The sequence below is a fragment of the Canis lupus genome, chromosome 20, assembly GCF_003254725.2.
Source record: "Canis lupus dingo isolate Sandy chromosome 20, ASM325472v2, whole genome shotgun sequence".
Lineage (NCBI taxonomy): Eukaryota > Metazoa > Chordata > Mammalia > Carnivora > Canidae > Canis > Canis lupus.
Window position 1 is genome coordinate 45,092,923 of NC_064262.1, and position 114,398 is coordinate 45,207,320.

General features: G+C 55.5%; 4 protein-coding genes, 3 long non-coding RNA genes and 1 pseudogene across 28 annotated transcripts; 5 read left to right on the top strand and 3 right to left on the bottom strand.

Annotated features, from left to right (window-relative positions):
- Positions 1–1,731: 1,731 nt before the first annotated feature.
- Positions 1,732–14,169, bottom strand: PIK3R2 (phosphoinositide-3-kinase regulatory subunit 2). The gene is made up of 16 exons (XM_025458051.3): positions 14,016–14,169; positions 11,506–12,249; positions 8,497–8,589; positions 8,104–8,154; positions 7,890–8,021; positions 7,585–7,795; positions 7,085–7,170; positions 6,832–6,940; positions 6,644–6,742; positions 6,354–6,534; positions 6,136–6,261; positions 4,939–5,081; positions 4,532–4,708; positions 3,615–3,686; positions 3,292–3,462; positions 1,732–2,904 (listed from the first exon to the last, which is right to left on the bottom strand). The coding sequence occupies exons 2-16, from the start codon at positions 11,825–11,827 to the stop codon at positions 2,697–2,699; spliced, it is 2,181 nt and encodes a 726-aa protein (XP_025313836.1). The 5' UTR covers positions 11,828–12,249; positions 14,016–14,169; the 3' UTR covers positions 1,732–2,696.
- A 789-nt stretch (positions 14,170–14,958) lies between these two features.
- Positions 14,959–54,276, bottom strand: MAST3 (microtubule associated serine/threonine kinase 3). Of its 20 annotated transcripts, XM_049097465.1 has the most exons (30): positions 54,173–54,226; positions 47,594–47,625; positions 44,895–44,984; positions 36,850–36,938; positions 36,698–36,770; positions 36,495–36,515; positions 35,823–35,937; positions 35,254–35,414; positions 34,996–35,071; positions 34,497–34,706; positions 34,312–34,413; positions 33,891–34,023; positions 32,051–32,112; positions 31,559–31,644; positions 30,299–30,507; positions 29,507–29,645; positions 25,946–26,078; positions 25,576–25,741; positions 24,882–24,983; positions 24,065–24,187; positions 23,119–23,228; positions 21,708–21,844; positions 20,943–21,184; positions 20,260–20,466; positions 19,791–20,017; positions 19,217–19,339; positions 18,501–18,637; positions 18,213–18,394; positions 16,912–17,327; positions 14,959–16,724 (listed from the first exon to the last, which is right to left on the bottom strand). In XM_049097465.1, the coding sequence occupies exons 1-30, from the start codon at positions 54,209–54,211 to the stop codon at positions 16,722–16,724; spliced, it is 3,945 nt and encodes a 1,314-aa protein (XP_048953422.1). In that variant the 5' UTR covers positions 54,212–54,226; the 3' UTR covers positions 14,959–16,721. The 20 variants fall into 20 exon arrangements, with proteins under 20 accessions (XP_048953422.1, XP_025313821.1, XP_048953412.1 ...); XM_025458036.3 differs by having other exon boundaries at positions 14,959–17,327; positions 35,859–35,937; positions 36,698–36,767; XM_049097455.1 differs by having other exon boundaries at positions 14,959–17,327; positions 36,698–36,767.
- LOC118351585 (uncharacterized) lies at positions 16,946–22,433 on the top strand. Its single transcript, XR_004807236.2, has 3 exons — positions 16,946–17,086; positions 17,534–17,670; positions 18,401–22,433. It is a non-coding gene; the product is annotated as an uncharacterized LOC118351585 (long non-coding RNA).
- Positions 48,876–50,743, top strand: LOC125753073 (uncharacterized). The gene is made up of 2 exons (XR_007404042.1): positions 48,876–49,031; positions 49,569–50,743. It is a non-coding gene; the product is annotated as an uncharacterized LOC125753073 (long non-coding RNA).
- Positions 54,277–61,268: 6,992 nt separating the features above from the next.
- IL12RB1 (interleukin 12 receptor subunit beta 1) lies at positions 61,269–83,904 on the top strand. 2 transcript variants are annotated; one of them, XM_035702573.2, is made up of 17 exons: positions 61,269–61,485; positions 62,392–62,454; positions 63,490–63,604; positions 64,099–64,268; positions 65,666–65,808; positions 68,551–68,584; positions 69,002–69,127; positions 69,759–69,841; positions 70,923–71,160; positions 73,361–73,528; positions 74,195–74,332; positions 74,690–74,851; positions 76,816–76,950; positions 77,820–77,925; positions 78,244–78,325; positions 79,137–79,226; positions 83,314–83,904. In XM_035702573.2, exons 1-17 carry the CDS (start codon positions 61,407–61,409, stop codon positions 83,482–83,484), a joined length of 2,103 nt encoding a protein of 700 aa, XP_035558466.1. In that variant the 5' UTR covers positions 61,269–61,406; the 3' UTR covers positions 83,485–83,904. The 2 variants fall into 2 exon arrangements, with proteins under 2 accessions (XP_035558466.1, XP_025313814.1); XM_025458029.3 differs by lacking the exon at positions 83,314–83,904 and having other exon boundaries at positions 79,137–80,202.
- Positions 83,905–95,148: 11,244 nt separating this feature from the next.
- LOC112666954 (uncharacterized) lies at positions 95,149–96,463 on the top strand. Its single transcript, XR_003140991.2, has 2 exons — positions 95,149–95,590; positions 96,229–96,463. It is a non-coding gene; the product is annotated as an uncharacterized LOC112666954 (long non-coding RNA).
- Positions 96,464–96,498: 35 nt separating this feature from the next.
- Positions 96,499–96,809, top strand: LOC112666913 (small nuclear ribonucleoprotein G-like; annotated as a pseudogene).
- A 9,730-nt stretch (positions 96,810–106,539) lies between these two features.
- ARRDC2 (arrestin domain containing 2) lies at positions 106,540–113,067 on the bottom strand. Of its 2 annotated transcripts, none has more exons than XM_025458028.3 (8): positions 112,794–113,067; positions 109,810–109,876; positions 109,439–109,586; positions 108,811–108,913; positions 108,466–108,722; positions 108,225–108,387; positions 107,818–107,975; positions 106,540–107,611 (listed from the first exon to the last, which is right to left on the bottom strand). In XM_025458028.3, exons 1-8 carry the CDS (start codon positions 113,050–113,052, stop codon positions 107,558–107,560), a joined length of 1,209 nt encoding a protein of 402 aa, XP_025313813.1. In that variant the 5' UTR covers positions 113,053–113,067; the 3' UTR covers positions 106,540–107,557. The 2 variants fall into 2 exon arrangements, with proteins under 2 accessions (XP_025313813.1, XP_025313811.1); XM_025458026.3 differs by lacking the exon at positions 112,794–113,067 and adding an exon at positions 109,977–112,567.
- Positions 113,068–114,398: the final 1,331 nt, after the last annotated feature.

A 114,398-nucleotide genomic window follows, 5' to 3' on the forward strand; every position in this document is an offset into this window, starting at 1 on the left:
GGGGTCGTGAGATGGAGTCCCACATCAGGCTCCCTCAGGGGGCCCACCTCTCCTCTGCCTATGTCTCTGCCTCTCTCTCTGTGTCTCTCACAAATAAATACATAACATCTTAGGAAAAAAAAAAAGTGAAGTTTGGAGAATAAAGCCACAGGGAGGGCTCAGAGGCAGAGGGAGAGGTTCCCCAGGCTGTGATGGGGGAGGCACCGCTGGAAAGGTGTTGACGCAGGACATTAGCACCGACAGAGAATAGCCCATAGCCCGCCTCACCTCGTGGAGACTGAGGTCATGAGGGGATAACTGAGATGCTTAGACTTTGCAGGGCCTCAAATACCAGGCATGACACAGGACCTGATCCCATGGGAGGAAACACCCACACCTGGCCCAGATTATAGCCAAAGGCCCCAGTTCCCCAGCTCCCTTGTCTTCTTCCGGTTTGGGGAAGTCCCGGCCTGGTGTCCACAGCAGCAGGCTCCGAGGCCGGGGTTTCCCTGAAGTGCCCACGGCTGGATGATCCTGCCATCTTGTCCCTTTGAACCCTTTGCACAGCACAACTTTGCGGAACTGGTGTGTACTTGCTCTATGCTGGGCAGGACAGAAGAAGTAATAAAGTGCTACAGTTTTTCTAGTGGTTACTAAGCACCAGCCCTATTGGATGGATTCACAAAGGTAACCTCACTCATTTGTTTGTCTGGCCCTCAAGAAACTTCCCCTTGGGGCTTGAGGGAGGCAACTATTGACCCTACCGGGTAACAGGAATCTTGAGGATCAGAGGTGGGGGGTGGCTTTCCCAAGGAGACATAGCATAGACACCTACTGGAGGCCCTGTGGGCTGTCATCTTCTGTCTGCGGGCCCAACTGGCTGGCGTCATGGATCTAGAAAGTGACCTTTATCTTTTGCCCCCCATGCAGTGGGTGAAGACTGCAGGGAAGGTGGCATCTGGGCTCGGGTTACTCATGGGGCACCTCCTGACTTGGATACATGGCAGGGACAGTGCTTGGGAAGGCCCCAGGGCTCTGAGGCCAAGGGAGGCAGCTCCTATCCCTCCGAGAGCCTAGTGGAACTTTGTTCATTTACCCCCCAGCTTCCAGGGGTGCTGTATGGGGAGAAGAGGGCAGAAATGCCTAGTCTTGGGGTGGGGGTGTAGAGGAAGGGAGGGCTGAGACGGGGACCCTGGCAGAGGGGGAGCATGATGAATGGTTCAGGTCAAAGATATCATGAGCCCCCAAGTCAATGTCCCCTGGGACCTGGTGGTATGCGTGTCAGGGGCAGGTGTAGAAAGGGGTCAGAGGAGAGTCAGCAGGGAGGGGCCGCACTGAGGGCATTAAGGACATGGGGTCCCTCTCTGGGTGACACCGGAGGGGTCATGCTATTGACCCCACCTGGCAGTGATGAAGCTGCACATCAGAGGGGAGGTGATTGCCCGAGGGCCTGGGACTCCAGCTTGGGGGGCGGGAGGGGGCCGACCTAGGCACTGGTGAGAGGCTGGGATGGAGTCTGAGCTCAGCGGTTAAGCCTCTCTGCTCCGAGAGCCTGGACAAGTCTCTCCCCTTCTCCAGTTACCAGCAGCTAAACTGGGCGGGGGAGAGGGGGTGGGGAAGGGAGGGTTGTCGCCCTTCATTGGCTACTGGAATTACAATCCTCTGGGCAGGATCAGTGTGATCTGTGAATGCCAGGGTCCCCAGCACACAGTGGCCATGGAGAAGCCACAACAGCAACAGAACAACAGCATCCACATGTTCCATGTTTTATATCCATATCAATATCAACGTACCATACAAAACCTGCCTGCCAGCCTAGCTGGGCAGGCGGGGGGAGGGGGGCAGTCCACGGGTCGTGTAGAAAACCAGGGCTCTCGTCCCAAAAGAGGAGAGAAAAAAGGGCTTTACAGTCAAGAAAAAATAAAATCAGAACCCAACATGATCGAGGAGAAGCCTTGAGTCTACATTGAGTAGAAGTGCTGTGGGCAGTGGTGCGTCTCAGCCGCCCCAGCAACGCGGGCAGCCTCTATTTCTGGGAGGCCTGGTGCTGGGTGGGGCCAGCTCGTAAGTTTATTTTTAATTATTTTTTTTCGGGGGGGGGGGTACTTCTTGGCAGTGGCCCCCATGTGGGGATAACCAAGTGTTGGTTTCACTTCAGGGTTTGGAGGGGAAGTTGGGGGTCTGTGGGGCGGGTCCCGCCCGGCCCAGAATGTCCCGGCCAAGGTGGTTCCTGGAAGTGGCCAAGTAAAGTTCCTTCCTGCCGTGACCCCAGGTCTATGGCTTAAAAATTGGGGCACCCAGGCTGGGGCCGCACAGCCCAGGGGCCTCTGTAAACATGGCAGGTACAGCCAGGTGGGTCTTCGGGGACCCTGGGGGGGGCCTTGGGTGGGCAGGGCACAGGGTCAGAGGTGGGCAGTGCCCACGGGAGAGGGGCGTATGGGGCCGGAGAGGCAGGACCCCCAACCCAGAGACACAGAGGGACAGAGAAGAGGTACAGATGATGGGGAGGGAAAGACACAGAGTGACAGGCAGAGATGGAGAGATGGAAAGAGAGGCTCAGATAGAGAGAAATGGAGAGAAAGAGAGAGACAGGAAGAGACTTGAAAAGGAAAGAGACGGACAGAAAATCCCAAAGATGGACACCTTGGATGGGGCTGTCACCCCAGCCACCAGGCCCCACGGTGGCTCCGCTCCGGGCGGATCCTGGTGCTCGGTGGTCAGCGGGTGGCGGGCGGAGGCCCGGGGCCGGGGGCCCGCACGGGGTGGGCGAGCGTGACCGTGAGCGCGTCGTTGTGTTGCACCAGGGAGGCGTGCTGGTAGTGCAGCACCAGCTCCTTCAGAGACCCGTACAGGTTGTAGGGCTCTGCGAAGCCGAAGCCAGTGGCCGTGCGGTAGATGACGCAGTGCTTGGTGTCGCCGTCCACCCTGCCGGTGCAGGCAAACAGGCACTTAGCGGGGCTCCTGCGGGGCTCTCCCAGCTCCGGCTCTGGCCAGCAGGTGACTTCCGCCCAGGACTCGCATTTCCCCATTTCCTGGATCCCAACTCGGTCCAGGGTCCAGATGCCGCCACCTCCTGCCTGAACGCCACCTCCCGCCTGAACACTGCTCTAGCTTCCTCCCATGCCCCCAACGATCCCTTCTTCCTGTGGCAGCCATGGCAGGCCGGGTGGGGTGGGGTGGGGTGGGGGCTCCTCCCTGGCCACCTTCCCAGGGTCCAGGCCACGGCAGGTGCTCTGTGAGAGCCCTCAGATGGAATGTGTGGTTCCCCCCCCACCCCTCCGCTCACTCTCGGCTCCCCAGCCAGGCACTCACACCACAGAGCAGGCATAGCAGCCCCGCTGGCTGCTCTCACGGATGAGGAAGGTACCATCCCGCTTGCCACTCAGCATTTCCTCAGCCTGTGTCCGGTTGATCTTGCCCACATACCATGTGCGTTCCTCATGGTGGGGGAGGTCGTCCTCGTCCTCCATCAGCGCATACTGGCTGTGAGGGAAGCAGGGTGGCGAGACCTGGTCATTCACTCTGAAGCCTCTGAAGCTCCCCTGCCTGCCTGGACAGCAGTCCCTCCCTGGTGAACTCCTACCCATCCTGCAAAACCCACTGAAAATGGCCCCTTCAGGTAGGTGTTCACTTACTCCTCAGTCTCATTTTTGATCCCCAACCACTCGTTGATTTTCTTCTGCCGGGCACCTTTCTGGGTAAGCCACCTGGAGGGAGAGGAAACGTACGTTTGTTCCACTCTGGTGGCAGAGGAACAGAGGCTGTAGCACAGGCTGGCTAGCCCACTGTGAGCCAGTGCAGTCTGGCTGGAGGCAAGGGGGACCTACCAGGGCCAGGGATGGGTGTAATGCCTCCGGTTGCCACAAGAGGTCAGTCTTGGCTTGGTCAAGGAAAGCTTGAACCTGGGGCTCTTCAGGGAACCCCCTACTTATTACTGTTTCCGTTGACTCTTACTGAACCCCAGAACACGCCATTCTAGCAAGGCCTTATCACTACCAGAGGCTTAGGCCTGAGGGCTGCACGGCCGTGTGCCTTCACACAGGGCAAGCTGTCTGTTCTGTACCTCAGTTTCCCTCACTGTTAAGGAATTTACAAAGAACTTTGAGAGGACAGAGTGAGCTCATGTGTCCATGGTACTCGCACAGTGCCTGGCACACAGCAGGTGCATGTCAGCATCCAAGGCAGAGGTGGGAGGGAGATTCCTGACGAAGCCTGCATGGCTCAGTGGGCAGAGGCAGGATTTCAGCCCAGGCTGGGGTGCTAGGTCATAGCATTGGGGAGTGGATCCTGTTGGAGGCTCCCAGTGACCCAGCCCTGTGGGAGCAGAGCTCCCATTTCACAGAAGCTGCGATTCTGTGCATTGAGGCTGAGGCCAACCCATAGGGGAGCCCTGCTGAGGGGGCCCGGAGGGGCCTGACTGAGAGGGTGGGGTCTCAGGGGCAAGGTAGGACCACTCGGTGGAGAAAATAAGAGTGAGACACAGACAGAGACCACCTCACTAGATGTCCCTGAACCAAGGGACCCGCAGGTGAGCACAGAGCCAGGTACTCACACTAGGTATTGGTCTCGGATCTTGCGCAGCTGCATGAGGTCGGGCTTGAGGCTGTTCATGCGCTTGTCAATCTCCCGGTTGTCCGAAGCCTGTGCCCGCAGCTCCTGCTCCAGCTTTGTGCGGCTCTCATGGATCTCAGCGATGCGAGACTTGAGCCGCTCTGAGTTCAGTAGGATCCTGTGGGAGGAGCGGCTCTAAGGCCTCACATGGCCTCCAAGCCTCTAAGCCTTTGCACACACTGTTTCCCGGATTTCTTTCTAGTGAACTCCTATTCATCCTTCAAAGTCCATTTCAAATGATCCCCACCCCTCCTGGGAGCTCAGGATGCCCCCTCTGCTTTCTTTCTTTCTCCACTTGCCCTGTGCCAGATCAGGGTGGGGTAGGGCAGGGCAGAGGAACCGACTCACCTCTGCATTTCTTTCTCATTGCCCTCACGTCGGAAGCGCTCCAAATACTCCTTGCTACACTTCTCTTGCGTCTGGCCCTGTTCTTCAAAGATCTTGATGGTCTCATTGAAGGCCTCAATTGCTGTGCGCTTCATCTGCAGTTCCTGGAGGAGGGGGTGAATCTTAGTTCCTGCTGGGACTCCTTACAAGTCCCTCGTGAGGGGGGAAGGTAGATCCCAACTCTGATATGGACTTCGCTCAAGCTGTTCCCTCCATCAAGGTGCATCATTTCTCTAGCTCCAGCTGTACCGAATGGACTCCCACTCCCCAAACCCATTCTTCCTTTAGATCCTCTTTCGGATACCTTACCAACACCTGGATCTGTTAGCACTGCTGAGAATTAAAGACAAATCTAGTTGCGACATACAGTTCATGGGGCTCCCTCTCAGGGTGGATGCTTCGCGGAGTACTTTCTATACATCATCTTGTGGAACCTGCCAGTAGCCTCCTACAAAGTCAGAACTATTAACGGGGAAATAGACTCAAGGGCCCTAGATCACTTCCAAGATCCCGATGCTCATAACCAATCCCAGACAGGTGTCCTGTCTGCTCAGAGCCTCAGTTGATCCATTAGTAGTAAAAAGGGAGCAAGAAAGAAATTCCTTGGGGATAATGGGGGAGACTGAGCTATTTCCTGCCTGAGATGGGATGTTCAGTCTGAATATGCTGCGCATCTCGAATTCTGAAAGTAACTTATTAACATGATCCTTGAATTATAAAACCGCCCTCCCCCTTCCCTGTTTTAAAAGAGGCTGTCTTTCCCATGACCTCCTGACTCTGTCTCCATCACTTCTTGTCAGGTTATTAGCTAGCACTTTGAATAAGATCCAGGTTGAAGGGCAGGGAGAAAGACCCACAGCCCCAGTTTACGGTTCCAGATGGGGAAAGTGAGGCCCAGAGAGACACAGAGGCTCAAGCAGACATCTCCTAGGTCCTGACTTGGCTGCTCCTGCAGTTGGGAGGGGGGTGGGTCGCTGGTGCTTTCTCATTTGTTCTTTTTTTTTTTTTGAAAACACATACATTGATTTCTGGTTTTTGGGCAGCCCCGGGTGCTAAGTGGCTGCTCTGTGACCTGGAAGCAGGCATCTGTCCCCATGGCCTTGCTACTGTCCCTCAGTGCCTGGGAGGAGCTCCTACCAGGAGCACAAGCTCTGGTACCTGGGAGGTGCGGGTGTACTCCTCATAGAGCTGGTCATACTCGCGGCTTTTGTCCTGGTACTGCTGGTGATAGACTTTGAGCTGGGCACCCACCGCCTCCACGCTGTCCTCCTTGACGATCTGGTCCTGGGGACACCCGGTGTGATCAGAGAAACTGCCTGGGACATTTAGGCCCGAGACTGGTGCCACCCTCCCTGGCTGCCACCCTGGCCACAGACCTGCTGGTACTTGGACACTGGGTAGAGGAGGCGTGTGTCCAGTTTGGCGTTGTACTGGGCCAGCGACTCATGGCGGTAGTGGGTGATGAGGTCCACGACGGAGCAGAAGGTGAGTGGCTCTGAGAAGCCATAGTGCCCGTCGCGGTGGAAGACCTTAATCAGCTTGTTATTCCCGCCTTTCCTAGGGGCGGGTGAGAGGGGTGTCAGCAGCTGGTAGGACCCCCCAGCCATCCCGGCTGACACTCCCCACCTTTCACACCCAGTCATCCCTGAAGGGACAGGCTCCCCACCTGAGGGTCAGTGTGTACTCTCCCTGGATCTTGCTAGATGCATCTCGGACCAGAAAGGTGCCATCAGGTGTGTCCCGGAGTTTCTCATTCACTTCCTCCCTGTGGGGACATCCAGGATTGGGGCACCTGCCCAGATACCCTGCCCTTCAGGCCCTGCCCAGCATGTGGCTCCCATCCCAGAACCCTACCTAGAGATGTCACCCCAGTACCACTCAGCGTCCTGCAGGGAGGGCGGGCTCCCCCCGTTGGCGAGGCCTGCAGGGGCTGGCTTTGCCTTGGGAGGTTTAGGTGGCAGCGCTGGGGGACAGGAAAACAAATGTACATTGAGCACGACTGTATACTGTGGCTGGCTCCTACTGCGACAGAACCTGTGATACTGGCAGGGCCACAAGTCAGCATTCACGGCTCCCAACCATATGAGAGAATATGGGGAAGGATCACCTGGGGGTGTGACCTCCTGCTCCTCCAGGTGTTCCTGGAGCAACTTCTCCACCAGCAGCACAGGGAAGTCAGGGCTGGGCTCAGTCCTAGGGGGAAGAGGAGGGCAGTGGGTAGGACCGTGCTTGGCCGCCTGGGGCAGAGGTACGGGAAGGCACGTGTAGGGCAGGGTCGATGACAGGCAGGTGTGGGAGGCTGACTCCTGCTTCTGTATATGCAGCAGGCTCTCAATAAATGTTCACACAACAACGCACCAAGATAGGGGGCAGAAGTGGAGGCCTGCGCACCACCCACGCGCTTTCCCCCTGGTCTAGGTCCCATCACTCGGCCTCAGGCCTGCTGGGGTTTTCCTGGGGCCCAGATCCCGCCCTTGCGATCGTTTCCGTCCTGTCCCACCACGATCGCCACGGCTCCCGCCTCTCGGCCCCAGGGCCAGGGCTCCCGCCCCGCCCTCCACTCAAAGCCCCGCCTCCGCCGAGGCCCCGCCCCCTCTGGCCGCTCACCCGTCGGGCGCGCCCCCTGGCGGCGGCGAGGGAGGCGGCGCGCGCAGCAGCAGCGGCCCGAAGGTGGCGCCCAGGGCTCGCACGGCGGGGCCCGGAGCGGGGGCGCGGCGGGCCACCCGGCCCAGGTGCTGGAGCAGGAAGCGCAGCGTGAGCGCGCGGTGCAGTGGCAGCGTCGGGGGCTCCAGCGCCGGCCCCACGGGCCCCGCGGCCTCTGCGGACAGACGGCCAGGGCAGGGTGAGCCGGGGCCGGCGCCCGTCCGTCCGCCCGGGGCCCCCTCCCGCCCCGGGCCTCGCGCCAGGCTCACCCCGCAGGGCCCGGCGCGCCTCGGCCGCGGCCTCGGGCGTCACGAGGGGCGCGGGCAGCGCCAGCAGGAAGCTCTTGACGCCGTCCGTCAGGGCCGCGGCGTCCCACTGCTCCACGTCGCTCAGGGACCAGTCTGCGGGTGCAGGGGGCCGCGTCGGCAGAGACGTCCGGGGCCAGCTCTCCCCCCACCCCTGCCCATGGAAGCTTCCCCTCACCTGTGCGCGGGGCGGGCAGCTCAGGCCTGTAGAGGGACTCGCTGTCTAGCCCTGGGGGGAGAGGGAAAGGGGTGGGTCAGCTCCACCCCGAGGGGCAAGACCGGCTCTCACATGCTTCCTGGACCCCTCGTGGGGGCCGGGAGGGCTACTCAACCTCCTAGACATAATTGGGATGACGGTGCCAGAGGGCACGGCACATGCAATAGCGATCGGTGACCACATTCCCATCCACACCCTAGGAATCACTACTGCCCCAACTCAACAGGGAGGCCCAGAGCATCCAAATTCAGCTTCTTTCCATGCACAGGTCTGGCAGCCCCATGAGGGGATGAGTTACCCATCACCGGGGGTAAGCAAGCAGCATACAGGGGTTGTAGGCGGGCTGAAGCTCACCTGTCCGTTCAATGGCCTCCACCAGCTTCACCAGGAGTGGAGGAGCAACATCAGGTGGGGAGAACTGCTCTGGCAGGTCGGGGAGTGTGAGGCCTGGCAGAAGGGGACGGACAGCCTGTTTAGTGGGGTTCCTGGAAGGATCCTGGCCCCTTTCTTTGGCCGTTTGGACCTCGGCTTGGGCAGTTCCAGGTTGGGTCTGGTCTGGCATCTGTACCATAATCTTAGGGAAGCCAAAACCTGGGTGGAGGGGCTGAGTTGGTGGTAAACAATTTTCTGGGTTAAAATACCAGTTTATGGGGATCCCTGGGTGGCTCAGTGGTTTAGTGCCTGCCTTCAGCCCAGGGCGTGATTCTGGAGTCCCAGGATCGAGTCCCACGTCAGGCTCCCTGCATGGAGCCTACTGCTTCCTCTGCCTGTCTCTGCCTCTCTCTCTGTCTCTCATGAATAAATACATAAATTAAAAAATAAAATATCAGTTTACACAGTTTCAGACCAGGTATAGTGGGTTGGTCAGTGTCCCCCAAAATGGTATGTCCACATCTTAATCCCTGATACCTGTGGCTATGCCCTTATTATGCAGATAGAATTAAAGTAAGAATTTTGAGACGAGATCTTCTTAGACTTAGGGCTCTCAATCCAATGACTGGTGTTTTTATAAGAGAAGGCTGTGTGAAGACAGGGGCAGAGATTGAGATGACAGGGCTGCAAACCGAGGAACACCCGGAGGTATGAGAAGCTGGCAGAAGCAAAGAACCGTCCACTCCTAGAACCTCCAGAGAGGGTACGGCCCCGCTGACACCTTGAATTTGGACTTTGGGCCTGCAGAACAGCAGGGAACTGTGGCTTGAAGCCACCGAGCTTGTGGGAGTTCCTTACAGCAGGGTTGGGACGTGCTGCCACTGCTTACTGTGCAACTTTGGGCACAGGACCCACCCTCTCTGTGCCTCGGTCTTCCTCAGGTAGGAAACTGGCTCCTGGTGGCCTCTCTCCCTCCTTTCTTGGAACAACAAAGTGGTTGAAAAGGATAAAAGGACGATATCCCTCTGCAGGTCAGAACGCCTCATTCCAAGAACCTTCTTCCATTCTCTAAGTCATCTTGTTTTAAAAAAGTATTTCCCCTGTTTTAAAAATGCTGAAACCCCTCCCAGTGGGCGCCAGGGGCCTTCCTGGCCCTGCGTGTCTCGCTCCACCAGGCCCTTTGTCCTCAGGCTGCTCTGCCTGCATGGCCACCGTTTGATGCAGCTCCGGCCCTCGGCAGGGACGCCCTGGCATACAGCAGGGGCAAGCCCGGGCCTGCGGGGCCTCCCTGAGTGATGGGCCAGGTGGTGCCTCAAGCTGGAGAAAGGCCCAGCTAAGTAAAAAATGCTGAAGGAAAAATGAGAGAGAGAGAGAGAGAGAGAGCAAGGGGAGAGGAGGTAGGTGATGGGGGTGGAGGGTACAGTTCTGAACTTTGCCTGTGACTAGTTTGCAAAACGGGGAGGGACGTCTCATCAGAACTCGTGTCATTCCCATTTTATGGATCAGGAATTGAGGCTGAGAGAGGCAGCAACCTCCCTCTGGGGGTGCAGGCGACACTGACATTCTGGGCTCGGCTCTCCCTGTGGGGCCGAATGGGGGAAATGCAGGTGGCCACAGCATGTTGCTGGGTGGTCCCAGGACCCTGGAGGGGCAGGGCCTGAACGGGTAAAGGACCAAGACTTCTAGTGGCCAGATGAGGAAACTGAGGCCCACGGAGGGCTGGCCCCAGCCACTGTCACGCAGCCCTGGAGGATTTGGAGGGCGGGGCCGGGCAGCCACCCGGAGTGGGTATGTGTGTGGAGGCTGGCCTGAGGCCAGGCAGAGGAGGGAGGAGGCTGTTACCAGGGGGAGAGGCAGATTTTGGCTGGGAGCCCGGATGGGGCCGCCTCCTGCTCCTCCAGGCTGAGGCGGGACGTAGGCCCAGGGCCTGGAGGCACCAGATGCTGCAAACCCTCACCTCGGTGCCTCCCATCCGGCCCCATGCTGTGGGGCTTGGATGTGACCCTCTTGGGGGCCTCGGTGTCCCTCTGGTGCCAAACCAGGCAGGCCAAAGGTCGAGGCCATAGCGCTTCGCAGGCCTTGGCCTTCCCTGGTGGATGGACCCTAAGTGAGTGGTTTGACCCCTTAGCACCTCGGTCTCCCCATCTGTACACAGGCCCTCCCTGGCTTGCTGTGAAGGTTGGAGCAGACTCTGAGGCACTCAGCACTTATCAGACTCATCCCCACAGCCTGGGCCTCAGTTTCCCTGGCTGGAACCCACGCACTCTGCCTACAGCATACAGCAATCTCCGTATGCCCTCATTCTTCACTGCTGGCACATCTCTTGAAGTGTAGATGGCCAAGGGTCTTTGGGGAGGGATGAATGTGTGCTGCATGGCCTTGCAGGATCATCCCATCCTCTTTTGGCTTTGTGTCTCCCTTCATTTTGGAAACCGGGAAAAATTAGGGTAACAAAAGGAGTTTCTTGAGGGACCCTATCTGCAAACTGAGGGATGAAACTAAGTTGAATCTCTGAATCCTACTGAACACTCCCCACTGTCATCAAAATCAATCCCACAGAATCCTGAGGCACAGCCCTAGTTGCCCCTCCCTTCCCACCACTCCACCCCACTGGCTGTTCCCCGAACCTGCCGTTACATTCCTACCTCACAGCCTCTGCCTTTGCTGTGCTTGCTGCCCGGAGACCTTCACTCCCGGCTCTTCCCATGTGAGGCTCCTTCCCCGCAGCATTTTCCATTACCTAATCACATTCTTGTCACTTCTCGAACCAGGAGCCCCACTAGGGCAGGGCCAGGCCTATGTCCACTGCTGTGTTCCCAATGCCACGAATTGACCCCAGCCCTCGACAGCGGTGCAGTCAACACCTGTGAACTGCCCAAATGTGCTTATTCCTCCTCCCCTGGAAGAGGTGCCATTGCCTCATTAGAAAGAAGAGGAAACTGAGGGTCTGAGAGGACCCCGTCACTGCCAGGGCCCCTGCCTGCTGCTCACCTGGCTCAGGGGGCCCATCCCGGGGCCTGGCGGGCAGTGGGCGGGGGCCACGTGGACGAGGGCCGGGCCGGGCCAGGGCTACAGGACCCAGGAACTCGACGTAGGTGCCGGGGAAGTCACCTCGTTGCCGCGTGCGCTCATTGAGGCCAGGCATCCAGCCCACGCTCTGTGGGCAGCGCTCGTTGCCCTCAGCCACGCCCAGCACCTGCAGGGCTGCCCGGCTCACCACCAGCACGTCTCCCGGCAGCAGCTCCAGGTCTTCCGGCCGCTCCCGGCGGAATGGGTACAGTGCTCGGTACTGGAAGCCCTCAGCACCGGCCATGGCTGGGCAGGGTGAGGTCTGGACGGTCAAGCTGCTGCTCGGGGCCCCAGTGGCCCCATCAGCTGGGGTGAGGGCCGGGAGGGTCCACTGGGCCGGCTCGGGGCACTGAGACCACTATTTCTACTGAGAAGTTACAGGTGACCGCGGGGGTCACTCATGCCTTGCTTCCCACCATTATTCCATGACCCTGACATGGGTCACTCGTGGCTCGGTCCACCATTCGTCAACTGGTGGGAGGGGGTCGGCAGCGTGGTCTCAGGTCACTCAGCCGCTGCGTCCCCCCTCAATCCGTAGGGCAGGGCCAGGCTGCTCACTCCCTCACATGGGGGGCCATCGGCGCCCGAGGCTGGCGGCTCTTCCGGCTGCGCCAGACGAGGGGGCCGAGGGCACAGGCTGTCACCATGCTTGGCCAGGACGCCGACCTAGGGGGAGATGGGCAGGGCAGCATCAGCCAGGTTGGGCTCCTACCACCCCCACCCCAGAGATGGGCCCAAATATGGGGTTGCAAACCCCTGACTCGCTAGGTAACCTTGGGCCAGCCCCAGCCCCTTTCCTAGCTGGTCTCCCCAGCTGTAAAATGGGTGTAACAACAGCCATCCCTGCGGGTCACTGGGAGCAGAACTCCCAAGAACCTGCCCCAGGCATAATGCATGCTCAGTAAACAAGCTCTTCATTGCCCCTTCATTGCCTCTTCGTTAGAGATGGCAAAACTGAGGCTCAGAGCAGGGAGATCTTTGTTGGACCACTCGGTGGGTGGCGAAGCCAGGACTCCTAAACCCGAGAGATCCACTCAACATCAAGGCCCAGGATGGATTCCAGGAGGCACAGCCACATGGCTGGATAGTTACACCCACAGTGGGTAATGTGTGATGGGAAATGCTCAGGGTACTAGGGAGCTCCAAGGAGGGGCTGGGCCAACAGAGCACAGAAGGACACAGTAAGGAAGCAAAGAGGTAGGAAAGCAGGTCCAGGCAGAGGCAAAGGACTAAGAAGTGAGTCCAAGGTCTCTGTGGGGGAGAAATGCAGTGAAGGGGACAGTGTCCCAGCTTGGCTAAATGAGAGGCATAGAGTAGGATCTCAAAACAGGGGGGTGATGGGAGGTCATGGAGCTAGGAGAGGGTGAAGGTAAGGGGGAGGCTGTTGGATGCAGGGCGATGCTCAAGCCCCAGGAGCCCCAAGCCTTGGGGAAACAGCCCACCACAGACAGCATTCCCAGTCTCAGTCCTGCAGGTTGACTTCTCCAGAGACTCGGTAGTGGGGGAGGGCGTGCTTTTCTAGAGGGCGGGTCTTCATAAGGACAGGAGACAGCACTGGCCGGAGGGGATAGTGCGTGCAAAGGCTTGACAGCGGGAAGTTGCCTGCCAATTCAGGGTGTCTCTACGAATGCCACTAAGCGTCCAGCACGCTGGTAATGGAGTACCAGGCGGACGGTCTGGGCTTTATCGCCCCCCCTCCTCGACCACGACAGCCCCAGAAGGTGTTGGATCAGGGAGCAGAGGCTCCACACTCCAGAGCACCCAAACTTACCCGCTTCCTGGCCCCCCGTACCCTCCATTCTACAGGAGGGGAAACTGAGGCCCGGCAAGGGGACATCCAAGAAACCGCCTGGATCCGCTTGCCTACCCGCCTCCGCGCTCCAGCATGCACAGGTTTGCACACGCCCCGGTGTGTGCGCCCGGGAACCAGCGCTCCCCGAATCCGAGAGGCGGGGTGGAGGGGCCAGGCCTGGCCAGGGTCTCTGCGGCTGGACGCAGGGCCCGCGCGCTCACGCGTGTTTAGACGCGGACCCGGGCCTGTGTGGACCCAGTAGCCTAGCCCCGGGAACGGAAGTGCAGTCGACACCGACCCTCCTGCATCCCACTATGTCCCACACAATGCCTGGGTGCCACTCATTACTGCTCGACGCCCCACTCCAGGCAGGGCCTCCTTCCATTCGGGGCCGCGGCCCTAGCCCCTTATCTCGGCCTGGGGGCACCCCGTTCCTCTCCCACCGTCCAGGGCAGGCAGCAGCGCTGCCAGGTCGAGCCTGAGGCCTCCCTCCCGTTCCTCGAGGCCCCCAGTTCCCGCGGGGCGCGATGCAGCTCGGCGCTCGCGTTCTGACTTCCACCTCGGCCCCGCATTCTGCTTAGGCGACCCGCATTTGAGCGCACGCCAGCCCGGCCTGCCACGCCGGCCGGCCTGGACTTACCTGGTCGCGGCCGCCACCGCCGCCGAGGCCGCCGTCACACCGATCCGAGCCCGACCCGTGGCTCCACAGCGGCCGCCGTCGCCGCAGCCGCGGGATCCCCGCCTCCGCCACCGCCGCCGCGGTTCCGAACAGCCGGGCCCGCCCCCGGCGGAAATGGCCGAGCGCACTCGGGCCGGGCGGGTGAAGCGAGGCGGAGGCGGAGCCTCGGGACGGCCGAACATTTCCGGAAAGAGCCGAACATACTCCCGCGGGACTGGCGGGCGGAGGATGCCGCGAGATGGCCGATCATGTCCGGAAACAGCCGAACGCAATCGGGTCAGCTAAGCCTTTCCCTAGGCTCGGCTGGACTCGGCTCGGGTTCGGCCGGGCTTTGAGATCCCCGAGCGATTCCGGAAAGCACTGTGCGCCTTCCAGCTGAACTGATGGAACAGAGGCTAAGCCTCCAGACTGCGGAGAGTTTTGGAAAGAACCGAGGATGCCTAGACCCAGATAGAGGCCCTGGGAGTTTAGACCCAGAGACTGACCGCCAACTTCCGGAAATTGCCGAAGAATAGATGATTCCAGAGGGCGGGTGAGGCGGCCCCGAGCTTAGGGAAGAGGAGGCGGTGGGATGGGAAAGGAGCTCGCCACAGAAAGCTGAGCTTTTCAGGAAAGCCGACTAGGCCAGGGTTGGAAGCGGTTTCCATGGCAGCCTAGAGCGTCCGGAAACGCTGAACGAACTGCCCCCTTACGAGCGCTAGAACACGCCCAACAGGGCCCAGACGCGACGATTATTTCCGGAAATAGCCGAAGACACTCGGAGGCGGGGGGGCGTGGCCAAAGGTTCCTGGTACTACCCAGAGCTCAGGAAGTAACCGCACTGGAGCTGTGCTGGGTTCAGGTGCGGGTTGGGGGGCAGGGGCCGGCGGGTGGGGATAGGGCACAGTCCAAGCAAAAACCTGTGTAGAAAGGACACAAAGATGGTTTATTTATTTTATTGACACGGCTCAGGGCCCCAGATCAGTGTCTGGATGGAGCTTTTAAGGGCGGAGCTTAATGATGGGTAGTCAGGGAGAGGGCAGCAGGAGGCCAGGGACCTGAGAAGGCATCAGGGGGAAATCTCATTGGTGAACTCCTATGCAGACTTCAAAACCCCTTCAAAAGAAGCCAATTTTCACCCTGTCCCCACCACACTCTTCCCTTACCCCTTTCTTTGCCCCTCACAAATCCAGACATTGGACCTCCTCTTTGTAAGTGTGGGCTTTTATTCACGGTCAGCTCCAGGATGGAAGGAGGGAGCAAGTCATGCACAGCCTTGGTCTAGCTCCAACACAAGCCAGTGCTGGGTGGGGGTCTCTGGGAGGGATGCAGAGTGGGCTACAGTGCCTGCAAAGTGCCCTCACCATGTAGGGCACAGTGATCTTGCCAGGCACCTCCAAATAGGAAATGGAGGCTCTGTCTGTGGTGCCCAGGGGGTCACAAAGCATCCTGGGAAAGAGAGCTGGAGATGGGAGTCAGCTGTATCTGGCCCCAGATTCTCCATTCAAGCTCCCTTGTTGACGAGGCCCACCATAGGACCTGGCTGCATGATTCTTTACTAGGTGAGTGTGGGACAAGTCTCCACCCCTCACCAGGCCTCAGTTACTTGTCTGTAAAATGGGGATGACGACACCACCTGCAGCCTTCTCAAGGCTGGCTGAGGGAGAAGCCACGAGTAAAAGCATTTGGCATAGAGTAGATGCTTAATAAATAGTCATTGGGATTAGTTTTGTAAACACAAGGAAACTGAGGCACAGAGTGGGAAAGCCATTTTGCCAGAGCCACACAGGGAAGCCAAGATTCACACTTGGGCTCCATTGCCCCCTAGGTGGGTTTTCTCACTTGAATTTCATTCTAGGAAGGCTGTGACACATTGAGGGATCGCCATAGGGCATTTCAGATACATCATGGTCAAGGGCATCAAACACCAAATCTTGTGCAGGGCGGACATTCATTCCCAGTACCCTCGGGAGTCCTGAGTCTCCCTCCCAGGGCATCAGTGTCACCCTGTGGAATGGATGACCCCTCTGTCTAGATCTGGTAAATTCCTACGCATCCATCAAAGTCTCCGTTCCCACAACCTCTTCTAGGCTGAAGCCTTCAGGACTAGAAGCAAACTAGCAAGACTGGCCTAGGGATGGAGGCTATGATAGTGAGAAGTAGCTTTCAGAATCCAGTCCGTCTTTGAGATTGTTTTGTTTTGTGGTAGAGGGGAATCATTTATAGACTCTCCAAGTCATATCCAAACTGGGCCCGAACACATAAGCTTGCCTGTATCCCCTCAAATCGGTGGGTCTTGGGCCAGGATGGGATCAAGTAACACACAAAAAAAACCCTAAAAAATACAGAAAACCTAGAAAACATGAACATACATGACTTCTCCAAAGTGCTTCCTTCTGAGCCCAGGGGGCAGCGTCTGCAAATGGGGTCCCAAGTGCAAGGGGCAGGACCCCGGCAGCCGCCTTCACAATGGCAGCTCAGTCTACCTATCGCTTATAAAAAGTAATAAATTAGTCGCAGGGATTTGCTGCTATTTACAATGCCACCCTTGTCCCCCATTCCTGCCCCTACGGCCCCCGATCTGCACCAGAACACAAAGGAGGTGCTGTCTCCGTCTTCCAGTAAGGACCGAGATGGCTTCTTGCCTTCCAGGTGTCATAGTCTGGTGGCTCAGTCTCCATCCAGAAGTCACTTCATGGAAAAAAACATTGCACAAAAAATAGCCCCACTTCTAGGCCAGGGAGAGGCCAGGTGGGAGGGATCAGTCCTTCCCGGCAGGTCCAAGGGCTCCCAGCACAGCCTCAGCGCCCTCCACAGCAATCTGTGGTACAGAGGTGAGCGGCCCGGCGGCCTCCTCTGGAGGCTCATCGAAGCTCACCTCCTGCACCGCCTCCTGCTTCTTGAAGGAGTCTCGGCGTTCGGACAGGTGTAGCCGCCGCATGACCACCAGCTCCGAGTCTGGCCCACGGCCGCGGCGCCCCAGCTCCCCATCCAGCCGTTCACCTGAACCCAGCTTGTCAGCTGACTGGCCCCGGCGCAACCGTGGAGACCGGGTGGGCGCGGGCGGGTGCCCGGGGAGGGGTGAGGGTGAGCGGGGTGGGGGCAGAGGCACAGGCGGGCAGGCCAGCGGGGAGGGCGGGATGCTGCTGGTAGACTTGCGGCGGCCGGCCTTGGGGCGGGGTGGTCCGAGCTTGGCGGCCAGGCCATGCAGGGAGCTAGGCCGGGTGTGGCCAGCGGCGGCAGGGGAGGCAGGGCTGCTGGAGCTCGGGGAGACACTGGGAGGGGATGCAGCGTCTGTGGGTGACAGATGAGGGTCAATGTCTCCAGCCTTGAGGTGGGGCCCTGAGACTGAGCGCACCTGCCAAACCCCATGGCCACCCAGTAGTCCTGCTTTTCTTGCCTCATGTTCTGTGTGCAGGCTGTTCCCTTGGCTTAGATCTGGGGAACTCCTACTCATCCATCAAAGCCCTAGTTCCTATCCACCCACTTCTCATCTACAGACCTATCACCTCAATGCGCCAAAGATACACACCCACATCTGCCTCTGCTCACCTCTCTACCTCAAGCCTCAGCCATAGAGGATGCCTGGTCTGAGGAAAGTAAAGATGGCAGATACGCTCTGCCCCATGAAGTCAGGGTGAGTCAGAGGGATAGCAATTGGGGTGCCCAGGGCCTCCCGGAGGCCTTCCCTGCTTCCCCTTTGGGTTGTCCCAGCCTGCTCCTCCCTTCAGCTGGATGCTAACCCGGTGGGGCTCAGGGTGTCTGTGTCTGGCTGGCTGTGACTGAGGGTTCTCAGCATTGGGCCAAGTCACCATCCTTTCCTGCCTCAGAAGATCTTTCTAAAGCAGACCCCTCTAAAACATGCCCCCTTCGGCTCACACACACACCATGGCTCCCACCTGCCCACCAATGCAAGCCCAGCTCCTTGGCCTCACCCATCTCCCAACTTCCTCCCTCCCTGGCCTTCCCCTGCTTTCACAACACTCCCGTCCAGCTGCCTCTGTTCATGATGCTCACTCTGCTGGGTACCCTCTCCTCTGCTCTCACACCTGTCTCCGACCACCTCCAGGCTGCCCTGGAAGGCCCTTCCGGTCACCTCATTTCCTCTATTATGTCATTCCCTCCTTTAAACCCTGGTGGCTCCCTCAATGGGGCCAGGTCACCGGGGAGCACACCTACCTGCTGGGGCATCGGGAGCTGGGCTGCGGCAAGGCGTGGTGGGGCTGGGGGAGAGGCTGTGGGTGGGTGACCCCGGGAGGCTCTCGCTGGACGACAGGGAGTGGTGGAGGCCGGAGGAGAAGCTGCGGCTGGTATGCAGCACAGAGGACTGTTTGGAGATCTTTTTGAAAAGTGATTTCCGCCTGCAGGTGAGAGACCTGATGCTTCAGAACCCACGCCCCCAGCAGCCAACGGAGCTGTGCCACGGGTCCTCCACCAACACTCCAGGGAGGGCCCACCCTGCCTCACCGGTCCTGGGTCTCCCGCCGGCGGCTCCGCTTGCTCCTGCGTGCCATGCGGCCCTTGGCCACATTCTTCCGGGCGGGGCCCACCTTGATGGAGGTGTTCTCCAGGGCTGTGGTCCGCAGGGCGATCTTGTTGCCACTCTATGGGAGGGATGGTGAGGAGTCACCTGGGGGCCTCCCATCTAGTGAGCCACCCACCCACCTACCCACCTCCCTCCTCCTCCATCAAAGCCCCAGATCCTATCCATCCACAAATGACCCATCACCCACTGGGCCAAAAATACAACATCCACCATCTGTCCACCCGTGCAATGAGCTGCCCACCCACCCACCGGTCCTAGGAGATGTCCAAATAAGGCCCTGCCTCCTGGCCTGCAACCCCCAGGCCTCTGCCCCCCGAGGTCCCCTGGTCTGAGGAAGACGAAGATAGTATGAATATCCCCGGCCTCCTAAGGTTGGGGTGAGCCACAGGGAGGGCCAAGAGTCGGCGCACCCAGGGGGCAAAGAAGAAGGAATATCCTGGGCATAGGGGAGGTGACATGCAAGGCCTGGAGGTGGGACCAAGTGTGGAAATGTGTGGTTCCACAGGGAGAACCACAGAATTGGGAGCTGCCAAGGGGTCACAGGAGCAAACCAGAGGGTAGGCAGTGGGGGCAGATCTGGGGGCCCTGAGGCGTGGGGGTTCTGGGAGCCCCAGGAAAGGCAGTGGGGATACTGTACCTTCAGCAGCAGCTCAACGACGTCCATGTGCACCAGCCCCAGGACCGACTCCCCGTTGATGTGGGTGATGAGGTCCCCGGCTCGCAGGCCCGCCTCCTGGGCAGGGCTTCCCTCCTCCACGCTCTGGCAGTGGGGATGGGGTGGGAGGAGCTGTGAGGTCTGGGACCCCACAGCCGGAGACCCCATGCCATCTGGTTCAGCTGTGGGACCCCAGCAACCAGATGCCGCCCATGCTGTTTCCCTGACCTTGGGGGCTGTTCAGAGAGTGACTGGCAGGGAGGGAAGAGGCTCTGGGCTCAGGGGAGGCGGGACGACATTCCCACTGTGCACCTGTGGGTATGGGATGGGAGCTTCATGCCGGACTGAGGTCTCTACCCCTCTGTCCATCCCTGTGTGTCTCACCCGACCTCCTCCCCATAAGAAAGAGGGACTGCAAAGACTCAGGTGCCACCAGTTCCCTGCCTTGGGCTCTAGAACCTCGCAGGCAAGAAGTTTGCACTCCTAAGACTAGAAAGTAAAAGCGCCTTGCCAGGGTGAAGCTGGACTCAAGCCAGGTCCTGCTGTTCCTGCTCACCCAGACAACGTGGTGCACAGTGTAGACATCGCTGTCACCCATGTAGACACGGATTGCCCGCAGGCTGAAGCCGTACTTCTTGCCTGAGCTATGGATGACAATGGGGGGCCGCAGGCTGCCACACACGGGGGACGGGTCTCGGCTTGGAGAGGAGTCTCGGGATGACGGGTTCGAGGACAGCGAGCGTGGGGACAGAGGGCTCATGAGGGGGCCGCCGCTGCCATCATCTGCAGGACCAGGGTTGGGAGGGGGTCACTCCCTTGTAGGGACAAAGGTTGGGCGGGCACCTCTCCCCAACCCTCCCACTGAGCTGACCCCTCTGGCTGTGCTGCTGCTGCTCCAATGCCCCAAGCACGGTCCCCCCACCTCTCCCTGGGTCTAGCTCCTTCTGTTGGATGGTAGGCCCCAACCGGTGGTTAAAATAGACATGGACAGACAAGCAAAGACAAGGCTCGGTGACATGTGGTACCGGCTGTGATGATGAGCGACAAGGCGGACACTGACGCTGACTTGGGCACGCGGCCCCCGCTGGGGGAGGTCCGAGACTTCTCAGGAGCTGGGTCTCTTGGGCCCCCAAGGCGGCGGCCCCGACCAGCATCCAGGGCCCGTGGTGTTGAGTGTCGGGCACCAGTGCTGTTGCTTCGTAGGCGTGCGTGGCTGAGGGCGGCTGTGTCAGCTAGGGGTCAGCAGGGGTGGGGTTCAGCCTGGCCAACCTCACCACTGAGGAGGCGAAGCCCCTTCCTCCCCAGTCACTGGGCACACCGTTCAGCCTCCTGGCCTTTCTTCAGGCAGCTCCCTCTCCCCCTACTTCCTTCCTGCGCTGCTCTTCCTGGAAAGCTCCACTCTTCAAGTCCCCTCCTCTTAAGAAGCCTTCCCCCACCCATCAGACCCCTATGCCTCTCTTCGAAGTCCCCAGCCTCATCTCCCTCTCCAGTCCCATCTTGATCCAGTGAACTGGGGTTATCACCCCAAGCCTGGGAGTAAAGTTGAGGCCCAAGGCCTCTTGGGACCCCTGGCCTCTTTAATCTTAAAACCTTTATTAGACAAGTGAATGGTCTCTCTGGAGAGCTCCCACTTCAAAACCCATCTCAAATAGTCCCTCCTCTGGGAAACCTTTTACTATAGTATCCCTCCCACTTGGACCTCACCTACCAGAAAGGCTTGAGGGCTTGGGCATCACTGGGGTGGCTGCTGGGGGCGGATCAGGCTCGCCCAGAATGAAGATGGGCCTCTTGGGGCCCGAAGAGGCTGGGCTGACTCCCTCATCCTCTGACGAGAAGGCAAACTTGGGCATTGTGTCCAGGCTAATAGTATTCAAGAGGGATGGGCTGGGGCCCCGCTCAGGCTGGGAAGAGGACGATTGGCAGGAAGAACCAGATGTCCAGGATCTCAGTCTGTGGCAGGGAAGAGCCAAAGTCGCATGTGCCAGGTACCCTCGCCCCGGGACACCCAATCACCCCTAGTGGCCATGTTTTAACTCTCAGCTTAGAAACAGAGGTAATTTGTAAATGCGGACTGAGGTCCTTCTGTGTGCTGGGTCCTTGGTCTGCCCGGAGAATTTCTATCTGTCTTTTAAAAGCCAGCTTCCAACACTCATCCTTTAGCAGACATGGATTATTTTTCTGTCGAGTCTGGTCTTTGAAGAATGAACAGGAGTTTGTCAGCAAAGGGTACTCTGGCAGAGGGAAGAGTGCGAGCAAAAGCCTAGCAGTATGACGGTGCATAGCCGCTCTATGCTCCGTGTGGTTAGGGACGCAAAGCCAGGGGGCCACGTTGGCAGGGCTCTGACCCACTGGCCCATGTGTCTGACCCTTTGCTCCTGGGGCACTGGGAAGCTTTCTCCCATGTTAGATCCTGTGGTTCCACCTCCCAGCAGGCTTGGAAGCTGGATCTGCTCACATTCCCCGGTCCACCTACCGGATCTCCATGCTCATGCGGCGGCCACACTCGCCCTCGCCGCTACGCTCCCAGCCTTCCTCCCGGTCCTCACTGAAGCTCCGTTCGGCGAAGGTGGGCGTTGGCTGGGCAGCCAGGAACTCGGAGCTGCTGTAGACCTGGCAGCAAGAGATGACAGTAAGGACAGGGAGGCAGGCAGCCACACCCCTGGGGAAGAGCCGGCTTCGCTGGGTGCTTCCCTGTGAGTCACTTCCTTCAACCCATACTTACCACATCCCTAAAAACAGCAGGGTCTTTGGCCCACTGTACAGATGGGGACACTAAGGCTCAGAGAGGCCCTGCTACCAAGAGAATAATTAACTCGGCCATAAAAAGGAACGAGGCTCTGGGACGCCTGGGTGGCTCAGCCATTGAGTGTCTGCCTTTGGCTCAGGGCATGATGACGGGGTCTGGGATCAAGTCTCGCATTGGGTTCTTCCCAGGGAGCCTGCTTCTCCTCTGCCTATGTCTCTGCCTTTCTCTGTGTTTCTCAGGGATGAATAAATAAAGTCTTCAAAAAAAAAGGAACCAGGCTCTGACACAGGCTACACTGTGGATGAGCCTTTTGAAAGCATCGTGCTGGGATCCCTGGGTGGCGCAGCGGTTTGGCGCCTGCCTTTGGCCCAGGGCGTGATCCTGGAGACCCGGGATCGAATCCCACGTCAGGCTCCCGGTGCATGGAGCCTGCTACTCCCTCTGCCTGTGTCTTTGCCTTTCTCTCTCTCTCTCTCTCTCTCTCTCTCTGTGACTATCATAAATAAATAAAAATTAAAAAAAAAGGGATCCCTGGGTGGCGCAGCGGTTTGGTGCCTGCCTTTGGCCCAGGGCGTGATCCTGGAGACCCAGGATCGAATCCCACGTCGGGCTCCCGGTGCATGGAGCATGCTTCTCCCTCTGCCTGCTTCTCCCTCTGCCTGTGTCTCTGCCTCTCTCTCTCTCTCTGTGTGACTATCATAAATAAATAAATAAAAAAAAAAATGTAAGCATCGTGCTGAGTGCTGAGAAGCCAGACACGAAAGGCCAAAGTATGTGTAATTCCACTTAGGTGAAATATCCAGAGCAGACAAATCCAGAGGCAGAAAGCAGACTGGTGGTTGTCAGGGGCCAGGGGAGGTAGGGAAGGGCAGTGACTGCTCAGGTGAACGGGGACTCCCTTTGGGGTGACAGGAAGGTTCTGGAGCTAGACAGAGGTGATGAGCATCTGACATTCTGAATATACTAAATGCTGCTGAACTGTACAGTTTAAAATGGCTAATATGGTAAATCTTATATGTATTTTTACCATAATAACAACAAAAAGGTAGAAGGCCCCCCGCACAGAACATCTTGCAACGTTTTCTAGGTGCTAGATACGTTTCCTGAGTGCTCAAGGGGTCTAGGGCCCTGGGCCCACCTTGCTGAACCGGTGGGAACAAGACGAGAACTGAGGGATCTCTGTGGATGACTCCTCGTCATTGGTCTCCTCATCCTCAGAGCCCAGGTGGCGGTAACGTTCCGAGCGTGCTGCAGGAGGAAAGGCACATGTAGACCACCTGAGGCCCAGAGGTGGCTGCAAAGGCTGTGGGCTGGTGTGGGGAGGGTGTCCCAGGAGAGGAGACACTGTCAGGGCAAAGGCATCGAGGTGGGACCCTGTCTGGTGTATTTAGAGACCACAGGAGGCTTGAGTGGCAGAGTGAGTACCTGGCAATAAACCGCAGCTGTGTCCCTACAATGTGTGGGATCTTGGGTGGGAATGCTTGTGTCTGCCCTCAGTATCCTCACCCTTGATGGGTCACCTAGAATTAGGTAATACTGTGCATCTTAAAAGGATGCTCCCCATTTTTCAGAAGAGGAAACAGACGCTCAGAGAGGACTGCTGACATGCCCGAGGTCACACAGCAAGTTCTGAAGGTGGTGCTGGAAACCAAGGGTGTTTCATCTGTTTTGCTGGAGCCCCAAGCGGGCAGGGGAAGATCTGTCTGAGCCCCCCCCACAGTATCAGAGGGGCTCCCTCCACCAAACACAGCAAAGCACCCCACCCTCCTGGGTGATAGACAGAGCTCTGTTCCTGGTCAGGGCTGGACACTCCGGAGGCTGAAACTGCTAGGGATGCCACACTCAGTGCCTCGGTTTCCCTTCCCACAACCTAGGAGGATGCGTGGCCTCCTGAACCCAGATGCACAGGAAACCAGCCAGGGGCACAGCTGCCAGCAGACATGCTCTCATTTCTCAGAAAGTGCAGGAAGTCAGAAGCTCCAGGTCAGGGCGAGGTGCTTGGGTGGGGACCCTGGCAGTCATCCCCCCTCCCTGTCTCAGGCAATTGTGGGACAGCAGAGCCCGCCCCCTCAGTCCTCACTTACTGTCAAAGTAGCTGGTGTCATCCTCGGCTTCGAGCTGTGGCACAAACTCAGCTTTGTGTCGCAGAAGTCCAGCCCAGTCCAGTGTCCAGAAGAAGGGGTGCTGCTTTACCTCGTGGGTGCCACCTGCAGACATGCCCAGCTCAGCCCTGCGGGTCCCTGTCCCCATCGCCCCCTGGGCCAATTATGAGCCAGAACTTGGCCAACACATAACCATAGAGACGACGAAGGGAGCAGCTGCTGTCTCAGAGTCTGAGACAGGGACAGAGCTGGGGCTGGAACCCGGGCCCTGATCTTTCCTCCAGTGGATTCTGAGATCCCACCACCCAGAGAAACCCCAGAGTCCTAGGAGGGCTTCCTTCCTGGGCCTTTTCCATGCATTTCTACTCCATGCAGTAGAGCTGACAGTGTGAAGGCATCCTATTTCCCAGCCTCACCTCCCATGGTCCTCTCCAGCAGCTGAGTTTCCTCATGAACATGACCTTAGTGGCTGCATGAATCTCAAATAATCCCTTAGCCATTAATTAGGTGGCTAGGGAATTCTGAACAATGGGATCCACAGGGCCGGGCCTTTGAGGACCTTAGGACACAGGTCATGGTGACCTAGCAGGCTCCCATATTCAGCTTCAGTGCCCCTCGTCTGCATCAGCCCCAGCTACCTGTTATTTCTTCAAGGTCTTATGCTAGGTCCTGGTGAACTTCTATGGATCCTTCAAAACCCTAGCCCCAAGTCCCCAAGATCATGTAGCCTCTCAAGAAGAGCGCTTGTTTACCCCAGCCCCCCTCCCACCCACCTACCCCACTCCCCATGTTCACACACCAGTGCCCAGACGGTCCAGAGGGCTCTGTCGAAGCAGCCGGGTGATGAGGTCCTGGGCATCAGCTGGCAGGGCCTCGTCCCCTTCTGGCCACATGATCTCATCTAAAATGAAGAGAGGGGAAAAAAATTAAATAAACTAAATAAAGGAAAATAAAGTAAGCATTAAAGTAAAATAAAATAAATAGGAGAGGGAGTGAGAAGGCAAGGATAACCCTTCGCAGCCCCTCTAACCACCTCCCCTCACTCACTGCACACCAAGCCATCGGCCTCCTCTGTTCCTTCAACACACCACGCTCAGTCCCACCCCACAGCCTCTGCTCTGGCTGTACCCCTCTACCAGGCCCCTACCCCATCTTCCACTTCTGTGGCTCCCTCTTGAGACTCCTCTGCGAGGCCTCCATGACCCCCCCCCCCCATTTAATGAAGCCCACACCACATCTGGAACCTCCATCCCCTCCCCTCTTCCCGCTTCTCCCTGCCTTGCCTTTTTTTGTCTCTGATGTTCCGTAATTTGCTTATGTATCTCCCTCACTGTCTGTCTCGCCCTTGGCTGTGTACCCAGCACTCGGTCGGGGCTAGGCACACTGTAGGTGCCCAACCCACACACAGAGCTGCTCCCTTCCCTGGCACAGGTGGGGAAAACTGCCACCCAGAGCCCCAGGGGGGCCTAGACTCCATGGTGGGGGAAACGCACCACTGACCACCTGGCCAAAGAGTTCCTCTGGGGTATCTCCAAAGAAAGGCACACAGCCCACCAGGAATTCATAGAGGACAACACCCATGGCCCACCAGTCCACTGGCTTCCCATAGCCCTGGCGGAAGATGACCTCGGGTGCGATGTACTCAGGCGTCCCGCACACCTGGGTTGGGCAGAACAGGAAAAGGAGGATGGCCTCCGACTCGAGAGGCCACGGCCAGGCTGGGAGCAGGGATGGAGAATTACGGCGGGGAGCGGGGCAGTGCATTTTCTCCTCTGTGCTGCAAAGTTTCCCCGTGTCCTGAGGGTCAGGATCTAGACAGAGGGAGGCAGTCCCGCACCCAGGGCCACCTGCCCACCCACACACCTGCTTGTCCACGAACTCCCGGGTGTCCTTCTCGATGTGGCCCTCATAGAGGTTGGTGGCCATGCTCATGAGCCCAATCTTGGACAGGCCGAAGTCGGTCAGCTTGATGTGGCCAAGTGAGGTGATGAGCAGGCTGTGGGGGGTGGGGGGTGCATTCAGAGCTGGGGGGTCACTCATGCCACCCCAGAACTTGGTGCTATCCCAGGCGGGCTGGGGTCCTAGCCAGGGCAGCTTAACTCCCCACAAGGGATCTGAAAGCACTTCCCCAACACGGGCACATTATCACAAGATCCAGTAGGTCTTTCAAATTTGGCAAACATCTTGGTGCATCTACTGGATACGTCTGCTATTGCTACTGAGTACCTACTGTATGCTCCACTGCTCAAATATAAATTTTCCTGAGAATCACACCATCTCCCCACTATGCATTAAAACATCTGAACACCTACTGGGTGGATCTATTATATATTTTTGTATGTGTGTCCTTTCTTTTTTTTTTTTTAACAAACTAATCGCTTTGCAAGCACTTAGTATTTCATTCCTTGCTGGAAAACGAACATACCTCGAGCAACTGCTACACACAGAAATATTTCTGTGCACCTCATGAGAAGACCCACTTTCAAAAACCTGTACACCTACCATGTACCCTGCTGTTCAAGTTTTCCCATCAGCTTAAGTATATAAACGTTTGGCTAGGTGATAGAATCATACGCATCATCTTTATAAAGTCACATTTTCGTGCACCTCCTGGTACACCTGCTGCTTAATTCCTAGAGAACTCACTGTCTATATCCAAGATGTTTCATAAACCATTTATTTGGCACATCCTGCATACCTCGACTGTATAAAGAAACAACTCTGTTTACCTACTGTGTGCAGCCACTATTTTTAAAAATAAGGGATATTTCTTGAGCAGCTACTATGTATGCCAGCCGGGGAAAACCATTTTGGTGTACCTGCCAGGTGCAGTGAAAACCAAGGGCTTACAGCAGGCCTGGGGCCATCCAGTGTTAAGACAACCAACATTTCTGGAGTTCCTATGGGCATACTCCTGTCTAAAAAACACTCATTTCTTGGACAGTGACTATATGAGCTATTTAAGAACAATTTTTTCCTTTTTACAAATGAAATGATATGATGCCTGGGAGATGCTTCAAATTATCCAGCATGGGGGAGAAGAGGGGATCTGGGAGTGGGGAAAAAGCAGGACTGGCCAAGTGTTGGAATCAGGATAGATGTGGGGAATGGAGGGGTTGGGGGAGCACTGGGGCCTTCTGTTCTGGGTACTGTGTACCCCCAAATTCACATGTTGAAGTCCTAACCCCCAGTAAGTACAAATATGACCTTATTTGGAGAGAGGATGGTCATGTAATCAGTTAAGATGAGGACATCCTAGATTACAGTGGCCCCTAATCTGCTATGACTCGTGTCCTTATAAGAAGGGGACATGTAGGGACACCTGGGTGGCTTAGTGGTTGAGCATCTGCCTTCAGCTCAGGGCATGATCCCGGAGTTCCGGGATCGAGGCCCACATTGGGTTTCTGCATGGAGCCTACTTCTCCCTCTGCCTTGTCTCTGCCTCTCTTTCTCTGTGCCTCTCATGAATAAATAAATAAAATCTTAAAAAAAAAAAAAAAGAAGGGGACATGTGGACACAGACATGCAGAGGGCAGACACCATGTGAAGACCAGAGTGATGCTGTCACAAGCCAAGAAATCACCAGAAGCTGAGGGAGAGACCTGGAAGAGATCCCTTCCCTGGTGCCTTCAGAGGGAGCCCTGTTGATACTCTGATCTTGGACTTCTGGCCTCCAGAACTGTGAGAATACTTTTCTGTTGCTTTAGCTCCCTTCTCTGTGCTACTTTGCTCTTATGGCCCTAGAAAATGAATACACTTGAGGTGTATTTGAAATTTTCCAAAGAGTGAAAAAAAAATTTTTTTTTCTTATTTTCTTAAGCACCTGTCATGTGTGCTTACCTCACTGAGCCCTCAGGGGCAGGGCGCTTGCTTGCACCTTTTTGGAGATGAGGGTCCTGAGCCTGGGAGGGGCAAGGGGCAGGTCCTGCCTTGGAGTTTGACCTGAGAAACTTGGAAGACCCCACCCCACTCTAGGATGATCCACCGAGGTCTGATGGGCACAGAGCATCCTTAGAGTATTGAGCACCAAGGCCCAGCTATACAGCATGTGCCAAATACACAGTTTATCTTCTGAGCTACTGGCAAACTACAAGATGCCCTGGAAACAGGCAGGTCTCTTAACACTTCTGTTCCCACCTCCACAGAGCAAGTATCTTCTTCAGCTGAGAAATGGACAGTAGGTACTCAATGCTGCCCTCAGAACAAAAACTTTATGAAAAAGGCAGTTGGAGTGTTCTGGGCCTGGCACACAGCCATAGCCTACTAACTGTTCCTCTAACCACCTCTTACGAAGCTGGTGCCCTATGAATATGCACCAGATTATTTACTTATTTATTTATAAAGATTTTATTTTATTAGACACAGAGAGAGACAGAGACATAAGTAGGGGGGGAAGCAGGCTCCCTGCGGGGAGCCCGATGTGGGACTCTATCCCAGGACCCTGGGATCAGGACCAAGCCAAAGGCAGATGCTCAACCACTGAACCACCCAGGCGCCCCCGCACCAGACTTTTTAAAAATGTGCTTATAAAAATCAGAAAGGGTCACCAGTGTGTGAGGAGTTAGTCACACTGCCATCTGGGTTTCTGAAAATGAACACACGCCCAGGTATACAGCAGCTGCCAAATAAACATCTGCTTTGTTTTCGAAGCTACTCACAAACTGCCAGATGATTGAAAACATGCCGTTTCCTGACATTTATGTTCACACCCCCACAAGGCAAGAACCTGAGAAATTCCAGGTTCTTGCCTGGTATCCACAGGGCACCTGATAGAAGAGCAGCCTCTTGCTCTATAAACAGCAGTTGCTCCATTAATGTAGACAAAAGTGCCTCGTAAATTATGCAGGAGTTACATAGCATGAAGGATCATTCACACACATGTCTTATAGTTACCCATAGGGAACCTGGCATGCAGCAGGTGCTTCTTAGGTGCTAGAGTAAAATAAACATATCGAGGCTCTCAATAAACATGTTCTCTTCCTTTCTTCCCTGCACGAACATACAACAAGTGCTCAAGACATGCACAGTCCCTTTCTTCATTCATATGTTAGGTCTTACAAAGGGCCTATCCCGGTTCCTTGTATATACATGGTGCCTCCTAAGTGCACGTTCTATCCCCATGTAGCAGTAGCTCTGTGAGCAATCACTTCCCCTGTATATTTTGGGCATCCTAAAGTGCACATCCTTTCTTTGCCTAGCAGCACCTCCATACATGTGCTATCCTTCCCTTGCATACAGCAAGTGCCTATTAAGTGCCTGCTCTCCTCTGTACACACCAGGTGCCCAACACTACCATTGTTCTGTGTCTTCCTGTCACCAGGGGCCCCAGGTGCCGAATCCAGACAGGCAGAGCTCTGAAGCCCTGGCCCCACACCCCTAGCCTCTCTGCACCCCCGCCCCCCACCCAGGCCCCAGGCTGCTCACTTGTCAGGCTTGAGGTCCCGGTGCACGATGCCATAGTTGTGCAAGTATTCGAGTGCCAGCACCGTCTCAGCGAAGTACATGCGGGCCATGTCCACGGGCAGCGGGCCCATGTTCTTTAGGAGTGTGGCACAGTCACCACCTGTGGGGGGGCACAGATGCATTCACAGGGGCCCTGGGTTCTATAGCCTTGCCCCTACCCCTCCTACCTCCTCGAAAACGTCCCTCGTCTGTACAGAACCAGGGGGGCCGAGAAGGGTGGGAGAGAGGGCAAACCCTGACTCCTGATTCTTCCTGGCAGGACAGCAGCTCTGTGAGGGCACAATTCCTTACCCTGTATACAGCTGGTATCTCCTAAGTGCTCATTCTCTCTCCTTGCTCAGAAGCACCTTGATCAATGCACACGCCTGCACTCACCTGTAGGCCCTGCTCATTCTGAAACTGCAAACTTGACCCCACAACTACTCCTGCCCTCAACCATCCTGGCCCTTCTGCGCCACATCTCTCTCCCTTCCCTGGTCTTACTTCTGGCCTTCAGGCTTCTGCTCACCGGTCCCCCTGCCTAAGATGTTCATCCTTATCCTATACCCCAGGGTCCTACCCTCACACGCCTCTTTGAGCTCCCTCAGCCCCAACCCCTCAGGATGCCCCCCTCCACAAACCAAGGGTCCCCCAAGGCAGGCTGGGACCCCATGGAGGACAAAGCAGACCCCAGCTTGGTCAAAGGACAGACTCTCTTTCAGGTAGATCGTGAGCTCCCTGTCACTGGAGGCATACAAGCCCTGGTGACCTCACCTTCCACATACTCCATGACCATACACAAGTGGCGCCGGGTCTCGAAGGAGCAGAACATGCTGACCACAAACGGGTTCTCGGCAAAGGTGAGGATGTCACGCTCCACAAAGACCTGCTGGATCTGGTTGCGCAGAATCAGGTTCTGCTTGTTGATCTTCTTGATGGCAAAGCGCTGCCGTGTATCTCGGTGCCGTACCAGGTAGACAGCCCTGGGGGTGCGCCAAGGCCTGAGACTGAGGCCCCAGTGGGCAATGGGAACTGATCTGGGCCTAGAACCCAACCTCCCAGGCCTTTATCTGTGCTGTACCCTGCATCTAGGATACCCTTCCTCCTTACCTAGCCTCTCTCCAAAAGCAGCCACCCTACGAGTCTAAGCTGCCCTTCCTGGTGTCACATCAAAAAGCCAAAGATTGGGGATCCCTGGGTGGCTCAGCGGTTTGGCGCCTGCCTTTGGCCCAGGGCGCGTCTGGGAGTCCTGGGATCAAGTCCCACGTCAGGCTCCCTGCATGGAGCCTGCTTCTCCCTCTGCCTGTGTTTCTGCCTCTCTCTCTCTCTCTCTCTCTCTCTATCATGAATAAATAATAAATAAATAAAACCTTAAAAAAAAAAAAACACAAAAAGCCAAAGATGGCCCTCAAGTTATTTCTTCATGGCGGACTGAGACCTTTTAGCTCAAAAGCCCCCTGGCACTTGGCTCAAACTGCTTTACACAGAGCCAAAATGAGCAGATTTTTACCGTTGAGAACTTGGCAGGTTTGCATATCTAGTAAAACTGCCTCAAACTTACTAGCCATCGAGAAGGTAAACCCTGGGTTATAAGGACCGCAAGCCATTACTGCCTGCTGGAGCGTCTGACCCAGACTCCTGGCCACACTACTGAACAACATTACCCAGACACGTGAGCCCCCTCTCCCAGTCCCCCTCAGGATAGCCTTGTCCTGTGAAGGACTCCCCCTCCCACCCCATCTCCACATGAATCTGTCAAAGTGGCACTAAAATAATGCTCACTGCACGCTACTGCCACTGTGTGGCCACCTTTTTCCTTGCGTGGTCCTGAAATACCTAGAACTCCCTCTACCTGGGGCAGGTACCAGCCTAGACCATGGATGAGTCCATCTGAGGCTCTGGCCTGGCTGTACCGCATCTCTACTTCCCTCTTCAAGCCCCAGTTTCCCTACCTCCACACTCAGGGGCCACCTGGACCTCGGTCACCCCCATGGGCATCTGAGAAATGGGTCTATGGGAGACCTGAGGACTTACCCGTAAGCCCCGTTGCTAATGAGTTTGATGGTCTCGAAGTCATTCTCACATGGCTTCCTCCGTGATGGGCCGACGAGGGCACGGTTCTGGGGGGTGGGAAGGGGTCAGGGTCCTGCCCCACCTCAGAGCAGGCCAGGCTCTCCCTGCCCTCAAGTCCTAACCACTGGGCCTGGCATCTGATGCTACTTCCTCCTTCCAAACTTCTCCAGCTCAGCTTCTGGTTTCTGAGCTTTGGCTCAAGTCATGTCCTCCTTCCAGAAAAGTCTTATACATCTTTCCCAAACTTCCCTTTCCAGTGCCTCCTCCAGCCCTGTCCTGCCCAACTGCCATGACAGAGTAGTCTCACTTGCCTCTACCTTCTCCCTAAAGTCACAAGCATTTATTAAGCACCTACTAGATGCAAAACCTCAACAAACCCAGCCTCTCCCACACTTGCCTGGTCTACCCTGAAAAGAACAAGACAGGCAAGAGTGCCAAAGCTCTGTGACTTACCTCTGGGGACTCAGGTGCTGGGGGCTGTCCTCCCTCTTCCAGCTGACTCAGAGGCACCATCTCTGTAAGACAAGGGAGGAGCCTCAAATTGGGCCTCCATGCCCTGCCCCTCCATCCCCTAGAGAGTTCCCACGGCTTCCAGGGCTCATTCCGGGCTGGGGACATGGTGCCTCCCAGACCAGCTCCCATGATGCCACCACTGAGCCCCTACTAGGTCCAAGTCTTGGCCAAACCCAGGAGGCCAGACTCAGCAATGACGGAGAAGACTTCTAGAAGGACCAGTGGGGGGGATCCCTGGGTGGCGCAGCAGTTTGGCGCCTGCCTTTGGCCCAGGGCACGATCCTGGAGACCCGGGATCGAATCCCACGTCGGGCTCCCGGTGCATGGAGCCAGCTTCTCCCTCTGCCTGTGTCTCTGCCTCTCTCTCTCTCGGTGTTTGACTATCATAAATAAATAAAAATTAAAATAAAATAAAATAAAATAGAAGGACCAGTGGGAAGCCCAGCCTCAGAACGGCACAGCCATCATCCTGGCTCCAAGCCTTGGGCCTATTAACACAGGCTGTGACATGGGCCCTCTGGGTCTTGGCTCTTAATATCCTCCTTGGCTTAGGGTGTGGCCCAGGGAGCCCCCACTCCTATTTTCTGGCCCTAGGGCTTGGCAGAGGAGTGGCCCCAACTGAGTGGTTGGTGAACATGAGCTGTGATGATGGCAATGAAGACAGTGTCTCATGGTTGCAGGGCAGGCCTGGGATGGGACAGTGGAGTCTCATGGGTAAGGGAGGCCTTGGTTTGAATACAGCCCCTTTTACTCAATGGATTCCCCCCTGGGGGCACTGGGTACATGATCTGCCCCATCGTCTCAGCCTCCAACAGCCTGGCCACTTTCTGCCTCCTCTGACACTGGGGCCACCCACAGCGCTACCTGCAGTATCTCCCTCGGACGCCTGAGCAGCCGTGGCCACACAGCAAGTCTACGAACAGTCTGGCCTTGGGCTCCCCTCTGAGGTCTGAATCCCTGCTCAACCTCATCTGCCCAGAGCCTCAGTCTTTCCAGCTTCAAATGGGGACAATGGCAGCCCATTATCACATGGCAATGATGTTAGAAGGACAGTGGCCACTGGTGGCAAAGCCCTGTCAACCCTGTCACCTCCTCCCGGCTACCCTGCTTCCTCCGCTCTAGCCACACCCTCCTCCCCGCTCTTCTGCCCACGTACCAGGCACAGCTCCATCTCAGGGCCTTTGCTTTCACCCTTCCCCCTCCTGGTTCACCCCCTCTCTTGCCCAGATCTGTACCTGCTCGCCTCTCCAACCACCAGGACTCAGCTTACACATCACCTTTTCCCAGAGCCTCCCACGACCACATCAGATCCAAGTTCAATGCCCCCCTGGTACCACGTCACAGTTCTCCTGCCTCAGCTTTCTGGGGGCAGTTCTGGATCAGCTTGGTCAAGCCCATGGATTGCCCTGTCTGATTCCGAGTCCACCTCCTGGGCCACCATCAGATGAAATCGGGAAAGCACTTTGTAGTTTGTAGGATGATGTGAATTGAATGCCTTCGCTAATGGTGGCTCCCTCGCTCCCTGGCCCATCTTAACTTGGCACCGGAAGACACTGAGGCTCCTGGACCCTGGCAAGCCAGAGGGTCTGATGTGGAGCTGTCAGACCCAGGAACCCTAGGCACTTTCCCACAGTGGGCCCTACAAGTGTCTGAGGGCAGGGCCACAGAGACAAAGGACAGTACAGCAGCGTGAGGTCAGTCCCTGGGCCTGGGTTGAATCACAGGTCTGCCCTGACAGACCTTGGTTTTCTCTTTTCACCCGATTCCCTTGTCAGCTCACCCTCGAGGGGGTCCTTAGCCAGACCCAGCTGCCCAATGATGTACTGTGGCAGGTCCGTCTTGATGCCCTGGCCCTCTCGGGCCTGGCCCTCAGCAGCCTCCAGCAGGTGATAAAACTCCTCAGGGTCAAATTCCTGCACGTGCAGAGAGCCTGGTAAGCCGGCGCCTGGTGCCACCTCCAGGCCCTGGCACACGCGGTTCCCTCTGCCTGGGGCAGCCTGAGTGGCAGCTCCAACCCTCCCCTCTGAGTCTTGGCTCCTAACCACGCTTCCCCAGGGAAGGTAGCCCACCCCGGCCCGGAGGTACCCTGTGTCCCTCTCCAGACTCTTTCCAGCGGGAACTCTCTGGTATCCCGGCACCACCATCAGGGACCTGGCCTCAACTCTGCTGGGCCCCACACCTGGCCATGGGCAGAGACTCACCAGGCACTCAAGGAGTCTTGCTGGCCTCGAGATGATGATGAGCAGCTTCCGGACAAGCTGGACAATGAAGCCGACCTCCTCGCTGTCGGAGCGCTCATGGGCCTGGGGGCAGGTGGGTGATGGTGTCACCTGCAGGCCCTTGGTCCTGCCCTCTTGGGGACCCCAGACCCCCGCCCCCCACGTACATCTTGCAGCAGCCGCTCCAGCTTCTCCTGCATCTCCAGGAAGTAGCGGGAGGTGACGAGCGCCTCTCCGGACTTGGCCAGGCAGTCTCGGGCCAGCTCGATGATCTGGTGGTGGATGAAGCCAAGGACGCCATCGGCCAAGGCCAGCCGGGCGCCGGGCGCAAAAGCAGCAAGGAACTCCTGCAGACGGCCTTCCATCTGCGCCGTGGCCTGGGCAGGGTGGACGGGGCAACCTGGTCATTGGACGGGGCTGGGGAGCAACACACAGATGGGGCAAGAGAGACAGTTGGGGAGAGAGACATGGTGATGGGGGTGATGGGGTCAGAAAACTGGTGGGGGAGGGGGGAGGGGAAGAAGCAATATGTCTAGGTTGGAGGGGTGGTTTGAGACAGAGAGACAGGGACAGACAGAAATGGACAGAGCCAAGAAGACAGAGTGCCATGGAGGGATAACTACATGGAAGGGAGTTAGGGCCGGTCTGGCCATCGGCACTGCCCACCTTGGGGAACCTCTCTCGGTACACATGATTCATCATGACGATTTCATTGTCGAAGTTCCCTGTTGTGCGTCCCGGGCTGGGGGAGGGAGGGGTGGACGGACAGTTAGCTTGTGACATGGGACCAGAGGCCCAGTCCAGGGAAGGGTCAAGGCTCAGTGGCCAAGCTTGGACAGGGGCAGGGGCAGGATGGAGGAGAAGCCACAATGTGGGCCCCAAAGCCAGTCCAGGGAGGGGCTGGGGTCAGAGGTCCAGACCCACCTGAGGCTGCGGGAACGGGGGCGGAGGTGGGGTGAGCGGTGGCCGCCCTCCTCATCAGCCACACTCTCTGAGCTGCGGAAATGCTTGGACAGGAAGCATAGTTCATCCGGCGTCGGCTGGAAAGGAAGCTGGTGGAGGCGCTCCCGGGAGGATGAGCTCGACTGGCAGGAGGGGGTATCAGGGCCACGAGTTCACAGTCAGCGCCAAAGCCAGAACCCCAACATTACCCATCAAGGCCCAGGCTGTCTGCTGGTCATTAGGTGGCAATACACGCCTGCCTGGCTCCTATGCATCCTTCAAAACCCCAGCTCTGATGCCCCCTCCTCCAGCAAGCCTCCCTGCCTCCTCCCTAGGTGACCCCAAGATTCTCTCTGGCCAGGCACAAACCCCATGGAATGGGGATGTCTGTGTCCCTCAGACTAGGGGCTTGGGGGATGGAGGCTGAGTCTTTTCAGGGACCCATGCATTGCCCAGAATGGGGCACAGAGGGGCCAGCCAGAATATATGCTGACTGGACAGCTATCCAAACCTCGATAAAAACCAAAGACGTGTCCCGCCCCACCTCGCACCCGCCTGTCTGCTGGCCAAGGTGGGACTGTGGGTACCGAGACGGTGGAGCTGGGCGTGTTGGTTCCATAGCCAGAAGATGGGAGGGATGCAAGGGACCATCTTCTGCCGTCAGCCCTAGAGGGGAGAAACCAGAATAGTTGGAAGGAAGGCATGGCCGCCATGGCTCTATGTCCACAGGGACTAAGGACAGACACCATGGCTGGCAGACAATGGCCCTGTTGGAGGGAAAGGGCTTCTGAAAAGGCTGAGAACAGAGATTCAAGGTGAACAAGTCCACTGTGTTTTTTCCTCGTCCTGCAGACACCTCCTCTGGCAAGTCCTCCTTGACCCAGCTGCCAGCGCATACCCCATCAAAGCTCTGACTTCCCTGAGTTGCAGCTGCTGGGACATCTGCTGGTCACCCCCACCAGCCTGACTGGCAACCCAAGGGCCGAAGTCCAGCCTCGCCTCCTCAGCCCCCAGCAGGGGGTATGGCACAGAGGAAGTGCTGAATAAATGTTACTAAGCGAACAAATGACATTTAAGCGCCTATACCCAACACATCCTTCATCAGCTCTCATCAGGTGAATTAGTGACTTTTGGTGAATTAATAGTTTTTAGATTGGAAAAAAAAAAAAGTTTTTAGATTGGAAGGCGTGCCCTCCTCCTCCCCAAGGGCTCCCTGAAATTACCTGTCCACGCGTGGGATGTGGCTGCAGAAGGCCGTGCATGGTTGCCAGGGGCAGAAACCAGAGGGACACCACCAGAGGGCAGGGGGTAGGGGAGGGGAAAAACTGAATGAGGAGGCAGGTCCAGCCACCAAGCGCATGCCCCTGCCTGTCCCCTCACCAGCCACACTGCCACCATCCCTCCAAGCCAGTGACCACTCACTCACCTTCGGGCAAAAGGGAAGTTCACAGCAGATGCAGCTGAGAAATTCCGAGGACTATCCAGGGGGCTGTTGCCTGCTGAGGAGACGGCAGGGGAAACTGAGTCAGGGAGGGCAAAGACAGGACACTGCCCCTGCCTGCTTGTTCCCACACTCACCTGTGGGGACTGAGAGCGGAGACAGGGGCCGGGAAAGGGTTGGTGAGGGTGTTCCTACCACCAGGCTTTTGCGGTTCCCACTGCGGCAGCTGTCGGGAGAGATGGGGGCAAGGTCAGGCGCCGGCCCAGGCCTCAGGGCTCGGAGGACTGTGTGCCCAGGCCAGAGCATACACACGGGCCTTGGGGCAGGATGGGAAGCTAGGTATGACCACTGCCACTCTGGCCCTAGCTGGACTCCTGAGTGGACCCTAGCCCAGCCTTTGAGGCCTGGGGTAGTCATTTTTGACAAATACTATGTATTATGAAAACCACTGTTATTATCAGCGGTGGCATGAAGCCCTTGTAGCCTCCCGGTGGACCCTGCACATGGCCAGGAGCCCCGGCTCGCCTTCCCATGCTTCTGTGTTCACCATCCCACCCCCACAACCTCTGCCTTTGCCATGCCCACTGCCGGGAACACCGGCAGATAAGGCAGAGGGTGGCGAGGACCCTCGAGCTCACAAGTGAATTGAGGCAGTTCCCCACTCTAACCCATATACCCCTTCCTAGGCCCACTGCCCCAATCTCTTGGCAACCCTCCTCCCCCAGTTTCCCCGCAAATGCCAACCTGACCCTTAAAAACCCACAAATCAGCATCTTGCACAGTTAGGTCCTATCCTTTTTTTTTTTTTTTTTTTTTTTAAAGATTTTATTTATTCGTAAGAGACACACAGAGAGAATCAGAGATGTAGGCAGGGGGTTAGAAGCAGGCTCCCACGGGGAGCCTGATGCAGGACTTAATCCCAGGACCCCCGAGATCACGACCTGAGCCAAAGGTGGACACCCAACCACTGAGCCACCCAGGCATCCCAGGTCCCATCCTTCCTAACTTTTGCCCACACATTTCCCTCCCTCTCAGTTCCCTTCTGACTTCCAGACACCCCACTTCCTCGCCCCCTGCCCAGGCCACTCCCACCCTTGCCCAGGCTCTCCCATCGGGCCCTGGCCCCAGCCCCCGCCCTGGTAGAGGGAAATTGAGAGCAACACCGTCTCCCCTCCCTCCCCAGCGCAGTCGCCCAGCAACGGCTCTGCTCCTCGCTCTCTCGACAAGTGCATCAGCCCACATACTCTGAGCCGCCAACGCAGCTCAGTGGCTCAGGGAGGGAGAGATGAAACCTCAGGGCCTCACGGGGCCAGTGATGGTGTCCCCGGCAAAAGGCACCGCGCAGGCCAAGGCGTGGGACGGCGTGGTCAGCAACTGGCCAACTGACGCAATAGGACAGACAGGGAGGAGGGATCCAGGCTGCCCACAGCTCCATGTGCAGCTGCTCTTCCAAGCCTCAGTTTCCTCATCTGTGAGGTGCCAGGAAGGTTTGATGAACTACATACACAGCGTCCAGCTTCGGGCCCGGCACTAGGTAGACCGTGGTGAGCATGTACAGTGCTGTCCAGTACGCACAGCGGGAGGGCAGGCGACACCTCCCCAGTGAATTCAGCCACCATTTGCCCATCCCAACAACCCTGAAGGTGTGAGAGACCACCTGCACCCCCTGCCCAGCCTGGGAAACTGAGGCCAGATGTCAACAGCCACAGGGAGCTGTCCTGTAGGCTGATGTGCAGAAGCAAAAGTGAAACCCACAGGTTCCTGCAAAACTTCCTGCTAACACCCACCCCCCACCCATAGAGCCGCCGGTCTCACATCCTCTCCCAGCCCTCATCTGGGTCCTCAGCCCCACGCTGCACCATTTGTCACCAGCAGCAGCCTTTGGGAAAAACACTTGGCCCACCTCCCTCTTGCGCTCAGGCGGGGCCTTCTTGAAAACACAGGCATATCTGAGGTCTCTAAAGGGGGAACTGGGCAACATTTGTTCACTTCCCGAGCACCTGTCAGGTGTCCACTGTTTGGTCAGCCCTCCCTGGAGAAGGCCCAGGACCCCAAGAAGCCACCTAGCCATTTGATAAACACCCATATGGAACAACACAGAGTGACAATATGCCAGAAAACGCTGGCCTGAGGCCAGTTGCCTCCACCTGATTGCTGGGGTGCCCGTAAGCCCTCTGTTGCTACAGGAGAAGGAGAAGAGGAGTCTAAGCCCATGCCCTGAACCTAGTATTCGGGGTCCTTTAGCAGCTGCCGTGAGTGCACAGCCTTTGCCTGCGCTCCCCTATAGGAATGCCCCAACCCAGTGCCAGTGAAACACCCAAGAACAGAGAGGTTAAGGAACTGCCTGAGGTCACACAGCCAGGCAGTGGCTGAGCTGGAGTATGAACCCAAGTCCTGTGAAGTCCACAGCCCTTACTTAGCCTTTGCATTTCAGAAAGGGAAACAGAGTCCAAGACAGACCAGGCTTTGCTGTGGCTTAAACCCAGTAAACACACGATTTTACCCGCTCCTGCCACGCCACCTGCACGCTAGCCTCGTGCAGCAAATATCTGCTTCTGAAACAATATTTCCGCTGAGGGGGCCCCAGGGACAGACAAGCTTCAGTTTTTCCAAGAAGATCCTCCCCAAGGCTGCCCAGGCCTACAGACCCAGGTTCGAATCCTGATTCGGCCCCAACCCCCTGCTGCCCCGTGTCACCACCCTAGCTGCGAACCCGGCGGGCCGACAGCCAACTCCGGGTAACGAGGGGCGAAAGGAGGGGGTCCGGGCCCCCAGCGACTATCCTGACCGCAAAGCGTCCTCCCCCTTCCCCCTGCCGCCGCACACAGCGGCCCTCGCCACGCCGCCGGGATATACTTCTGGCAACTCGTGTTTGCTTGGCCGGCCGCCGCTCCTTAGCCCGCACGGTGCCCCTACCTCTTGGAGCGCTGCAGCAGCGCGCCCTTGGCAAGGCGGCTCCGGTGGCCTGGCGCCGCCACCGCCGTCCAGTAGCTGGGGTCGGACATGCTGCTTCTCTTTGTGCCGCCGCCGCCGCCCGAGACCCGGGAGGCGCGGGGGCGCAGCCGGCGGCGGCGGGGCGCTAACCTCCGCGGCCGGATTGGCCCCGCGAGCCCCGCCGAGCGGGGCAGAGGGTGCGCGCCGCGGGGCTGGGGGTAGGGGGCGAGGAGGAAGCGCGCGCCCCAGAGCGCGGCCGGGAACCCCGCCCAGACGGGCGCGGGGGCGGGGCCTGGCGGGGGCGGGGCCGGCCGGGGCGGGGCGAGCACGCGGAAGCGAAGCCGGCGGGCCCGCGTGCAGGCTAGTGGGCTGGGCGTTGCCAGGGCCGCGGGCGGAGGGGCGGGGCGTTGCCAGGGCCGCGAGCAGCGGGGGCGGGGCGCCGGCGCCTGGCAGGGTTAGACGGTGGAACCAGGCCCCCTTCCCTCAGAATGTAAATCTGCTCGCGCGTCCCCCTTTCCCTCTCTCCCCCCGAGCTGACCCCTTCTGAGTGTGGCACTTGAGAACTATCCAACTGTCTGGGCTGGCTCATGCTACCGCGCCCACGCAGGCTCCACTTCTCGGAATGTCCTTCCTGCCTGGCAAAATCCAGCGTCCCCTCTCCTGGGAAGCCTTCCTTTCCCTGCGTGTCTGGCTCTGTCTTCTCTTGGACTCCTTGGGGGGTCCCAGCATCTCCCAAAATGGCCTGGCAGAAAGGGCATGTTTAGCAAACTGAGTCGGGGCATCTGACAGGCTCTGTCTGCCTTTGTGATGGAAAGGCCATCAGCCTGAGTATAGTCAGGACTCAGGGGACACCTAATTTAACTTCTCAGGCCTGTCTTCTCAATTGTAAAATGGAAGGGAAACTGGGCTGACAGGATGATTGCAGGAATTAGATGTAAGGTGGCACCTACCGTGCCTGATACATGTTTGATAAATGTTAGCATCAGGCTAACTTCCAGGCCTCTGATTCTCCATCTACAAATGTCTCCTCCTGAAAATGGAATAGAATTGGAGGCACAGAAAGTGCTGGGAGTACAGTACTTGTTCACCATGGAAATAGGACTGTCTCGAACAGTCGGCAGTGAATTAATGCTTCTTCCTCTCATGACAGCCCCAGAAGACAGAGATAGTATCACCCTAATAGTAGCCCCCTCACAGGCCACATGACACTTTGGGAACCAACCTAGGCCTGACACTGAAGCCCAGACCCCACATCTGAGAAGAGAAGGCAAAGAGAGTTGCCCCTGCCTGGTATATAATCCTAACTCTCCCCAACCCTCTTGCCACTAATTTTGCTTCTTGGGTATCTCAAGAGACTCCCCATCCTGTCTTCATGGCCAGTGTCACTCTCAGGTATCTACTGGGTGTGTCATCCCAGAATGCTCTCCATTTCCAGGTCCCCCAGGCCTGGGTCTCAAACACCCATTTCTGGTCACTCACTCACTCAACATTTATTGAACAGCTGCTGTGTGCCTGACCCTCTGCTGAATTGTGAGGACCCTGCCCTCAGAGGCCCCAAGTCTAGTTGGGGAGGCAGAGGGTAAATAGGAAACAATGAAATGATTAGGGTAATTTCAAACACTGAAGTCAAGAAAGGAAAGGGACAGAGGTAACACTGGCAATGGATGACTTTAGCCCAAAGGCCTCTCTGAGGAGGTGACACTATAGCCAGCTGAGACATTGAGAAGGAAGAGGAGCCAGCCATGCAACACAGTGTTTCAGGCAGAGGGCACAGCTTGTGCAAAGGTCCTGAGATAGGACTGAGGGGAAGATGCCAGCAGGGCTTACCACATAAGCCTCATGCATTGCAAGACGACTGCAGTTGTACAGCAGAACCAGTGGGAAGCCATGCAGAATGTGTGAGCAGGGGAAGGGTGTGATCTGAATTGTTTGTCAACAACCCCCCACCCCCCCCCCACACACACCACCACCACCACCACCACCACGTCTGCCATGGGGAACAAGAGCTGTCAGGGGCAGGGGTGCAGATGGCAGAAGGCTAGTTGAGGCTATGACAAGGTCTGGGAGGGGGACACTGAAGCCTGGACCAGGGTAAGAAAAGTGGGTAGATTCTGAATATGTTTGAGGTCAATGGATGGGCCCTGCCAAGGAAGGGGCCAGATGTGGAAGGGAGGATGGAAGTGGTCACTTATGACCTAAGGGTGTTCAGTATGAGTCACATGCCAGGGACAGAGCCTCCTGCATGTGGGGAATGCAAGATCCTCAGGTCTGGGGACCCAAGTAGGGATGGAGTCACGGTCTCGTGTCACCGTATGTTGACATGCTGTGCCCATGAACCCTCCCCACCATGTGTGCCAGGGACACTGCTGCACATTCAGTAAAGGAAGCACCCAGCTCAATCCCAGCTGTGGCTGCACCCTGCACCACCTACATGCCCCGCATTACACCCACTGCTCTGGCATCCCCAGCAGTCACTTCTCCCACGCCCATCTGGCCTCAGTTTTGGTCTCCTCTGCACAACAGGACTGCAGCTGACAATCCAGAGTGCCTGTGGCCATGGCAAAGGCCTCCCATGAAAGGGTGACTGAGCCACTGATTTCTGGCACCAGCCCACTGCCCACCAGACCACATCCCTCCCCGACTCATACACCCTCCATGGCTCCTTGTTGCCTTTACAGTAAAACCACACTTCTGGGTGAATCCCTCTCCTAGGGCTCAGATCCTAACCCTGTCTGTGACTCAGGATCTGCCTCCCTCTGCTTGTGCTAGTGACTGTGTAAATGGCAAAGCACTAGTGAGCATACAGACCCCTACCCCCATCCCTTCCTTGGTCTGACCACCCAGCCCTTCCCCCCTTGCCCATACACTGTGCGCACCCCTCCCAGCCCCATATGCTGCTGTGTGGTTCTTAGTGCCCTGGAGATAAAAATGCAAATTCCTCCTGTCCTTGCCATTCAAGGCCCCAGAGGGAACACTTCTGACAATGCTTCTTGTTGCGACCTTGTGGGAGAGGGCCAAATTCACCACATTCTCCCAATTACCTCGCACCCACCACCACCACCACCACCACCACCATCACAAGCAGAGCCCTCCTACCTACTTCGCCACAAGCATTAACTGAGCATCTGCTGTATACCAGGCCCTGCCCTAGGATAGAGGACAGATCCAGGTCTGGCCCTCAAGGGGCCCCAAAACCTCTGCGTGAGAAAAGCAACCCAATAATCACACAAGAAAACATGGAAATCACACTCATGATGCAGTCTCCATGAGGGAAATGGGCAGATGTAATGGATATAATTGGGGCTTGGGAGGCCCTGATAGGGTGGTTCAGAAAAGCTTCCTATCTGAGGGCTTGATAGAGACTTGACAAATGAAGAAAGAAGGAAATGGAGCTCTGGGTGGAGGGGCAGCACATGCAAAGGCCCTGAGGCTGGACCAGCTTATGTTCTGGCAGCCCGGGAAGCCCATGGCTAGAGTTGGGTGAACCAGATGGGGAGACAGACAGGGAGGAGGTGTGGGGTTGCAGGGGCCAGACTCACAGGGCCCTGGAGGAGAAGGGAACAAATGTGGGCTTGTTCCTAGGGTGCTTGGGGCAGGGAAGTTAGGGACCCATTTCCTTGCCTGGCCCAAGGTGATGTGGTTCTGCTGCCCTCTGGTGGTGGGTGAGGAGTCTTTTCTGCTCAGAGCCCTAAACTCTGCCTCCATTTGCTCCTGGTAAGACTGGCTCAGCGGCTGCCAACAGGTCCCTCCCCTCATCCTGTCCTCATCCGAGGTAGAATCCAAGGGGTCGGTGTCAGACTTGGCCCGACCGTCTCTCAGGATGCCCATGGACAACACACTCTGAAGTCCTGAGTTTCTTCCTTCCCTAAATGAGGGGTACAGCAGTCCCTGTCTCCCACTGGACACCCTGACCTGGTCCAGGCTCCACCAGCTCCTATCCAGATGTCCTAGCCACCTCCCTGACTCTGCTACCTCCATTCCTGTCACCTGCCCCCAGCAGAACTTTCTTCCCCCAAGGCAGCCACAGAGACTTTAAAAGTCTTGGTGCTGCCTCAGGATCTTTGCAAGTGCAATTCCCATTGTCTGGTGACTCTCTCCTAGCTCTGCCTAGGCCTTGACTAAAACACCCCCAAGAGGCCACCATCTGAATGCATCCTGTCTGTCCACTCGTTCATTGCCCACCTCCTGAGAGCTGATAGCCCCATGAAGGAGGGGCTATGTTAATCTTGTTCACAGCTATGCCCTTAGCACCTGGCTTGCAGTAGGTGCCTACTTAATGAAGGAACCGTCTGTTATCAGCACCCACTGTGGGCTCCAAATTGTTCTCTCTTTTCCTCATTAAAGGTCTGTGGAAAGAATCTAAGCAGCTCATTCATACTGAGGTGTAAATGATTGATGGGCCCTCTAATTCCAGGCATCACTGACTCACATCTGCCCCGTCCCTGCAGTTTTCCCAAGCTGTGCGAAGAGTCCATGATAACCCTGATATTCCCTCCTGTGTCCCCCCTGTAGGGGACAAGACCCTGAGAGGTGCCAGTCACCTGGGGTGAGGTGGTTCAAACCCTCAACAGACTCTGGCAGGCAAGCTGGCCCTGATGTTTGGTCCCCAGACATACTGAACCAGGAGAACTGGTGTCTCCTCTCTGAGCCTCGGTTTTCCCAGCTGAGAAATGGGGCCAGGAAGGGCACCTCCCTCCCGAGGTTGTGGAGGAAATAAGGTGTTTGGTACAGAGCTGGCCCTCAGTCAAGCTGGTTCATTCTTCCCTACATCACTTTGCCTAGTTCAGGGCACAGGGGTATAACAGTGAACTCTTAGCCATGGGGTGGGTGTGTGTCCATCTGTCTGTACATTCAGTGGGAGGGGCTTTCTGGCCAGCTGAGGTGGGTGTGGGGAGGGTCCTTGAGGTCCTAACCTGGAATGCCAGGCTGATTCAGTAGGGAGGGCCCAAAGCAGGCTGGGAACCCAGCACCTGTCTCAGGGATGTCCTTGGGCAATAGCTCAAGTTCTGGCCTCACCTTGGCCACCTGTGGGATGGGAGGACCTGTTGGCTATGGCTGAAAATGGAATTTCCCTATCAAGGCCTGAGTCTGGATAGCAGTTTCATTTAACAGAGGGGTAAACTGAGGCCCAGAGAGGTGATGTCACCAGCCCACAGTACCTCAGGGAGGAGGCTGGGTCTAGGCAGCTTCCGAGGCTCTAGGGTGCCAGGGCAATGTCCGAGCCCCGCCCCCATGTGCTGTCACTTACCTCCAGGGGTGCAAGCCCAGAGAGGGGCTGCAGGGGCTGCAGGGGCTGCTGGGACTCAGCAAAGATGGGCTCTGGCTGCTCGGAGACAGACTGCAAAGAAAGAGGCCGGGGACGGTGAACCTGGTGGTGGTGGCCGCTGCGTGTGGCCAAATCCGGAGAGGTATCAGGACTTAGGTTCCCTTAGGGAGAAGGGGCCCCAAGGCCCGGAATTCTGGGTCTCTAGCAGGCCGCGAGGGCGGGGCCTGACAGATGACCCCGGAGGGCTCCCCGGAGGCGGCGCGATGCGACTCTGGGCGACTTAAACAGAGACGCGGGGGAAGGGCGGTCGTCGGTCTCTCTTCCCTCCACCCTGTCTCCCCACTTCTCCCCCAAGCACTCACTCAAGGGTCAGAGCCGGGATGTGCAGCTTGTCCCTTCGAGACTTCATGCCGAGGCCGGGGCTGCGTCTACGCGGCCGGGTGCCAAAGCCCCCTTGGTGGCCCCCAAGTCACGACCGTGGCGCGATCGGACAGACCCACAGACGCGGACGTGGGGACAGCACGCCCGGCGGGCGCGACCGACGCGGCGCTGAGGCTGGGCCGCTGGGGGCGCGGGGGGCGGGCTCTCTCCGCCCCGGGGCGGGGCTCGAACCCCGCACCTGCGCGCAGGCCCAGCCCAGCAGGAAAAGTCGGGTCGCGGGAGGCTGGAGCCGCGGGTGTCACCCCCTCCCGGAGGACGACGCCGAGGCTGCCGGGTCTCGAGCCCTCTGGTGCGCGGCCGGAAAGGAAGGGCGGTCACGGCCTCCTCGATGGGCAGTATTGCTCCATCGTCTGGCCCCGCCCCTTCCCGGCTGCGGCCCGGTGTCTGCCCTCGCCCCGCCCCCGGGGGGGTCCCTCGCACCCCGGATCTGAGCGCGTCCTGCCCGGGTTCCCCCACCCCCAGCAGCGCAGCGCAGCGGCCGGGGCCCCTCGCCGCCGTCCCAGCATCCCCGCGCACACCCGAGGCCCGGCCCACGCCTCCAGGCCTTTGCTCTGTCAGGAGCGTCGTCCCCCGTCCCCCTCACTCATATCCGAGCTGAGTCCCACGGGCCCCCCTCCCGAGAGCCGTCCCTACGCAACCGCCCATGGCGCCCCCAGCCCTGCTCTCCCTTGTGCCCAGCGCATATCCCAAGAGTCCGGGTTGTTTGTGTCTGGCTATGGCCCCCTTGGCACCCCACTTGGACCCAGTCACGAACACGGCAGGTAGCAGAGTCTCTGTCCTCGTCCTGCCCCCGTAGCCCAGGACTTTGCCCTCCAGGTTCTGCCAGATTCCGGTCCACCACCCTGCCCCCAGCCTGGGCAAAGGCCAGGGACAGTGCCCGCCTTCTGGTCAGTGTTGGAGCCCTGCCCCTGCTGGGCCCCTCGGGCTCCTCCCCAGCAGCTGCACTATCCCCAGTTCAACAGGAACAGATGGTCTGGGCTTGGGGGCCAGTCTGACCCATCCCCATCATCACATTTCAAACTCTCACCCCAGCCCCAGGACCTGCTCCATCTCCTCTCCCTCCACCTCCCCTGTGCTCTTTTCACTCCAGCTACCCCTGTCTCCATGGTGTTCTTCCAATGCCAAGCTGGTTTGCACCCCAGGACCTTGGCCCATGCTGTTCTCTCTAGCTGGAATGACATTCCCCTTGGACGTTCCCACTTTCCTCTTCCTTTTTTTCCCCCGATCGAGGCTCAAATGTCACCTCCTCCAAGAGGAGCAATGTCTTCAGGGCTAAAGCCGTTTAATTCCCCTCCACCCCCTGCATAATATCACTTTGCCATCACCCTCCCCAAGACAGTGTGAGCTCAGGGGCAGGGTCCAACATTGGATCCTGTCTCTGGGTCTCCCGTGCCTGGAACAGGGCCCGCCACGCAGTAGGCACTCAAAAATAAGTTTGTTAAGTGAAACCACTGCAGGTCAAGAGAATTCTCACCCCTCAGGCTGACACAGCCCCCAAAGAGTGTCTACACTCACACAGTTCCGGGGCATCGGCACAAGGCGCACCCCTCCCTGTCCTGGGCTTTGGTTTCTCAACTGTAAACTGGCAAAGGCACTGACCAAAATGTTCTGCGAGCTTTGGGGATCCAAAAATGACAACCTAAGGCCCCTGGGTGTCTCAGTCGGTTAGGCATCTCACATTGGCTCAGGTTGTGATTCTAGGGTCCTGAGATCGAGTCCTGCATTGGGTTCCCTGAACAGTGGGGAGTCTGTTTCTCCCTCTACCCCTCTCCCCTGCTTGTCCTCCCCCCCTCAAATAAATAGATAACATCTTTTTAAAAATTGCCAGCCTCCAGAAAAATGCTACAGTGACCCTAAGAGATACACTTTTCTACCTGTGTTCCCTGAGAGTGAGTTCCCCATCATGGCGGGGCATGCAAGCTGGTTCCAAAATACTTGGCTGTAACTCTACAGTTTGGACTTTAGATGCTAGCTGATTTTCCCTTTTCCAGGCCAGATGCCCTTGTGCCAGTGCGGCAACCCAACTGCACTTCTGTCTCAGCTGCAAATTGGCACGGGCCTCCCAGTTCGTGAGAGCCAAGTGAAGCACTTCTGAAGCATTTTGCAAACAACAAGGGGAAAGGATCAAGGTGAGAAACTTTGTTATAACTATTAAATTCACAATTTGGAAGCTGCTGCTGAAAAATCTGTGCCCAGGACCACAGGGCCCAGCCCAGCCCACTGGCCTTAGATGAACTCACCCACGTCCCCGGCGTGGCAGGCTCAGCTCCTTCTGAAATGAGAGGAAACAGGGGTCATTCCCAAGGAGACAAGCCCTTCACATCCCTGGCCCTCCACTCAGGTCACTCCCCAGTTGGCCCCTTGGTCACCAGGTCTGGACAATGCCTCCTTTCTGCTGCCCAACACACTGGGCCGTGCGTGCCCTGCCTCAGAGCCTTTGCACTGGCTCTGTCATCTGCCAGGACGGCCTTCCCTCCCCTCTGGTTAGTTAATTATACATCATCCCCTCAGCTCAGGCATCCCTTCCTCCTGGAAGCCCTCTCAGACTCCCAATCACCTCCCTGCCCAGCTCATACCCTACTTGTACCTAAAAATAGCTTCATTATTTTAAATAACAAATTAGTTATATTTATAAAGAAGTATATCAATAGTTGTTACATACTAACAATCTGTTGAGAAAAGAGAGATTCTTGACTCATCCTCACCCTGCCCCCTCCCAGATTTGAAAGCAGTCCCCCCTCTCCTTCACCTGGCAAAGCCTATGCAGATTTGCATCTTGGGAACCACTGGGGAGTGGGGGCCCTGATCTGTGACTCCCTACTGAAGACCCTTTTAGAGCTCAACAAGCTGATCTGCACCAACCCTGGGTGTCCTCACCAGGGCAAAAAGTCCAGCACTTGGGGTCCACAGTGACCCCAGAGTCCATCCTCAAATGTGGCTCACCCAAGAAGGTCCTTAAATTCCCCAAAGGCCATGTAGTACAAGTTTAGAACCTGGGGATACTCAGACCTGGGTCCAGATCTATTTATTAGCTGTTCCTTCCTGGCTGTGAGACCTCGAGCCAAATAACTTGTACTATCTGTGCTTTGATTTTCCCATCTCTAATGTGGAGGTCACATCAGGAGGGTCCAGGGTAATAAGGAGCAGTCAGTATTACTGTTGCTGTTGTGTGTTGTGGTGTTGTTGTTGAGCTCACCAAGGGCCTGGGCAGACTACCATAATATCTGATAGATTTTACATTTACTGAGCCACCTACAACAGACCAGGAGCAGGAGTCATTTTACAGGCAGGGAAACTGAGGCACAGAGGGTAGCCAGCTGCCCATGTCTCTTGGTAGAGAGAGGGTGGGGAATCCAGGTCTCTGGACATCCCTCCTCCCCCCCCCCCCCCAACACACACACACCAGGGCCTTCCAGTCGAGGACACATGACTATTTTTACCTAGGTGGGCTCTGGGCTGCCCACATCCAGAGCGGGGCGTTCACCATGGCAACGATTGACGTCATCAACCTCCGCAGCCAATTCAAGGGGGCCGGAAGCTGCCCTGCGCAGGACGGGGCTGGGAGAGGTTGGCTGGGTCCCCCAACAGGGGAAAGGGCAGGTCTGGGGGATTGAGGTGTCACTCAGAGGCCTGACCCCAGCTACTTTGAACCCACAAAACAAAACCGAGCTGTTCAAGGTGGGAAGAGGCTGACCTGCCATCTGAGATGTTTCTGTCTCCCTGAATGAATGCTTCTGGGGATCGAAAGCTCCCTGTCATTCAGGGCAATTGATCATTATAGTCCCAGGAGCCACCACGACCATTAAGGCCTCCTTCTGCCCCCTCCAATTGTTTTGAGATCATATGTCAGCTTTCCCCTCTCTAACCTGTGAAGACAGTGAGGAGCTGGCATCTGACCCCAGGGCTACTTGCTGCAACCCCTCCTCCCACCCCAGCCATCTCCTTCCAAAGCCCCAGGCAGTCCTGGGTTCCCAGTCAAGCTCCCCCTCATCTGAGCTGTGTGACCCGTGCCAAGCAATCTCGCACTTCTGTGCCTCAGTTTCTTCATCTGGGAAGCCTCCCGGTGACACAGGGTCCCGGGAGGAATCAAGTAGCAAGCTAAGGACCTGGCACCGGCGGAGAGGCTTCAACAAATCAGAGCCAAGACAATGATTTTGTGAGGTTAATAATAACCACCAGTGGAACCACAAATTTTAATTTGCTTCCAAAATACAGAAAGATGTGAAGTGGCAGAGAGAAGCGAGGGAAGGTCGGCAGCTCTCGGCAAAGGCTGGATGGAAAGCTAGGACCACATGGAACTCTCCCGGCACCGCCCCCGGACCCTCTGCTCCCAGAGCCATCTGCTTCCGCCCTCAGCCCCCTCTTTGCAGGCTGTTCCCCAAGGAGTGACTCCTGCGTAGACTGGGGTAGGTGGGGGCCCGATCCCTTGGAATTGCCCTTTAAAGATAATATTTACGGCATCCTCTTCTGTTCTTGGCTGGGCTGGGCGAGCTGCCTCCCAGCCAGAAGCCTCAGCTCCATCCTGAGGAACCCCCAATCTGGAGAAGACAGAGCAGGGCGTGGACACCTCCATACTGGAGGCATTAGGGGGGACCCAGAGGGAGAGAAGAGGCTGGAGCAGGCAGCAGGGGGGTGGGGAACGACAAGAGACTTCCTGCCTCCCCCTCCCCCGGCTAGTGAGAATCTATAGGGTGGAAGTGGGACTCAGCCCAGTTGGCACCAAGCCCTGGGGGAAGTTGGCAGCTGCAGTGAAGGGAGAAAAGTCAGCAGGGACCACATAGCACCCGCCTGAGGGCTTTGGGGAGGAGCAGAATAAGTGGAACTGCGCTACAAGGAGGCAAGATGGACCTTCCGGGGAACCTCTTCAGCAGCAGCAGAGACAAAGTTCAGTTACAAGCCCTGGCCACCTCTACTGCCCCTGGATTTGGGGATCTGGTGTTTTAAAATTCTGCCCTTTGTGAAGCAAGGGTCCAGGTGGTAGATGATAAAAATAATGATAAAATAATAAGAATAGGGCAGCCCGGATGGCTCAGTGGTTTAACACCACCTTCAGCCCATGGTATGATCCCGGAGACCTGGGATCAAGTCCTGTGTCAGGCTCCCTGCACGGAGCCTGCTTCTCCCTCTGCCTGTGTCTGTGCCTCTCTCTCTCTGCATCTCTCATGAATAAATAAATAAAATCTTAAAAAATAATAAGAAGAATAGTAGTTGTAGCAATAACAGCTCACTTTAACTGGCACCTGCAAGCGCTGCATGGAAGACTGAGCTTAGGGACGTCTGGGCAGCTCAGTGGTTGAGGGCCTGCCAGGGGCACCTGAGTGGCTCTGCCTATGTCTCTGCCTCTCTCTCTGTCCCTCATGAATAAATAAATGAAAAAAAAAAAAAAAAAAAGACTGAGCTTAACCCAAACCAGTAAGGCCCAGTTGCCAGCTCTTCCCTTGATAGAATGCAAACTGGTGGTGGGAGGGCCAGACCAGGTCCTGTTGACCACCTCCCAGCGTCTTACATTGCCACAAGCAGGTTGGCCAGCATTCCCACCGGCTATTGCCTGCCCCATCAGTCAGTAACTGACAGGAACCCCCCCCTTCCCCCCACCTTTCCTCAGGTTTTTATGAATTGACTCTTAGACCTTTGGCAAGTCAGCCTCCAGAGTATCTGATTGGCTCTGACCAGCAGGCTGCCACCTGACTGGCTGGGGGAGCTCCTGGGCCATTTAGGGGACTGTATAGTTAATGCCCCAAACCAAGGCCCTCCCACCACCAGGTACCCACAGGAGCCAGACTGGCTAGAATTCCAAATCTCTTACTCTCCCACTCTGAGCCTCAGTTTCTCCCTCTGAAAAAGGAGGCTAATAATAGCACTGATCTTGCACTTTTAGGAGAATTAAATGCATGTACAGAGCTTTGCATCTGTAGGTGCCAGTTAACGTCAGCTGTTATTTATACTAATCTTTTTATTTTTAAATATTATTTTCATTGGGACGCCTGGGTGGCTCAGCGGTTGAGCCTCTGCCTTCAACTCAGGGCGTGATCCTGGAGTCCTGGAGTCCCGGGATCAAGTCCCACATCAGGCTCCCTGCATGGAGTCTGCTTCTCTCTCTGTCTATGTCTCTGCCTCTCTGTGTGTGTGTCTCTCATGAATAAATAAACAAAATATTTTATTTTATTTTTTAAAAAAGATTTTATTTATTTATTCATGAGAGACACACACACACACAGAGAAAGAGAGGCAGAGACACAGGCATAAGGAGAAGCAGGCTCCATGCAGGGAGCCCGACGTGGGACTCGATCCTAGGTCTCCAGGATCAGGCCCTGGGCTGAAGGTGGCGCTAAACCGCTGAACCACCTGGGCTGCCCTCTCATGAATAAATAAACAAAATATTTTTTGAAAATTATTTTCATTGTCTGGGGCACCTGAGTGGCTTGGTCGGTTGACTGACTCTTGATTTCAGCTCAGGTCACAATCTCAGGGTCCTGGGATGGAGTCCCGTGGGTGGGCTCTGCTCTCCGGTTCGGAGTCTGCTTGTACCTCTCCCTCTGCTCCACCTCCTGGCATATGCTCTCTCTCTTAAATAAATAAACTATACCTTAGGGACACCTTGGTGCCTCAGTGGTTGAGGGTCTGCCTTTGGCTCAGGTCATGATCTGGGGATCCTGGGATCAAGTCCCGCATCAGACTCCCTCCGGGAGCCTGCTTCTCCCTCTGCCTATGTCTCTGCCTCTCTCTCTCTCTCTGTCTCCCATGAATAAATAAATAAAATCTTTAAAAAATATATTTTCATTGTCTCTTACTTGGTAGTTCACTCCAGGCCCCTCCCTCCCTGGCTTCTGGCTCCCTCTTTGCCCCACACGGGCTCCAGAGGAGTCTTTCAAAGCCCTCAGGTCTGGTGTGTCTTCTCTAGCTCCAGGACTTTCCATAGCTCCCCATCACCCTAGGGGGAAAGTCTAACCTCTTTAAAATTGGTGCTGGAATCCCTTGACGCAGACAGTCCCCTCTCGCCCCCAGTTCTAGTGCTGAGAAATAGCTTCTAGCTTCTAGTTTCCCCATACAACACATAGAGTTACATGCTTCTGAGCCTTGGCACAGGCTGTGCCCTCCACCCAGAAATCCCTCACCCATCTGGGCAGTCCCTTGTCCCTCTGTCTCCATGGAGGAAGACCTGCTAGTGCAGGGCTGGTCTGGAGGGGGAGCCAGACCTGCCTAGGTTCAAATGCTGCCTACCTCACCTACATGCTGTGACACCTGAACAGTGGCTACGTTTCTCTGAGCCTCAGTTTCCCCTTTTGTAGTATGGGACTCGTCATCAGGGTAGGGATACCTCCTCCCCACGGAACAGGCCCCCACTTCCTGACGTCAGCAGCGCCCCCATTCGCCTACCCGATGGCAGTTTCTCTATTTTAAGAGGCCGCGGGCGGGGCTTGAATCTAACTGGGGCTCCAGGCGGGGCCTGTCCCCCCACAACACCCCACTGCTCACCGCCCCCTCCTCTACACCCAGGCCCCTCACTCCTGCCTCTGGCCTCGGACTTCCTCCTGTCGGATCCCCTCCCCCACCACACCTGGCGGGGGTGGGAGTGTTTCTGCCTCGCAGCTCTGCCCCTGCTCTCCCTGACCAACCCCCTCCCGCCGCCCAGTCCTTTCTAGGTTTTAGCCTCCTTGGGACTCTTCTATTTCCCCATGCACCCACCGCCACCTGCGCCGCCACCCGCGGCTGCTTCCTCTGCTCCAAGGCCACCCAGCAACGCTTGGTTCAGGCGCCTTTTCCAAGTATGCCTGAGCGTCCCACACTGCAGCTGACCGCTCCCTGGGGTCACTGATGCTCCCAACACGCTGGGAGATCTGGGGGAGCGGTTTCAGAGGTGAACACCCCGCTGCCTCTCCGCTGCCGGGCACACAGCAGGCACTCAATAAATGTTCGTTGTGTAAATGATGAATCTCGGGTTCCCGGGTCGGCAACCTGGCAGCTTCTTAAGGGTGTGGTCTAAGCCCCAGAGGGTTTGGTTCGATCACCTTAATTCCCTTTGCACAGAGGCCCAGAAAGGTCAAAGAAGTGGCCCACCGGAGTCACATGGCCCCCGAGTGGGCTCAAACTCTGACACCTATGTTCTTACCTCCTGGTAACGCAGCCTCCCAAACACAACCCCAGGCCAAAGGGCAGAGAAGGAAAGCCTTTATGGCAAATGGGGAAACTGAGGTCCAGAGAAGCAAAAGTGGCTCCCGCCCTCCTCCTCCACCCCCGCAGGCAGTTGGCAGTGTTCTGTGCAATAGAGAGCTATTTCAGGCCGCTGGATTGAATCCCTGTCGGCCCACCTCGAGTTTGTGACTCTTCCAGACCCCAGCCTCAGTTTCCTCGTTTGACAAACGGGCGCCTGGACAGCCCCGACCTCCCCGGCTCCCCTTAGGGGTGATCTGAGGCTGGGGCGCGGTGGCGCAGCAAAGGCACGAGACTGGCAATAATACACATTAATTAATAGTAATGTATCACTAGTAAAGAGATTAATACAGGGATGAACATATGGTGAGCGCGCAAGGGCTGCTGTTGCTTGTATTATTATTAGAACAGCTGGTGGCAAGGGGGGCAGCCCTCACTCCCTTTCTCCCACCGTAGCGCCTGGTGCCTCAGTTTCCCCATCTGTCAAACGGGGCATATCCCCTTCCCACCCGGCAAGAAGCACTTTGAGAAGCGGGTGGGCAGAGGGAGCGATCGGAGCGCGCGCCCCGCCTTCCGCCTCAGTTTCTCCAGACACCGAAGCCCCGCGCCCGGCACCCAGGCCAGGTCCACTGCGCTGTGCCCTCCGCCCGCCCACGCAGGGGCCTCACCTGGAGCCCTCGGCGCCGCAGGAGGCTCGGCTCGTCCATGGCCCGCTAGTCCGCACCGCCCGGCCCGCCCCCGGCCCCGCCCCAACCTGCCAAGCCCCGCCACCCCGCGCCATTGGTCAAGCCGGTCAGCTGACGCGGCCTAGCCCCGCCCCCGCGGAGCCCTCCTCGAAGGGCCCCGCCTCCGTCGTTGGATCGCCGGACAGCCCTTCCCAGCCCCACCCTACCCGCCCCCCACAGCCAAGATGAAAACATTTTTTTTGGTTTTCAATGAATCCACCCAGACGTAAGGGAACATTATCGTCCCCATTTTGCAGATGAAGAAACTGAGGCCCATAGAAGTTCATTAATGTGCCCAGGGCACACAACAAGGCTGGTTCTAGGGTGAAGTGAATGAGGCACTCCGTTCCCTGCAACATTTAAGAGGACCCACTAATACCAGTAATTAAGATACACAAGATTTTAATAACATAAGTTAAAGAATCTAAATTAAGGTGGTGCTCCTGGGTGGTTCCGTTGGTTAAGCGTCTGCCTTCAGCTCAGGTCCTGATCCCAGGGTCTTGGGATGGAGCCCCACCTTGACCTCCCTGCTCAGTGGGGAGCCTGCTTCTCCCTCTCCCTCTGCCTGCCTCTCTGCCTACTTGTGCACTCACTCTCGCTCAAATAAATAAATAAAATCTGAAAGAAAAAGATTCTAAACAAATGCAAAAAATGTGTGATGAACTAAACATCAAAATTTCAAGTAAAGATAGGATCAGACTCCGCCCTTCCCTGACCCTGCCTCACTTGTTTCACCCTAATCCTAGCCCTGGTCCCAATAAAACTTTCTTTATAAGAATGGGCAGCCGCTGTTGTTGCCAGTTTCTGTTTTGAGGATGGCTGCTTTTGCCAAGCCACCTGGGCACCTGGCTAAGTGCTTGGTGAGGACCGCCTTTCACAGGTATCTGGTGATAATCGATCAGCCTCACTTTGCAGATAAAAGCCCCAAATCCCAAGACAGCATCCATGTTCTCTCTTTCCTTGGGACCCCCACTGTCTCTGCAGCTGCAGTTCCCCTTGGCTGCCCCACTGCTAGACCTAGATATTACTGTCTCTTCTCAGGTGAGAGGAGACCCCAGGGGGGACCCAATAACCTTTGAGGTTCTCTAGGCTCCTACCAAATTACAGTGGCCAGATTGATACATAAAAATAAAGGACGCCCTGACAACACTTGTTTTTCTCATCCACATTTTAAAATTGACATATAGGGCGCCTGGGGAGCTCAGTCAGTTAAGCAACTGCCTTTGGCTCAGGTTATGATCCCAAGGTCCTGGGATCCAGCCCCACTTCAGGCTCCCTGCTCAGTGGGGAGCCTGCTTCTCTGCCTCCCACTCCTCCTGCTCATGCTTTCCCAATCTCTCTCTCTGTCAAATAAATAAATAAACTCTTTTAAAAAATAAAATAAAATTGACATGTAATTCACACACCATAAAGTATATCTATCTATCTATCTATTTATTTATTTATTTATTTATTTAAAATGTATCTTTTTAAAGAATACCACTCAGTGGTTTCTAGCATATTCTCAGAGTTATGTAATTACCACCACTATCTAATCCCAAACATTTCATCAACCCTCAAAGAAAACCTTTACTCACGAGCAGTCACAAACGGTCCCCCCCACCTCCAGCCCCTGGCAACAATCAGTCAGCTTTGTGTCTATGGATTTGCCAGTTCTAGACATTTCATGTACATGGAATCATACAACACACGGCCTTTCGTGTCTGGCTTCTTGCACTCGGTACAATGTTTTGAATCAGTTTAAATTCAAACTGATTGAGTTTGAATCAGTACTTCATTCCTTTTTTATGGATGAATAATATTCCATTGTGTGGATGGACCACATTTTGTTTATCCACTCTTCTGTTAATAGATATTTGAGTTTTTCCACTTTTTGGCTCTTGTGAATAGTGCTGCTATGAACATTCATGCACCAGTTATTATGCAGAAATATGCTTTTGATTCTCTTGGGTTTACACCTAGGAGTAGAATTCCTGGGTTGTATGGTAACTCTATATTCAGCTTTTTCAAAAACTGCCAGACTGTTATGAGCAGTCCAAAGCAGCCACTGTTATGGGCTGAGTAGTGTTCTTCCAAAACTCGTGTGTTGAAATACTCAGCACCATTACTTCGGAATGTGACTGTATTTGGAGATAGGGCCTTTATGGTTTTTTAAAAAAAAACATTTTATTTATTAATTTGAGAGAGAGAGAGAGAGAACACGAGCAGGAGGAAGGGCAGAGGGAGAGGGAGAAGCAGACTTCCCACTGAGCAGGGAGCCTGATGCAGGGCTCCATCCCACTGACCCTGGGATCATGACTTGAGCCAAAGGCAATTCTTAACTGCTTGAGTCACCCAGGTGCCCTAGAGATAGGGCCTCTGAAGAGGTAATCAAGGTAAAATGAGGTTATTTTGAGTGGATCCTAATCCAATATGACTGATGTCTTTATAAGAACACAGAGGGCAGCCTGGGTGGCTCAGTGGTTTAGCACCTTCTTTCAGCCCAGGGTGTGATACTGGAGACCTGGGACCGAGTCTCATGTCGGGCTCCCTGCATGGAGCCTGCTTCTCCCTCTGCCTGTATCTCTGCCTCTCTCTCTCTATCTCTCATGAATAAATAAATAAAATATTTAAAAAATAAATAAATAAAAGGACACAGACGTGCACAGAGGGAAGGTCATGTGGACATTTGGGAATATGCCATCTGCAAGCCAGGGAGAAAGACCCCAGAAGAAACCAAACCTGCCAAAATCTTGTTCTTGGACTTCTAGCATCCAGAACTGTAAAAAAGTAAACTAACTTTCTTTCTTTCTTTCTTTCTTTCTTTCTTTCTTTCTTTCTTTCTTTCTTCTTTCTTTCTCTTTTCTTTCTTTCTTTCTTTCTTTCTTTCTTTCTTTCTTTCTTTCTTTTCTTTCCTTCTTTTTTTGATTTTATTTATTTATTTGACAGAAAATGAGAGAGCACAAGCAGCAGGGAGCAGCAGGCAGAGGGAGAGGGAGAAGCAGGCTCCCTGCTCACCAGGAAGCCCGATGTGGGGCTCGATCCCAGGACCCTGAGATCATGACCTGAGCTAAAGGCAGAGGCTTAACCAACGGAGCCCCTCAGGCACCCCAGGAAATAAATCACTTATTGAAGCCGCTCAGCCTTTTTGTTAACGGCTGCCCTAGAAAATTAGTACATCCACCCAGTTAAATTTAGTTTCAGATAAACAATGAATACTTTTTCAGTACAATGTCCCATGCAATCCTTAGTAAATAGACATGCTAATTCTAATTTAATTGGGTGTGTTCTATCTGGCAACTCTTCACTAAATGGACTTCAGGCTGTAGCTTGCCTACCTCAAGTGATGGGAAGCTCACGCCTTGTAGGGCCCAATGGCTCTATTTGTGGTTTGTTTTGCCTAAAAATTCTCTTTGAGTCCAAGCTGAGATGGACATGTGACCTAGAGACTTTCATCCACCTCAGCCACTGTGATTGGCTCATGGAGGACAGGTAACTCAAGCTCAGCCAAGCAGTCTTCCTTGGAGACTTTGGCTAGAATCCTGGGGAAATATAGGTTCCCTGCACCAGACAGAGACCAGGCAGATGGGGAGATGCTGGAGGGAGAGCCACCAGAGAGGTATCAAATGCTCTTGCTCCATCTGGAGAAATCCTACATAGAACTTCCAAGATGACACCTTCAATGGGCAACAGGGGATATTTACTGACTGACTGACTGTATGAATGAATGAGTCAATGAGTGAAATTTCCCCTTAGTGAACACCTATGCATCCTTCATAATTTCAAATTTTCTTGAGAAGCATCAGAGAACACTTATTGACTGAATAAATTTTTAACCTGTGAACTTCTACACATCCATCAAAACCCTCCTCAAATGTCTCTAAAGGGCATCTGGGAGTGAGAGTTTGTTTTCTTGATAAACTTCTGTGTATTTTTTTTAACGCAGAACTTCAACTCACCACCCTGAGATCAAGACCTGAGTTGGACACTTAACCACTGCCAAGTGAGCCACCCAGGCACCCCCACCTACTGTGTATTATTATTATTTTTTAAATATTTTATGTATTATTTATTTATTTATTTATTTATTTATTTATTTGAGAGAGAGTGAGCAGTGAGCGGAACAGACAAGAAGACTTTGTGCTGGTGACCGCAGAACCTCTCGCAAGGCTTGATCCCATCACCCCAAGATCACCACCTAGCCAAAATAAAGAGTCAGATGCTCAACCAACTGAGCCACCCAGGCGCCTGTCCTGTGTATTCTTTAAAACATCCTCAGATGATCTTCTGGAGGCATCAGAAAGTCCTTGGTTGAATGAATGAAAAATATTCTTATTGGCGAATGATGCCTACAAATGTGTTTGATAAACAAACTAACAGATTTTCTGCCTGCAAACTAACTCCTACTTAACCTTCAACATTCTCCTTAGATGCCCTCCGGGGGAATTAGGGTCTCAGTGGCCACTCCTCCCACTGCAGGTCACTCACGATGGGAGAAAACGGAAGCCGAGGAGGGTGGGGGAAATTCTGTGGTCACTCCTGTCACGATTTCCATTTCCATTTCCGGGGGCCCCTTTTAACCAGTCCTTCCTGCCCCCCCTTCCCCGCAGCTAGTGAGGCATCTGAAAGTAGGGCTACCCTAGGGGCGTATCCCTGCTGTGTTTCTGGGGCGGCAGCGGGGAGGAGCCCAGAAGGGCACCCTAAGGGCTTCCTGGAGTAGGAGGCAGGCAGGCTGAGGCAGGTGGGTGTGCAGATTTGGCACAGGGAAGGTGAAGCGTAGTGAAGGGGAAGGTGAAATGGAGTGAACCTTGGGGCTAGCTTCGGACCGCGACTTTGATCAGGATAGAAACACCACCCCACGTGGGGCTGGAGTCTTGCTCACACACCTGCTACGGTTCCCCAGTGCACTTGGGAGAAAGCCCAGCCCTTTAGCCTGGCCCTTGAGGTCCCCATCTGCCTCACCACCTTCATCTCTCCTGTGGAGTCCCGGACCTGCCATGTTCATCTTGATGCTCCCCAAAGCATGTCCCTGAACCTTTAAGCCTTTTCTGTGCCCTCTGCCAGGAATGCTCTTTCAATCTATACACGCAGTGCCAGAGCCCCCTTCTCTGGGCATCCCTCCCAACTCTCCCTTGGGACACTCCCAGCCTCTGCCCCTCCCCGCACCCAGCAGTGACACCAAGGAGCTGGGGGGCATCTGTGTCCAGCTGGGCCCCCGCCTCCACTTCCCTCCCCCGCTCAAAGTCTTCCCGGTGGCTGCTCTGACTTTGGGGGCTGGGAAAGAGCTGCGACAAGAGTAGAGGCCACTGGGGGTCCCCCAAACAATGATTAATTATATGGGCTGTGTGAGGGGCATTATCTGGCAGGAGCCAGCCCTCCTTTATCCTCATGACAGCCCGTTTTGCAGATGGGGTAGCTGAGGCCTGGAAGGGCCAACCTGGGTGGAGGGGCAGCCCTGGGGCATGAGGCTTACTCCCAAGCAAAGCTTGGGCTCACCAGGGTGGGGTTGGGGGTTTTGTCTGAATCTGTCTCTTCATGTGCAGCAGGGGACTCCAGTGGTCTGGGCACCTCGGGGCTCAATTTCTCCTTCTGTGAAATGGGGCACATAGATGGTATCCACTGGGGTAGGGGGCCTCACGATCATCATGAGGAGGCCAGGGATTTGGCCCTGTCTCCAACCAATCTCTTCCATCTTTCTTTATGTTTCTCTCAATCTGTCTCTGTCTCTGTCTCTGCCCCTCCACATCAGCTCTGCAGCCCACCCCGCCCCCTGGCCTGGCCTGGGCCCTGCTGCCCGTGAAGGCTGCTCTGTGCGGGGTCACGGGGTCCCCGTCCCCACTGTGCCAGGCCTGGGACACTGCCTCTTTGTTCCCTTGGCTCTGACCTCATGGCCTCCCAGGCGCCTGACCCTGACTGGCCCAGCTGCCCCTGGGGACAGGGCGCCTCTGAGAATGGGCTTCCTTCCAGCCCACCTGGGCCTCAGTCCCCAGATGCTCTTCCAGGAGAGACCCTGGCCACGTTCCTCAGTCTCCCCCCCACCCCTCCGTGTTCCATGAACACTTTTGTTTGAGGTGAAAATCGCTGGGGATCCCTGGGTGGCGCAGTGGTTTAGCGCCAGCCTTTGGCCCAGGGCGCGATCCTGGAGACCTGGTGCATGGAGCCTGCTTCTCCCTCTGCCTGTGTCTCTGCCTCTCTCTCTGTGTGTGTGACTATCATAAAAAAAAAAAAAAGAAAATAAGAAAATCGCCTAACATAAAACAAACCGTTTTAAAAATCTACAGTTCAATGGCATTGAGAACACTCGCTATATTCTGCAACCATCACCTCTGTCTAGTTCCCGAACATTCTCATCACCCCAAGGCAGTAACTCCCCAATCTCCATCTCCTAGCCCCTGGCACCCACTCATCTCTCTGTCTCTTTGAATTCACCTGTTCCGGACTCTTCAGGTACCTAGGATTAAACAGCACGTGGGCTGTTGTGTCTGGCTGTTTTCACACAGCGTGAGGGTTTTGAGGTTCATCCACGTTGTAGCAGGAATCAACCCTTCTCCACCAACATTTTGGGCCTTTGTTGAGAGAGGGGGGAAAGATTCAGAAGCGGAGACCCTCCAGATGCCAAGAAACAGATGCAGAGAAGAGACCAAGCTTAGTCTTCTGAAGGAAGCAAAGGGGCTCTTCAGGAACCTGAGGTTGGAGTTTGGGAAACTGGGGGAGGTGGGCATTTGGGGAGGGGGCATCCGGCGAACACTTCATAAGGATTTGTTGGGAGAGTGGACTCAGGCATCCAAGAACACGGGGCTCCCATTGGGCACCTGAGTCTCAGACATCAGCTAGAGAGGGCCAGAGACCAAGGCCAGGGCACAGAGCAGCAGGCTACTCATGCGGCTGGCACCTTGTGTCCAGCTTGGGCTTGGGCTTGGGCCAGCAGAACAGACCCCCCCCCAGATCCGAGGTCCTGGGTCAAATTTGCCCCATGGGTGGGTTTGTGGCCAGGATGACGCCACCACCACCGAGCTGATTTCCTGGGTTTCTCTTTCATTTTGACTTGCAGCCAGGAGGGGCCGTGGCACTTAGCATTTTTTTTTTTTTTTTTAAATCTCTTTAGTCTTCTTTCTTACTCAGCTTCAATGTGTTCCGGGGCGAGGACGGGGTGGCTTGCAGAAGTTCATCTGGGGCTGCCGGCCTCTGCGTGGGCTCAATGGGGCAGCTGTGGGGCAGGCTGATCCCCCTCCTTTGGCTGATCCCCCTCCTTCTGCTCCCGCTCCCAGGGCAAGGCGGTGAGTGCCCCACCTTGACACTGTGGCTCTTCAGGCTGGGGGAGCATGTGTGTGGAAGGCTGTGGACCTGGGTTCTGGGATTAGTTCTGGGTCTCTATGCCTCAGTCTTTCCCCCTGTCAAATGGGAGATTGGGGATCATGGCTTCTGGGGTCAAACTTGGGCATCTCTCCTCTGGTCTTGACTTGGTCTTCTGTGGAATGGGCTGATTCTTTGAATCTTTCCCACTTCCTGGAGTTCTGTGAGAAATGCTAAGAAAAGGATAAGGAGCAAGTATGTGTAGAATGGATATACATGATAACTGATTATGTGTATGGTATATACCATATTATTATATTATATATATGCACATACTCTCTTTCCATCATGTGGAATCAGATGGGAAGGAGTCCAGACCATGCAGATGACTGGGTCTGAACTCTAATTCCAGCTCTGCTGTTGCTGCTGTGTGACCTCAGGCCACTACTTTGCCTCTCTGTGCCTCAGTTTCCCTCTCTGTAAACTGAGGATCAGCAAGGTTTCAGGGCCTTCAGGGGTCAGGCAGGGCTGGAGATTAGAGACTGGAAGGGGGACAGAAGACCCTGGCTTGCTTTGGAAAAGCAGCCTAAGAGGTTGATGAGTGGATGAATGAATGGTGGCTGGATGGTTAGGTGGGTAGGTGGGTGGAAGGGTGGATGGATGGATGGATGGATGGATGGATGGATACGAGGGCAGATGAGTGCACGCATGCATGATGGGTGGATGGGTGGAAGATTGGATTTATGGATGGATGGCAGGATGGGTGAGTGGATCCATTAATGGGAGAGCAGATGGGTGGATGGATGGTCGCTTGGCAAACCCCAGCTTAAGCCCCTCCTCCCATGCGGGGAAAGACTGGGAGTATCATTATCTCTTCATTGTCTTTGCAGCTGAAGCCTGCAGTACCAGTGGGTGCTGTTTTCAGGACCCGCCATATCCGGATGCAGACTCAGGTCTGGGACAGTTCCCCATTGCGGGGGAGAAATCATGCCGGGTTCTGACTCATCCCTCCCTAGCAGCTCCTCCCTCAGCATCCTCCTGCCCAGTCAAAGACTCAGGCCTCACTTGAGGTCTTGGGAGCAGTCAGACAGCCTACTTGTCCTGTTCTCACCAGGCTCAGGTGTCCCAGGACAGTCACCTGCCTCTCTGAGCATCATCTGCTCCCTAGCAGGGTCCCAAGGCTGGCGTCTGTGTCTGTTCAGAGTGATCAGCATGTGGTGCTGCTAAAGCTGTTAAACATTTTGGAGTCCCCTGGAGGCAGGTGTTGCTGGAACATTCACATTTGTGATGCACCTCACTAATGATCTGCCACCGAGCAGGTGCTTCGTCCATTCTTTTGTGCAAGAAATACTTACCAGGCACCTGCTATGTGTGGACACAGCTCTAGCTGTGAAAGAATCAGCTGCAGACCCAGCTGACCTCCTGGGGTCGCAGCCTAGTGGGGGAGGTGGATAACAGGCAAACAAACGTGTGACAGCATACCAGGATGTGCTATGAGAGTTCTAGCTGTGAAAGAATCAGCTGCAAACCCAGCTGACCTCCTGGGGTCAGAGCCTAGTGGGGGAGGTGGATAACAGGCAAACAAATGTGTGGACAGCATACCAGGATGTGCTATGAGAAACCGGAGGAAGGTGGGGGGGGGGTGAAGAAGGGGGCTGCTGGTAAAGGGGGTGACACTGAAGGAGAAGCTAGAATGTTGAGATTTGGGGGAAAAGCATTCCAGGCAGATGGCAAAGCATGTGCAAAGGCCCTGAGGTGGAAGTGAGCCTGATGTGTTTGAGAACCAGTGAGGAGGCTGGTGTGGCTGGAACAGGGTGAGCAGGGGAGATGGCAGGAGACAAGAGGGAAGGGTGCAGGGAGGGTGCTGGGAGGGGATTGGGGTTGAGGTTGACACCGGATTACTTAAATGTCACCCTGAGCATACATCAGCCAGGAGGGCCCCCCTCCCCACTCTTGGTCCATTCTCAAACCTCTGGGATCTCCTCCAGGCTCAGCTTCAGGCCCCAGGGACCTGAACTGCTACCGGATACTCAGCGCTGGTTATGAATGCTCCTGGCAGTATGAGGGCCCCACGGCTGGGGTCAGCCACTTCCTGAGGAGCTGGTGAGGACCCTGCCCCAGCCCCCAAACTGTCACCCGTCATCCCACACTTGCTCCTGCCCCCATACCCCTGCTCTCAGAGGTGTGACTTTGGCAGGGTCCTTGCCCTTTCCGGAGGCTCAGTGTCTCATGTAAGAAGGAGGGTGGGGACTCTACTTTTGGTGGGGGGGGGGGTTAGCGTAGGTGGGCATCCAGGTTGGGTGGCAATTAGGGTCCCTCTAGTCCTTCCTTCCTCATTACCTGCTCACTCATTTGTCCATCCTTCCATCCATTCCTTCATTTCTTCCTTCTCTCGGTGGCAGTCTATCTTGCAACATTCTGGGGTCCCCCAAGCCCCTCAATGGCAGGCTGATCCCCACACAGTCCCCAGGCTGGGGTGAGGGAACAAAGGGGGCTGAAAAAAGATGCTGGGATGGGATGAGCACCACCTGCTGTGGCTGCTGAGCCACCCTGGGGTCTCTAGGAGCCCAGACTCAGCACCAGTGCTCTTTCCACAGCCTCAGGCCCGGGCGCTGCTGCTACTTCGCCGTGGGCTCAGCCACCAGCCTGCAGTTCTCTGACCAGGACGGCGTATCTGTGCTCCAGGCTGTCACGCTCTGGGTGGAATCTCGAGTGGAGAACCGGACAGAAAAGTCACCTAACATCACCCTGAAGCTTCATAGCTCAGGTCAGCACCCTGTTCTCCTCCTCCCCGCTGCCCCTTCCCCACCCAGAGAAGCCTCTGGTCCCTGAGCCTCTACCTGCGGGGATTTTGGCAAGAGGCTTGATGATGCCAACTATTTTCACATCAAACATTCTTGTGCGACATGGTGGAGATTTTCATGGTCCCCTCAACAATCCCCAGCTGCTGGATGCTTAGGTTGCTTCCGGTTTCTCCTTGAAACTGTAACGCTCACTGCCCAGACCTCGTTGGGTCTTTAATATCTGTTTTCACAACTCAACCACATACATTTAACATATAGTCGCTGACCTGCTGCTGTGTGCTACACTGAGTCACAGGGGACCCGAGTGAAGCCAGCAAAGTTTGCAGCTCTGGGCTGGGATTTGGGTGAGGTGAGGGAGGAACCTGTCTTGGGCACAAAATTGTAAGGGGGTGCCAACAAACTCAGTAGTCAATGGAAATAATTCTGTAGGGGTGCCTGGGTGACTCGGTGAGCTAAGCGTTTGCCTTCGGCTCAGGTCATGATCCCAGGATCCTGGGATCGAGCCCCACATCAGGGCTCAGCGGGGAGTCTGCTTCTCTCTCTAACCTCTGCCTACTGCTCTCCCTGCTTGTGCTCTCTGTCAAATAAATAAATAAAAAGTCTTTTAAAAAAATAAGTAATTCTGTAAAGCAATATTTAAAAAAAAAACAAAATTAATGCCAAAAAAATCCACGATGAACAAAATATCAAATTTAAAAATAAAGGCTGGATCCGACCATGTGTTTGTACAGCCTTGTCTTTTTGCCTCAAACTGAAGTCCTGGTCCTGTCTCTGCCCTCATGGAGCCCAGATTCCAGTGGGAGTGATGAATAGGAATGATTATTATGTATGATGAGATACTAGTGGGAGGTCAAGGAGGCCTCCAGCTCAAGCTGAGCCCAGAAGGATAAAAAGGATCCCACAAGAATAAAGTGTGTTCCAGGCAGAGGGCACAAGGGCACAGCAAGTGCAAAGATCCTGAGGTAGAATCAGGCACTGTATGACCAAGAGGCAGAAAGAATGATAGATGTTTCTCTATCTAAAAAATTATTAGGATTGCCCTAATAGTCCTCTAAAAAAATAGATTCAATTAATTATCCTCTTGTCAGCAACTCACAAAAGTGCTCGTCTCATGATAGCGTTGCTACAGGGAGTGTCCGTATTTTAAAGACATCACCACTAAGGATCCTAGGTGAGAGTCTTAAATCTTCGATCCATAGAATCCCAAGTTTAGATGGAACCTCTAAGGGTTTTTCCAATTCACATACTGGGGATTCAGTCAGTTACCCCGAGCTGAGTGGAGCAGATTTTCTGAAAATTTCAGGACCAATAACTCACATATATGCTGGCTCCCCTCCCCAACCCCCATCTCTGTTTCCAGTTAAATACGACCCTCCGCCAGCGGAAGACATCACTCTGTCCAGGTCCGCGGGGCAGGTGCTCTTCAAGTGGGAGACCCCAGCCCGCCAGGATGACGCCGAGGTGCAGTTCCGGCATCGGACACCTGGCAGCCTGTGGAAGTTGGTGAGTTTATCTCCCAGCTCAGGAGAGAACGCAGGCCTCTTTTCGGGAAACTTCACCCCCAAATCAGTTTCACCATCTCTACATCAGTCACCCCTCCCATCTGGCCTCCATTCCTGCCCTGTACCTGGCCCTCTTTGACACTCAGATCTCATCATGACCTCCCTTGCTCACACGCCCTCCATGGCTCCCTATTGCCCTCAGGAGGGCATCCTTTCCTCAGCCGGCCCTAGGTATCCTCACCTGCCTCATGCTTCCTCTGGTCTCCTCCGAATGGCCCTCATTCTCTGCCTGTGCCCTGCATTTCCAGACCCTGTCTTTGCCCATCCGGTCTCCTCCATCTGCACGCCTTCTTCTCCATCTGAGCATGTGAGAATCCAGCCCACCTTCAGGGTCCAGCCCCAGGGCTGCCTCTCCGGGAAGCTGCCCTTCCCGTCCCTTTCATCCTTTCTTCCTTCCTTCCTCCTCCCCCACCTTTTTTGAGATATAATTGACCTATAGCACTATATTGGTTTCAGGTGCACAACATAATTATTTGATATCTGTAGATATTGTGAAATGATCACAGTCTAGTTGCCATCCGTCACCACATGAAGCTACAAACGTTTTGTCTTATAAGACCTTTTAAGATCTACTCTCCTAGGAACATTTGAGCATATCATACAGTATTATTATTTTTTTAAAGATTATTTATTTATTTATTCATAGAGACATACAGAGAGAGAGAGAGGTAGAGACACAGGCAGAGGGAGAAGCAGGCTCCATGCAGGGAGCCCGACGTGGGACTCGATCCAGGGTCTCCAGATCACGCCCTGGGCTACAGGCAGCGCTAAACCGCTGCGCCACCGGGGCTGCCTATCATATAGTATTACTAACTGTAGTCACCACGCCACACATTACATCACTAGGACTTATTTATTTATTTAGATTTTATTTATTTATTCATAGAGACACACAGAGAGAGAGAGAGAGAGAGGCAGAGACACAGACAGAGGGAGAAGAGCCTGACGTGGGACTCGATCCCAGGTCTCCAGGATCACACCCTGGGCTGCAGGTGACGCTAAACTGCTGTGCCACCAGGGCTGCCCAGTACTTATTTATTTTATAACTGAACTTTGCACCTTTTGACCCCTTCACCCATTCCCCCCCATCCCCGCCCCCTGCCTCTGACAATCACCGATCTGTTCTGTCTGTGAGTTCCATTGTGTTTTTCTTTGGATTCCATGCATGCGAAAGATCCTATGGCATTTATCTTTCTCTGACTTCGTCCCCTTAGCATAGTGTCCCCACGGCCCATCTGTGTTGTCACAATGACAAGATTTCCTTCTCTTACAGCTGCATAATATTCCATTGTGCGTACGTACCATGTGTTCTTTATCCATTCGCCCGCCCATGGACACTTAGGTTGTTTCCACATCTCGGCTGTTGTAAATGACGCTGCAGTTTACATGGGGGTGCAGAGATAGCTGGAGTTAGTGTTTTCATTTCCTTCAGATAAAAACCTAGAAGTGGAATCGCTGGACTCCATTATAGTTCTATTTATAATTTTGCAAGGAACTTCACTATGGTTTCCATGGTGGCTGCACCACGTAACATTCCCAACAACTGTGCCCCAGAGGTCCCTCTTCTCCACATCCTCCCCCATGCTTGTCTTGTGTCTTTTATTTATTTATTAGAGAGAGAAAAGAGGGGGGTGGACAGAAGTAGAGGAAGAGGCAGGCTCCCTGCTGAGCAGGGATCCTGATGCAGGACTCGATTCCAGCACCCGGGGATCATGGCTGGAGCCAAAGTCAGACACTCAACTACTGAGCCACCCAGGTGTCCCTGATCATAGTCATTCTAACTGAGCTGATATCTTATGGTAGTTTTGATTTGCACTTTCCTGATGACTAGTGATGTTGAACATGGTTAATTTACCTGTTGGCCATCTGTCTGTCTTCTGAATTGTGCCGTTTCCTCCTCCCTCAGGCTGAGAGCATCTTGAGGCCAGGGAGCCACTCCAGCATCAGCCCCATCTTCCTTCTTGATGTTGGGTGCCCCGTCCCCCAAGCCTCAGTTACTCTATCATGTGAATGAGAGCAGTCAGAGGCAGGTGATATGGGACCCCTGCTAGGAAGGGGTGTCTCTCTGTTTTATTTCCAGCCCCCCTAAACACACTCTGCAGTACACCCTGAATCCTCCCTCGCTCACTTTGCAGAGGAGGGAACTGAAGCTCAGAATGTTGGGGGACCTATCAGCATCACACGGTGTGTGGGGTAGGCTGTGCTCTAAACCTGTCTCTCCGGACCCCCAGCACCACTGACATACAGGTTTTCCTCTAAATTTTTTTTAGGAAAGTGCAAATAATAATTTTGCCTCCCCAAATCTCTTAAGCACACTTTTACTTATTATTTTGGAATAATCTTAGATTTTCAGAAAAGTTACAAGGAAGTAGAGAGCTGCCCTAGAAACGCCACCCAGCTTGCTCACACGTGAACCTCTCACGTTCTTGGGTGCGTCTGTTCACAGCTGAGGTGAAAGGGACACACTGCTACACACTAAGCCACAGAGGTTATTCTGATGTCACCTGGTTTTCCACAAATGTCCTCTTTTTTTTTTTTTTTAAACAAATGTCCTCTTTCTATTCTGAACCTGATCCAAGCTTCCACATTGCCCTTGGAATAATTGTTTAAGATTGTAAAAGAGCTAACATTTTTTCGACACCAAAAGGTAAACTGTATATACATATATATGATCTGGTCCTAGGACAACTGCGGACGTCAGGATGATGCTGGCTTCGGTGAGAATAATAGTACCAACAACAGCTGCAGCAAGCTAGCATAAATTGAGCGCCCATTGTGTGCCAGGCCCAGTGCTAAACTCTTTGTATGCTTGCTGGCCCATCCTGTAGCTCAGTATTGGATAATTCCCATTCCGCAGGTGAGGAAACAGCCTTGGGGGTGAGAAGCCATTGATCAGGGTCACATCCCAATGGGTGGCCTTGCCAGGACTCCAACCAAGGGCAGGGGCAAAAATGGGAGATGTTGAGGCTCCAAGAGGACAGGGTGTGGCCCATTCCTTTGGTGGCCCCAGGGCTCCGGCACACAGTTGGCACTCAATAAGTGTATGATGGCAAAATGATGAGTGCCAAGGCCCGGGCACCCTCAAGTGTGGGACACCCCTCTTGCAGCTTGATGTTTGGCCTATTTTTTGCCAGAGTCGTGCCTCTGCCCCCTGCAGATGGACGCAGCCCAGGAATTCCAGCTACGCAGGAGGAGGCTCAGGCCAGGAACCCCAGAAGATCCTTGGAGCAGCTGGAGCACCCCCGTGTGTGTCCCCCCTGGTGAGAGCACTCAGAGTCATGGGAACCAAGACAGGCATTAGGAACACGGCAGTGGGTATCAGAATTGGAAATAAGGTGGCGGGGGCAGCCTCAGTGGCGCAGCGGTTTAGCGCCGCCTGCAGCCCAGGGCGTGATCCTGGAGACCCAGGGATCGAGTCCCACATCGGGCTCCCTGCATGGAGCCTGCTTCTCCCTCTGCCTGTGTCTTTGCCTCTCTCTCTAGCTGTGTCTCTATGAATAAATAAATAAATAAAATCTTTAAAAAAAAAAAAAAAGAAATAAGGTGGCGGGTGTTAAAAAAAAAGGCAGTGGGAGAAATTCTTGGAGATTAGTCAAAGGTCGTAGGGCAGTGAGCAAGCTTCACTTTGCAAAACGTGGAGAACCCCATAATCTAAAAAGAAACATTCGCTAGTCTTTCTCTCCTTCCAATGTGTTCAGTTGGTTTTACTCTTTTAAAGTCACACAGGGGGTTGACATCCATGCTTCAGATTTTGAAAATTATATAACAACCCATGGGAATCCTGTGTTTCAGGGGAGAGAAGGCAAAGGTCTCGGGTCCCCATGCAGGGTCTGTGGGAGGTAGTGAGCAAGGGACCACCCCCAGGGGAACTGACTTGCCATCGCATTTCAGAACATCCGCCACAGCCCACCTTGAGGCTCTCAGTGGAGGCGCTCCGCCCAAACGGGAGGAGGCAGGTGACCCTGCATGGGCAGGTAACGGGCTGGCCCAGGGCTGTGGGGTGCCCTGGGATGCGGAGAAGGAGGGCAAGAGACTGGAGTTGGGGGTGTGTGGTGGGACACGGTGAGGAAAGAGACTTGGAGGTGGCAAGGACTCTTGAACCTGATCCAAGCTTCCACATTGCCCTTGGAATAATTGTTTAAGATTGTAAAAGAGCTAACATTTTTTCAACACCAAAAGGTAACCTGTATATACATATATATGATCTGGTCCCTAGGACAACTGTGGGCTGTGGGTTTAACTCTGCAGGTAATGGGGAGCAATAGAGGGTCTGTGAGCAGAGGAGGCATATGACCGGGTTCAGGGGTTCACAGACTTCCCCTGGCTGCCAAGGTGGGGTAAGGGACAGATTGTGAGGGGCTAGGATGGAAGCAGGCAGGCTATGGGTCTACCATGTTGGTCTGGGTGGGAGATAATTTCTTTGAAGTCCCCCAAACAGCCCATTAAGAACAGTCTAATGAATCCCCATTTTACAAAGAAGGGAACTGAGGCACAGAGGGAAAGTCTCTTGCACAAGTCAGGGACAAACCCACCAAATGTTTCACCCACTGGCTTCAACATTACTAACTTGGACAGGTCCCTAATGGGCTGGCACACAGTAAGGCTACAGTAAAGCTTCCCTTCCTGGGTTTCTTCTCATTTGAATTCCCTTTCTTATGAAAAATTTCCAGGCTTGAGGTAACTGGGTCCAAAGATTGGAAAAACATTTTTTTCCTGGCTCTCAGTGGGTTTTGCCAAATTATTTCCCCTCCAAACCAACATTCACTGGCCAGGAATACCTATTTCCCAGCAGCCTTGCCAGCACTGATGGGGGTGTTTTTTGTTTTGTTTTGTTTTGTTTTGCTTTGCTTTGCTTTGCTTTGTTTTTTGGTGTTCTTTTGGTTTGGTTTGGTTTTTTGTTGGTTTGTTGGTTTGTTTTTTAATTTTTTGCCTCATGTCACAGACTGTGGTCCATGGATGGGGATGAGTCTGTTCACGGGCTGTACCCTGATGTTGGCTCCTGGGGATGATGACTATGTTCGGGTCTCCACAAACCATCTCTCACATTCATGACAGCTGCCCCTGCTTGAGCTTCCAGAAGGTTGCCTTGGGTCCAACTCTGGCGGGGAGGTGACCTACAGCGTCCGCCTGCACATGCTGTCCTGCCCGTGTAAGGCCAAGGCCATGGCGACCTTTCAGCTGAAGAAACTACTCAACCTCTCTGGTGCGGCCTATGACCTGGCTGTCGTCTCCCAGAATCGCTTCGGCCCTGGCCCCAACCAGACGTGGCACATTCCTGCCCACACCCACACAGGTGCCTCCTCTGGCCAGGGAGGGGTGCGGGAGGGCTTCTCGGAGCTGAGCATACTCTGAGCCTCAACCTGATTAGGGTGAGGCAGGTAAGGCACAAAATCAAGGGGATGTCTAACTTAGGAACGTGTCAAAATCACTAATCAAGGTCCATATTGTTATAATGCAATATTTTGTTTTATTTTTTAAAAGATTTTTATTTATTTGAGAGAGCACAAGCAGGGAGAAGAGGGAGAAGCAGGCTCCCCGCTGAGCAAAGAGCCTGTTCCCAGGACCCCAAGATCACGACTTGAGCTGAAAGCAGATGCTTAACCTTAAGTCTGGGCCATCCAGGCACCCCTATAATACAATGTATTTTTTAAGATTTTATTTCTTTATTCATGAGAGACACACAGAGAGAGAGAGGGAGAGACACAGGCAGAGGGAGAAGCAGGCTCCTTGCGGGGAGCCTGATGTGGGGCTCGATCCCGGGACTCCAGGATCATGACCTGAGCCAAAGGCAGATGCTTAACTGCTGAGCAACCCAGGTGGCCCTATAATGTAATATTTTTAAAAAATAACAAACCTCTAACTGGCAAACTATATCCCAGGCCAACCACTTGTCTTTGTAAATACAGTTTTCTGGGACCAGGGCAGGATCAGGGTGCGGTGAGTGAGGCAGGGCGGTGCAAGTACACGATTGATCCTATCTTCATTTAAAATCTTGATATTTGTTCATTGTGTATATGGATAGACAAAATTAAAGACACACGTATATGTATATATATATGTTGAAAAAAGTCGAGATTTAGATGTATGCATACATGAATATAAATACACATACATATTTTATTGAGGTGAAATTCACATAGCAAAATTAATCACTTTAGCAGGGACAATTCAGTGGCATTTCGGACATTCACAGTGATGTGCAACCTTCACCTCTGTCTAGTTCCAGAACATTTCTATCATCCCGAAAGGGAGACCTCATGTCCATCATCAGTCATCCCCCCATCTCTAACCCCCAGCCCCCGGCAACCACTAATCTGCGTTTCATCTCTATAGATTTATCTGTTCTGGACATTCCATGTAAGTGGGATCACACACCATGTGGCCTCTTGTGACAGCTTCTTTCACCCGGATTCATGTTTTTGAGGTTCCATGTGTCAGGGCTTTGCTTCCTTTTTGTGGCTGAGTAACAGTCCACCATGTGGATGGGCCACATTGTGTTTATCTGTTTATCCGTCAATGAACATTTGGGCTGTTTCCACCTTTTGGCGAAGACGAATTAGCTCATCACATAATTTTGTATCCATTTTTTTTATTTTTAAAAAACAGTGTTTATCTTGATGACTGAGTTCCTTAGCGCCTCCGCTTTGTGCCTGATGAGTGCCTCACTCACCTCACCCTGGTCCTGGGCCTACTGAACACCCAGCAATCTTGTGAGGACAGGGCTGTTACGAGGATGCCCATTTCAGAGATGAGACAGCTGAGGCTCAGAGAGGTAAAGCCACTTGCCACGGTGGCACAGCCAAAAGTCTGTCAGCTCCTGCCCTGGGGCCAGTGGCTCTCCCTCTCTGAGCCTCAGATTCAGCATTATTGGAGTGACCATGGTCCTACTTCGTAGCAGAGTGGCACCGTGAAGTGCTTAGCACTGGCCCGGTGCATAGAGTTGGTGCTCAATAAATGGTAGCTGTTGTCTCTGGACTTGGAAGCAGTGCCCACCTCCCCCAAGGTTGTTGCAGATGCCCTTGCTGGAGGGAGCAGGGGAGATGAGCCCTGGGGACCGAGGGGGTGTGTCCTCAGGCCTCTGAGCTCCAGTCTGGGCTGGGAGGCCCATCCTGCACCACACCTGCCCGCCGCTGGGTGAGGCGGGTGGTGGGTGGCCAAGCATTTGCTAGAGCAGGAGATGTTCCCCAGGCCAGGGGTGGGGGTGGGGTGGGAGGGTAGTAGTCCGGGCTATGGGTCGTCCTGATGGTGGGAGGCTGGGCTGGGAACTAACTCATGGTCAGACCCAGGGAAGAGCGCACGCTGGCCGGCCTGCCCCTGCCCCTGGGGCTGGCCCCCAGCCCGGCAGCCCCCAGTGAGAGGAGACGGAGCCACATACGGATACTTCCCGCCCTGAAGGGTTAGAGTCTGGCAAGCGGGTGGGATGGGGCTGCAGGAGCTGTGGACTGGGGCCCAGTGGAGCGCGGTTCTGATACGCCTCTCTCATCTCCTTCCAGAACCAGGGGCTCTGAATATCAGCGCCGGAGCCAACGGGACCACCATACATTGGCCAGCGCAGCACCAGAGCGCGACATACTGCATTGAGTGGCAGCCCCAGGGCCAGGACAGGAACCTTACCATGTGCACCCTGACTGCACCCCAGGATCCGGACCCCATGGGAATGGGTACCGTATTGTCAGTTGCTGCGCCTCCACTTCTGCATCCTCCCTCAGAGCTCCTGCTCAGCTCAAGCCTATAGGGGCCGTGCATGTGAGGTGTCTGAGGCCCAGAGAGGTCTGATACTTGCCTGAGGTCACACAGAGGTGGGAACAGACTGAGACTTGGAGACTCCCACACACGTGGGTCTGGAGCCTCCTGCCAGGATCCTCAGGTGTCAGAGCTTTATAGCCCTGGGCAGATTGTACCCCAGTAGGTAATGAGTCTCACATCCCAGGGTGTTTGTTAAACATTCACCTGTGCCAGAGAAGGTGGCAGCTAGCAAGATGCTATTATGGTGGCAAATTAATGAGGCCTCCGGAGAAACAGGGGAAGCCTTACAGCCCTGGCTGCTGGCCAGGGCCCCAGGAAACTTCAGCCTCAGCCTGGCCCTTGAATTCCCAGACTGGGGAGACAGATGCACCTGGCTCTGTAGAATGCAGGCTGGGCTGCAGGTCAGGGCTGGGCTGTGGGGGGATAAGGAAGGGATCGTGGAAGAGGAGACATGGGTTCAAGGGCTTTGAAGCTTGAGCAGGAGTGCTCTAGGGGTTCCTGGCACGTGGTCCAGCCACTGCAAAGAGGCAGAGGTGGCGATACAACCTATTTACTGGCCTGGGCCTTGCCAATCCTTCCAGCAACCCACAGCTGGAGCAGAGCATCTAGGGCAATGGAGCAGAAAGTGTGTTACCACATCACAATCTTTGCCTCTGCACGCCCAGAGAAGCTCACCTCGTGGTCCACGGTCTTGTCCACCTACCACTTTGGGGGCAATGGTGAGTAGCCCAAACCTGCAGGGTGGTCTCCCGGGAGGGCTTTGGCGGGGCCCTTGGGTGTCAGGAGGAGGGAATGAACACCTAGAGGCACTTAGTCCGGGTCAGGCCTTAGCTGGAAGCCAGACGTACAGAAGTCTCAGACGATCCCGAAGATACTCTGAGCGGCATTGCCCCATTTTATAGATAAGAAAAGTGAGTCTCAGAGAGGGGCGGTGATGGTGCCTGAGCCGTGGAGCCGGGATTCGACCCCAGGTCCACTCGACTCTGTTGCCAAGGTTCCCTGGGCCTCTGGACGGTGCCAGGTGGGGCAGCAGGAAGGGCCAGTGCTCTTGGAATTGACCTTGGTGATGGTGCTAGTTGCAGCCTCGGGGGCCGGAAGTCCCCAACATGTGTTGGTGAAGAAGCTCAGCCAGGACTCCGTGTCTGTGGACTGGACGCCGTCCCTGCTGAGTGCTTGCCCAGGGGTCCTGAAGGAGTACGTCGTGCGCTGCCAGGATGCGGAGGGCAACCAGGTGTCCGGTACGTTGGGCAGCACAGGCCCGGCTGGGGGAAGAAGGGGCCAGGCTTGAGGTCTGCCTTCCTAGGGACCCCGGGCACCTCACTGGCCCTCTGTGGGCCTTGGTTTTCTCACCCATAAAACAAGATCTGTCCGATTTAAAGAGTCCATGGATTGCCCTCTCCAAGGGGGGGCCCTGCGGGCAGCAGCTGTGTGCTCCCAATACCCCGTGTGTGGGTGGCAGCTCCTCATGCGAATCTGCAACTCCACTCCCATGGAGCGGGATGGTAGTCTCCATTTCACAGATGGGGAAACTGAGGCCTGGAATGGGATTCCTTTTTTTTTTTATATATAATAAATTTATTTTTTATTGGTGTTCAATGGAATGGGATTCCTGTCCAAGGGTTAAGCAAACCTGGAACTGAGCTCAGTCAGTGCCCCTTTCTGCCCCTTAGGAAGGAAAGACAGGAGAATGGACAGGGCAAGTCTCACCAGGGCTCGAGTTTCCTGCCCTTTCACACACTGGGGGCCCCACCTTCCATGCGGGGAGCACAGTCTTTTGAATATGGCCTCATCCACCCACATCCTGCAGCAACAGGCCAGGCCAGCAAGACCTGCCACTACGTGTCTTGCCACCAAGCACCCAGCACTGGTCAAAGCATGAATGCTGGGGTGGGGTGCGGGCAGGAGAATGCTGGGGGGATGCTCCGGCATCGGAGACATAGGCCTCCTGCTATCCTCTTGACCACTCGTTGTTTAGAGGAGGTAATTAGGCCAAGTGAGGTTCAGTGACTTCTTCAGGGTGGCACAGCTAGAAGCAGCTCATACCTATTTGCCCAAAGTCAAAATGCTGAAGATGAGTGCACCAAATGAGCATTTGCCAAATTTACCAATTGCCCCCAAATTTCTTTTGAAGAATATTCTTTTTTTTTTTTTTTTTTTTTTTATTTATTCATGAGAGACACAGAGAGAGAGAGACACAGGCAGAGGGAGAAGCAGGCTCCCTGTGGGGAGCCTGATGTGGGACTCAATCCCAGGACCCTGGGATCACAACCTGAGCCCAAGGCAGATGCTCAACCACTGAGCCAGCAGGTGCCCCAAAGAATATTCCTCTTGAATATTCCTCTTGATTATTCTTCTATACAAAGAATATAGACCAGGGTTCTAGGAATGTTTTTCTTCTTGATAACAGCCAACAACTGTATTCTCACTTTAAGGATTTTTAATGGAGAACTTTACTTGTAAAAGTCATAATTCCACAGCATGTGCTGAGATCTTGCTATGTGCTGAGGTTCTAGGGACATGGAGGGAGCAAGGCAGACAGTTAATGCTGATCTTGACCCTGAAGATGGGAAGGAAGAGAGGGAGGAAACCATGTGGATATCTGGGGAAAGAGTGAACAACGTAGGGGAGGGGGCACTGCCAGTGCAAAGGCCCTGAGGTGCAACTAAACCCAGAGTCTTTAGAGAGCTTGGAGGAAAAGGCAGATGGGGGGTTGGGGAGCCAGCAGAGGTCAGATTTTGAAAACAACAGCATCACTCACTAAATATTTTGGTGAAGAATATTCCTCCAAATAAGCTGAGGTGAATGGGTGCATTAAGAGTTTCCAGCAGGGGCACCTGCAGGGTGCAGTCGGTTAAGCGTCCGACTCTTGGTTTTGGCTCAGGTCGTGATCTCAGAGTCATGGGTTCGAGTCTGGCGCCAGGCTCCATGCTCAGCGAAGTCTGCTTGAGATTCTCTCTTCCTTTCCCTGTGCCCCTCCTGCTCATGCTCTCTCTCTCTCTCTCTCTCTCAAATAAATAAATCTTAAAAAAAAAAAAAAAGAAAAGAAAAAGAAAAAAAGAATTTTCAGCAAAAATGTCCTAGAGTCCCCACTGTCACTCCCAGGGTGTGGTTGCCCAGCCAGGACCCCAACATCCCACTGCCCAAGCCTGACCTCCTGGGAGTAAAGGGAGTCTGGGACCCCATGGCCACCTCCCTCCCACAGAGCTGCCCGTGAAGCCCACAGAGACCCAGGTCACCCTTAGTGGCCTTCGGGCTGGCACAGCCTACACCGTGCAGGTCCGAGCAGACACACCGACGCTGCAGGGCACCTGGAGCCAGCCCCAGCCATTCAGCATCGGTGAGTAGCCCAAGCCTCCGCAAGCAGCCCCACCCAGGCCCTGCTCCCCGTGTATCACCCTAAGGAGAAAGTCCCAGCCCACTCTGCTCCCGCCTCCCCTTGCAGTTTCCCCTCATGAACCTTCTCTCACACTCCCCTTGCCTTGCCCAGGCAGGCCCCTCTTCCCAGGGATGTTTGTCCTCCCTGCTAACCCCTATTCATCCTTAAAACTCAGCTCAGAAACTTCCTCCTCCAGGAAGCCTTCCATGCTTTCCTCTGGGTGCCTACCCCTCCCTCCCATCCCACCCTTAGCTGTGACAATCCATCCTTCCTGGCCTGACACCTTGGGAGTGGGTGAGGGCTTCTGTGTCTGGGCTCCGTTTCCTCTAGCCTGGGGGCTCCGGGAGAGGTAGAGGGAGCAGGGGGCTATTTACTGAGGGAATGAATGAATGAATGAATGTCTCTCTTATAACAAAGATAAGGAGGTGGGCTCCATTGTCTTGGGGTGTGTGGCTGGAAGAGATTTGGAAACCAAATGATCCCTGTTCCTGCCATGGTCCCTACCTGCTATAGTGCAATCTGGTCTCAGGAGAACCAGTGAGTCAGGCTTGGTGTGGGGTGGCAGGTCTGGGTCCAGGGGAGCAACCACATGGGCGCAACCTGCGGGTGCTTGGAGCTCCAGTGTCCTGAACACTGGGTTTCAGGCCTTTATCCCAAGGACATTGAGCAAGTGGGTTCTCTGGTCTCCCACTTCACAGGAAACAGGCATAGAGGGGCTCACAACACACTACAGTCAGCAGCGAGTTGATGGAGGGTCCAGCCCTCCCAACTCCCTTCCCAGTAAGAGGCAGGAAGTGTCCCTCCCCCAACCCAACCTCTCCCACTCCCAGAAGTCCAGGTCTCCCAGGTGTTCGAATTGTCCATAATCCTCGTGTCTCTGGGGAGCTTCGTGAGCATCCTTCTCCTGGGCGTCCTTGGGTACCTCGGCCTGAACAGGTAACTAGCACCATCTCCCCTAAGATGACCCGTAAGAGCAGTAGTGATCATAGTAACTGCTCACACCAAGTTGGTGTTTGTGCCCAGTTTACAGATGAGGAAACTGAGGCCTAGGTAGTCAGGCCCAAGGTATCCAGCAGTGGGGGCAGAGCTGGGATTTGAACCCAGGTCTGTCAGATTCCCGCCACCCCCCACCCCCAATCTACATCCATTCTTCCCTTTGTAACCTGGTGGAGATGAAAAAAGTAAGTCAGGACGATTAAAAAGTACGAGGAGATAGAAACACAGCTCCTCTGACCAGCTTCCTTCCCACCGCAGGGCTGCACGGTGCCTGTGCCCACCGCTGCCCACGCCCTGTGCCAGCACTGCGGTCGAGTTCCCTAGCAGCCAGGGAAAGCAGGTAAGGGCTCCTTTTCTAATTTAAAGTCCTATTTATTGGGTCTGTACTCTGGGCCAGGGCTCTGGCTCTACAAAGTAATGGCCATGCACTAACTCATTTCATTCTCCCCTAACCACTGACGCAGGACTCCAAAAACCTGTCCTATTTCACAAACGGGCAATCAGGAGCCCAGAGAGGAGCCTCCTGTGGGTCATTTCCTAGCAGTAGAAACAGCTCAAAGTGATTTCAACAAAAAGGGAACCCGGTAGGGGGTGGGAGAGAAAGTCTGCAGATGGTGGACTTCAGGCATGGCTAGATCTAGGAATCCACAGACTGGGCATCCGTTTGTCTGGACTGCTGTTCTGTATACCGGCTTTCCTCCCACTCAGGCTCAGCCTTTCCCCAGTGGAAGCAGGGTGTCCATTTCCCCCATTCACTTTAGCAAAAGTCTCAGGGCCATCACCGATTGGCCGTGCTTCGATCACGTGCTCATCCCCGAGTCTATGGCAGGAATCAGGGGCTAGAGTGCTCTGATTGGCTGAGCCAGATCACATGTCCACCACTCAAATTGTGGTGGGGCCAGTGCCCAACCACCTGAACCGTGAGAAGAGGAGGAATAATTTCCCAAAGAGAAATGGCCTGTGTGTGGTGGTGGGGGAGGAGGGGTGCTTTCTAAAAGGGGCTAAGTGAGGGTCACTGAGGCAGAGCTGACCCTCAAATTGGACTCAGGATTTTAGGCAATTAAGCCAGCAGGAACCTGATCCGCCTGCCCCCCTGTGTGGATGGATAGTAGAGCCCTACCCAAAGCCTTGACCACACCCTTCCTATCTAGGCTTGGCAGTGGACAAGCCCGGCAGACTTCCCGGAGGAGGTGTCCTTGAAAGGGGCCTCGGTGGTGAACTTGTCCTGGGAAAAAGCTCAGGTAACTGACCTGGACACACCTGTGCATTTCCAGAAGAAGACACAGCTACTTCGGGGCACTCCTGAACTGGCCTTGGAGGACACAGAGCTTCCCTTGGAGGACAGGAGACAGGTGCAAGGCCACCCTGAGGCTCGGGCTCTGGGGCCCGGCAGGCAGGATGGTCTGGAGGGCAACCCTGCCCAGGTGGCTGAACTGTCACTGCTCTTGGGAGACCTGATACAGACCCCCACATTCAGTGGCCCCACGCACATGGGCCTGGAGGCCTGAGGGAGAGAGCGGGAGGTCGGTCTCGTCCTTCAGGGAGGGAGACCGGATGCGGCTGGTTATTAAGCAGATCTCGCACACCCAGCCGGTTCCGTCTACACCTCACATGATGTCCTGATTCCCGTAACCACCTCGGGAGGCACACGGCTATTCTATTTTACAGATATGACCACCGAGGCTCAGAGAGAGCAAGTGGCTAGCCTGGTGCCACCCGGGCCTGGGCAGGAGGCAAACCTGGGCCAAGCGCCCCGACCTGTTTCCTCCTCCTACGCTCTGGTGCCACACTGCCCCCCTCTCTGTCTAGCTCAGGTTGCGCCATGTCCTGCGGTGAGAACCCTAGAAACCACCACGAAAAGGAAACTGCCACACCCCATGGCATCCACGGGAAAGGGACAGAACTTCTCAGCGTCATATAGATTGGAGGGGGGCCAACGGGGGCTCCTGTTGATCCTAGGACCCTAAGCTGGACGTTGTGTCCCAGGAGCACTTGATGGGGAGTCTGGGTGCAGACAGAGCTCCTGCTGCACTGCACGGTCCAGGCTCGGAGGACCTAGTCGTGGGAAAACAAGGGGACCCTACCCTAAGCATTCTGAGGGAGGTGATGGCCCCCCCTTGCCTTCCTCCTTGCCTGTAGAGTGGGAGTGACTAATATTGAACCCGCAGGTCTGTCGAGGGGGTCCGCGGCTCAATAAACGAGCCTTCCGTTGGGTAACTTGCCCCTGGCTGAAGCCTGCACGTGCTGTTCAAAATCCCCAGTAGGGGAATGCTTTCATTCATTCCACACGCATTTATTCATCTCTCCCTCTGGGCGCCTCCAGGGGCCGCCAGTCTGGGGGAGACTCAGAACTGGATGATCACTCCGAACTCTGCAAAGTCAGGACTGGGCAAGGGGAGGACCGCGCGAAGGGGAGAGGGATTTGTCCCCACCCTCCAAAACAGGGGCCTTGGTGCGTTCCCTCCAGCTCCGCCCCTCTTAGGGGTCGGTCGGCCCTCTCCCAGGACTCAGGTCAGGAATTGGGGTTCCTCTTTCTCCTGACACCCAAGGCCCCGCAGCAGGAACGCGTGCCCCACACTCATCCCGAGAATCTGCCCTTTTCCTGCGCTCCCCCCACCCGACCCGAGCTCCTCCCATTGTTAAACGAGTCATCTGGGATTCCCCCAGTGGCCACCAGGTGGCAACAGCAGCACATGGTTCCCAGGTCTTGGGGGGCACCCCCCCCTCGCTAGGCAGTTTGCAAAACAGACTTTTCCGGTTTAAGTGGAGGCGGGAGGCGGAGGGGTGGATAGTAGAACCCAGAATCCCTGAATTTTGTGGCCAAAGGACCTGTGGCCTCTGGGTGAGAGAGGTCTGGTTCTATAAGCTGGGAGACTGGAGGGCCAGGCCCCGCCCTTTTGGGGGTCCCTAGTTTCCCATTTATGCCTCTAGATGGAGAAACAGAAGCCTTGGCCCCACTGCTCCAGCCCCCGGGTGTCTGCTCAATGTTCTGCGCATGCTCCCTCCCTTGAATTTGCCACCTCCCCGCCAGGCATGCCTTGCCTTGTGAATCAGTTCTCATTCTTTGGTGGCAGCAGGACCAAGTGGGCAGACAGGAAGGGATGCTGGGTCAGCGGCCTCGTAAAAAAAGAACAGAGTGATCTGAGCCACCCCCACCCTCCCAGAACTACACCCTCAAGTCCAAGACCCCACACTCACCCCTACCTCCTGCTGTGAAACCTCCAGGAAGCTAAAAGCCCTCATATGGGCCTGCCCCAGTCCTGGGCCCACACAGAACAACAGAACCCTGTTTGGTGGCCCCTGGAGTTAACAAGCCCACTAGGCACAGCCCCATGGGTCCAAGGAGTCGGAGTTAGACATTTATTGAGCACCATCTAGAACTTTTGCTGTTGTGACTGGGGAAGACAGACACCTTGCTTCAAAGGCAGAAATTGCCCTGGAGAGAAGCTTTCAGGGAAGACAGCAGCCCAGACTGGTGGCCCCCTTGTCCCTGGATCCAGCCATGCCTGAAGCCCACAACCCTGGGAGATATAGGTAGATAGATAAATAGATAGGTTTTTTTTTTTCATCAGGTTCCCTTTTTGTTGAAGCTACTTTGAGTTGTTTCTGCTGCTAGGAAATGACTCATAGGAGGTCGCTCTCTGGGTCTCTGTTTGCCTGTCTATATGATAGGAAGGGGTTCAGAGCACTGGTTTGGAGCTCCTACCTCAATGGGTTGGGCAACTGCTTAGCGGAGCCCTGGCCCGGTGTTTATTGTGTGCTCACTACTCTATGGCCCTCTGAATGTCCATCGCTGAGCTCCTCCCAGCAACTCCAGCAGTCGGGACCGTAGTAGACCCCATTTCCCATCTTTATTCATTATTTGATTCTTGAAGTCAGCATTGAGCACCCACTGTAGGCCAAGCCCTGTCCTGCACAGATTGGAATCGGTTCCATTGTGAGGGGCTTCTGCTGGGGAGGGGAAGGCAGATGCTGATCCGATCACCACACAGGGAGTTAAAATAACCCTGAGAGAGTGATGAGTGAAAGTGTGAAGAGCAGTGGGTAAGAGAGGGCTTTCCGGAAGCGGTGATACCAGGGTCAAGATGGTGAGGAGAGGCCAGCACAACCCGAGAGCAAAGGCCCTGAGGCAGGTGTGGTTGGTCAGGGTGTGAGTGAGCCAGGGGCATAGAGAGAGGTCACTGCCTCCTGGGGCCCAGGGGTTTTGTTGTGAGGCTGGGGTGGGGGGTATCCTGCAACAGGATTGTTGAGACTCAGTTTGTGAGTTGTTCAAAGATTCTTCCTGCCGCTGTTCAGAGGAGCAGGTGACTCAGCCTTGTGGTCCTCAGTGTTCTGGTCTGTAAAATGGATAAGGCTCTCCAGAGCCTTTGACCCCCATCTCACTCCCTCTCCTCTGCATTTGTCCCTTTTGTCTGATTCCCTTTCACCATGGTTTCCACCATGAGTCAGGAAGGATGTCTCCATCAGAGAGATAGGCTACCTCAGTTTACCTCCCCAGATACCCCCCTCCTCATTTTCTCCAGTGGCCTCTGGGCTGGGTGAGAAACGGATGCTGTCACTAGGATGGGGCTGAGGTATCAATGGCCTCCGGGGACCCTGTGCTACAGAAGGTGACACACTGGAGGGCCGTGGCCTGGCCTGTCACACTTAGCTGGCCACACCCTGCGGAGCCAGGCCCTCAGCCAGGGGTGCCCTTCCCCCAACCGTGCGCCTTTGTTCATTCCTCCTTTTTTGTTTTTCCGTGGTTTTTTTTTTTTGAGATATTCACATACCATACACATCACCCTTGCAGAGTGAACAATTCCAAAGCTTTGGTGCATTCACAGCATTGTGCAACCACCACCTTTGTCTCATTCCAGAACATTTTCATCACCTCAAAAGGAAAGCCTGCGCCCACAAACAGTCACTCCCCATCCCACCTTGCCTGGTCCCCAACAGCCACCAATCTGCTTTATGTCTCTGTGGATTTGCCTCCTGGGACATTTTGTATCGTTGTGATCATACAACATGTGCCCTTTTTTGTCTGTGCTTTTGTGAAAGAAACAGCATCATGTTTTCAAGGGTCAGCCACATGGCAGCATGAATCAAGACTTCTTTCCTTTTTATGGCTGAGTAGTATTCCACCGTTGGCCGGATCGCTGTTTATTTATTCCTTCGTTCCTGGGCATCTGGGTGGGTTCCACCTTCTGGCGATTCTGAGCAGCTCGGCTGAGAGCCTGGCCTACAGGCTCTGGTGTGACACCTATTTATTTCAATCCTCTCAGTACATGGCTCGGAGTACAAGTGTTTGGTCATAGGGTAATTCTGGGTTTCACTTTCCTTCTCCAGGTGCTGTCAGATTGTTTTCCCAAGTGGCCATATTCTTTACATTCCCATCAGCAACACGGGAGGTTGGGACACCCCCCCACCCCGCCACCCCCCACCTCATCAATACCTGCTATTTCCCATTTGGGGGAGGGGAGCCATCCTAGTGTAAGGTGGTGTCTCACCATGGTGTGATTTGCGTTTCCCTGATATCGGATGGTGTTGAGCCCTTCTTTGTGTGCTTATTGGCCATTTACATATCTTCTTGGGAGATTTCTCTATTTGAATTCTTTCCATATTTTTAATTGGGTTATTTATCCTTTTATTATTGAATCCTAAGAGCTCTTTACATAGTTTGGAGATTGATCTCCTGTCTGATAGAAGATTTGTAAATATTTTCTCCTGTGGGTTACCTTTTCATCATCTGAAAAGCGTCCTTTGGGATCCCTGGGTGGCTCAGCGGTTTAGCGCCTACCTTGCGCCCGGGGTGTGATCCTGGAGTCCCAGGGTCGAGTCCCACGTCAGGCTCCTTGCATGGAGCCTGCTTCTCCCTCTGCCTGTGTCTCTGCCTCTCTCACTCTCTCTGTGTCTCTCTGAATAAATAAAATCTTTAAAAAGAGAGAGAGCATCCTTTGTAGAAAAAAATTTTTTTTAATTATATGGAGCCCAGTTTCTATGTTCCTTTGGTTGCTGGTGATTAGGTGTCCTATGGAAGAAAGCTCCTGGTCCGGGTGCACCTCTCGCATCCTCCGGCCCCCAGCGCCTCCCTCCGGTCGGGCCTGCAACCCGCGTCCCCCCCCCCCCCCCCCCCCCCCCCCGCGTTGGGGCATCTGCGCCCTGATCGCCCTGATCGCCCAATGGGGAGGCCTCTCGGGCAGGCGCCCAGCAGGCCTCCATCAATGTTTAATAACGAACCGAGCGCACGGAACCTTGGCACCGACGCGGGAAACCCCGCCCGGAGCCATCGGCCCCTCGGCCGCGTCCAGCGAGCCACCCCCCCCCCCTGCCACCAGGGCCCCACGCAGGGGCCGCGACCCCGCGGGCCCCACGGTACAGGTGGAGCAAGGGAGCCGCGGGGGGTGGGGAGGGGAAGGCGGGGCTGCCCCCCCCCCCCCGCCGCCCCGCCGATGGCCCCGGGTCCTCCCCACCCTGGCCCCGAGCTGCTCCTGGCTCCCCGCCCGCCCTGGGCTGACCCTGCCGGCGAGAACCGCCTGCTACCGCGGCCGCGCTCCCGCCGAAACCAAAACACCCGGGAGGAGGGAAGAAAAACACTCCGGGAGGGCTGGTGGGGGAAGGGGTCCGGAGGCCGCAGGGATCGGGGCTGCCCTGGCTCTGCCCCCAGCTCTGGGCGGCCTGGGGCTCTCTGGGCCTCAGTTTCTCCATCGGTGAAATGGGGGTCGTTCGTCCTCCCTGGGGGTGGGGAGGGAGGGAGCCGGTGGCGCGCTGGCGAACCAACACCATCACCACCGCCATAATACGGCCGCGGCTGGCGGGGGACAGGGGGCTGCTCCCGAGCCCCCAGCTTGTGTCGGATCTGCAGGGTAGGGGGGCTGTGTCTCCCTGACTGCGCCCCCCTCCGTCCTGCCCGCTTCTCTCCCTTTCTCTCCTGACTCCTCTCTCACTTTCCCTGTCTCTCGGAAACCTGCCTGAGGATCTCCCAGCCTGACCCGGCGCCAGAGGGATCAGTCTAGGCGCCCCCCCGCCAGCCAGATCCTACTGTCCCTGCATCTGTCCCCTCTGTGGCCCCCCGGGGCGCCTCCAGGAAACCTGAAGCCCTCACTTGCTGCCCAGAAGACCCAAACTGCAAAAGAATCCCTCTCAAACATCCCCAGTCACACACACAGCCCCCACCCCCACATACACACACGCCTCCCCACCACCACGTTTTTTGGATGGGGAAACCGAGGCCAGTATCACAAAGAGTCTCATTCAGAGCCTCCAGCCCCAGTGGCATCGCTGGTCATTCTGGTCCAGCCACCACACTACGTGGCTCTCAGACTGCCCTCCAGCCTGCTCTCCCCTGGGCCTGCCCCATAAATAGTCATTGCAAATGCTTCTATCTGGGCAGGCTGGTGACACCCTCACCTCCAGAGCTGGTTTCCCAGTGGCTGTGGTCTGGCAGGTGGCCCAAGGCAAGTCCCAGGGGCATTAGAGGCTGCCGGTGCCAGCCAGGAGTGGGGGCTAGAGGTGGAGCCTCTGGCCCAGGAAACCCCTCATTGGTCCCACCCCCTGCCTTTCATCATAACTATGTGGGTGAGGGGGCAGGAAGGGGGTCTCAAGCTGAGGATCCTTCTTCAAGAAGCCCTCAGACCCCTGGGAACCCCCAGCTCTGGGTACCTCCTTCAGGCCTAGACTCTATGGAACTGGGTATATCCGCATCAGGCCCGACCGCTCCCAACCTGGAAGGTTGGACTTGGCTCCACACAAGGCAGGAACCTGAAGGTGGCTAGGAATGAACGAACAACAGAGTGAACAACCCTACAACCACAGGAGTGGAAGGCCATGCAGATCGAAACCGAATTCTTAGCACACCCCGGGGGGCTCCCATCCCAGCCCCCATCTGAAGCCAGGTACTAAATAGTACATTCTAGGGCAGGACACTTGATGCTGCTGCCTCACCTCCACCCCCAAGCAGAGTCCCATCCCAACAACAGGGTCTCGAGCCTGATATCCTCGGTGCGAATCTCTCCTGCGCCACTCATCAACCTGCACGACCGGTCTGTCGCTCTGGGCCTCAGTTTCCCCTTCTGTAAAACAGGCATTGTGCCCTGTTCTCAGAGTCGCTGAGGGGAGTGCAAGAACCTCTGTGAAGCTGGGTCAGGCCTATTGTCAATCGTAAGTGGTGAGCCTCTCCCCTCTGACAAGATTGAAATTACAGAGAAAATCAGAGCTAGGAGGACGGTGTTTGTATCGGGAGGAAGGTGACTGCCCTGGCGAGTCAGGGGAGGCCCCGGATCTCCCTCCCAGACCCTGGCCACCTCTTAACTTCCTGCTGTCCCTTTCAGCCTCTCCTGTTCCTAGATTCCTCTGCTCCCAGATCCTCAGTTTACCTCCCTGTGATATGGGATCAAACAGACATTCTTGACTCTCTGTTCTCCTGCAAAACTACTCCTGAATCTGACCCTTTGTCCTCCCTTGGTCCAGCCCCAGTATCTATCCCTGGGACCAGCACAGGCACTGCCTCCCTCTGCTTCTGCTCTCAGCCCCCATAGAGTCCTCTCTCCATGGTGGCTGGAGTCAGACTTGTCCTTCCTTTCTCCAGAATCATCCATGGCTCCCATCTCCCTTGGGGTAAAAGCTGAAATCTGCCTTGTAGCCACAACTGGTCTTGCTGCTCCCACTTCCCAGCCCCCAGGATGTTGCCAGGGCCTCTTGGTCTCCTTGCAAGAAAGGATTCAAGAAGAGACCATATATAACGGTTGAGTGGTGCAAGAAGGAACATATAATTAAAGTGAAAGTATATTCTCTGAGATGGGAGAGCAGGGGAACTCAAGGGAGAGCTTTTGGGCCTGGGGCTTGGGTCTCTAGCTTTTATTGACAGTTGTTCACTAAGGGTGGAATATTTATCTCTTGGCGAGGGGATTTTTTGAGAGCAAGAGTTTGCACTTTTTTTTTTTTTTTTGTCTTGGGCCTGTCTAGTTTGATCCAGCTTTTTAATGGCTTTGTTTTGGAGAGCAGCCAGGACAGACCTCTGACTTTCCCGATAGCTGACCATGACTCACACTTTGCTGGCCTCCAGGCATCCTGTTAAAGCCTAACTAACTGCCTACTCTAACACAACCCTTACTCCACTCGGTCCACATTGGCCTCCTGGATACTCCTCCACATCAGGCACACTCCTGCCTCAGGGCCTTTGCACAGTAGACAGTGCCTCTGCTTGGGATAGTCTTCCCCAAGATGCCCATATGTCTCCAGCACCTCCTTCAGGTCTCAGCTCCAATGTCTGCCCACATGCCCTTCTTTTTCTCTTGCCATCAGCAGTCTGTGTTTTGTTCACAACCGTGTGAAACCAATGTGCTTAATCATTGTGCTCACAAACAATCACATTCATATTAAGAGTCATTTACCAGGTGCTTGTTGTGTGTTAGACCCTGGGCTGAGGGCTGGGACCATAGCTGAGGACAACTGAGACATATCCTTGCACTTGTAGGTTGTATGGCCTGGGGGCAGGGATGGAGACGGACAGAAGGAATAAAACAGGACCTGTGGCCACATGCAGAACAGAGAGGGTCTTTTCCGATCATTATCTCCTGGAAGAGGTGGCATTGGGGCCCAAGCCCTGAGATGAGAATGAGCTTTTTAAAAATTTTTTAAAGAATTTAGTGGGATGCCTGGGTGGCTCAGCGGTTGGGCATCTGCCTTTGGCTTAGGGCGTGATCCTGGAGTCCCAGGATCCAGTCCTGCATCGGGCTCCTTGTGTGGAGCCTGCTTCTCCTCCTCCCTCTGCCTGTGTCTCTACCTCTTTCTGTGTCTCTCAGGAATGCATAAATAATTTTTTTTAATAAATTCTTTTTTTTAAATAAATTCTTTTTTTAAAAAAGATTTTATTTATGCATTCATGAGAGACACACAGAGAGAGAGGCAGAGACACAGGCAGAGGGAGAAGCAGGCTCCCCATAGGGAGCCCAATGTAGGACTTGATCCTGGGACCCCCGGATCACAACCTGAGCCAAAGGCAGACGCCCAACTGCTGAGCCACCCAGGTGCCCCAGACTTGTTTCTTTGTGAAGAGGCAGTGTAGGGAGATGACATGGGGCGGGCAGCAAGCTTGGACTCATGGGACCCTGGGGACCATGGGGAGGGGGTTGCTCTTCACCTTCAGAGCAGTGGGGCACCCTGAGGTTGGGATAGTCTTCCCCAAGATGCCCATATGTCTCCGGCACCTCCTTCAGGTCTCTAACCTCAGTGGGAGGTCTCAAGGCAGGTGACAGGATTTGATTCGTGTCTCCCAAAGAAAAGAGCAGCTGTGTGGATCTCACCAGTTCACAGATAGGGAAACTGAGGCACAGAGAGCTGAAGTCCCTTACCCAGCATCCCTGAATTCATTATCTCCAACCAGGAGCCTACAAATCCCTCCCTTCCAGCCACCCCATGCTGCCCAGTTGCAGACAGGTAAACTGAGGAACAAAGATGCCATCACTTCCTAAGTCCCCTGCGGGAATGCAGTCAGCCCTCCTCCACCTTCCCCCGCCCCTCCCCGGTGGATGCAGCCTCACTGGGGGACTTTCTCACAGGGAGGGAACAGCAGCGGCTGGTTTCACAAGTGGGTGGCCAAAGCCTGTCTCAGTTTCGGTTTGCAAATAGCGTCTGGCTCCAGCCGCCTGCGGCCGTCACTCGGCCTGGGGAGGTTTGCTGCGTGCCACCGCCACCGTCTGCGTGCCCTGCGACTGAACAACCTGTCAGCTCGGGGGAGGCAGGGCGACCCCGGGGTGGAGGGGTGGCCAGGGACCTGGGGTGCACCGAGCCCTCCTCCCCACGGAGCTTTGATCACTCGTTCCATCAGCAGTCCAATTGTGGACTTCATGCTTTACTGAATGAGCACATTTTATTCTCCCAGTGAGCACATATTAACTGCTTACTGTTTGGCAGGTTGTATCCCAGGTTTTAGCTCATCGGATCACCCCCCTTCAGCCCTGTAAGGCAGTGCGTTCGATTCTTGGGGCTGCTGGAAACTGCCGGGTGTAAACCAGCTTATGGAGACAGATTTCCAGTGGTCTGGAAGCAAAGTGGTGAAGCAGGTGGTGACCTGCGTTCCTGCTGGGGGGTCAGAGGGAAAGCCCATCCCGGCCCCTCTCCTGGCTTCTGGTGGCCGCCAGCAGCCCTTGGTGTTCCTTGGCTTGTGGATGCATCACCCCGATCTCTACCTCCATCTCCATGTGGCCTTTGTCTCTCTGTCTTCTTCTTCTCCTTCTCCTTCTTCTTCTTTCTTTCTCTCTCTCTCTCTCTTTTAAGATTTTATTTATTTATTCATGAGAGACCCAGAGAGAGAGGCAGAGACGTAGGCAGAGGGAGAAGCAGGTCCCCCATGAGGAGCCTGATACAGGACTTGATCCCAGGACCCCGGGATCACGACCTGAGCTAAAGGCAGATGCTCAACCACTGAGCCACCCAGGTGCCTCTCTTCTCTGTCCCTTATAAGGATGGATACCTGTCATGGGATTTTGGATCACCCTTATCCAGAATGATCTTGTCTCCAGATCCAGAGCTCATTACATCTGCAGGAAGCCTTGTGAAAATTAGACCAAGTAAATTTGAAGATCTAACTAGCCTTCTGCAGCCGGGCATGGATGGAGCGGCGTCGTGTCCAGCAAGTGGAGGGAGCTCTGAGGAGCTGGACAAAATGAAAGGTTTTTACCGGAAGGAGGGTGGGGTAAGGCCGTTTTTAGCAAAAGAAAAGAAAGGGTTATTCTTTTTTTTTTTTGTAAAGATTTTATTTATTTATTCATGAGAGACAGAGAGAGAGAGAGAGGCAGAGACACAGGCAGAGGAAGAGGCAGGCTCCATGCAGGGAGCCTGATGTGGGACCCGATCTCGGGACTTCAAGATCAAGCCCTGAGCTGAAGGCAGACGCTCAACCGCTGAGCCAGGGTTATTCCAGATGAAGCCACCTTGCTTTAGAGAGAGGGGCCCGGGGCCTTCTTCGAGGCATTACCTCCTCTTCCCTTGGGGGGTGGGATGGAGAACACCCCTGAGTCAGACAGCTCACTGGAGCTAAACAGAAAATTCCTGGCTGGCTGGTGAAGACTTACATTCTGGGGGAGGTTGAAACTTCAATGAATTTTTAGTGACTTGGCCAAAGTGGTTTTATTTTTAACACCCTTGAAGGTCACATTCCAACATTCTGGATGGACATATCTGTTGGAGGCCACAATCTAACATTCACCAGGCAGGTATTATCAGCTCTACTTTATGGGAAATTGAGGCATAGAGAGATCAGGTTGCTGATCTGAAGGGCTAGGACTTAAACCCTGGCTGTCTGGAGCCTGAATCTCCCTGCATCATTGCCCCATAATCACCTCCTATCTCCTGTGTGCCAAATCCTTGCCAGAAGCTGGGGACACCAAGGCGAACAAGAATTGGCAGCACCAGGGACGTGACCTGTGAACCTCAGGCTGAGAGATGTTCAGTGTGTTAGGGTGTGATCTTAAGATCAAGAGTCCGTGGTAGTGGGCTGCAGGGTGTCCTCCAAAAGACATGTCCACTCAGGGGGACACCTGGGTGGTTCAGTGGTTAAGCGCCTCCCTTCGGCCCAGGGTGTGATCCTGGAGTCCCAAAATTGAGTCCCACATCGGGCTCCCTGCATGGAGCCTGCTCCTCCCTCTGCCTATGTCTCTGCCTCTGTCTCTGTGTCTCTCATGAATAAATAAATAAAATATTAAAAAAAAAAGACATGTCCACTCAGAACCTGTGAATGTGACCTTATTTGGAAATAGATCTCTGCAGATGTAATTAAGGTAAGGCTCTCGAGATAGGATCATCCTGGGATTAGGGTGGGCCCTAAATCCAGTAAGTGTCCTTTTGAGATAAGAGAAAGGAGGGAAAGATCTGAGACAGGAGGAGGCCAGGTAAGATGAAAGCAGAGACTAGAGCCAGAGACTGAGTTTTGTGTCTGATGTGACGTAAGGACCCAACTGACTTGTTTTCAACATGGACTCTCACTTCACAGATTCTTTTATAGAATAGTCTCCCCTCCCCACTGCTGGAATAGACCTCCATCTTGGAGCAAATTCCTGACCTGCATAGGGTGTCTCTGGGCATTTAATTCCAACCCATTGGTCAACATGTCTCTCCCTGTGCCATATCCCTCTGACTTAATTACAAGCTTTGTCATGGGTCCCCATATCTGGTAGGACAGGTAACGCCACGTGTTTTGTGTAAGTATTCTATTCGCAATCGTCTGCTCTTCCGGGTAAATTTTTTGAATCATCTTATCAAGTTCCTGAGGGGAAACCCCTTCTGTGACTTTAATTGGGATGGTGTTAAAACTTCAGATGGGGGGGGGGGCAAAACAACCCAAACCTTCAGATGGGGAGAATCGGTATCTTTTGAGCCTCAGCCTCCTTGTTCATGAATATGGTACATCCACCATCCCTATTGCTTCCTTGAGATCTCTAAAGACAGCCATTTCTTTTTCCAAATGTTGAGAACAACATTTATTTCATTTATTTTTCTTTCCAATGCAGGGAGGCCTCCAATCTGACCTTCTGTTTCACCAGGTTATCCCTGCTTCCCACATTGCTGATACCACTGAGTTGTTTTGTTTGTTTCTGGATAGACCCGTTTTCACAGGGCCATCATCTTCCCTTGTACGTTTTGGGGGTGCATATCAAGTTCATTTTAAGCTCCTGGCCTATCTGTCCTCCTATTTCCACTCTTGGTGGAGGCCATGGTTCAGACTTTTCCTGGTGAAATGATGAGTTTCTCCAGATCTGGTCATTTGGATTCCAGCCCATTTCTTCAGGGACATCAGTGATAAAGCCAGCATCAGTCTCCCAGTCTCAGGGAATGGGATGAGAGTCCAGGTTCCCTAAAACTCAGGCTATCACTTCTCACTCCTCCTCCCTCCTCCGTCCAGTCTTTCCCTCAACATCTCCTGGGAAGACAGCCCATGGCAAGGTGGTAGGGTGGGGGGGTGGGGTCCCTCTTTATATTGCAAGTACCACCCCAAGGGTGAGGAAGGAGCAGCCACTGCTTGGGTAATTCCAGCCCTGGAGTGCCTGCCGGCAGGTGTGGAGGTGGGCACCACCTCTTCCCAAAATGGTAGGGAGATGCCAGGAGCAGAATTCCAAGCCGCCTCCTTGAGGCTGCCCGGTGCCTCTGTCTCAAGCCTGGGGCATTCTCAGAGTTTTCTCAGCATCCCCCACACTAGAGCCTCTGGGCTGGTCTCCAGGAAGTGTGGAGATTTCCCTCCATCCTGGACATCCCTGGGATCAGACCCAGGAGCCCAGAGGTCATTTTAAAATGCTTTGTGTTATGGAAAATTTCAACCATGCCCTGTCGTCAAGAACACACAGTGACCCCATGTGCTGTCCCCAGACTCACAGTGATCTGGGAGGCACTGACCCCATTTCCATGACACTTATTGACCTTATTAGGGTGCTGCTGATCCCAGGGTCATGCTCCTTACCCAAGATTTGAGATGCTTCTCACAGGACAAACCCAGCTCCAAAATCAAAATCACCCTCAAAACCCTCTCTCTCTCCCTCTCTCTTTTCTTTATCTCTCTTCCCCCATCTCTCTTTGTATCTCTCTCCTTGTCTCTCTCCTATCTCTCTGTCTCATCTGTCTCTCACTGTCTATCTCTCTCACAGGTGGATTGGGTGCCCTGTCCCACCTTCCCCAATTCCTGCTTCTACCCCTGAACCTCTCCAGTCTGAGTGGGAAGAGCCATACTGTTGAACCTCCGCTGAATGGTTGATGGGCTGGCCTTTTTTTTTTTTTAAGTTTTAATTTATTTATTCATGAGAGAGAGAGAGAGAGGTAGAGATACAGGCAGAGGGAGAAGCAGACTCCCTGCAGGGAGCCCGACGTGGGACTCGATCCGGACTCCAGGATCAGAGCCTGGGCTGAAGGCGGCGCTAAACCCCTGGGCCCCCCCGGGCTGCTCTGGGCTGGACTTTTGAATGAAGCCAAAGCTGTACACGCTGGGCTCAACCCGGGCCTGGCTGCCTTGCCTCGTTGGTTAACCCCCCATCCTGGGGGCCACATTGCTGAGTCCCCAGAGCCACAGCCTTCAAAGGTTCCCTCATGGGGCTGTGAGCTCCCCCACATTCCTAATTCGGCTGCTTTCATCTCTTTTCTGTGTTATGTAAGCTCATGCTCGTGTGTATTTCACATAGGCTTTGTACACAGCACGTTACTATTTACATGATTTAAAATACAGATGTGGCATTAAGGAGGGTACATGATGAGATGAGCACTGGGTGTTTTGCTATATATTGGCAAATTGAATTTAAATAAAAATTTAAAAAATAAAATAAAATACAGATTAGGGGCGCCTGGATGGCTCAGTCAGTTAAGTGTCTGCCTTTGGCTCAGATCATGATCTCAGGGTCCTGGGACGGAGCCCCACAATGGTCTCCCTGCTCAGCAGGGAGCCTGCTTGAGCCGCCTCTGTCTCCCTCTGCTGCTCGCCCTGCTTGTGCTCTCTCGCTCTCTTTCAAATAAATAAAATATTTTTTAAAATATGGATATGGGACGCCTGGGTGGCTCAGTGGTTGAATGTCTGCCTTTGGCTCAGGTCATGATCCTGGGGTCCTGGAATTGTGTCCTGCATTGGGTTCCCCGCAGGGAGCCTGCCTCTCCCTCTGCCTATGTTTCTGCCTTTCTCTGTGTCTCTCATGAGTAAATAAATAAAATCTTAAAAAAAAATACTGGTGTGTTTTATTTCGAAATGAGAAAAAGAACACTAACAGGCACATCTGGACAGCTAGACTCTATAGCAAGAGCATTTTTCATCCTTCCATCGCTATAGCCAATAACACAAGTTCCTGGAACAGAAGACTGTATAAAAGCATTTGGATTTTGTTATGATGTTGCCTTTCCCCAACAGTCTTAAAATAAAATATCATATAACTATTTTAAAGGTCAGCTCTGTTAAGGCCTAACTCACATACAATAGAGTACAGCTGGATGAGTTTTGACAAAGGCACACAGTCCCGAAACTATCAATCTGGGTATATGTATTTCCATTACCCAGAAAGCTCCATTGGGCCCCCTTTGCAGATGAACCCCTCCCCTAGGTATACAGTAAGTAACAAATACTGAATGAACACATTTGCCTTTACCAGCTGGAAACAGTGAGTTACAAATTCAACTGGCAGGCGATAGAGACCTCTCCTGCCAAGATCCCCCTGGGCTGAGCCCAGCGCAGGCCCAGGAGGCTGGGGTGAAGCTCAGCCCATGGATATTGGCAATTGGCCAAAGTCTCATTTTATAGCCAGGGCTACTGAGGTCAGAGACAAATGACCCAGAGGGTCCAGTGGCCCCGATTGCAGCCCTGGACTTGGCCCTCCATCTTCTTGCCCCAAAAGAGAATAAAAAGGAAAGGTGGGTGTTGTTATAATGGAATGTTTATGTCCTCACAACACTCATAAATTGAAGCCCAGATCCCCAGTGGGGTGGTGTTGGGGGCGGGAAGCTTTAGGAGGTGATTAGGTCATGAGGGGGGCCCCCATGATGGGATTAGTGCCCTTAGAAGGAGACACAGGACAGCTGGCTTCCTCTCCCTGCTTTCTGCCATGTGAGGATGCGGTAAGCAGGTGGGTGTCCACAGACCCAGAAGCAGCCCTCACCAGACACCAGATCTGCTGACACCTTGACCTGGGACTTGCCAGCCTCCAGAGCTGTGCCAAGTACATGTTTGCTGGGTAAGCCCTCCATTCTGTGGTGTTTGTCACAGCAGCCTGAACGAAGAGTTGCCGCACCCCGCTCGCGGGGTCACCGCGAGCCCTCGGCCAGGGGCTTCATCCTGAATCTCAGTCTTCCTGTCAGTAAAATGGGGATACACCTGAGATCAACCTGCTGGGGATTTTGTGGCTGTGAGAGGGAGCTCCCAGCAAGGCTCAGCTGGGCACTTTTCGGCCTTAGCAGCTATGATGACTGTGGGTGCTACTGTTGCCATCCAAGCCCTGGTTCTCAGTCCTGAGGGTTCCAGCTGGGCACCCCAAAGCTCTTCTGTCTGCATCCTGACTCCACCTGGCAGCATGTGGTCTTATCTCGTTCTTCCTGCCCTGTGTCCTGGGAGGTAGCCATGGCGATGGGACAGAGGAGGGTGCATTGGGTAGGCAGGTGGCTCAGGAAGTTCCAGTGCAGAGGCCGTTGTTCGTTTCACCTGCACCCCCCGCTTTGTCCCTCTCTCCCTGCCCTCTGGCCAAGGATGTGCCCAGACTTTTGTCCTTCTTCTTGTGGACGGTTGAGGGCACCACATCCTGCCTGACTTGCCAGGCAAACCTGGCCATCCTAAACTTAGCCTTGACTATCTGCTGGAGCTTGCAAATTCTCAAAGGGAGCTGAGGGTGGCACAAAGCCAGGCCCTGAAATCGTTATGTTCCCTCTCACCCCAGGACCTTTGCACACGCTGTGCCCATTGCCTAGGATTCTCTGTTCCCTGTTTGTACCTGGAAAGCTCTGCCTCTGGGTCTCTGTCAAGTGTCACCTCCCTCAGAAAGCCCTTCTGGACCCTATGCAGGAGGTCCTGGGACCAGGTGTCTCCCTTTAACAGGTTTGCCCTGTGACTTGATACTCTGCATTTACGGTGATGACTGCATCAATACCCATGGGGTTGGAGTGTCTGCATACAGTAAGTATTCAACAAAGAATGATGGAATCAGGGGCACCGGGGATCCCAGGGTGGCTCAGCGGTTTAGCCCCTGCCTTCGGCCCAGGGCATGGTCCTGGAGTCCTCGGGATCAAGTCCCGCGTCGGGCTCCCTGCATGGAGCCTGCTTCTCCCTCTGCCTGTGTCTCTGCCTCTCTCTCTGTGTATCTCTCCTGAATAAATAAATAAAATCTTAAAAAAAAAAAACAAAAAACCAGGGGCACCTGAGAGGCTCAGTGGGCTAAGCATCTGCCTTCAGCTCAGGTCATGATCTCAGGGTCCTGGGATGGAGCCCCGCATCGGGCTCCCTGCTTAGAATGCTTCTTTCTCTCTCTCTGCTTGTGCTCTCTCACTCGCTCGCTCGCTTTCTCTCTCTGTGTCAAATCAATAAAACCTTTAAATTAAAAAAAAAAAGGTGATGAAACCAAACATTGAATTCAACAGCTGTTTATCAAATATTATCTTATATTCAATCAACAACTCCCTTGAGCTCTTCAGGGCATCCAGGTGCAGGGGACATCCTACGAATGAAGAGCCCCCCTCCTTCCTTCCTGTGGCCCAGAACCTCTTGCTGACATCCTAGTGAAACTCTTGAATAATGGTGCCATTCTTGTCACCCAGGCCCTGTTCCCCAGAGACACGTGATGCATTTATGAGCTCATCACCAGACCTTACTTGGGCTCATCCTCGTGATGAGGTCCTGGGGAAGACAAGGACGGTGAACATCTGTGCCATGATGCATGAGGCCCCTTCGTGCCTGGCCTGAGATCCCTTCAGGACCTTCACGACCTCCTGTCGGGGAGATGTCATCAGAGGAGAGGCAGATTTGACAAATAAACATCTTGTTTTCTTGTTTTTGTCTTTTGTGGGTTTTTAGTATAAGTCAATCCCATGCAACGTTTGGGATATACTTATACTCAAAGTGTATTGGTTTTGATCTTTGAGCTCACCGAATAGACTCCATAAGCAAAGCTTACCCTCTCGAGTTGAAACAATTTATGGACAAGAAAACATCGTTTGAAATCAAATGGTGACAGACATGCCCAAGGAATAGCGTGGGGGTTCGATCCCTTTAGGAATCCTGTGATAGACAAATCTGTGGGGATGGCAGCTGACGGGCTCCAGAAGATCGGAGCAATGGTAATATGAGGAAATAGTATCATCATGTTGGAAGCCTTGGAACAAGTATAAACAATGGTGTGAGGGGCGTCTCGGTTAAGTGGTTGACTTTGTCTCAGGTCATGATCTCAGGGTCCGGGGATTTCGCCCTGCACTGGGGCTCCATGCTCAGGGTGGGGGGGGTCTGCTTCTGCCCCTCCTCCTTGTGCTTGCCTGTGGGCTGTCTCTCAAATAAGTAAATAAAAACCTAAAAAACAAAAACAAACAAAAGCAATGAGTGTGCTCACCAGAAGAAATCACCTGCTTCCATTTGTCCCCTTTCCATAGCACCTGTTTTACTACAATATAAAAATCAGGTCATGGAAAAAAATCAGGTCAAGTGCAAAAAAAAAAGGAAGGGAGAAAAGAAAGAAGGAAAGAAAAAGTATTTGTTGTTTTCTGAAATTCAATGTTCACTGGGTATCCTGTGTATGGTCTGGAACCTTGATCCATTGTCATACCCATTTTACAGACAAGGAAGCAGAGGCTCAGATAAGTTAAGGGATGGGCACAAGGTGGCACAGCCAGGATTGAGCCGAGACAGAATGTGAGCCAGACCCTGGGACCCCACACCTTCAGGGCTTGATTCCTGCCTCCAAAAAGCAGGTATGAGCGTGGGGGTCCTCAGGCAGCAAAAGCCTCGCCTTGCCTGGGCCCAGAGTTCTTTCCACATTCCCACTCCCTGTGCCGGAGGCAGTCGCACTCGAGGGGTCCCCAGGCCCAGGGCCTTCGGCAAACACCTGCACAGGAACCCATCCCACAGGCCATCTGGACTCTGGCATCCGGAAGCAGGTCAGCTGGTCCCCTGTAAACAGCCGGCCCCATGTCACTGTAAACAGCTGGTGTCTAGAGTTGCTGTCACAGTGCCCAAGTCTCAGTGTGACTGCCCTGTGACTCGATACCCTGCCACAGGCTCCCGTCACTTGATACTTGGTAAACAGTGTTCGGAGAATGGGCAGCACTGCCCCGTTGGGTCCGTGTGGTGCTCGAGCCAGGGGCTGGGGTGTAGCTTAAAGCGGGTCCCGACACCTCGCGAGCCGTCCTCACTTGCTCTGTGCTAACGCTGCACACGTCGAGCCCTGAGAGCTGTCATTCATCAATGGTCAGACACCGCTGGGGTCTCAGCCCCTGTCCCATTCTTAGCTGGCTGACCTGGAAGCCCTTGGAGCAGAGTTCCGGCCCTTTATCAACAGCGACTCCTGATACTTTCTCTGTTGCCCTCTGAGTGCCTCATCCAGAGGCTGCAGCCCTGGCCACAACCTAGAAGTGGCTTTTACACTTTTGGGTGATTGGAAACATTCCAAAAGAATATTTTGTGACACATGACAACTACATGAAAATTCAAGTTTCAGGGTTCATTTTAAGAAAGATTTTATTTATTTGAAAGAGAGGGAGAGAGAGAGAACAAGAGAGAGCACAAGCTGAAGGAGAGGCAGATGGAGGAGAGGCAGACAGCCCGCTGAGCAGGGAGCCCGATGTGGGGCTCGATCCCAGGACCCCGAGATCCTGACCTGAGCCGAAGGCAGATGCTTAACCAACTGAGCCACCCAGGCGCCCTAGTTTCAGTGTTCACGAATACGGTTTTATGGGGACACAGCCATGCCCGCTCATTTGCGTATTGCTTAAGGCTGCTTTCAGGGGAGCACTTGAGTGGCTGCAGGGCTCACAGGGCCTCAAATATTTATCATCTGACTTTTTTTTTAAAAGATTTTACTTATTTATTCATGAGAGACACAGAGAGAGAGAGAGAGAGAGAGAGGCAGAGACACAGGCAGAGGGAGAAGCAGGCTCCACGCAGGGAGCCCAACGTGGGACTCGATCCTGAGACTCTAGGATCACACCCTGGGCCGAAGGTGGCACCAAACCTCTGAGCCACCCGGGCTGCCCTATCATCTGACTTTTTATAAGTTTATCAGCTCCTGCTCTGAGCTCATGGGCGGTCCCTGTTCTCTGTACTGCACTCAGCATCCTGCCGGTCACCCGTGGTGCACACACCGTTCACATAGTGTGCAAACAACGAGTTAAAAGGTCCACCAGGTTCATATGCTGCACAAATGCGTCCCCTTCCCTTATAAGAGTCTCAGGCTGCCTGGTGTGCTGACATGCTGGGTGCAGCGAGTATTTGGACTCTGACAGCTGATGTGTCCTGTGTCAACACTTAATACTGGGAAGGGCAACCAAGATGAAACCCAAAGGGTAACTAAGAATCTGGCCAAGGAAAAAGGAAAGATTCCGCCACTCACGGCCAGGACCTTGAACTCTGAGCCCAAGAGCTGGATGTTCTCCTGAGGGTGAGGCGGAGCTCCGGCCTGTGGGAGCAGAGGAGGAGCACGCTCTGCCTGGACACGGGGCCACCTCCTCTCCTCACCTTGCACTTCCCGTCTATGCTGTTGGCCGATGTAGCCAGCATGAGGAAGCTTCTAGGCCTATTCTGGAAAGAAAGGGTGAGAGATGATGCTGGGAGACTCTCCCAGTTTGGGGAGGGGTGCTGTCCCTGCACCCTGCATCCCCACCCTAACTTTGGAGCTCCTATTACAGAGGGGAGGTGGAGGACGGCCGTGAAGCCACCAATAGGTTGTAATTATGAATTGCCAGAAGCACAGGGGAGGGCCTGAGAGAATAGGGCAGCTTTGGTCAGGGAGGCTCAGGGGCCTCTGAGGAGGGAACATTTGAACTTAGGCCCAGGGGGCTCAGCGGTTTAGCGCCGCCTTCGGCCCAGGGTGTGATCCTGGAGACCTGGGATCGAGTCCCACATCGGCCTCCCTGCGTGGAGCATGCTTCTCCCTCTGCCTGTGTCTCTGCCTCTCTCTCTCTCTCTCTCTGTGTGTCTCTCATGAATAAATAAATAATAAAATATTTTTTTAAAAATGAGGAGGAGAAGGTAGGAGCCTTGTGAGGAGTGAGGGAAGGACTATCTGAGCAGAAGGCACAGCAACTACAAAGGGCCTGAGGTTGTGATAGAGGCTGCGAGGGCCAGGCCATGCAGGACCTTGTGGGCTTTGGGGAGGGTGTGTAAGGGATGGAATCCGAGCCTTGTTTCAATTTTTTTTTTTTTTTTTTTATTTATGATAGGCACACAGTGAGAGAGAGAGGCAGAGACACAGGCAGAGGGAGAAGCAGGCTCCATGCACCGGGAGCCCGACGTGGGATTCGATCCCGGATCTCCAGGATCGCGCCCTGGGCCAAAGGCAGGCGCTAAACCGCTGCGCCACCCAGGGATCCCCCGAGCCTTGTTTCAAAGCCTCCATGGCTTCCCTGGGGTTAGAGCACTGAGACACCAGCACGAAACCCTCATTACACTGTTGGAGCCTTGGACTATCTCTGGTCCATTCCACAGATAAACCAGGCTTGTGTGGAGCTGCTGTGACCCAAGGTCAGAAAGACCACAGGCCTGGGCAGGAGAGTTTCCAGAACACACGGGCCTCTGGATCAAGTGGAAATGTCTTGCCTTCCCTTCTAAATCACACAGTTTGGCAGATCCTGAGGGCAATATGGCAGCAGGAGTCACCTCCTGGGCATCGGGCATAGGCAAAGGTACCTGGCCAGTTCCAGAAAGTCAGCAGCATCTTGTGGTCCTGGCTATGCAACTGAGAGGCCTCAGCCCTTGTCTGTCTGGAGGGGACAGGCATGGCCAGACACCAAGGACCCTCAGCCCATGGTGTCAGGACTGGCTTGGAGAAAAGGGGTTTTTGAGGATGGGGTTTTGAAGGATGAGTAGAAGTTTGCCAGCAGGAGAAAAGCATCCCAGGAACATGGCATACAGGAGGCCCCAGTTTGGCCCCATCTGACCCCTGTGGCTGAGTGACCCCAGCCTGTCCTTGACATTCAGGTATTTTCTTCACTTGATGTGAGCAAGGACAAAGGCTCTACGAATTGTCGGATCTGGCCAGCCCAGGCTTAAATTCAGCCTTTTCCACTTTCTGGGTGACTCTCGCTAGTGAGACCCCACCAAGATTGGCCCCAGTTTACAGGAGAATAAACTGAGATTTGTAGAGGGAGCCCACACATCCTAGGATGCAGAGGGAAGTGGTCAGAGCTGAGTCAGGACTCAGAGGAAGGGCAAGGGAACAGTCAAGAAGTAGGAAGTGGGGGCAGGGAGAGTGACCTGCCCAAGGCCATTATCCTGAGGCCCCAGAGATGGAGAGGAATGGAGGACCCAGTAGCTTAGTGGGCACAGCAGGTGCAAAGGCCCTAAGGTAAAAACATATTTAACAGTCTCCAGGAAGAGCAAGTGGGCCAGAGGCTGATGAGTGAGAGGCAGATGGAAAGAGAGGAGAGCAGGCTACCCCAGCACAAGCTAGCTCTTGCCAGCACCCCCCAGTACCCACTGCCGGTAGACCCCTGTGTCCAACACCAAGACCCAGACTCGCAGACCAGCCCACGTTTGCTTCCTGTGCGGGCCGAGATGTGCAAACCTGCATTCAAGCACATGCAACACGTGTGCATGTGCCTCAGGGCAACTCTGCAGACAAGGCTGACACGCAAACGCGTATGCACGGTCTCGTGGGCTCTGTTTATCTCCAGGCTGCCTGCAAACTTGCATGTGTGCTCACTCCGCCCCCCACCCCCCCCCGCCCCGCCCCAGCACGCGTCATGAGAAGGCTCAGGAAGCGCTGCTGGGGGTTCCCCTGAGAGCTGGCTTCCTGTTTTCAAAGAGGCCGAGAACTGCTGAGGGAATGTTTTAGACAGACCCAGCCCCCCCTCCCCTGGCTCTGCACACCCCAGCCAGTCCCACAGACCTTGGATTGCTTCTCTGCCTGGCACTGCCCCCATCCCATGGTGAAGTCAGGCTCCAGATGACAAACTGAGGCTTGGAGACCTACGGCCACTATCCCAGGGTCACACAGGAAGGGAGAGGTGGTGCTGGGAGTGCAGACCCTGAGCCCCACCCTGTCCCCCCTGGCACACAATGCCCAGGGGTGGGGGGGCTCACATATGGGGAGACGAGAAATGCCTCCTCCTGCCTTGGACTGTGGTCCTGTTCCCCGGGCTCCCGGGACTGCCCTCACCCAGCTCCAGGCTTTCCTGTCCCACGAAGCCAATTCTCCCATTCACCATGGCTCCTCATCCAGGTCCTCAAAGAAAGGCCATCTACACTACAAACACCAAAGGAACATCAGTTGCCAACGAAGCTGCCGGCAAAGATTTGGTCTCCTCCTTAAGGGGCTGGTGGGGGCACCTAGGAGCAAATAACCAAACCCTCTCTGTGCTCCAGCCCCATGGAGCCCCCGGAGTGGCTGAGGACACACTTGGCCCTGTCTCGCCTGCTGTGGTTGCAGAGGCTGTTCCCTCTGCTTGGGATGCCCTTCTCTAGCTCCTTGGCAAACTCCTCTTCATCCATCAAAACCCCACTCCAGTGTCTTCTCCTCCTGGAAGCTCTTCCAGGGCCCTCCAGCCCTCATCCTTCCCCCGGGCTCCACCCTCACTCCACAGGGCTGGGGGTGTCTGTGGATTTCACCACGAGGACCTTGGGACTCTGTTTTGTGGCAACTTGTGGTAGCAAAGATGGCTCGCATTATCACCTCCAGGGGCCCCCAATCCCCCAGGGTGACTGGCCCTGGCTGAGTCACATGCCTATTTCTGAGCCAATCCCTGAGTCTGCGGTCACCAAAGGCTCTAATTGGCCAGACCCAGTCACATGGCCACACGTGGTGCCACAAAGTGGACCCGGCTTGGCTCCATTTGCCCACCGAAACAGGCGGGGAGAGTAGATGCCCCCAAAAGCCCTTTACCAAGGCCTGAGGGGTCCTCTGCCTGCCCCATCCTGGCTGGGGGGTCTTGGGCAAGTCATCTGTTCTCTGTGCCTGTTTCCCCACCTGCGAATCGGGCTCCGCAGAGGGGAGGTATTAGAGCACCGGAGACCCACTGAGGCATGCCCCATCCGTCCCCTCCCAACCCCCCAACCCTGCTCAGCAGGCCCTGTGGACCCTGTCCCCGCCCCCCAGCCCTCTATTGTTCTCTGTGAATCCCCCAAGCCCCTCACGGGGCCTCCCAGCCAGGCAGGCACGGATGGCTACTGGCCGAGTCACTTCTTCCTCCTGGGCCCCTTGCCCAGCCTGATGCTTTCTGGGGACTTTCCTGGCCTTCCTCGAATGTCAGAAATAAGGCGGTGGGGGCGGGGGGAGGCGGGGGAGTGAGGGCAGAGGTGCGTGTGGACAGGTCTGTGCACACCCTGGCGTGGGGTCCAAGCCCCCGTCCTACACCCCCTGTGACATGCAGGGCATCTTACCTGCTTCCCTCCAGAGTTGGGGGCCTCCACATCTGAACACCCTGCAAGCCCTCAGCCGGGGCCGGGGGTGCCCAGGGGGGCAATACTGTCGTACCTGTTCAGACAGGTGTCAGCGTGCTTTCTGCATGTGTGCACGCGCATGCACGTGGGTCCGTGCTCATCGAGGTCTAGGCTGTGCGCCCCGGTGTCGGCTGGCCCCTTTCTGTCTCTGCACGTGTGCATCCATTTCTGAGTGTGTGTGTGTGTGTGTGTGTGTGTACGTCGTAGCAGCCCCCACATGCAGCCCAGTGAGACCCTGCCCCTCATCGGGAAAGGCGCAGCTAGGGGAAGGAAAGCTCTGGGACAGACGGCAGGGCTGGGGTATTGTGCCTGTCGGGGGCGCAGGGGACAGTGGCGGGAGTGTGTGCAGGGAACAGCTGGGGCGGCCGCAGGGACAGGAGGAGGCCGGGCCTGGGGTTGGTCAGCCAGGCTGAAGGGATGGGAGCTGCGTGCGGGAGCCGAGGTGGCTAAGGCCGAGCGGAGCTTTGGGATGAAATGGCATCAACTCTGAAATATTCTCCAAGGCTGGGGATACGGCAGGGCTCTGGGGTATACTGACACCATACTGACAAACAAGGAAATCTAGAACTCTGAGGAAGGGGAAAGATCGGGAAGCAAAAGGCATTGGGACAGGAGGGGAATTGAGGCGCGTTCAGGCCTAGAGACAGGGAGGATGTCCTGAAGAGGTGATTTGTGATCTGAAGCCTGCCAGGGAGAAGGTCTTGGGCATATCTGGGGAGAGGGTGCTCCAGGTAGGAGGCACAGCAGGTGCAAAGCCCCTGAGGTAGGAGTGAGCTGATAGAGGGGCCCCATTCAGGAAGATCTAAGCCCAAAGTAGGGAGGGGGGGCATCAGGGGGCAGCATGGGTGGGGAGCAAGGCCACTAGGACAGACTGTCCTGTAACGACAGGCAGACAGGAACCCTCCACTCCCACCCCACCCACCCCCAGGGCTCCCTGCTCGGGACAGAATGTGCTGGGAGGAGAGGCCAGTGGCTGTGCCTGGTGGCTGGAGCAGGGCAGCTGGAGGATTCCTGAACAGCAGCCCAGCTGGGCCCCGTGCCAGCCAGGGCGGAAAACAAGCGGAGGGTGCCCGGCCTGCCTGTCACCCCGTGGCCCCAGGGCCCGGCCAGGCTGGGGAAGGAGACAGAGATGGGGAAGGAGTCAGAGACCGGGAGAGACAGAGAGATAGCCAAGAGAGATGGTGGGCAAGAGATAGAGAAAGAAATGACAGAGAGAGATGCAGAGATGGTGAGCCAGAGACAGAGACAATGAGAGACTGACAGAAGGAATGGGCAAAAGAGACAGCGTGAAAATGTGAGAGGCGGAGTGGGGGGACAAGGAGGGTGAGTCAGAGACCTGATGCTTGACTCTCCAAACGGGTGACTGACTCTAGGCGGTCCTGGGAACAAGTGTCAGGCAGTAACACCCCCACCCCCATCAGAATCTTGGTCTACACCTGAGTTGGGGAGGGAGGAGTCCCCACCAGTCAACAGCCCCCTCAGGCCTCCCATGCCTGCTATGTGCTGGAGCCAGGGACACAGCCCTGCCCCAGCCCCGCCCTCAAAGTTTCAGACAAACAAGTGAATATCTAAATAAAAAATTTCAGAGTGACAAGGGCTACAAAGACAATAGGATAGGGGGATAGGAGAGGGAGTAAAAGGAGTGGCACCATTAACCAGGAAGTTGGGGTGTTCCTGAAAAGATGAGGCTAGGAGGTAAGAGAGGAGTGGGTCATAGGGAAGAAACTTTCAGCAGAGGGAACCACATGTACAAAGGTCCTGAGGTAGGAGTCGGCTTGGGGTACCTGAGTAGTAGTCAGAGATCCAGGGGAAGCTGGAAGGAGAGGTGGGTGAGAGATCTTAGGGGCTGAGGGAGGGGTGGGATTTTATCTTAGAAGAATATTTGGCCACTCTCCTCTCAACCCTGTGGGCCTCACTCTGCGTTCAGGGAGTTCCCTGAATTCTGAATGACCCAAGCCAGCTCCATTCTGGTTTTCATTTATCTGAACCAGATAATCCACCTCTTTTAGGGATAAGGTTCCAGACAGTTGCAGATGTAGGAGTCTGGGACACGAGGTGGCTCGTCCTCCCGAGCCTGCCGGGGGAAACCTTTTGTAGAACTACTCACATCTGCTGTTGCAATAGACACCTTAGACTCTTCTTGGTTTGGGAACATGGATCCGGAAGCTGGGATTTTGTGTCCTGAACACCCAGATGACAGGGAACTTACCACTTCCTGAGACTGCTATTTTGGGGGCCCGGGGTGACTGTGCTATGTGGGTACATCTCCCCTCTGGGGGGGCCCAAAGAACCCTAAGTTTGACAGGTTCTGAACTTGACACCGGGTCAGCGGCTGCTGGACAGGGAAGGCCAGGCAAACCTCAGGCCAAGCAGCAGGTGCAAATCAGAACCCAAATTCAGGCCAGGGATGGGGGGGCAATTAAGGCTGTGGTGGGGAGGTATCCCAGAGTCTCAGATGAGGAAACTGGCTCAAGAGCAGGTGACTTGTCTGTGATCACTCAAAGAACTAAGCCTGAACCCCCACTTGCCAGTGTCCAACCCTGGGGTCCTTCCCCCGAGCTCACCCCTGCCAATGGTCATCCCAAGGGGCGGGGCCTCTGGTCTGGGGAGGGGCCTTCGGTCTGGGGCAGGGCCAGGAGCCCCACCAGGGCTGGCACTGACCTGTGAGGTGTGGGGGTTCTGAGTGGTGACTCCAGACCCTGCCCCAGTCGCCTCACTCTGTTTGACTCACTTTCTCTACCTTCTGCTCCAGCAGACACAACCTCCGTGCCACCAGGGCTGCCTCAAGGCCCAGGGAACATTCAAACAAATCCTTGTACGCCCGTGTCCACAGACAGCAGCCCCAGTCACAATCGCCAAAAGGTGGGGGTGACCCAACTGCCTATCAAGTGGGTGAAGGGACAATCAAAATGGAATCTGTCCACACGGCAGAATATTATTTGGCCATAAAAAGGAACGAAACATTGACGCATGCTAACCCTCGGATGAAACGTCCTGTGAAAATTTAAGCTGGGTGGAAGCCAGACACCAATGAGGCCATGTGTTGTAGGCTCCCACGTATATGAAACGCCTAGAACAGGGAAATCCAGAGACAGAAAGCAAATCAGTGGGTGCCCAGAGTGTCCTGGAGCTAGAGGGAGGTGACAAGTGCCCAACACCGTCAATGCACTAAATCCCACTAAACCGGAAGCTTTAAAACGGTTCACTTGAAGGCAAACAAATTGTGTCTTAAAAACAAAAGCCTTTCCCCGTTCACGCTCCCAGCCTCTGTGACTATGCTAGGGAAGGGGCACGGGATCGAGCTCCAACCTGAGCTCTTTGCCCCCTGCCGTGCGTCCTTGGGCCTCGTTTCTCCTTCCGGACAATGGGCCCCTCAACCCTCCTTGGCCTGAATGCCAATTCAGCCCTAGAGATCCTGACCCAAGACAGAGATCAAGGCCACTCAGCTTTCTTGGCAGCTGAGGAAAATAAACCGGTAAACCCAGTCTCTTCCCCCACACTTTTATTTAAAAAAACAAAAACAAAAACTGTAAAAAAGAGAACAATTTAAGGCTTATCAGAAATGCTGAGTCCCAGGCAGGGGCCCCGCCCCAGCCACGGGTGAGACTCTGCAACCAGGGGCTGGTCCGGCTGCCCCCTCATACTTTGTCCCTCCTTCCCTACAGGAGGTCTCCAGAGCTGCACTGGCCCTGCTCTGTTACCCCAGGCTGACCTCTGTCCCCAGGGCCTGGCTGAATATTTTGAACCGGGTTTTTTGGGTCATATGATATGCAGACAGGTCTCATGTCCTGGAGCACTTGGAGGAGCCCCCAGACAGTCCCGGCCTGGACCAGGAGTCTCTCTGGCTTCCAAAGGCTGGAGCAGTTGCCCCTGCCACCCACAGGTCCCACAGAGTTCCAAGGACTTGCTTCCCCAAATGCACCGGTTCCTGGGCCCTCTCGCCTGCCGGACCTTGCCGCGTGGCCTCAACTGAGGCACTTGCCCTCTGAGCCCCGGTTCTAAGACGAAGGGGGTGATCTCCAAATATCACTCAGCTCTGACCTTCTCCGACTTCTTCCTCTTGCTTGTCTGCGCGCTGAGCTGTCGCTTGTATGCCAAGGCCTCAGCTAGAATGCCCTTTGCTCCAGGAAGCCTTCTCTGCTCCTGTTTGGACTCTCCCAGCTCTGGGTCTCTTCCTCTGGTCCCATGAGACTGGAAGTATTTATGTCTGGCTACATCTCTCCCAGACTAGAAGCTCCTGGGGTTGCCGAGCCCTGTTCACGGGCCAGCGGAGACAGACAGATTCCGACAGTGGGCATTCACTGCCTTGTGAGGACCAGGCCAGCTAAATCAGATTCCCGCCTGGCTCTTCCTCTGTCCCCTGTGATGTTGGAAAGCCCTGCCCTGTTCTGAGACTCGGATTCCCCAACTTCAATGCCGTCCGGTTGGTCTGCTCTGGAGACAGCTACTCTCCATGTGGCCGGAAGCATGTGGGCGACCTCATCCCTTGAGGTATCCACTTGCTCAGCAGGTCATGCAGCGTGGCCTCATGGTCTCTGAGGGTGGGTTTGGATCCTCCTGAGAGAGACAGTCCCATTAAGCCTCAGGGGGCACCAGAGGCTCAGAAACAACCCACTTATCATCTCCAACTCCCACACTCAGCCAGGGGGCAACATGCAGAGCCGATGGGGTTGGGGCAAGGTGGGCTTGAGCCCAAATTCATCTGAGTCCCACCCCCACCTGTGCTCCCAGGGCCTGGGAGCTTCTCGGACCCCCAAGCTCACCTCGGAGTACAGGGGTGGCGGGCGGTAGCGGAATTCCTGGATATAGGCGAAGAAGGGGCCTTCGAAGCTCAAGTCAGTGTCCTGCAGTGGTGGAAAGGAGCTCTGCCCCACGGCTGCCACCTCCCCGTCTGCCACCACCTCTGAGTACTCGGGAGGGGCTGCAAGTGAGAGACAGAGTGGGTGAGGCTGGTAGAGGAGGGGAGCCCCAGAATCGGGGACAATGAACAGGGAGCCGAACTTGTGCCAATTCTGGGGCTGTGGGCTGAGAGTCTGGGGGGGACCTGTGGCCGCCAGCATAATCACTACTGTGCATTTTTATGCATGGAGGCATTGAGACTGGGGGAGGGCAAGTCACCCAAGCACCCGCCTCTCTACCCACCCAGCTCCCTGCAGGACGTTGAGCTCACCCTCAGGCCGCTCTGGCGGGGCTCCCAGCCCCCAGTCCAGCAGGAAGCTGGCGTGGCTGCCCACGCTGGATGAGCGGCTCCCAAAAGGGTGCAGGGGGATGGTGCCGATGACCAGTGGCAGCTCCAGGAGCAACTTGGATGTGCCAGGGATGTCCACGCAGACCTGGAGGTACAGACCATGAGGGAGGGCGCCCAGGCAGATGCGGCCGTCCCTCTTCCTCCGACCAGTGGGATGCCCTACCTTGAGGGAGTAGTCCACATGTAGCACCCGGCAGTGCAGGATGGAAGGGCCCACAGGGGGGATCCGCAGCGCGCGGCCCTGCCACAGCGCCCGCCGCCCAGGACCCACAGGCTCGCCGGCGAGACTGGCCACCACTGCTCGTTTCTGCTTGCGAGCGCCCCGAGCCATGAAGGTCTGCGTCTGGACCACTGCGGCCCGAGGAAGCACTGGGCGCGTGGAGCCATTGTCGATCTCAGCGAAGACTGGGATGACCTCACCTGTAGTGGGGAGCAGCAGGGCGTCAGATTCCCCATCTGCAGCCTTGATGCTGGCACCCTTCCCTTTCCAACCCTGCCTGCTTGGTACCTGGCGTGTAACCCTTTCGGTCGATCTTGGCGGAGAGAGAGACAAGACCACGGTTGCTGTACCAGGATCGGGCGACCTTCTCTAGAGCTCCCGCCTGAGGGGCCTGGTGGGTTGGAGGAAGGGATAGGAACAGGTCACTCTGTGCAAACCACAGACCCCCTGGAGCTTCCAAACCACCCCAAGCTGAGGGAGGAATTGGGGCAGGGTTCCTGGTTTTTTCTTAACAACCAGGTACCGTCTGTAAAATAACTCCACAGGTAAAACCCATCTTTTAAAGCTGAAGATGAAGTGAACAAGCTAATTACTACAGTGTGCAATTAGTTCTCCGGCAGCCATTATCATTACAAGCCCTAGCTGTCCCCTATTTTGCAGATGAACTAGGCTCAGAGAGAGTGAGGCAGTTGCCCAGAGCCACCCAGCAAACGGGTGCAGCTGAGATCTGCACCCAGCTCCCCTGGGCTCCAAGGACATTTCCTGCCTGCCTGCCTGCCTGCCTGCCTGCCTCCCTCCCTCCCTCCCTGCCAGGGCCCAGCTGTGATTCCCACTTTGTGAGGAAGTGAAGGACTGAGGAGCCAGTTGGGGTCACCCGGTAGCCAGGCCCCCACCTCCCCTGGGGGCAGCCACTCACCAGCAGGGCAGGGGTGTTGATGTCCACAGGCTCAATGACAGTAAACACCTTCCTCGCCCGGCGGGCAGGGACCCAGGGCCGGTGCAGGGTGGCCTTGATGCAGTAGCGGACACTGCCATGCTTACCCTCGAATGATGTTACCAGGGTCCTGGGGGTGGGGGTGGAAGGAGGAGACTTCAAAGGGCAAGAAACAGACACTCGCAGCTGAGGGGTGGTCCCAGAGACTTAGGAGGATGAAAGAGACACTAAGGACCTCCCTCCCCTTGGGGTCAAGAGGGTCCCCACATACCCAGCTATGGAGCCCTAAACCTGAAAGGGGCTGCAGGCTTAGGGAATCCCCCACAATTCTGCGCCCCAGATGCAGGACTTACGGAGGCAGCTGGAAGCTGAACGGGAATTCGTGGCGACCCGCAGGCAGCGTCGTGGTCTCCCCGGTGTCTGCAGGTAGGAGCAAGAGGGGGAGGTTGAGCTGCCGCCCGGAGTTCCAGGAGCGCGGGGCACGTGCGCCGCGTCGGGTAGCCGGGTAGCCGGCCCGTACCTGGCGCGAGTAGCGTGGCACGGTGGCTCACGACCTCCACACGCTCGCTGTAGCTCTGCGTGTACGCGGTGCTGGAGCCCGCGCTGCGCGACTCGGTCCAGTGCACGTGGGCGCGGCCCCGGGCGCGCAGCTTCAGGGCGCCCACGCGCGCCGGGCCCGCCAGCTCCAGCAGGACCCGGCCCGCGACGGCCTGGCCGCCGCTGAAAACCGGCTCGGCGCCCGCGCTCGCGCCATCCAGCTGCACCACGAACGCCTTCACCTTGTCGAACAGCATCGCGCCCGGGATGCGAACCCGCGACGCCCAGACCTTGGCCTCGAACCCGCGACGCGGCGGTACGAGGTGCGGAGGCTACAGCCTCGGAACGCGAACCTGCCCGGGGCGCGCAGGCGCACTTGCCGACCAGGTCAAAAATTCCTGCGCGCCCTGCGCCGGCGCTGCCTTTATACGGCGGGCGGGGCGGGGCGACGCGCGGGCCCCGCCCCCAGAGAGGAATACGCCAATGCGCGGCGAGGGGCGGGGCTCCGCCCAGGCGTGGAGCAAAATAACAAACCCCCAAGTGCCCTCTGCCCTGGTGGGCCCCAGAGTGAAACCGAAGCGTCGCGGTCCAGTACCGGTCTCTCGGGGACCCTCGGGGCTACAGTGGGGAAGCTTAGGGCCGGAGGCGGGCCCCGGGCTTGAGGTCACCCAGCTAGAGCATTTTGCCACTAGGTTTAATCATCAGCGGGTCACCACTTGCAGATCTGACCCAAGGCATGTTCTGCCCCGAGCAGGAAGGCTGGGGGATGGCCCGGCCCCACTGGGGCCCTGAGAGCCTAGGGCCACCCTGGGCGTCAGTTCACCCCCTCTAAGCGATGGGGAAGGAGGAGGAAGTAGGTAGGGCCTGCTTCTGCTTGGGCGCCCCTGCCCCCTGCCTGTGATTCGAATCCCGCTCAGCTGGGTGACCCCGGGCTAGTGACAACCTCTGGAACCTAAGGTTCCACGTTTGTGGTTTGTAGACAACCGTGCTCGGGCATCGGGCATCCCCCTCCCCCCGAGAGCCTGGCTCCCAGGTCATCAACCCACTCCCCACATGCCGCCACCCAGGCTCCCTCAGCGCTTTTGCCCAAGCTGTTCCCACCAGCCCATGTTCCTGTCGCAACTTGAGGCCCCAGCAAACTCCTACAAGCCCCCCGCGCCCCGGCGTAGCCCTTGGGCCGGCTGTTGGCACCCCCTAGCCTCAGTCCCCTCGCAGATAGATGCAAGTGGAGGGGACGTCCCAGGAACCCCGAGGGCCAGGGCTGCAGCGAGCCCTCCAGACGGTTTGTCCTCCTCTCTGGGCCTCAGTTTACTCCGAGAACCTCAATGAACTTTTCCTAGTCGCGGTCTGCAGGGCGCCGGCGCCCTCTGGTGGCAGCAAGATGCACAGCTGCTCCAACCCACCCCCTACCCTGAAGGCGACGCCACCTTTGAGGTGCCTTAGAACGACCCTGGGAACCCTCAGTGGGGGGCGGCCATAGCCGGACACGGTCCCCTGCAGTCAGAGTGACCACAGCAGCATGGGGGTCAGAGCAATACCTAACGGAGGGGCAGAGGCTATAGACGCAGCGATCACCCTGGGAGGCTGCGTGGAGAAGGGGACTGTGGGACTGAAATGAAGGGCTCCTATCTTCTCCCAGGGCCACCTGGAGCCCTGGAGGCCGTAACCCCAGAAGAGGGGGCGGCGGATGTGGTGAGTCTTTTTCACAGATGGCTCCCCAGAGGCCCAGAGAGGGGCAGGACCTCACCCAAGGTTACACAGCAGTTCTGCAAGCTTCACCCCAGTATCTTAATGAAGCAGGTGGTGAGTGGGAGCTGGGTGCAACCAGCCCCAATTTCCCTTGAGACTCAGGGGAAAGGAAGTGCCTCGGGGGGCCTCTTCCTGTCCCGCCCTAGGGCCCTCTAGGGCTGGGTTTCCACAGCTAGTAAGGAGAGTCCCCACATCTGGGGCTGCTGGGCTAAGGCCGAACGGCTGCGGGCAAAGCATCTCCTGTGTACAGTCCGCGGGCAGGAGACCAGGTCTCAGCTGCCTCCTGCCTCTGCCCACTTTACAGACGAGTCCGGCTTAGCTGAGGTGGGGGACGGAGGGGGGGCAAGGCAACCCCGGGAGCCAACATCTTCCACAGCAAACACAGCTCAGTGCTGAGGCACAGCCTCACCCCTGGCCTGCTCCTGACCGGCTGTGTGGCCTGGGTGTGAGGGGCTGAGGCTCAGAGCTGGGAGCCAGCTGGGAGTCTTCTCAGCCTGATCCCACCCCACCCCAAGTCTCCTCCCTCCCGGGGATGCACAGGGACCTGCAACCACCACCAGAACTCCCCACCCACCCAGGTGTGAGCTCATTCCTGCAAACACTAGAGGTAAACTGAGGGAGGAGGCACTAGTAGAACGGGAGATGGGGGGTCTTCTTTGGGAAAAAAGGGACCCCAGGTCTGGAGTTAAGGGCGGATCCTTGGATTCAGAGTGGAGGATGTCCTGACTACCCAGGGGTTCTTCAGACTCTGGGTCGGGTTGGGGGGGGTCCCTGCCTTTGGGTGGAGGGCTTCCCGGCCTTGAAAAGGGGGTCGCCCAGACCCCGAGAGGGGTTCCTGGGAAAGAGAGTTTGGGAGGGAGGGAAGGAGGGAGGGAGGTGGGTGGGTGGGTGGGTGTCCTGGCGGGCGGGTCCAGGCCCCGGAGAGAAGGTCTTCACTTAAGAGGGGTCACCGACACCGCACAGCGTCTAAGGCGAAAGTCCCAAAGTCTCCCGGCCCCGGGGAGCGGGCGCCGGGGGATCCCGGCTGCGGAGTGCGGAGCGAGCGGCTCACCTCGGAGCAGCAGCTGCCGCCGCCGCAGGTACGTCTCGGCGGCCGCGTAGTCGCTGGACACCGCGTTGATGCCCACGCTTCGGCCCTCGAGCCAGTGCGTCGCCGCCCCGCCGCGTGCCGCCACCTCGAGCGCCCTGACCCGCAGCGGCGCCGCCGCCTCCAGCAGCACCCGGCCGCACAGCCGCTCCCCGCCGCGGTACGCGCCGCCGGGGCCCCGGGCCAGCTCCAGCGCGAAGCTGCGCACGCCCCCCGGGCGCATGGCGCGGGCTGGGCGCTCGGCGGGGACGGCGCGGCCCCGCGAACTCGTGCCGGCTCGTCGGCCGCCGACTTCCTGGTCCTCCGCGGCCGCCGCCGTGACGCGCCCGGGCCGCCGGGGACGTGCCGCCCGCGTGCCCGCGCTGTTGACTTTGCCACCCGGCGCGGGGCGGGCCCTGTTTTTGTAGGGTCGGCGCTGTTGAGTCAGAGGCGGCCGGGCGGGCGGGGCGGATGTGGCTGGCCCGGAGCGGCGCGGAGAGGCACCCGCCTACCCGGTGGTTTCACTTGTCGCCTACGGCACCTTCGCCCTAGCTTCCCCCTCCCGCCCACCTCCTGGCCGTTTTCCAAACACACCAAGCTCAGGGCTTGCCTCTTGGCCTTTGCACTGACGGTTCCCCTGCTAGGAACGCCCTTCCCCACATCCGCTCTCCCACCCCCCCACCTGCCCCCCATGCCCAAATGCCACTTCCTCAGAGCCCCCTAATCATACTCGGGCCTTATTTCTTTATGGTTCTGGTCGCTGTTTGTGACTGTGACATGGTTTTGGTGCCTCCTCCTCCATCAGACTAGGTGCTCCCCAAAGGTGGGCACTGTACGCTGTTCCCCACACCAGATCTTACAGATGGGGAAACTGAGCCCCCCCCCCCCATAGGGAGCAGCCTTCACCCAGAAGCACCCAGTGGTGGCAATCAGGACTCCCAACACAGCTCTGGAGCCCCTGGCACCTCCCCATTTCCTGGTCTCAGGGCCCAGGTTATCTCTTGAGCCATATGGCTGATAGCTTTATCAGAGACTGCCAGGGCCTGAGGCTCTCAGCTGCGTCCAGACCTAGCCCCCCCCCCGCCCCCCGCCCCCCAGCCAGGCTTCTGTCTCCCTACTACGCTGAGCCCAGCCGCTGCCAAGTGCCTGCCACCCCTGCCTCACCCCAGCACCCTGAACCCAACGCCTGGAGGAACCTTTCTGATTCTACTCAAGTCCAGATCCTTCCCCTCCAGCCTGCCCCAAGGCCACTCTAACCCCTGAATCACACCATACCCTTCCCCACAGAGCATCCTCCACCAAGTCCAGGCTCTTTCACTTTGGCCTATAGACGGGAGTTTGAATCCTGACTCATCCCCCCGCCCCCCCATTCTGGAGCCCCAGGCAGTGGCTTTCCTTCTCTGACCCTGTTTCCCCATCCTACCCTGGTCAGGTTTTGGTGAAGAAGTGGTCATTTACATTGTGGACTCTGTTCAGCTTATGTCCAGTGAAGCCTGAATGGTCCTCACACATGTCACCTTCTCCACTGACCATGACCCATGGCCTCACTGGAGCTTGGCCCACACTGGGTACTCCAGGATGGAAAGGACC

What these genes read in the sequence shown, in the direction of transcription:
- PIK3R2 (XM_025458051.3), bottom strand. Translation starts at nt 11,827, where the DNA reads ATGGCCGGTGCTGAGGGCTTCCAGTACCGAGCACTGTACCCATTCCGC. An exon ending in CAGTGTCCAAGTACCAGCAG is followed by an intron (nt 6,262 to 6,353) that starts GTCTGTGGCCAG and finishes GGGTGTCCCCAG; the next exon opens with GACCAGATCGTCAAGGAGGA. An exon ending in ATCCGAGACCAATACCTAGT is followed by an intron (nt 3,687 to 4,531) that starts GTGAGTACCTGG and finishes CTCTCCCTCCAG; the next exon opens with GTGGCTTACCCAGAAAGGTG.
- MAST3 (XM_049097454.1), bottom strand. Translation starts at nt 54,211, where the DNA reads ATGGACGAGCCGAGCCTCCTGCGGCGCCGAGGGCTCCAG. An exon ending in AACTTCCCTTTTGCCCGAAG is followed by an intron (nt 36,516 to 36,697) that starts GTGAGTGAGTGG and finishes GGCCTTCTGCAG; the next exon opens with CCACATCCCACGCGTGGACA. An exon ending in TGGAGCGGCTGCTGCAAGAT is followed by an intron (nt 34,414 to 34,496) that starts GTACGTGGGGGG and finishes ACCTGCCCCCAG; the next exon opens with GCCCATGAGCGCTCCGACAG.
- IL12RB1 (XM_025458029.3), top strand. Translation starts at nt 61,407, where the DNA reads ATGGGGCAGCTGTGGGGCAGGCTGATCCCCCTCCTTTGGCTGATCCCC. An exon ending in CCTGAAGCTTCATAGCTCAG is followed by an intron (nt 64,269 to 65,665) that starts GTCAGCACCCTG and finishes CTCTGTTTCCAG; the next exon opens with TTAAATACGACCCTCCGCCA. An exon ending in CTGGCAGCCTGTGGAAGTTG is followed by an intron (nt 65,809 to 68,550) that starts GTGAGTTTATCT and finishes ATCTGGTCCTAG; the next exon opens with GACAACTGCGGACGTCAGGA.
- ARRDC2 (XM_025458026.3), bottom strand. Translation starts at nt 110,250, where the DNA reads ATGCTGTTCGACAAGGTGAAGGCGTTCGTGGTGCAGCTGGATGGCGCG. An exon ending in CCGAAAGGGTTACACGCCAG is followed by an intron (nt 108,723 to 108,810) that starts GTACCAAGCAGG and finishes TCCCCACTACAG; the next exon opens with GTGAGGTCATCCCAGTCTTC. An exon ending in CGCCACCCCTGTACTCCGAG is followed by an intron (nt 107,612 to 107,817) that starts GTGAGCTTGGGG and finishes TGTCTCTCTCAG; the next exon opens with GAGGATCCAAACCCACCCTC.